The 144,179-nt window shown below is 39.8% G+C and overlaps 2 protein-coding genes across 2 annotated transcripts; both read left to right on the plus strand.

The window, feature by feature from the left end:
• The first annotated feature begins 29,318 nt into the window (after positions 1–29,318).
• Positions 29,319–77,786, plus strand: LOC127482634 (vomeronasal type-2 receptor 116-like). Its single transcript, XM_089316338.1, has 9 exons — positions 29,319–30,536; positions 34,857–35,094; positions 58,967–59,058; positions 66,464–66,627; positions 69,735–70,020; positions 70,386–71,192; positions 71,887–72,114; positions 72,459–72,582; positions 76,852–77,786. The coding sequence occupies exons 1-9, from the start codon at positions 29,319–29,321 to the stop codon at positions 77,784–77,786; spliced, it is 4,092 nt and encodes a 1,363-aa protein (XP_089172464.1).
• Positions 77,787–102,606: 24,820 nt separating this feature from the next.
• Positions 102,607–123,053, plus strand: LOC127485624 (vomeronasal type-2 receptor 116-like). The gene is made up of 7 exons (XM_089316339.1): positions 102,607–102,768; positions 114,047–114,210; positions 115,671–115,956; positions 116,320–117,126; positions 117,814–118,041; positions 118,388–118,511; positions 122,119–123,053. Exons 1-7 carry the CDS (start codon positions 102,607–102,609, stop codon positions 123,051–123,053), a joined length of 2,706 nt encoding a protein of 901 aa, XP_089172465.1.
• Positions 123,054–144,179: the final 21,126 nt, after the last annotated feature.

Raw genomic sequence — 144,179 nt, forward strand, 5'->3', positions numbered from 1 at the left:
TCTCTTCTTAAAAATAATACTGAGTACAAATTTCTTAGGCTGGGTTTTATGATCACAAACACAATCCCATCTCAGATAAAGGCTCTCCTTGAAACTTTTCATTTCTGTTTGTTCATTGTCAGCTGGTTGGCATTGTAATATTCATATTTAATAAAATGAGTTACATGTTCATTTGCTGTTTTTGTTTATTACAGTCTACATTAAAGTCAGCTTTATAAGAGAGTTTGAATATTTTCAGTGCAACCATTATACATGTGAAATCATTTTAATCTGTATAATGAATTGTCCAGAAACTCCTTAATTATATATCCTTTCATATAGACTTGAAAGGATATGATCATCACACACCAGGTTTTCATATGTGGATGTGTTTCTTCAAGCTTCTTTTCCATCTGTTTATTCCTGTTTATTATTTATTTTGGCTTTAGATATACTTTTGCCAATACCAAACATGAAAAAGCATTTTTTACATACCGAGCAGAAAATAATTCAACAAAGTAACAGCTTTAAACTGAAGTAATGTCATTTGGACATTTCGCTCTGTTGTGTGACCATCCTCTATGTCATATTTTAAAATATTTTAATCACTACAAATCAAATTTCTTATCAGCTAATGGTTTTACTCTCAGTCCCTTCCCTTGCCATTCACACAACCACCAATCTGTATCTGTTTCCATGGATTTTATGGTCCTGATTGTTTTCTACAAAATAATGATCAGACTCCTTGGATTTAGGTGACCTTTAGTTTTGCATGGTGTATTCAATGGCCATCTACATTATTGCAGATATCTATATTTTTTCATGACGAACTGATAATTCCTTGTAGTTAGTCATTGAATTTTTTTTTCCAGTTAACCATACACTGACTTGCGTGTTGTGGAGACAAACTCTGATGTACAAGAGCATTTTGTGTATTTTTTAATTTTTGAATGTACTATTAGGTGTGAAATGTTTTGGCCGTAATTAATTTTATGTCAGATTTGCTAAGGAGGTGACATATCAAATGTGTTGTAACTTTCTCACTATCATGGTTTGAAGGTTCCAAATTCCCTATGTCATCTCCATCATTTGAAAAGTTTTGAAATTTTTTGTAGCCATGGAGTGGATGTGAGGTGCAGGCTCCTACTGGTGTAGAATGGTTTGTCGATGCTTATTTCAGATTAGCATCCTTTGTAATGCCCTCTGGTCATATATGTATCTGTGCAGAAATATCCATCATGTCCTATTCCCATTGTTCATGAATTACTTATATTTTGTTGTTACTTCTGCATTTTAAAAAATATATTTTATTGTTTGCAAGTTACTCAATATGTTTATATTTCAAATTTTAGTTGAGGTATACATATCTCATGAATTACTTATATACAAATGTAGGACCATAGTGATGTTTCCCACCTAACACTCCCTCCTGTCCGAAATCTCACACTTCTTCCTCCTCCCTCTCCTATTCCCACAGAGTGGACAGTGAGAGAGAGAGACAGAGAGAAAGCTCTTCCTTTGCCGTTGATTCACCAATTAATGGCTGCTGCAGCTGGCGCACTGGGGCCGGTGTGCTGGGGCTGGCATACCACGCTGATCCGAAGCCAGGAGCCAGGTGCTTCTCCTGGTCTCCCATGTGAATGCAGGACCCAAGGACTTAGGCCATCCTCCACTGCACTCCCTGGCCACAGCAGAGAGCTGGACTGGAACAGGAGCAACTGGGACTGAATCCAGCGCCCCAACTGGGACTAGAACCTGGGGTGCTGGAACCACAGGTGGAGGATTAGCCTATTGAGCTGCAGTGCTGACTTCTAGTTTACTTTATACTCATTTGATTAAACCTACCATATGTAAAGTGTCCTATAAATGCTATGAATAAACCAACACAATTCCACAATAATGGATACAAAGGCTATAAAAAAAAAACATGGGATCACAAATTATCAATTTCACTCCAATACATTACATTTTAGGCACTTGTTATGAAAGATAAGAGAACACATATGGTATGTGTCATTTTTTATACTGGCTGTTTTCTCTAAATATCATGTTTTCCAGTTTCATCAATGTTGTTGCAAAAGACAGGATTTCTTTTTTTTTTTTTACTGCTGATTAATATTCTTAGAGTAAACATACCATGGTTTTTTTGTCCAGTCATCAGTTGGTGGATAACTGGGTTGATTCCATATCTTAGCTATTTTGAATTGAGCTGCAATGAACATGGGGGTACCAAGGATGTTTTTTCATGCTGATTTCATTTGGTTTGTGTAAATTCCTAGGAGTCAGTTTGCTGGATCATATGGAAGATCTATATTCAGCCCTTATGGTCGATAATATCTTCCACAATGACTGCATCCATTTACATTCCCATCACCTGTGGATTAGGGTACTTTTTCCCCAAAATCCTCCCCAGCATAGGTTGTTTGTTGATTTCTCTCTGGGAGCCATTCTTATGGGTAAGGTGAAACCTCATTCTGGTTTCGATTTCATTTCCCTGATGGCTAGTGATCCTGAGCATTATTTCAAGTTCCTTTGGCCATTTCAGTTTCTGTTTTTTTGAAAAATCATGTTGAAGTTATTTCCCATTTCTCCCTGGATGTTTAGCTTGTTGTTGTTGAGTTTCTTTCACTCTTACAGGGATGTGGATCAGATGTGGAGCAGCTGGGACTCCAGCCACCAACATGTAGAACACCAGCACTGCAAGTGGAAACTTAACATACACCACAGCGCAGCTCCAGTTTCCATGATTCTTAAAAGATAAGTGAAGAAGTACCAGATCAGACTGATTCCAACATCCTTTTGAGAGCCTTTTCCCTACTTGAGGCATCTTAAATTAAATGTCCCCATCCTCTCAAACACAGTAGTTGGTTCTTTATAGAATTACTTATTTCTCCCCAAACCCTCCAGCAGTGTCTTCAGCTCCAACAATCTGAGAAGCACATGGGTTGGAGATATCATAACTATATATGGTTGTCTCAGAACATAGCAACATTTCCTGAGTCACACTCAGTTGTATAGGATTAGCCATTAGCAGGTGTGTCTTCTAAAATCCAAGTCAGTTGGTATCTGAGTCCTTGTATTTTAAAACAATTGTGTATGTACGTGTGTGTGTAAAGGCATGATCACTGGAACTAAAATTCTATATTTTTGCATGCAAAAACTAACTCCTGAGTTAATGTGTCATTGCTATCTCTGATTAAAATTTCTATCATTCATAGCTAGATCATATGTTTATGTATTATCTGAATAGTATATTCTGTGCTGACTTGCCTTTCATAAGCTGTCTGTTCTATAATAGGCTTCTTTATTTAATTAAAAAGAAGTGCATTGTCATTGATTTTTACATTGAATGCAAAATTTGCCTGTTCTCATTTATAGTTCAATAATATCCTTAAGACAAATAAATCTATGTGTGTATAAAGGATAAAGGAAAACCAACGGCCAATCATTGCTTAGAGGCAACTCCTACCAAAACAGTCTTTCAGGCTTCCTGTACACACTCATGTTTATTTCTGCAAGGCCTCTGGTGTTCCCATGGAGATGCTTTCCATTATACATTGATGTTTCAGTTCACCCAGTCTTGAGTTACAGCTGTCGACTGCTCTTAATGCCCAGGTCTCCCTTTATTTCATTTTTCTTTTTTTAACATTTATTTAATAAATATAAAGTACAACTTTTAGATTATAGTGGCTTTTCCCCCATAACCTCCCCCCCACCCCCTAGCCATCCCATCTCCCACTCCCTCACCCAACATATTCTTCATCAAGATTCATTTTCAATTATCTTTATAGATAGAAGATCAATTTAGTATACCCTAAGTAAAGATTTCAACTCTTTGAACCCACACAGAAACACAAAGTATAAAGTACTGTTTGAGTACTAGTTATACTGTTAATTCACATAGTTCAACACAATAATGACAGAGATCCTGCATGGGGAGTAAGTGCACAATGACTTCTGTTGTTGATTTAACAACTGACACTCTTATTAATGATGTCAGTAATCACTTGAGACTCTTGTCATGAGCTGCCAAGGCTATGGAAGCCTCTTGAGTTTGTCAACTCCTGTCTTATTTAGACAATGCCATAGTCAAAGTGGAAGTTCTCTCCTCTCTTCAGAGAAAGGTACCTCCTTCTATGATGGCCTGTTCTTTCTGCTGGGATCTCACTCACAGAGATTTTTCATTTAGGTCATTTTTTTTGCCACAGTGTCTTGGCTTTCCATGCCAGAAATACTCTCATGTGCTTTTTAGCCAGATCCTCATGACTTAAGGGCTGATTGTGAGGCCAGAGCTCTGTTTAGGACATCTGTCATTCTATGAGTCTGCTGTGTATCCTGCTTTCCATATTGGATTGTTCTCTCCTTTTTAATTCTATCAGTATTAGCAGTCAGGGTCAGTACCACCCTCAGGCACTAGAGGGTGTCAGAAGAAGAGGATGGATTTGGCCTTGCCTGCAGTACTGCAGTGAATGCATATGAGTGGGTTCAAGGTGGTTAAAAGGATCTTTCTTGTGGAACCTGAGGTCAGCTCCTCTGGAGTGACATCGCAGAGATCCACACATCAGCATAATGAATGCCTCCACAATGATCTTCAGGCCAAGTCAGGAGCCTCAGTACTGTGAGCACAGGTTTCTCAAGAGAGAACAGAGTCAGGAACCATGTTCTGTACAGGAATATGGTTCATGAGGCATGGGGAATGAGAAAAGGCCACACCCCACTTTTCTTCTTAGCACCATACACTGAAGATAAGGGGCTTTGTGTGCAGCCCAGAAGGGCCAAAATGCAAAGGAGCAACATGTGTTCGTGCCAGTGATTCTGTTGGCTCCTCACTGCTCTGCAGATTGGTGGTCCTTTTAGGTTCTCTCATAGGTTGTTAGACTTGAGCAGAGTTGGGTAGGTGACTGTGGGGATTCTCGTTGGGAATTGTGAGGAGGAAGATTCCGTCTGGCTTCTTCCCCACCATTTTTGTGAATCCTAGCAATCCTGTAATGTAAAATGATTCTAATGCACTTTGTCCCTCTTGGGCTGGAAATTTGCTTCTTACTTGAACAGTATATTGTGGAATTTTTTTTATTCTGGAATAGGAAGTCTTACCTCATGGAGACTCTAGCATTTGAAAAGGAAGTTAATTATGTTTGCTTTCCTTCTTCCTGCAACCCTCAGAATCACCTTGAGAACTTACTGAAGCAGGGAGACTGTTGGGATGCACTCTGTGATGACTTATGGTAGATTTGGAGATGGTCAGTGGCATTCAACTCCACATGTGGTGAGTCCAAGCCTCTGACCAATTGTGCTTCCTGTGTTTTTGGATTTCCCTTCTTCCTATTTTAATGCAGAAGTAAGTTCATTTATTTGAAATTCCCTTCTCTTTCTTCTAAAGAAAACATGAAAGTTTCTACCACAAAACATCAAGATCTTTCAAACAGTATAATTTGCATTACTTTGCTGAATTTGCTTGAGGAGAAAACCCTAGGAAGAAAGGAAGTGGATGGCAAACACTTGAACATTTTTGCATGAACCAACAACAGACAAAGCCAAGAGCCATCCTAATAGGAAAATATTTGTGTGGTGCTCTCCATCAAACTGAGGCAAATTCCTGTGGCAATCCAAGATAAATGCTGAGTATGCAGAAGCACATGAAATCACTCAACATGGAACCATCTCATGACCAGGAGAAACTGACATGATTCTTAAATGGAAGAAAATATCATGATAAGAATACAGGTACTTCAAAGGTAAAAAAAAAAAAATCACACAAGAAGGACCTTATAAAGCAGCCTCATTAGAAACATGAAAGAAAAATGGACCATTGTTGATTACAGCAGAATAAAACAATATTAAATTTAAAATAACTGCATTAGACATTAAACCCCCAACTATTAGATTTCCCAGTGTAGCTTATCTTCTTATTACTGGTTGCCTGTTTGAAGAAATAAAGGATGGAATATAATATATATATTATATATATATATATTATATCCACTTGCAATCTGTCAGCAAAAGCCTGTTTGCAGAGATCAAATATAGCTTTCTTCTAGAAAAGAGGAGGAGGTGATGATGAAGAGGACGTGGAATTAGAGGATAACTGGAAGTATGACAAAGGGAAGAGAAAGAACATAGATCAGAGATTACATTTTTGCTTAGAAGGAGAATTTTCAACATACCTCACCCAGAAAGCAGCATAGATAATGAAAAGGCACTTGAGGGCCAGCACTGTGCAGCAGTGGGTTAAAGCCCTGGCTTGAAGTGCTGGCATCCCTGGCCTGAAGTGCCAGGCTGCTCCTTTTCCAATCCAGCTCTCTGCTATGGCCTGGGAAAGCAGTAGAAGATGGCCCAAGTCCTTGGGCTCCTGCACCCATCTGGGAGACCTGGAAGAAACTTCTGGCTGCTGGCTTTGGATCGGTGTATTCCTGCTATTGCAGCCATGTGGGTAGTGAACTAGTGGATGGAAGACCTCTCTCTCTCTCTTTCTACCTTTCTCTCTGTAACTCTTTCAAATAAATAAAATAAATCTTAAAATAGGGATAGTTGAAAAGTCAAGATTACAATTTGATTCATTGGAAACACATAAATTCCTGTGCCCAAAACTTGATAGATGCCTCTTCCTGTCAGAAACACAGCAAGCATGAACTAGCTGTCAACTGGAGGTAGTTTGCTCGTCGTGACTGAATACGCAGGACACTTGAAATACAAAGGGCACCTGTGTTCTAACCTTGAGGAAGTTTTGTGTCACTGCCTGTAGAAATGCATGAGGTTTTTTCTTGGCCTGCACATCTATCTGCATGCAAGTCTTGAGTTAAGATTCAGAGAATAAGACCAATTTGGAGTTAGAACTGCTACCAATAGTAATTATTTATATGAAAACACTTTTCAAATTTCCATATAAAATAGATGGCAGCCATTCAACTTTACTAGGTGGTGTGCCTTTTGATCTAAAGTACTTGAAGTCCCCCAATAAGTGATTCTTACAACTTCTAAATGTTCTGCATTTTCATGATTCTCCTTCATTCAGGCTCTGAATTGGAGTTAGTTTCCTGATTTAGGATAGGAGTTGATGCCAAAGGTTTGATAAGGCAGAGGTTAACAGTTATAAATGCCAAGCCTTGTGCTCCCCCATTCTCCACACTTAAATATCCTGCTTCTGCTAGCCACATAGCCCTCAGGTGAGTTATTCTTCAATCCCATGACCTTGTGCAAAATCATATTCATGTTGATGCTGTTCAGGGAATCATTTAATGATGTGCTAATATAGATAACCATTTTTTCAGCCATGAATGGAACATGTACAGTAATTCAGGAAGAGTGATTTGTGTTTAATTCATTATGCTTTCCTTTAAAAACAGTTTCTCTCCCTTGTGGTGCATGGAATTTAGATAGAACATTCCAAAACATGTTGTGGAATTTGCTACAAATACAAAATCTAAGGAATTAGGAAAGCTGTCTGTTGAAAAAAAATGAAATTAACTAGTGTTCATCAAAAGTTGATTGCTGTGTCAGTCACCTAGAGTTTCCATATAACAACATACCATGACTTTGTGACTTAACTACAGAAATTTATTTTTTGAATTGCTGAGGCTGGGAAGACCAGGAACAAAACGCATGAAGTTGTTGTCTGTTAAAAACACATTCCTGCCTCAAGAAAAGACATTTTTCCTTTCCTCTTCTCACTGTCTTCACCAGCTAGAGAGATGTAATGACCTCTCTCCATATTCTCATGTTCAAAACATCCAAGAAAATGGTTAGGTAATTCATAAAAAAATATTATTCCCCCAAAAGAACTCATCAAATATGATCATGATACAGAGCAGTATTTCAACCTCTGCATATTTGCACAAAACATTCATTCTATAGCGGTTATAGGATTGGAGTTAATAAAAAAATAATCATGGTTGAAGTCTTTTCCCTAAGTATCCCTGTGCCCTTTGTGGAGGTTTGCATCCTAGAATTAACAGTATGTTCTGGCTCTTGTATTTACCATTGAGGATATCAGCTGGGACCCCTGTCTTTTGCCCAAGGTGACTCTGGGATTTGATCTGTATCATGCCATGTGCAGTGAACTAAGGACAAGGAAGAGTCCCTTCAACTGGCTTCAGGGATGGACAAGACATCCCACATTACAGCTTAAGGAGAGTGAGGCCTCTACTTTAGCACTACTCTCCAGGACAAGGATTTCTGCTCAGATTAGGACACTCCTAGATCTCTCCAAATTCCCACAGATGAGATTGGGTAAGAAAGGGGAGAGAAAACCCACATTCACTTGGGTGACATTCTCAGGGGCACAAATAGGTAAAAAATGTAGATTTTCTTTTTCCAAAGGTACAATCTAAAGAGGAAGTAGTCAGAGATTGGAGTAGCCATATATTTGGTGTTTGAAATAGAGAGGAGGAAATGGAAAAGGAGAAAGGGAGTTCCTGGACCTCTGTTTCAGAAGTGTTGTGATTTAGAAAGCTATAAAACCTTGGTAGATTATTAGGAAAATGGAATATTCTAGTCTTCCACCAGTCAAGCATGGTTTATACCTTTTAGTGTTGAGATTGTACATTAAGGCTATCATCTTACGTTTCATGCTATTTTTCTCCCCTTGTAACTAACCTTTGGGCATTTTGAGCCTGTCCTCTAAGACCATTCACTTTTCATTCTCACTTTCAGATGACATTGAAGAGAACACCTCTGACCCTTGCAAGGTCTGCTAGATGTTTAATTTCCTCCAAGTCTGGGTGGCACTGGCCATCTCTGATCACCTGAAAGGTATTTGATTTATGTCAGATATGAAAGTTAGAGATAGACAAGAATGGCATGCATGTAGCCTTTGAGGGATTGATCCCAGTGACTGAGAAGACACATTATGCAACAGCTTAGCCATATCATATACTGATCAGGGCATCATCAGAAAATGTAGTAATTCTTTGCTTTGACAGCAAATATCTGTTAGCCTTGAACTTTCAAACATAAGAACATTTAATGACATGAAAAATCTGGGTCCCCTTCTCCCTGTGGGATTTTGACAATAGTGAGACACATTTCCTTCTCCACTCATTCCATTTCCTGCTGGATCCATTCCATGTCCTTCTCCACTCATTCACTTGTTTTGAAAACTTTATAGACAGCTAACGCTTCCAAATATCCAGAAGACATATACCTCACTAGATTCTGGTTGATGTTTTTCATTGTTCAGTTTCTAAGGGTATCCTGTAACACTTTGCAATCTTGTTCAATGATGCCTCCTTGGAATGAGTGCTTTGGCATGATTTTGACGTGACTAAGAAGGATGGGGTTTACAGTTTAGACAATGCTGTGTGCTGTGGCTCACAGCATACATGAGATGCTTCTATAAATTTAGAAATGCAACTATGAGCAATGGGGTAGAGGTGGCATTTTCCGTCTGGCTGGTAACTGTTTCTATTGCATGATATGTACACTTGAAGTTTTTTTTTTAAACTTTAATTTAATGAATATAAATTTCCAAAGTACAGCTTATGGATTACAATGGCTTCCCCCCCATAACGTCCCTCCCAACCGATCCCTTCCCTTTCCCACTCCATCTCCCCTTCCATTCATATCAAGATTCATTTTTGATTCTCTTTATATACAGAAGATCAGTTTAGCATACATTAAGTAAAGATTTCAACAGTTTGCTCCCACAAAGAAACATAAAGTGAAAAATACTGTTTGAGTACTAGTTATAGCATTAAATCTCAATGTACAGCACACTAAGGACAAACATCCTACATGAGGAGTAAGTGCACAGTGACTCCTGTTGTTGACTTAACAAATTGACACCCTTGTTTATGGCGTCAGTAATCACCCTAGGCTCTTGTCATGAGCTGCCAAGTCTATAGAAGCCCCCTGAGTTCACTGACTCTGATAATACTTAGACAAGGCCATGGTCAAAGTGGAAGTTCTCTCCTCCCTTCAGAGAAAGTTAACTCCTTCTTTGATGACCCGTTCTTTCCACTGGAATCTCACTTGCGGAGATCTTTCATTTACTTTTTTTTCCCCCAGAGTGTCTTGGCTTTCCTTGCCTGAAATACTCTCATGGGCTCTTCAGCCAGATCCGCATGGCTTAAGGTCTGATTCTGAGGCCAGAGTGCTGTTTAGGACATCTGCCATTCTATGGGTCTGCTGTGTATCTCACTTCCCATGTTGGATCATTCTCTCCCTTTTTGATTCTATCAGCTAGTGTTTGCAGACACTAGTCTTGTTTATGTGATCCCTTTGGTTCTTAGTCCTATCATTATGATCAACTGTGAACAGAAATTGATCACTGGGACTAGTGAGATGGCATTGGTACATGCCACCTAGATGGGATTGAATTGGAATCCCCTGGTAGGTTTCTAACTCTACCGTTTCAGGTAAGTCGGCTTGAGCATGTCCCAAATTGCACATCTCTTCCCTCTCTTATTCCCACTCTTATATTTAACAGTGATCACTTTTCAGTTAAGTTTCAGCACTGAAGAAGAATTGTGTATTGATTACAGTATTCAACCAAAAGTATTAAATAGAACAAACAAAAAAAATACTAAGAGGGATAACATATTAAGTTGCTCATCAGCAGTCAGGGCAAGGGCTGATCAAGTCAGCATTTCTCATAATGTTCATTTCACTTTAACAGGTTTCCTTTTTGGTGCTCAGTTAGTTGTCACCTATCAAGGAGAACAAGTGGTATTTGTCCCATTGGGATTGGCTTATTTCAGTCAACATAATGTTTTCCAAATTCCTAACAGGGATCACTTTTCAGTTAAATTTTAAACACCTAAAAATAATTGTGTGTTAATTACAGAGTTCAACCAATGGTACTAGAACAAAAAAAATACTATAATGGATGAAGTATTACATTGTACATCAACCGTCAGGACAAGAGCTGATCAGGTCACTGTTTCTCATAGTGTCCATTTCATTTTAACATGTTTCCCCTTTGGTGCATAGTTAGTTGTCATTGATCAGGGAGAACATATGATATTTGTCCCTTTGGGACTGGCTTAATTCACTCAGCATGTTGTTTTCCAAATTCCTCCATCTTGTTGCAAATGACCGGGTTTCATTTTTTTGACTGCTGTATAGTATTCTATAGAGTACATGTCCCATAATTTCTTTATCCAGTCTACTGTTGATGGGCATTTGGGTTGGTTCCAGGTCTTGGCTATTGTGAATTGAGCTGCAATAAACATTAATGTGCAGACAGCTTATTTTTTGCCAATTTTGTTTCCTTTGGGTAAATTCCAAGGAGTGGGATGGCTGGGTTGAATGGTAGAGTTATATTCAGGTTTCTGAGGAATCTCCAGACTGACTTCCATAGTGGCTTGACCAGTTTGCATTCCCACCAACAGTGGGTTAGTGTCCCTTTTTCCCCACATCCTCGCCAGCATCTGTTGTTGGTAGATTTCTGTATGTGAGCCATTCTAACTGGGGTGAGGTGAAACCTCATTGTGGTTTTGATTTGCATTTCCCTGATTGCTAGTGATCTTGAACATTTTTTCATGTGTCTGTTGGACATTTGGATTTCTTCTTTTGAAAAATGTCTATTGAGGCCCTTGGCCCATCTCTTAAGTGGGTTGTTTGTTTTGATCTTGTGGAGTTTCTTGATTTCTTTGTAGATTCTAGTTATCAACCCTTTATCAGTTGCATAGTTTGCAAATATATTTTCCCATTCTGTTGGTTGTCTCTTCACTTTCCTGACTGTTTCTTTTGCAGTACAGAAACTTCTCAATTTGATGCAATCCCAAATGTTAATTTTGGCTTTTACTGCCTGTGCTTCTGGGGTGTTTTCCAAGAAGTCATTGCCGGTACCTATATCTTGCAGGGTTTTTCCAATGCTCTCTAGTAATTTGATGGTGTCAGGTCATAGATTTAAGTCTTTCGTAGATTTAAGAAAGACTTAATATGACACCATATTCTCCCATTTTCTATCAGTTGTTTGACTCTTGAAAACTCTCCTTCCAGTTACACAACCAGTGGCCCAGGCCACTATATTCTGATCTCTCCTCCCTCCCCAAGCTGTTACTTTCTTCGAATCTTGGCTGTTGGTATTTTGTCTTGTGTCATTGATCATAATGCACATCCGCACCTTTGACACTGATGCACAGCATTCTTCTTTCTTCCATAGAATTCCCACTGTGGTTTTCTTTCTAACTGTCCCATCAGAATTTACTTCTTCTGCTTTTACTTTGACTGTCTACCCCTAGCCTAGAACTGAAAGCCCTTTCCTATTCAGTCATCTTGGACTCTCCCCAGTAATCAACATTACTGGGTTTGATGGATAATGATAGAAACAGATTTTTGGTAGATTACCATATGTGGCAAAACTAGTAAAGTTCATGCTCTGTTCTATTCAGAGGCACTACACAAGATTCAGTATGGCTGGAAGTTGGATGATGTGGGGCTTCTTGGTTGGGACATAATGCAGAACAGTTAAGAGAAATGTTCCATTGCAGATTTTACATACCAGCATAACTAATTTGGAGCTACTGATAATTGACACAGTGAGTGCTGACATGCTAGATCACCTCTGTGTTGGAGATTTTCTATTTTTTTTACTTGCTAAGACATTAATCTTACAATGTGCTTAGAGTGATTTCTACATTTGATTTGAAGTGTATTGAGCATGAGAAAATAGTCCAGGATAGAGTCTGTTGGAGACAGTGTTCTTGATGCAGACTGAGTGTAAGTTCTTATGTGTGTTACCTGTACACATCGAACTCTACCACATGTTTTTGTTTTTGGAAATTACTTTAGAGTAACCTAGAAGTTATTGGACTTCAATAGAAATTATAAAAATCCTTAAACAGATAAATATTATCGACTTTTAGGGGGGTGTTGGTAAAATTCAATTTAGACAGAAATATATGATCCCAGATTCTATATACTTTTATGCAATTATATATTTCCCTATAAGACTGAAGTTCTACATTTGAGTCATTCATCATGAGCTATAAAAAATGCCCTCTCCAGTCCAGTAGAAACATACACACATGTGCATACATGCATGAAGAGAAACACAATATGCGTATGTACCTGCCTGACTCTGAAGCTTCCACCACAATTGAGCTCTAGAATTTTGTACAAATTTCTAAAATGCCTCCTTTGCTTATTCTCTTTCCCCTAATGCAGGTTCCCTTGCTTGATGTCAGCTGGATGATATGTTCTGCTTTCTTGAGATGCAAGCAGCCTTCATAAGGGTGCAGATATGGTGACTGATGCTCTTCCCACCTTTTATAGCTACCTCCACAACAGAAGCATCAATAATCCCATATTCCTATGCCAGGGGTAAGTGTCCTTTGCTTTCCTTATATTTCCTTTGGTTGTCCTGTTAGTTACTTCTTGAAGATTCAGGAAATGCTGCCTGTGTCCCTGGACTGTCCATCCCTTACCTCACATAGAAATTCTTGATAATTTATTTGTGGCTTCATCATGACATTTCTTTTTGGCCTGTCTCAGAATGTTGGAGTGAGACTGTATCTCCTCATAGAAGAAAAGAGAGGGTATTTTCTATTGTACCTGTCCTCCATGCTCCACTTTGATCAGCTTGGAAAAACACTGTCTCCCAAATCATGTGCTGCAATGAATATCGTTGTGATTCCTTGAGCTCTAATACATGTGCTGATCAACTTTTCTACCTGGTGCTTGATTTAGAACTCATAAGAATGCATTTTAAAAAAAAAAAAGACAAATGAAATGGACACTATGAGAAACAGTGGAGGAATTTGGAAAACAACATGCTGAGTGAATTAAGCCAGTCCCAAAGGGACAAATATCATATGTTCTCCCTGATTCATGACAACTAACTGAGCACCAAAGGGGAAACTTGTTGAAGTGAAATGGACACTATGAGAAACAGTGACTTGATCAGCTCTTGTCCTGACGGTTGATGTATAATGTAATACTTTATCTATTTTAGCATTTTTTTTGTTCTAGTACTATTGGTTGAACTCTGTAATTAACAAACAATTATTTTTAAATTTTAACTGAAAAGTGATCCCTGTTAGGAATTTGGAAAGCATTATGCTAAGTGAAATAAGCCAGTCCCAAAGGGACAAATACCATTTGTTCTCCCTGATCGGTGACAAGCAACTGAGGACCAAAAAGGAAACCTGTTAAAGTAAAATGAATACTATGAGAAATGCTGACTTGATCAGCCCTTGCCCTGACTGCTGATGAACAACTTAATACATTATCCCTCTTAGTATTTTGTTTTGTTTGTTCTACTTAATACTTTTGGTTGAATACTGTAATCAATACACAGTTATTCTCAAGTGTTGAAACTTAACTGAAAAATGATTGCTGTTAAATATAAGAGTGGGAGTAAGAGAGGGAAGAGATGTGCAATTTGAGAAATACTCAAGCTGACTTACCTGAAATGGTAGAGTTAGAAACATACCAGGGGATTCGAATTCAATCCTATCAAGGTGGCATGTACCAATGCCATCTCACTAGTCCCAGTGATCAATTTCTGTTCACAATTGATCATGATGATAGGACTAAAATACAAAGGGAGCACATAAACAAGACTAGTGTCTGCAAATACTAGCTGATAGAATCAAAAAGGGAGAGAACGATCCAACATGGGAAGTGAGATACACAGCAGACCCATAGAATGGCAGATGTCCTAAACAGCACTCTGGCCTCAGAATCAGCCCTTAAGGCATGCAGATCTTTCTGAAAATCCCATGAGAGTATTTCAGGCATGGAAATCCAAAACACTCTGGCAAAAAAAGACCTAAATGAAAGATCTCTGTGAGTGAGATCCCAGTGAAAAGAACAGGTCGTCAAAAAAGGAGGTACCTTTCTCTGAATGGAGGAGAGAACTTCCACTTTGACTATGACTTTGTCTAAATATGATCAGAGTTGGTGAACTCAAAAGGCTTCCATAGCCTTGGCAGCTCATGACAAGAGCCTAGGGTGATTACTGACTCCACAAACAAGGGTGTCAATTTGTTAAGTCAACAACAGGAGTCACTGTGCACTTACTCCTCATGTAGGATCTCTGTCCTTAGTGTGCTGTACATTGAGATTTAATGCTATAACTAGTACTCAAACAGTATTTTTCCCTTTATCTTTTTGTGTGGGAGCAAACAGATGAAGTAAACTTATTTTGTTACAAGAGAATGCAGGGTTCATGTTCACGCAAGAAAGAATTCAGGCGTTAGACAGAGTAGTGGAAAGTAAAAAAAGTAGCAAAGTTTATTAGGGAAGGGACATCCATAAGAATGGATGGGCACCTCTCCAGACAGGACCTGAGAGAGCAGTCACTCTGATGGGGGAGGGGGGAAGGAGTGAGGTTACATGGTTGAGTGGAGAGAGAGATTACCCCTGACCAGGCCAGGCTGGCAGCTCAACAGAGAGGCAGAGGGCTGAGTGCACAGTCCAGTTGAGGCCGGGGCTGGGGGGGGCCCGGTTAAGGAGATGGGTCTTGCTTCCCCACCTCTGCTCCTCTTGGAACAAAGGTCTTTTTGGGTGTAAATAGAAAAACTTCTGAGTTTTTTCCCTGAAGTTATCAGACAGGGGGAAGTCTGGCTGGGGCCAGGCCCCCTAGAGGAAGGGCAGGGAGGGCGTTTGAAGTGCAGATACTGGGCTGCACCTGGAAGGTTATCAGGCAGAAGTGGGGGACCTCCACCTGGCAGGTTGTCCGGTAGGAAGGGCCAGGGCAGGATAGGAACACTGGGTTTTGGGATGACTTTGAGATGCAGATGCATATGCTGGACATAGACATCTATTTAGGCCTTTATGTCACACACACATAAGCTCATATCTGACTTCCTACATAACAATTTTTCTTAACTTTTAACCACTAAGTTGGGAAAGTTCCACTTATTTGTACTCTATGTTAGAGAATTTCTAATTTTGTATATATACAAAATTCAGAATAGCAAGTCTTGTTCATTCACTCCCCAACATTAGATGAGAAATTAATTCACTTTTCCCTTTGTCTTTTTTCTGCTTATCCAATTTATCTGTGTATAATTTGATCATTTTAATCTTTTTTTTTTTTTTTTGACAGGCAGAGTGGACAGTGAGAGAGAGAGACAGAGAGAGAAAGGTCTTCCTTTTGCCGTTGGTTCACCCTCCAATGGCCGCCGCTGCAGCCGGCGCACCGCGCTGATCCTGGCAGGAGCCAGGAGCCAGGTGCTTTTCCTGGTCTCCCATGGGGTGCAGGGCCCAAGCACCTGTGCCATCCTCCACTGCACTCCCTGGCCATAGCAGAGAGCTGGCCTGGAAGAGGGGCAACCGGGACAGAATCCGGCGCCCCAACCGGGACTAGAACCCGGTGTGCCGGCGCCGCAAGGTGGAGGATTAGCCTATTGAGCCACGGCGCCGGCTTGATCATTTTAATCTTGCTGGCACTAAAATTTCATTTGCAGCCTATGGTGGTTTGTATTTTGCATTTTGTGAGTGGCACATAAACAAAATATTTTGACAATGATTGTCTGATGTTTTTATACTGATTGCCTTCATCACCTTAATATTTTGTTAAACATTGCTTTCAGATCTTACCTGGCATCAGAATTAGCCAGGAGGGTACATTGAAACAGTAGGAGTGCTGGTGGATGCACTCTCTGCCTTCACATTCAGTAGTGTTTGTGGAGGTCAGAGGATGAGCACCTACATCTGGCAGTGATATGATATGGCAGTAGTGGGGGCAGTTCCCTGGAGAATCATGAGGAGGGAGCATCCTCCTGGCTTCTTCCCCACCATTTTGGTGAAACCTAGTAATCCCAAAATGTAAAATAATTCTAATGTACCTTTTCTCCCTTGGGCTGGAAATTTGTATCTCACTTGAACAATACATTGTAGAAATTTTTTTTTTTGGAATAGAAAGTCTTACCTCACTGAGACTCCAGCATTTGATGAGAAAGTTAATTTGTTTGCTCTCCTTGTTCTGACAATCCAGTTGATCAAGTATGGTATGATCTTCTTAATCCCAATAAATTGAGATATTTAGTTTTCCTTTTAGGTAGTTTGTATGTTATATTTTTTGAAGGACTCTTGAAGAGAAATTATTTAGACAATGCCTAAACTCTTTGTGTATGTTAATATCCTGGGTTTTTCCTAAATCAATGTCTTCAAATAAATCTTGCCTCAGAATCATCTTGAAAATTTACTGTAACAGGGAGATTGTTGGGGTGTACTCTGATGTCTTACCTGGTAGATCGGGGCATGGCCAGTTGAAATTGGACAAGACCCCCTAAATTTTACCCTGAAATGGGGCCCCTTAAAGTTCCCTAGAAATACTATTTGGGGTGACACATGTGCTACTGGAATTTGGGGTGCCTACGATTTCACCAGAGGCTTATTACTAAATCCCCAATATTAACAAGCCCAAGAGGGTTCTTGCCTAATATTTAAAGAAGAATTCTAAATACAGGCACAGATAAACGAGGCAGCATGGTACATTTTAAGCTTTTATTTAGTGAGAAAGATGCATAGGAGAGTGAGAGCTTTATTTAGGGGAGTTAGGTGAATAGGGGTTCATACCAAGCACCAGGAACCAGCCACGTGGATGAGCATCTAGGTTAGGAAGCCTAGAGCACACAGCCCAAAGGCCATGAGCCCTGGAGGTGCAGGGCTACAGCAAGCCCTGTTCTGGCAAGAGGCCAGGGAAGAAGAGCAGGCTGGGCCACACCATGGCCCAGCTTTTAACCCACTTCCAAAGGGGAGTGGTTAATTAACCTGATTGGCTGGTGGGCACCCAGGTGTGGCCAGGTAGGGGAATGAGGCCACACAGGGGTGTGGTGAAGGCGTGGTCTTCCAGTTCACAAATCTGATAAATTTTAACCTGTATGCCTGCCTACTTCATTCCCCCCTCAGAGACTCCAGATCTTAATCTTAAGGGGATATTGATGGGCGTCCAGTCACCATCTTCTGTAGCTACTTCCTGCTGATTAGGGGTGCAGACCCTGCCTGTTCTCAGTCTGGAAGTCTCTGCCTATCTCTTCTAATGAGTTCACTTCATGAGCTGGATCTCTTTCAGTCACTGGCATTCTCAGTGTCTCCTGCATGGTTATCACTATTCTCAGAAGCTGCTGGGTTCTGATGGGTTATTTTAGATACAAATGAAGGTCTATTTTCACTCTGTAGTGACCGTGGGAGTCCATAGCATGGCACAATGTCTTTTCAACAAGGCTCTAAGCACCTCGTGTGCTTTCTCCGTTCGGGTCAAAAAGGCCTCTATCCATCCTGTAAAGGTAACAATATAGACTAGAGGGTACCTATAATTGCTTGTTGGGGGCATATTGGTAAAATCACCCTGCCAATCTTCAGCTGTTTATGTTCCCCTCCTCTGCACAGGAGTCAACAGGGGAGGTGGCCTTACATGACTTTTAGTATAACCTCGCTGTTGGGCCCCTTCAATCTCAGGCTCCGTATAGTGAGATTCCTTAGCTACTTCCACAGATTGACGTATAAGGGCCATCTCCAAACTTTCTTATGTAGCTGCTCTATCTGATAACGCATTTCCCTGGTTAATATAATTATCTCTCTTCTGATATCCCTTGCAGTGGATGACGGCCACTTCTAAAGGCTCCAGTACTGCCTGAAGTAGAGCCAGTATCTCCTTTTTATATTTAACAGGGGTCAGTAAGCCCCTCTCTTTCCAGATTGCTGTGTGTGCATGTAACACAAGGAAAGCATATCTGTAATCTGTATATATATTAACTCGCTAAACTTTTCTCAGTTGTAAAGCCCTAGTCAATGCAATAAGCTCTGCCTTTTGGGCTAAAGTATTGTGTGGTAGTGCTTGGGCTTCTATCATCTGCCTTTCTAACTGCTTCCTTCAGATAGCTGCTGCCATCAGTAAACCATTCAGCATCTGGATTTTTCAGGGTCTCATCTCATAGGTCTGGCCTACTAGAGTACACGTGCCTAATACAGTACCCCCTCAGAGACTCCATCCCCTTAATCCTAAGGGGAGTTGATGGCCATTGAATCATCTCTTCTGTAACTGCTTCCTGCTCATGAGGGGTGTAGTGCAGGTCCTGCATATGCAGTGTCTGTATGTCTCTGTCTATCCTGTCTAACAAATTTGCTTTGTGGGGTGGAGTAGTCCTGATCATTCCCAAGGTCTATGCCCCTGCATAGTCAGTTACTCCCAGAAGTTGAGTTCTAAGGTTTCTGATTGGCTTATAGGAAAAGTCAGGAATGTCTTTTGCATTCACCTGTGAAGGCTTAAGAGGTAGAATTTTAGTCCTAATTTCACAGAAGTAGCCATGTTCACTAGCACCTGGTCAGCTCCCTTTTATTTAAGCTGAAACTGATCTGGGCCGGCGCCGCGGCTCACTAGGCTAATCCTCCGCCTAGCGGCGCCGGCACACCGGGTTCTAGTCCCGGTTGGGGCGCCGGATTCTGTCTCGGTTGCCCCTCTTCCAGGCCAGCCCTCTGCTGTGGCCAGGGAGTGCAGTGGAGGATGGCCCAGGTGCTTGGGCCCTGCACCCCATGGGAGACCAGGAAAAGCACCTGGCTCCTGGCTCCTGCCATCGGATCAGCGCGGTGCGCCGGCCGCAGCGTGCCAGCTGCGGCGGCCATTGGAGGGTGAACCAACAGCAAAAGGAAGACCTTTCTCTCTGTCTCTCTCTCTCACTGTCCACTCTGCCTGTCAAAAAATAAATAAATAAATAAATAAATAAAAATAAATAAATAAGCTGAAACTGATCTGAAGAGGATCTTCTTATGAATGGCTTGCTCAGGAATTTCTAATGTTGGAGTGTTTGTTAAAAACTCCTTGATTCCTTGGAACACCTTTGCTTCTCCCTTGTCCAGCACAGTGTCTGTTTCAGAGGCTTTTAAGCAAACAAAAGGCTTAGAATCCAGATCTTGGAATCCATAACTCTTGTAGCTACCCTTTTCAGCACAGAGTGCATCAGGGTCTCTTTAAAGCTACATACAAAAGTTCAGAATCCAATCCTGGAATCCAAGTTCCATAGAATCCTGTCATCAGCAATTCCCAATACTGGAGCTTTTATTTAGAAGCTCCTTAGTTCTCTGGAACAAGTTTTGCAGCTACCATTTTCAGTACGGAGACTGTGTCAGGGCATCTTTAAAGCTATACACAAAAGCCTGGAATCCAAATCTTGGAATCCAAAGTCCATAGAACTTTGCCATTCTCAGAAATCTCCTTGGCTGCCTTTAAATATCTGACCCTATGTAAAAACATACTAGATAGGAATTTCACAGAGAGACATGTATGCAAGATTTCACATTTGAGGCACTTACTAAACCTTAAATAAATATCTAAAAACACAGGCAATGGAGTCTGACACTTAGACATAACTAGAACTTAGGATGCATACTATCACACAATACAGCAAAGCAAATCTTTGGGATTAAGTTTTTCCATTAAAGTTACTATTGTAGCTCTTTGAGAACAGAGATCCTACATGGGACATTAGTACACAGTGACTCCTGTTGTTAATTTTACAATTAACACTCTTACGTGTGAGGTCATTGATCACCTGAAGCTCTTGACATGAGATTTCTAGGCCATGGAAGCCTTCTGAGTTCCACAAACTCCATCAGTATTCAGACAAGGCCATAAGCAAATGGAAATTTTCTCCTCCCTCCGGAGAAAAGTCCATCCTTCGATGGCCACTCTTCTCCACTGGGATCTCACCCAGGGAGGATCTCCACGTAGAGACCTTCTGTACAAGTGCCCTGGCTTTCCATGCCTGAAATGCTCTTCTGGGCTTTCCAGCCAGACAAGAGTGCCTTTAGGGCTGATCTTGAGGTCACTGAATTCTACTCAAAGCCATCGCCACTCTATGAGTCCGCTGTACAGACTGCTTCCCATGTTGGAGCATTTATTCCTCTTTAACTTTATTATTAGTAGTAATAAACACTTAATCCCATTTACATGACCACTCTAACACTTAATCTTGCCTATGATCACTTTAAAACTTGAGACGTTCATTAGAAACATCCAGGTTAGAATGGCTCACATTCAGAAATCTACCAACAATAGATGCTGGAGAGGATGTGGAGAAAAAGGGACACTAACCCACTGTTGGTGGGAATGCAAACTGGTCAAGCCACCATGGAAGTCAGTCTGGAGATTCCTCAGAAACCTGAAGATAACCATACCGTTCAACCCAGCCATCCCACTCCTTGGAATTTACCCAAAGGAATTTAAATTGGCAAACAAAAAAGCGGTATGCACCCTAATGTTTATTGCAGCACAATTAACAATAGCCAAGACCTGGAACCAATCCAAATGCCCATCAACAGTAGACTGGATAAAGAAATTATGGGACATGTACTCTATAGAATACTATACAGCCATCAAAAAATGAAACCCAGTCACTTGGAACAAGAAGGAAGAATTTGGAAAACATCATGCTGAGTGAATTAAGCCAGTCCCAAAGGGACAAATATCATATGTTCTCCCTGATTCATGACAACTAACTGAGCACCAAAGGGGAAACTTGTTGAAGTGAAATGGACACTATGAGAAACAGTGACCTGATCAGCTCTTGTCCTGACGGTTGATGTACAATGTAATACTTCATCCATTATAGTATTTTTTTTGTTCTAGTACCATTGGTTGAACTCTGTAATTAACACACAATTATTTTTAAAATTTAACTGAAAAGTGATCCCTGTTAGGAATTTGGAAAGCATTATGCTAAGTGAAATAAGCCAGTCCCAAAGGGACAAATACCATTTGTTCTCCCTGATCGGTGACAAGTAACTGAGGACCAAAAAGGAAACCTGTTAAAGTGAAATGAACACTATGAGAAATGCTGACTTGATCAGCCCTTGCCCTGACTGCTGATGAACAACTTAATACATTATCCCTCTTAGTATTTTGTTTTGTTTGTTCTACTTAATACTTTTGGTTGAATACTGTAATCAATACACAGTTATTCTCAAGTGTTGAAACTTAACTGAAAAATGATTGCTGTTAAATATAAGAGTGGGAGTAAGAGAGGGAAGAGATGTGCAATTTGAGAAATACTCAAGCTGACTTACCTGAAACGGTAGAGTTAGAAACATACCAGGGGATTCGAATTCAATCCCATCAAGGTGGCATGTACCAATGCCATCTCACTAGTCCCAGTGATCAATTTCTGTTCACAATTGATCATGATGATAGGACTAAAATACAAAAGGAGCACATAAACAAGACTGGTGTCTGCAAATACTAGCTGATAGAATAAAAAAGGGAGAGACCGATCCAACATGGGAAGCGAGATACACAGCAGACCCATAGAATGGCAGATGTCCTAAACAGCACTCTGGCCCAGAATCAGCCCTTAAGGCATGCAGATCTGGCTGGAAAGCCCATGAGAGTATTACAGGCATGGAAATCCAAAACACTCTGGCAAAAAAAAAAAGACCTAAATGAAAGATCTCTGTGAGTGAGATCCCAGTGAAAAGAACAGGTCGTCAAAAAAGGAGGTACCTTTCTCTGAATGGAGGAGAGAACTTCCACTTTGACTATGACTTTGTCTAAATATGATCAGAGTTGGTGAACTCAAAAGGCTTCCATAGCCTAGGCGACTCATGACAAGAGCCTAGGGTGATTACTGACGCCATAAACAAGAATGTCGATTTGTTAAGTCAACAACAGGAGTCACTGTGCACTTACTCCTCATGTAGGATCTCTGTGCTTAATGTGCTGTACATTGTGATTTAATGCTATAACTAGTACTCAAACAGTATTTTTCACTTTGTGTTTCTATGTGGGTGCAAACTGTTGAAATCTTTCCTTAATGTATGCTAAACTGATCTTCTGTATATAAAGAGAATTGAAAATGAATTTTGATGTGAATGGAAGGGGGGAGGGAGAGGGAAAGGGGAGGGCTGTGGGTGGGAGAGAAGATATGGGGGGGAAGCCATTGTAATCCATAAGCTGTACTTTGGAAATTTATATTCATTAAATAACAGTTTAAAAAAAGAATCATTGCTGTGTGATAAAGAATGCAGCATCTTCCCTGTAAGGTGTGTGTGTGTGTATATATATATATATATATATATGAAATACCTAGAATTTGGAGATAATGATCATATGTAATTTGAACACATTTGTATATGGGTAACTTCATTTTACTCTTTGTTACCATAGATACATGGAGAAAACAATAGAGCATGTGTAGCTTTTGTCTGAATCTCACACCTAGTGATTTTGTTTGCTCATGTTTCTTAATGAAAATGATTGAAATCTGACTTACTGTGATTTAGTTCTGTATCTGGTTTCTTTGAATTCATAGGGTTGCTACAAAACTGTTCCTTTGTGTAGCTGTGATTACAGACCAAGAGTTACGTTCTCTAATTTGAATTTGTTGTACAAATTTTTGAGCAGTCACTTGAGAGGATGGCACATTTTTTTAGCTGCACCTGTTTCTCAAGCACCTCCAATTTGCCAATCCTGCTGGTGACCTAGTGAATTTGAATCAAAAGAGAAAATTGGATGTTGAGTATGACATTCTCAACTTCTGTAATTTTCCAAAAGCTGTTGGATGTAAGGTGAAAATAGTGTTTCTTCCCCATGAGCAACAGTTGTCTCTCTTTGAGGATGTAATAGAGTGGGCCACAGAAATTAAAGGGGTAATCTGTTCCTAATTTTAAGATTCACACTACACATTGTTACCCACCATTGATATGGTATTTTGTGTCACTTGGCTTAATAAAAAGACCTTTACAGACATTAATCCACTCCCCTTCCAACCTATATATGTTTCTTGTGCGTGTGGCATCTGAGGAAGGATAACAAAGACACTTGTTCTTCCATATGTTTTGAGTCTATTTCATGGCACAGAGTCAATATGGCATGTAATCAGTGTATTAGAAACAGGTACTTACAATTTAAGAGCATAGATTGTCCAGGACTAAATACCCTACTTGGAGTTTAGATAACAGTCCCAACTATGACCTACATCCATCTGAGTTTTCTCAGATGCCATGCTCAGTGCAGTGAGAGTTGTAGCCCTGGACTCAGTAAAAATGCTCTGGAGGGAAAGCCTACCTGTTGTTTTGATTGCACACCTTGTTTAGAAAATGAGATTTCCAATCAGACAGGTAATTCAGTGCCTCTTTCATGGTGAAGTTAACACCTGTCTCAAAAGTCTTCATCTTTGACAGAAAAAAAAGAAGTGGAATGTGACTGATGAGAAAATTCTGCCTACCTTCAGGTAGTAATTATCATATTTTAATACATAATGATCTTCAGAAGGATAAAGATTTTCAACTACACTAAACATTATTTTGTATTCAAGAAAACATAAGAAAGATTCAGTGTCACTGGCACTCTGACCAAGTGATCTGTGGGATTACATGTGTTGTAAAAAATGAACAGAAATCAATAATGGAGAATTTTTACTCCTGAAAACTATGTAGAATTTCTCATATTTTTCCATTAGGCAGTAAGATATGATCATCGCATATATCATGAAGATTTTCCAGCTTTAGCTTGTGATGGATGAGTAGATACTTTAACCATATACTTGGTATCATTCCAGTTTTCTTGGAAACAGATTGGTAATAGTTAGATTCTGGCAACAGTTAAATCAGTTGGAGTAAGATGTTCTATGGGCCTGGCACCATGGCTCACTTGGCTAATCCAAGTTTGTAGAATTTATTTGAAAGAGTTTTGGAGAATGAGGGAGAGACAAAGAAGGAGAGATCTACTATCTTTTAGTTGACTCCTGTCTGCAATGGCCAGAGCTGGACCAGACTGAAGGAATGAGCATCATCTGACTCATTCAGATGTGAGTACAGAACTCAAACCCTTGGGCCATCCTCACTGCTTTTCCCAGGCCATTAGCACAGCTGGATCAGAAGTGGAGCAGCTGAGATAGATCCTGAGAAATATGATGTGTGCATATACGGCAATGCATGTGACAACGATTTTAATTGTAATGTCCAAAGAATTGTCTGAAATTACACTAATAGATTCTATACCTTTCACATCGACCTCTTTAAAAACAATGTTCTGGCTTTATATGTGATAATGATATCTTCTTGATGATATATTATTTAGTATGATATATTATTTAGTATTATTAGTTGGGTTGATGGTGTTTGTGCATTATCTGAAGAATATATTCTTGAATGCATTGCTTTCCATCCATTTTCTCTATTACCACAGGCCTGTATCTATCTTTAAAAGAAACACAGAAATTTATTTTCCATGTGGAAGTCACATTCCCGCCTTTAAGGTGCAAGTAGTAGGCACAGGGGAAATAAATCCAGTTTTGATGCATTTATAAAGGAAAACCACCACAATCCTACTGCTGAGGCAGCTCCCACCACAGTCTTCTGTCAGATGTGTCCTGCTCAGAATCATGTCTGTGTCAGGGACCCTTAGCGGTGTGGTGGAGTCATCTGATTGAAATGGGACAAATGTGCTGTTGGAGTGCGACATTCCTGCAGTTTTGACCTCTACCTAAGTCAGGCCTGTTCCTGCCTTTCTAACTTTCTATCGGGGTCAGCGCTGTCTGCTGCCCCCAGAGGGCACCCATGGTGCTGGGTTGGAACCCGGCCCAGAGACTGCCTGAATGCACCTGAAGTTGCCCCCCAGGGGCTCTTTGAAATTTAGCCTGTCAGGTTGTCCCCTCCCTGCCACTCTGGGAATTTGCAGAGACCCACACACCAGCCATCTCTAGCCCCTGCTTTGAGTCTTAAGTGGATGCCGGAAGCCAAGGGAGGCACCTAAGGCTTTTCATGAGAGAAGAGAGGTGAGAACTGCATCCTACACAGGTGCCCTTCATGGCCCAATGTGGCCTCTTCTGGTCCCTATGCTGGGTCACTGAGACCTTGGTAAGAGTCGCGCTGTCCCAGCCTTAGGGAGGGCGCTGCATTTCCCTCATAGCTGTCTCTCAGTGCCTCATCAAGGGGAATGCAAGAATCCCTGCCGCGTTCTGTGGTGAGATGTGGACCTTCCAGGGATGTTCCTGGGCCCAGTGAGGCCTGCCAGCACCTCGCTGTGGAGAAGCCCAGTTTTCCTAGAATGTAAAATAATCTTTCTTCTTTCTTTTGTCTCCTCTGACTTGGAAAAGTACCTCACATCTCTACCCTCCATTAGGGAATACAGCCTCGTTGTTTCACACCGCACCCCAACGTTAGATGAGAGTTAACTTTACCCTTGTTATTCTGCCAAGCCAGTTTGCCTGGGTATAATCTGGCAATTTGAATCTTGCTCATACTGAGTCTCATCATACAACTTGAACCTTGTTGGTATTAGATTTAGAAATGCGGCTTTACCGCCATTTGTATTTTATGTTTTCTGGGGGCCATGTGAGCACAGATGGTTTGGACAGGGGCTGTGTCTGTGTTTGCTTTGGTTTCACTGATGCTCTGACTTCTGCTTAAACAAGGCTTTCCAATTTGATACTGCATTAGAATAGTCAGTATGGCTTCTGAATACCCTGGGACTGCTGGGCACATGCTCTGATTTCAGCCTCAGTTGGTATGTGTGGGGGTCAAGGATCAGCACCTCCTTGTAGTGGTGACAGGTGTCTCTGCCTAACCCTGCTGCTTCCTCTTTCTGCATTTCTCAGGTGGTGCAGGTCTTGTGGCACTGTGTGAAGTTTCTTCCCCTTATTCTTTCTCCTTTAAGTCAATACAAGCTGATTGCATTTAAAATTCCATTTCCTTCACACTGAAAAATGTAGATTCCAAGACAGAAACCAAAAGGGATATGTCCTGAGTTGGAACTGTGACCTAGGTCCTTGAAGGATTTTCCCCACTAAGGAAGATCCTCAGCTGGTTAATTTGATTGAATTCCTGACATTTTAGGGAGAGAAAACCCAAGAGCAATGTAGTAACATTTCAAGCACTAGAACATTATGGAGGGGAAACCATTGGGCAGAAGCCAGTAGCCTCCCTGAAAGAAATGATTCCCTTAGGTAAATGAATATGGTAATACAAATGAACAGAGTTATGGAAAAGAAAATGAAGTTCCTCAACTGGGTCCAACCTGACACGGTGGGGAGTAGAGCTCATGAAGTTCTTGTTGTAGGAGACAATCCTAGATAAAGAGTACAAGTTCTCCACGGGTTTAAATCATACACTGGTGCTCACAGCCCATCTGTCCAAACACATGAGAATCATGATATAGTTGATGACTGTTCAAAAAAAAAGCAATATTAAAGTGAAAACAATTTATTTTGACTTATAGCTCTCAATAATTAGAACTGACAATTTCAAAATTTAAAATAACTAATAACCAACTGCTTTTAGAGTCAAAGTTGGAATTATAAAGTTGATCCTGTTACAAGTTCCACTTGAATTCCAACAGATTTGGAGACCTTTAGAGAAAGGAAGAAGAAGAAAAGTAGGAAGATATGTTGTGGAATAAAGAGGAATCAGGGGAAATGTAGAAGAATGAGCAAGTAATAATTGAGTCACACATATGTGTATTCATTCTGTGAAGAATGTATTCTATTCTGCCTTGGCTTGTTTCCTTATTTTGTTTTAAACTAGGACTGCTCATACTTTAATTAGAAATGCATAGGCATTTATTTTCCATGTGGAAGCATCATTTATCCCTTTATTGCACAATGTGTAGACATGAGAAATTAAATCAAAAATTAGAAATAAAAAATATATAGCCATGCACAATCATTCCTCAGAGGCAATAATTATTTAACTGTTATTTCAGAGTATGCTTTACACAAATATCTCTGTCTTGGGTCTTCTGGAGTCAGTTGGAACCCCTTACATTGAAACTAGACAAACATTGGAGCTGCAGAACCACATTCACTTTGTCTTTGCCTTCCAACAATAGTGGGGGTTAGGGAGTCTGTTCTTGCTCTTCTGCACAAGTCTGGGTTCCTTTAGGGGATCAGGGCCACCCTCAGACCCTAAGAGTGCACACATATATGACAATGGATTGGAATTTTTCCCCAGGTCTGTGCTAAATACCATGTAGGGAGACCTTATGGCCTCTTTTTTATTAGATTATATTTATTTACTTATTTGAGAGGTGGAAAGAGAGAGAGAGGGAGAGAGAGAGAGAGAGAGAGATCTTACATCCACAGTTTCACTCTCTAAATGGACAATAAGACCAGAGCTAGGCTGATCTGAAGCCAGGAGCCAGGAGTCAGTGCAGGCGTACACCTTCCGGATAGGTTAACGCCGGCGACACCTCGGAGACACCAGACCCGCTTATCGGCTTTTCAGCTTCCACTTTATTTTTCAGCAGACTCGCGTTACATGTCGCGAAAGCCCGCCGTCTTCGCCTCCTCCAACCCTCTTATATCTCCTGCCCACCGTCCACCTGTTTATATATGATTCACGGAAAACATGTTACCAACTCAGCAAGAATAAGTGTGGGAAACATGCAATAACAGGATGCTTAAAGTCAAAACAGGATCTTGCAATTAGCTACGGGCAGGGTGGAAAAAGCCCAGCACTAAACTTCTTGTGCTTGTACATGTCGGGAGGGGCACAGCTGGCCAGGCTGTCCCGTTCCCCGACAGAAAGCACTGAGGGCTCCAATGCAAGGTGAAGGTCCTGCCTCTGTGTTGCCTGAAAAGCCTCACTGAACCAGTGGTGCACAGGATCCTGAATCAGCAGAAATCTCAAGCTAGGGGCTAGTAGCCGTCTGGGCAAGGGCCTCCTCAAGCTCGCGGTGATGGTGGGGAGGTGGCAACCCCAGAGCTGCCCGAAAACCTGCTCTGGGAGAGGTACTGTGGTGCGGGAGCTTAAGAATGCACCTGTGGTGCAACATCCTAGATGAGTGCTGATTTATGTCCAGCTTCTCCACTTCCAATTCAGCTCCCTGCTATTTCACATGGGAAAACAATGCGGGATGGCCAATGTTTGGGACCCTACAACCAAGTGTGAGACAGAAGAAGCTCCTGACTTGTCGGGGAACGGGACAGCCTGGCCAGCTGTGCCCCTCCCAACATGTACAAGCACAAGAAGTTTAGTGCTGGGCTTTTTCCACCCTGCCCGTAGCTAATTGCAAGATCCTGTTTTGACTTTAAGCATCCTGTTATTGCATGTTTCCCACACTTATTCTTGCTGAGTTGGTAACATGTTTTCCATGAATCATATATAAACAGGTGGACAGTGGGCGGGATATATAAGAGGGTTGGAGGAGGCGAAGACGGCGGGCTTTCGCGACATGTAACGCGAGTCTGCTGAAAAATAAAGTGGAAGCTGAAAAGCCGATAAGCGCGTCTGGTGTCTCCGAGGTGTCGCCGGCATTAACCTATCCGGAAGGTGTACACCTGAAACTGGTGTCGTGACTCGGATCGCTGCGACGCGGAAAGAAGGTAAGAAAAAAAAAAATGTCTATAGACGGGAGTCTAGGGGAAAAAGCCTAGGAATACCGTGGTACAATGGGGAACACACAGTCCACCACGAAAATGCACCTATTGATTAGCCGCCTTTTAAAGGCAACGGGGATGCCCGTAAAGAGTTTAGCTGTGTGCAATTTTACGAGGATACTATATAAAACTTGTCCTTGGTTTGTTGAAGAAGGAGATTTATCACAGGTTCGGTGGAGACCGGTGGGACGTGAATTGCAAAACGCTGGAGTCAAGGAGGGAGTGATCCGCTTGTGGTATCTGATAGATACTGCTTTACGGTCAGAGGATGACCAGATCGGGGAACTCTTAGATGAAGGCTCTGAACTACTGGAGGAGCTCAGCGAAGACTCCCATGATAGTAGCGAAAAAGGAGATAATATAGAGGAACAAAGGATGGAAGCAATTGGAGGAGCCCGACCAAAAGCAAAACATCCACAGATGCTGGGATCGCTTCCACTATACCCAGAGTTGCCCTTAATGCCCTCCGCTCCTCCGTATGAACCACCCCATCATCCTATGTGCTGTTGCTGTTTTGCCGGCAATGCTTCCAGCGAGATGAGGCCCATAGTTTTAGAGTCTGGGCCGGAGAAACAGACTAGAAGGCAAATACTTGAAAACGAAAGTGCTCGTAATGACAATGAAGCCGCTTTTTTTATAAATACTGGGGATTCAACTCCCCACCCACCACGGTGCCTGAAACCAAATTGGGCAGAGTTCTTTAACCCCCATCAGATCTTTCCAGTGACCGAAGACCGCCAAGGAAATCGCGGGTGGACTCTGGTCGATTTCACAGCATTAAAAGAGTTGCAAAAGGCAGTGACTCTCTACGGGCCACATGGTAACTTCACCAAAGCTATCCTAGGAACCTTAGGCACTCAGGGCCTAGTCCCTGAAGATTGGAGAAATGTCTGCAAGGCAGTCCTTTCAGGGGGAGATTATCTCTTATGGTCAGCCGCTTATAGGGAACTAGCTTGTACTCAGGCGGCACAAAACCGAGCTGATGGGCAACCTGCCTGGAATGAGGATATGTTAAATGGAGAGGGAGCATTCCATGCAGAAGCGGTGCAAGCTCGGTGTCCCTGGGAGGTATTACAACAAATAAGAGATATAGCCTTGAGGGCCTGGAAGGTAGTGCCAAAAAAAGGGGAAGTTAAACACAGTCTGACTAAGATAATACAAGGACCAACAGAGCCTTATGCAGATTTTATTAACCACCTTTATGAAGCTGCAGGCAATCTGTTTGAGTCTCCTGAAGAGGCCGCACCCTTGCTGAGAAGACTGGCATATGAAAATGCTAATAAGACATGTCGCTCCGTGCTAAGGCCTTGGCAACATAAGGACATCCCTACCTTTTTGAAAATTTGCAGAGATGTCATGGATGATGTTGCCTCTGGGGCTCATGCTGCTATGGCAATGGCTAAGGCCAATAGAGTGAGTGACCACAAATGTTTCGCTTGCGGCCAACCCAGGCATGTAAAAAAGGAATGTAGACAACATAAACCCAACAAACGACAGCCAGGATTATGCCCTAAATGTGGGAAAGGTAATCATTGGGCCAGTGATTGTTATTCTAAGACTGATAGAGCAGGAAACCCCATTCCCCAAGAGTCAAAAAATGGGAGAGGGGCCCCAGCACACCGGGGCCTGAAGCAAAATTGGGTGCGCCAGCAATCAAAAAAGGGGGATCAGGAACAGTAAGCTGTTTCGAATTGCAGCCAACGGAGTCTCAAATATTAACTCCAGCTATGGGTCCTCAAATCATTGATGTAGTCCCTACTAAAAATTCTCTTCCCAATACTGGCTTTGGACTAGTGATTGGACGAGCCACCAGTTTTCAGCACGGACTCCAAATTCAGGCAGCAATAGTAACTTTCCTCACATGCAAACCTAAAGTTATCGTTCAAGCCACCTTAGGTGCAGCTATCGTAGATAATGACAGACCCCTAGCACAACTACTATGCTGGGAAAAAATTAGAGATCAGAGAGCTAAACAAGGAAGTAATTTTGCAGCACTCTCCTTATCATTGGAAAACAGACCACTTTGGCCTCTTGTCATTCAGGGAAAAACAATACAAGGCTTGTTAGATACTGGGGCTGATGTAAGTATTATAGCCGCAGATGACTGGCCTCCCTCCTGGCCAACACAAGAGTCAGAGAATACACTGGTAGGGTTGGGTACTACCAATGCTCCACCTAGGAGTGCCAGCATCCTCACTTGGACCGACAATGAAGGCCATTCTGGACAGTTCCAACCATATATCTGTAAGCTGCCAGTTACCCTGTGGGGATGAGACACCCTACAGGAACTAAGACTTACCTTGACTAATGAAAAGGGAAAACAACAAGGATCACAGGCTGCATGGAACATCATGACGCGAATGGGATATAAAGGTGGAGGCCTGGGAGCTAGGGAACAGGGTATTACAACGCCCATTAATCCAAAAGGAGAAAAGGACAGGCATGGACTGGGTTTCCAGGAGGGGCCACCGCACTGCAGCCAATCCCTATAACTTGGCTCTCCTCTAAGCCAGTGTGGATTTTGCAGTGGCCCCTTACAGAAGAAAAATTGGCTGCTGTGAAAACCTTAGTAGAGGAACAATTAGGGGCAGGACATCTTCAGCCATCTACTTCTCCTTGGAATACTCCTATCTTTGTGATTAAAAAGAAATCAGGTAAATATTGCCTACTTCATGATTTAAGAGCTATAAATAAACAAATGCAACCTATGGGGGCCACTCAACCCAGCCTCCCCGTTTTAACCATGCTACCTAGAGAATGGAAACTAATAGTAGTTGATATAAAGGATTGTTTTTTCTCTATCCCCCTAGCCAAGGAAGATAGACAACGTTTTGCCTTTACAATTCCCTCTATAAATCATATAGGACCCAATGCTCGTTTTGAATGGACGGTATTGCCACAAGGAATGACTAATAGTCCCACATTATGTCAAATATATGTTGCTAAGGCTATTGCACCTGTAAGAAAATTATTTCCACAAATGACAATAGTACACTACATGGATGATATTCTATTGGCTGCTCTTAACCAGGAAGAATTAGATAAAGCCTTCTTTGCATTAGAGCAATCCCTAAACAATTATAATCTTATCTTATCCCCTGAAAAGATTCAACGAGTTCCTGCAGTACAATATTTAGGACTACGGATTACCCCTACCACAGTAAAGCCTCTTGATTTTAATATCTCCACTCATCATGTTAAAACCTTAAATGACTTACAAAAATTGTGTGGAAATTTAAACTGGATTTGGCCTTATTGTAAAATGACTACTGAAGAAATGCACCCTTTGTTCTGACTTCTGGAAGGCGATGCATGCCTAAATTCACCCAGACAACTTACAAAGGAGGCAAAAGCAGTATTAAAAAATTTTGAACAGCACCTTAAGAGCACCGCTATGCAGCAGTGTGACCCCACTATGCCCCTAAGTATTTTGGTGTTCATACAAAGTCATTATCCTTATGCTTTACTCTGGCAAGAAGGACCATTGTTGTTTATATACCCACATAACCATATGCCCAGATCTATTACCTCCTATGCGGAGGCTATGGGAAATTTAGTTTTACAAGCCATCCACCGAGTGGTAGAAATTGCAGGGAGAAGACCACAGTCCTGCATTCTTCCATTAGAGTCTGTAGTCATTCAGGAGTGGGCTAAGGAAACTTGGCAATGGTCCCACATCACCATCACCCTTGACATAAGTGTAGATAACCATTATCCCAATCATCCCTTTATTAGATTTTGTGACATGGTACCCTTACACTATTTTAAAAGAGTTTATTCTAATCCCATTCCCAAAGCACCCATAGCTTTTACTGATGGAGCAAAAGGAGGTACCGGGGTGGCTATTTTACAAGGTCAGGTGCATCATGCAGTTACTGTATCTCCCTCACCTCAACATGCAGAGCTAGCTGTAGTGGCTAAGTTATTAAATATGGTTGAGGGTCCTCTTAATATCATTTCTGATAGCTTATATGTTGTTAATGTTGTTAAGAGGCTAGGCTCCCCTTCGTTAATATCCAAAAGTTCTACAGTGTTTCCTTATTTTGAGCTTGTTCAGCACTCTTTATTTAGGAGATCAGATTCCATTTTTATCATCCATATTAGAGCACATACCTCCCTGCCAGGTCCTCTCACCGTGGGAAACGCCCTTGCGGATCAACATTCCCGCTTCCTTTTAGCTTGCACTGCCATGGAACAGGCAACAGAATATCACAAACTTTGGCATGTTAATAGTAAGACTTTAAGTATGAGGTTTAATATCCCTATTCGTAAAGCTAAATCTATTGTCCAAAATTGCGAAAAATGTGCTATTCATCAGCCTGTTACTATGCCCACTGGAGCTAATCCCTGGGGCCTTTATCCATGTCACATTTGGTAAATGGATGTAACGCATATCCCTGCCTTTGGCAAGCTATCCTGTGTCCATGTTATGGTGGATACTTACTCAGGAGTAGTTATGGCTACCGCCGCCACCAAAGAGTCCACCTCCCATGTAATGCAACATATGTTACAATGTTTTGCTTCTTGGGGAATTCCTAATATAATAAAAACTGATAATGGACCTGCTTATACTTCTAAGGCTTTTGCTGAGTTTTTAGCAACTTTTCATATCTCTCATTTAACCGGCATCCCATATAACCCTACTGGACAAGCTGTTGTGGAACGCACTAATCTGTATCTGAAAAACTTTGTATTAAAACAAAAAGGGGGAATAGGGGCACTATCCCGTTCCCCTAAAGACATTCTCAACCTTGCCTTACTTACCATAAATTTTTTAAATAAAAAAGCTGATGGTCTCACCCGGCAGAACGTCATGTAATCTTGGAACAGACCCCCAATAGTAATAAACCCCATGAACCGACAGAAGCTCAGCCACACGTTAGAAAAATGATTATGTGGAAAGACCCACAAGATAACAAATGGAAAGGCCCATACCCATTAATAAGAAGGGTACGAGGCGCTGTTTGTTTTCTCCCACAGGAAGAAAAAAATCCAATCTGGACTCCAGAAAGATGGACAAGAACAATAGAGTGGCAAGATGATCATGATCCTACTCCTACTAATAATGATACCACTGTCACCGATGATGGCCAAACTGGATGAGTATTGGGGTCTCTTGAGAGCCCTACCTCTCCCTCTCCCTGTTTCTAACTCTTCTAACCTTCTGCCAGTTGTGTATTTGCATAACTCTACCATAGGTGAAAGATTCGGAGTGCCTTACAACAGTCTTGTCAATTCTTCCCATCAGGGCCAGGTTAACTTATCCATCCACCTTTCGGGAGCGCTATGCTTCCATAAGCCTAAGTTTGGTGCAGATCTTTGTGGTTATAATTATACCGGCTTTCCTATGCCATGTATTAATGTGGCCACTTATTCCATGGGAGATGTTATCAACTGGAATGAGTCAGGTAGTTCTTACAGAGCCAATATTACCGGGAAACTTATAGCCTTTTGATCTGAGTCGCTACCTCTCAGGTGCCAGGAGTGTCACAGGCCATTTGCTCCTTACCCTCCTACCAATCCACTTCCTTCTTGCACTCCCCAGGCACCCCCAATTCTCCAGCTGTCTTGATTTGCCTTTTCGTCACCCAACGATCATCCCCTGTTTTTCTTCAGCCTCCCTTCTTTTGGTATCGCTGTAATGCTACTAATAATACTTGCACTACAGGAGTTATTTCCTCATGTGTTAAAGGAAAATTAAGTGAAGCGGAAACACTGGTGGTTGTGTGGATTCCTATTTGGGTTCCTGTACCAGTTGTGGTGTCTGAGAAGGACTTCTCTATGGCTGTTCGACACAGGAGAGACTTTGGAGTCACCGTGGTCGTCGTTGCAATAATTGCAGCGTTATCAGCTGGTTAGGCCGCTATTGGCATGGCCGTGAGCCAAACCTCCACACTGTCCACACTTGATAGCATCACAAGATCTACCGCCCAGGCACTTGATGATATACTGCTATTCAGCTGTTAATGAACAGATTTATTGTAAGATTAGGCCTGGTTGGCATACCCTGTGTTATTCGATCTACTGCAGTTTGTGTTACCACCTACCCCTACAACCACTTTTCATTTGCCGCTAATCAGTCCTGTCTTTTGGGTAGCATGTTAAATGGTAGTTGGAATCCAATTAAACAATGGGCCGTTATTATAGGGTTGGCTCTTATTGTGCTTACAACAGGATCAATTATTGTTCAGATCTTGCAAGGGCTGTTAATACACAAATGGTGGTTAAACAAGCCAGCTAGCATTCAATAACCAGTACCCCATGCAAAATGGACAGATTCAGGTGTGGCTGAATCTGCTGGAATGGTAGTCAAAGATGGGTAAGTTCTGAGAGGTCTTCAAGGCAACCTAAGACAGGGCATGAACGCTCCCTCCACACCTCATGTTCATGTGCCAATGATGGGTAAGCCCGATAGATGCTCTTGGTCACCTAAGACAGGCACAGTACCACTCCATTTTGCAAAGAAATAAGGGGGAGATGTCAGGGAATGCGACAGCCTGGCCAGCTGTGCCCCTCCCGAAAAGAAGTTTAGTGCTGGTTTTTTTCCACCATGCCCGTTGCTAATTGCAAGATCCTGTTTTGACTTTAAGCATCCTGTTATTGCATGTTTCCCACACTTACTCTTGCTGAGTTGGTAACATGTTTTCCATGAATCATATATAAAGAGGTGGACAGTGGGCGGGAGATATAAGAGGGTTGGAGGAGGCGAAGACGGCGGGCTTTCGCAACATGTAACGTGAGTCTGCTGAAAAATAAAGTGGAAGCTGAAAAGCCGATAAACGCGTCTGGTGTCTCCGAGGTCTCACCGGCGTTAACCTATCCGGAAGGTGTACGCCTGCATTGTCCAACAAAAACAAAGCTGGAGGCATCACAATACCAGACTTCAGGACATACTACAGGGCAGTTGTAATCAAAACAGCATGGTACTGGTACAGAAACAGATGGATAGACCAATGGAACAGAATTGAAACACCAGAAATCAATCCAAACATCTACAGCCAACTCATATTTGATCAAGGATCCAAAACCAATCCCTGGAGTAAGGACAGTCTATTCAATAAATGGTTCTGGGAAAATTGGATTTCCACGTGCAGAATCATGAATCAAGACCCCTACCTTTCACCATACACAAAAATTCAACCAACATGGATTAAAGATCTAAATCTATGACCCGACACCATCAAATTATTAGAGAGCATTGGAAAAACCCTGCAAGATATAGGTACCGGCAAAGACTTCTTGGAAAATACCCCAGAACCACAGGCAGTAAAAGCCAAAATCGACATTTGGGACTGCATCAAATTGAGAAGTTTCTGTACTTGAAAAGAAACAGGAAAGTGAAGAGGCAACCAACAGAATGGGAAAAAATATTTGCAAACTATGCAACAGATAAAGGGTTGATAACCAGAATCTACAAAGAAATCAAGAAACTCCACAAGATCAAAACAAACAACCCACTTAAGAGATGGGCCAAGGACCTCAATAGACATTTTTCAAAAGAGGAAATCCAAATGGCCAACAGACACATGAAAAAATGTTCAAGGCCACTAGCAATCAGGGAAATGCAAATCAAAACCACAGTGAGGTTTCACCTCACCCCAGTTAGAATGGCTCACATACAGAAATCTACCAACAACAGATGCTGGCGAGGATGTGGGGAAAAAGGGACACTAACCCACTATTGGTGGGAATGCAAACTGGTGAAGCCACTATGGAAGTCAGTCTGGAGATTCCTCAGAAACCTGAAGATAACCCTACCATTCAACCCAACCATCCCACTCCTTGGAATTTAACCAAAGGAAATGAAATTGGCAAACAAAAACATTGTCTGCACCTTAATGTTTATTGCAGCTCAATTCACAATAGCTAAGACCTGGAACCAACCCAAATGCCCATCAACAGTAGACTGGATAAAGAAATTATGGGACATGTACTCTATAGAATACTATACAGCCCTCAAAAACAAGAAACCCGGTCATTTGCAACAAGATGGAGGAATTTGGAAAACATCATGCTGAGTTAACTAAGCCAGTCCCAAAGGACAAATATCATATGTTCTCCCTGATCGGCCACAACTAACTGAGCACCAAAGGGGAAACTTGTTGAAGTGAAAAGGACACTATGAGAAACAGTGACTTGATCAGCTCTTGTCCTGATGGTTGATGTACAATGTAATACTTTATACCTTTTAGTAAATTTTTTGTCCTAGTACCATTGGTTGAACTCTGTAATTAACACACAATTATTCTTAGGTGTTTAAATTTTAACTGAAAAGTGATCCCTATTAAGAATTTGGAAAACATTATGCTGAGTGAAGAAAGCAAGTCCAAAAGGGAGAAATATAATATGTTCTCCCTGATAGGTGAAAACTAACTGAGCACCAAAAAGAAAACCTGTTAAAGTGAAATGAACACTATGAGAAATGGTGGCTTGACCAGCCCTTACCCTTACTGTTGATGAACAACTTAATATGTTATCCTTCTTAGTATTTTGTTTGTTCTACTTAATACTTTTGGTTGGATACTGTAATCAATACACAAGTCTTCTTAAGTGTTGAAACTTAACTGAAAAGTGATCGCTGTTAAATATAAGAGTGTGAATAAGAGAGGGAAGAGATGTGCAATTTGGGACATGCTCAAGCTGACTTGCCCCAAATGGTAGAGTTAGAAACATACCAGGGGATTCCAATTCAATCCCATCAAGGTGGCATGTACCAATGCCATCTCACTAGTCCCAGTGATCAATTTCTATTCACAGTTGATCATAATGATAGGACTAAGAGTCAAAGGGATCACATAAACAAGACTAGTGTCTGCAAATACTAGCTGATAGAATCAAAAAGGGAGAGAATGATTCAACATGGGAAGTGAGATACACAGCAGAACCATAGAATGGCAGATGTCCTAAACAGCACTCTGGCCTCAGAATCAGCCCTTAAGGCATGCGGATCTGGCTGAAGAGCCCATGAGAGTATTTCAGGCATGGAAAGCCAAGACACTCTGGGGGAAAAAAAAAGTAAATGAAAGATCTCCGCGAGTGAGATTCCAGTGGAAAGAACGGGTCATCAAAGAAGGAGGTAACTTTATCTGAAGGGAGGAGAGAACCTCCACTCTGACTACGACCTTGTCTAAATATGATCAGAGTCGGTGAACTCAAAAGCCTTCCATAGCCTTGGCAACTCATGACAAGAACCTAGGGAGATTACTTAGGTCATAAACAAGAGTGTCAATTTGTAAAGTCAACAACAGGAGTAACTTACTCCTCATGTAGGATCTCTGTCTTTAATGTGCTATACATTGTGATTTAATGCTATAACTAGTACTCAATAGTATTTTTCACTTTATGTTTCTGTGTGGGAGCAAACTCTTGTAATCTTTACTTAATGTATTCTAAAGTGATCTTCTGTATATAAAGAGAATTGAAAATGAACCTTGATGTGAATGGAAGGGGAGAGGGAGCGTGAAAGGGGAGGGTTGCGGGTGGGAGGGAAGTTATGGAGGGGGAAGCCACTGTAATCCATAAGCTGTACTTTGGAAATTTATATTCATTAAATAAAAGTTAAAGAAAAAGAAATTTGTGCAAAACCCTATAACTCATTTGTTTTGGAACCTTCAGTGTCAGGCAGCTACATACACATACTGTGTTTCTCTTCATGTGTGTATGCAAATCTGTGTGAGTTTCTGCTGGACTGGAGTGAATATTCTACTGGTTTTCCTTCTGACTCCTTTCTGTCAAGCCTCCTATCCTTCCCTGGAGTTTGGAAGCTTTTCTTCCCTAGGGCTCTGCAGCTGAGGTCTTATGTCCAGGTGAAAAATACAAGATGGAGAACATTTTTATCCCATCCTTTCCATACCCAGGTGCCTTGATGTCATCAAAGTTTATGGTTAGCAAGATCCCACAGAGGAACTTCTGTTAGATTTGATCCAAAAACTTTGACATTTGGGATGATGCAAGTGGATTGCATCACAGTGTGCAATGGGTGAGAATCTGGAAGGGCCAATCTCAGTCAGGAGTTAGCCAAGAACCTTCAAGCATCAGACTCCCCAAAGGACAAAAGAGGAAGGGGTAGCCCCACACACCCAGTATCCAGGGCAGCCATCGGACTTTTCCTTGTTTCCCACAAAGATCTCATAGCAATCCTGTACACACAGATACCCACAAATACACGTTCCCCAAGTACTGTGGAACCAGTCATCACTTTCAATTCAGAGATTACTAATTGATACACGAACTTCAATGTATCTTGACGGCCACGTATCTATGTGACACCTTTCCCCAATGTTCTAATATCCACACTAATTCCATGAAGATTTACACCTACAACCATGGGTATTTCCCATTTATGCCCTTATGAGGACTTGGGACCTAAGTGAGCAAGTCCCCATTTTCACCTGAAAGCAGAGAAATCAGCTGGAAATCATCTCTATTCTCACCACTACAACTACCAAGGGCAGGAGAACACCCTATAGATAACTATGTCTCTGAAGTGCAAGTGACTTTCAGGACTCCTCTGTAGGATACCATCATGAATACGTATCATTACTTCACTGTCAAAACCTGTGGATTATGCAACAAAAAAAAGCAACCCCAAGGTAAACTAGGAACTTTAGGCAAAGTGATGTGTCCTAAGTGGCTCATCAATTCTTCATTTTATCCTACTATCCTATTATCATGAGTTGTTATCAATGGAGGGTAGCTAAAGAAGTTGGAAACATATAAGACAGTTCTAGTATTCTGCTCAAATATTTTGTAAATTTCACCTGTTGTAAAACAGAAAGTCTAATAATTTGAGATTTTTCATCCAGTCACCACTGGTGCTTTGCCTTTATTAAGCATCTGAATTAAGACAGTTCAATTGCCTTTATTAAGCATCTGAATTAAAACAGTTCAATCGTCTAAGTTCCTTCAATTTTCTATGAATGTACTCTGGATATGTTGCATACATAGACTAAAATATCACAGTACTAGTAAGTGTTAATCACAACTGTAAAATAACTTAAGAACCTGGAAACATGTGAATTGATTATCATCTACTGATATCATGGAGGAAATGATTATTCTGTATCTCCATAATGTAATCAAAATGATAATATACATTTACACACACACATACACACATGCACACAATTTTAAAATGCAAGCAATCTTAGACCTCAACTGACTTGTATATTAGAAGATGCACACCTGCTAATGGCTACTCATACACAATTGAGTGTGTCTCAGCAAGTATTCCTATGTTCTGAGACAACCACATAAAGTTATGATATCTCCCACCCAAATGCCTCTCAGGCTATAGGAGATGAAGACTCTGTTGGAGGCTTTGGGGAGAAAGAAATAATTCTGTTAGGAACTGTCTACTGTATTGGAGTCAATGGGGACTTGCAAGGCCAAGGCAACTTCAGCTGGCTAAAGAGGTCACAGCAGAAGGTCTGTCTCAGCAAGGCATGAGAACGACAGCTGTGGTCCTCTTGATAGTTTTAAGTTTGTTTGAAATTACACTCTGCATGAGAAAGCTGGAGCTTCCTGGTGTTCCTGCTAATCATTACTGTATTCCTAACTTTAGGGAATAATGCTTAGTCTCATAATCCCCAAAATGTCCTTTGCTTTGTAGAATTTTAATCAAGCAGAATTAGTTAGTGTACGAGAAGGGGTTAATGCTTTATGCAAAGTTGGTGTGTTTGTGGAAAAGAATTAAAAGGCAATAGGCTCCCCGGTATATACATCCCACTAAATAAAGATAAATGTTATTAAAGCTTTAATTCAATATGTTCTACAAATACAACAATGGTTAGGATGTCAAAACTGTGGAATAGGTCTAAGTGAACCTTTAGGTAAGTACAGTAAAGAATTAAAGTGTTATAGAAAGAACTGCAAAAGAGGGGATACATTTTAAAAAAGGGCCTGCTTTGAACATTTGGAATTCTAGTAAAGATTAGATTAGGAAGGTAATACTCTAGCTTCTGTAATTAATTTCTGCATAGCTTGAAGCACTCAGGCCTGGGCTTCTGTGGGCAGCCCATTTTCTCGCATCTGTCTGTGTTTGTAACCCGTGCTCTGAATATGCCCTAGAAAGTCAAAGAAATTGTAACTAGATGTAGACATAGAATCTAGAGGCAGCACAATATGCAAGGTCAATGAACATCAGACTTTTTATTGTAAAAGAAAGAATCATTATGTGACATGATATGAAAATGAAGTCTGGTGCTTGAGAACAAGAGCCATGCCATCAGCCTTGCAGTGAGTGTGTCTCTCATTTCTCCCTAGGCTGACACATTCCACTCCTTCAGGGACCCCTGGACGTTCTAGACCTAGAATCAGGCAGGGGACATTGGCAATTTGTGGGTGGGAGGAAAGTTATGTGGGGGGGTGGGAGACATTGTAATCCATAAGCTGTACTTTGGAAATTTATATTCATTAAATACAAGTTAAAAAAAGATGCTTCAATTGGGGAAATGGCTTTCAAAAAGTGGTTGAAATTAGCCTAATCTTGTGCTTTTCCACTCATCTTTTAAGAATAATAGAAACTGGGGACCAGCACTGTGGCACATCAGATTAAAGCTGTGGCCTGAAGTGCCGGCATCCCATATGGGCACCAGTTCTAGCCCTGGCTGCTCCTCTTCCATTCCAGCTCTTTGCTGTGGCCTGAGATAGCAGTGGAAGATGGCTCAAGTCCTAGGGCCCCTGCAGCCATGTGGGAGACCTGCGAGAAGCTCCTGGCTCCTGGATTTGGATTGGCACAGCTCTAGCCATTGCAGCCATCTGGGGAGTGAACCAATGGATGGAAGAGCTCTCTCTCTGGCTCTACCTCTCTCTGTAACTCTGTCTTTCAAATAAATAAAATAAATCTTTAAAAAAAAGAATAATGGAAACTGGAGCTGTGTTGTGGTGTAGTATGTTAAGTTTCCACCTTGAGTGCTGGCAACCCATAAATCAATGGATCTAGTCCAGGCTGCTTCACATCTGATCCAGTTCCCTGTAAGAGTGAAAGGAACTCAACAACAAAAATCCAAACATCCAGTTAATTAATGGGAAAAGACTTTGACATGCATTTATTAAAAAGAAACTGAAGTGGCCAAAGACACTTGAAAAAATGCTCAGGACCACTAGCCATCAGGGAAATGAAACCATAATCAGGTCCACCTCATCTGTCAGAATGGCTCTCATACAGAAATCTGCAAACAACCTATGTTGGAGAGGATTTGGGGAAGAAGGTACCCTAATCCACAGATGCTGAGAATGTAAACTGATGCAGCACTGTGGAAGACAGTATAGAAATCTCCAAGAGCTGCAAGTAGATCTGCCATAAGACCCAGTCAACTGACTCCTAGGAATTTACCCAAAAAATGAAGTCAGCATGAAAAAAGGTCACCTTTTTCATGTCCATTGAAGCTCAATTCAAAATAGCTAGGATATGGAATCAACCCAGACATCCATCTACTGATGACTGGATAAAGAAACCATGGTATATACACTCTAAGAATATTAAGCAGAGGTTTAAAAACAAGAAATCCTTTCTTTAGCAACAACATTGATGCAACTAGAAACCATGATACTTAAAGAAATAAGCCAGTATCAGAAAAGACATGTACATATGTGTCCCCTTACCTAACACAAATGCTTACAATGCAATGTATTGGAGTGAAATTGACACTTTGAGAATCCATGTTTGTTTATAGTCTTTGTCTCTATTTCTGAGGAATAGTGTTGGTTTCTTCCTACAGTTTGTCAAACACTTTACATATGGTAGGGTTAATCTCATGAGCATAAAGTAAACTAGAAAAGAGTTCTTTAAAAATTAAGCATGGGAATAGGAGAGGGAGGATGAAAATGCCTGACAGTGTGGACAGGAGGGAGGGTTAGGAGGGGAGTATCACTATCTTCCTAAATCTGTATATATGAAATTTATGAGACTTGTATACCTCAACTAAAATTGGAAATATAAACACATTGAGCAACTTACAAACAATAAAATATATGTTTTAAAAAGCAGATTTAACAACAAAATATAAATAATTCATGAAAAACGGGAATAGGATATGATGAACATTTCTTCACAGGTAAATATATGACTAAGGGCATTACAAAGGATCCTAATCAGCAAGAAGTATGGAGAAAACATTCCACACCAGAAGGAGACTCCATATCACATCCACTCCAGGGCTACAATAAATTATGAAATTTTTCAATGATGGAGATGCCATAGGTAACTTGGAACCTTAAAACCATGATAGTGAGAAAGCTACAACACATAATGTATGTAAGACAGTTGTCACCTCCTTAACTAATTCAACATAAAATTCACTTATGACCCAAACATTCCACACCTAATAGTACACACAAAAATCAGAAAATATCAAAAATCTCTTGTACATCAGTGTTTGTCTCCAAACAGCCAAAGATGGAAACAACACACAAGTCAGTATATGGTTAACTGGAGACACAATTATCAGTTTGTCATGAAAAATGTAGACCCTTGCAATAATGTAGATGACCCATGAAAATGCCATTTAAAATGAAAGGTCACCTAAATCCATGAGTCCAATATTTGATTTATATAAACACTCAGGACCGTTAAATCCATGGAAACAGAAACAGATTGGTGCTTGTGTGACCAGCAAGAGAAGGAACTGAGAGTGACCATTAATGGATAAGGAACTTGATTTTAAGTGATTAAAATATAGAAATAATTGTTGCACAATGGTGTGAATGGCCCAAATGCCATTACTGCACTTTGAAATTGTTAATTTTATTGAATTGTTTTCTGCTCAAGATATAAAAATCACTTTCTAATGTCTGGAACAAGCAAAAGAAAATCTAAAACCATATTGATAATAAAGAGAAATGAACAGACGGAAAAGAAGTTTGCAAAATCACTTCTATGTATAATGAAAGCTTGGAGAATGATTATACCTTTATGAAATGATACATAATTAAGGAGCTTCTGAAAATTGCATTATACACGTTAAGATGATTTAACATGTCTAATGATTGCACTGAAAATATTCCTACTATATTATAAAGCTGAAATTAATATAGACTTAATGATGTCCTAAACAGCACTCTGGCCTCAGAATCAGTCCTTAAGGCATTCAGATCTGCCTAAAAAGCTCATGAGAGTATTTCAGACATGGAAAGCCAAGAAACTGTGCTAAAAATTGACCTAAATGAAAGATCTCTGTGAGTGAGATCCCAGTGGAAAGAACAAGCCATCCAAAAGGAGGTACCTTTTTCTGAAGGGAGGAGAGAACTTCCACATTGACTATGACCTTGTCTAAATATGATCAGAGTTGGCGAACACAAAAGGCTTCCATAGCCTTGGCAACTCATGACAAGAGCCTCGGGTGATTACTGATGCCATAAACAAGAGTGCCAATTTGTTAAGGCAACAACAGGAGTCACTTACTCCTCATGTAGGATCTCTTTCCTTAATGTGCTGTACATTGTGATTTAATGCTATAACTAGTACTCAAACAATACTTTACACTTTGTGTTTCTGTGTGGGTACAAACTGTTGAAATCTTTACTTAATATATGCTAAACTGATCTTCTGTATATAAAGATAATTGAAAATTAATCTTGATGTGAATGGGATGGGAGAGGGAGCGGGAGATGGGAGGGTTGCGAGTTGGAGGGAAGTTATGGGGGGGGGGGAAGCCACTGTAATCCAAAAGCTGTACTTTGGAAATTTATATTTATCAAATAAAAGTTAAAAAATGAATGAAAAAAGTCAACAAATGTGTAACTCTTTTATTAAAATATGAATATTACAAGGTTGATGAGTTGAAAATTAAAATACAGAAATGAAAAATTTAAGGAGAGCGTTTATCTTAGATGGATTTGTGTTTGTGAGCATAAAACCCAGGCTAAGCAATTTGTACACAGTATTATTTTGAAAAGAGGACTATTGGGGCCAGTGTGGGAGTACAGTGGATTTAACCATCACCTGAAACCCCAACATTCCATGTGGGTGCCATTTCCTCCCTTGGTTTCTCTATTTGCAGATCACCTCCAGGTTACTCACCCAGAAAAAGCAGGGGAAGATGGCCTATTCTTTCCATCCCTGACACTGACATGGACACCTGAGTTAAGCTCCTTGCATTGGCATGAAACAGCGCTGGACCACTGCAGATATCCTCAGAGTCTCTCACCAGATGGAAGGTTTCTCCCACTCTCCCTTTATTTTCTGTGCATTGGTTCTTCAGAACAACAACATTGTAAGAGAAGTGTAAATTGTTCATGAGGAGGTTACATTGTGCAAGTTGTTTTATAACATCAGAATGCAAAAATCGGTTTTATAAATCTTACTCTCCATTGAAAACTGCAAGAGCCTTAAGAGCTACTCTTTAGAACATCTGTTTCCTTGGAAACTATTCTATCCCTTAACCCTCTCAAAGCATTCTTCTCAGGTCTGAAGAGAATAATGTAGCACTTGGGGACAAAGATGCAGCCCAGGAGCCCTGCACCAGAGGCCAAGATGGAGAAGATCTCCACAGCCATCATGACCTTCCCCTTGGTGCTCTGGTAGACAGGCAGGAAGGTCACCCAGACACTGCAGAACACCAGCATGCTGAATGTCAGGAACTTGGCTTCATTGAACTTGTCAGGCAGATTCCTGGCTAGGAAAGCCACAGTGAAGATGGCCATGGCCAAGGAGCCCAGGAAGCCCAGGACACAGTAGAAGGCAGTGCTCCACTTCTTATCCAGCTCTCTGCTATGCCTGGGAAAGCAGTAGAAGATGCCCCTGCAACCACGTGGGAGACTGGCAAGAAGCTCCTGGCTTCTGGCTTCAGATCAGTGTAGATCCTAGGCATTGCAGCCAATTGGGGAGTGAACTATTGGATGAAAGAACTCTTCCACTCTCTTTGCATCTCCAGTGTATGTGTAACTCTGATTTGAAATAAACAAATAAACCTTTTTTAAGAATCTTCATTATCCAGAATTCATAAACAAAACAACTGTTCTGTGTGTTTAATCTTGTACTCCAGTACTACTTAACTCAGTTACTGATTCGCTGATTTCATTACAACATCCAAATATCAGTTGCAAATGATGCCACTTGTATATCTTCTCTTTTAGTATGTTGCATGCCTTCTTTTTTGATAATATGCATGGAGCAGAGCCTCCTGGGTAATTTCCTGCAGAAGTTGCATTGCTTCTTCAATTTTTTATCCAATCTTCAACCATAACTTCCATGATTTTAGCATTCTGTCAATACTCTTCAGGATTAAAAGAAGATCCTTCTTTTTGGTATTTTTGAGCTGTTTTGTTCTTTGTTTACAATTCTTAGATCTCCTAGATTAAATTAAATGCTTTTCTTCAGGAATGCTAGTCATTATTACTATTTTTTCAGGGACTATAAACTGAATTACATTACATGCAATGCTTTGGGCATGAAGTTACCCATTTAAAAATACTGTTGGATTTATGCTGTTTGAGATTTCAAATGTGTGAATTTATTTCAACAGCAGTGTCTTACAATTTCAGTAATTGATCAATCAACTAAAGATGTTCCTGTAGAAGACACAGAATTTTTCCATTTTTCCTATTCTCCACAGGGGTTGAGAAAAGAGTTTCCTTCTTATATGAAAATTTGGTAAAAGTTATCTAAAAATTGTTAATCACAATAAATATATTGAGAATTATTTTTATAACCATGAGGATATTTGGATTTCTCAAATATGTCTCAATATATTTAATAATATTTCCATGTGAAAATTTATGAATTTTTTCTGTATTCTTCAATGTATCACCACTAAATGATTAACACATTCTAATATTAGTATTTTTTATATCTGTGCAGAGACCACTTCAGCTCTCTTTTTTTAACTTTTATTTAATGAATGTACATTTCCAAAGTACAGCTTATGGATTACAATGGCTTCCCCTCCCCATAACTTCCCTCCCACCCGCAACCCTCCCTTTTCCCAATCCCTCTCCCCTTCCATTCACATCCAGATTCATTTTCAATTCTCTTTACATACAGAAGATCAGTTTAGCATATATTAAGTAAAGATTTCAAAGTTTGCTCCCACACAGAAACATAAAGTGAAAAATACTATTTGAGTACTACTTATAGCATTAAATCACAATGTACAGCACATTAAGGACAGAGATCCTACATGAGGAGTAAGTGCACAGTGACTCCTGTTGTTGACTTAACAAATTGACACTCCTGTTTATGGCATCAGTAATCTCCCTATGCTGCAGTCATGAGTTGCCAAGGCTATGGAAGTCTTTTGAGTTCACCAACTCTGATTTTATTTAGACAAGGTCATAGTCAAAGTGGAAGTTCTCTCCTCCCTTCAGAGAAAGGCACCTCCTTCTTTGATGACCTGTTCTTTCCACTGGGATCTCACTCGCGGAGATCTTTCATTTAGGTCTTTTTTATTTTGTTTTGCCAGAGTGTTTTGGCTTTCCATGTCTGAAATACTCTCATGGGCTTTTCAGCCAGATCCACGTGCCTTAAGGGCTGATTCTGAGCCCAGAGTGCTGCTTAGAATGTCTGCCATTCTATGCGTCTGCTGTGTAACCCACTTACCATGTTGGATCGTTCTCTCCCTTTTTATTCTATCAGCTAGTATTTGCAGACACCAGTCTTGTTTATGTGATCCCTTTGGCTCTTAGAACTTTCATTATGATCAATTGTGAACAGAAATTGATCACTGAGACTAGTGAGATGGCATTGGTACATGCCACCTTGATGGGATTGAATTGGAATCCCCTGGTATGTTTCTAACTCTACCATTTCGGGCAAGTCAGCTTGAGCATGTCTGAAATTGCGCATCTCTTCCCTCTCTTATTCCCACTCCTATATTTAACAGTGATCGCTTTTCAGTTAAGTTTCAACACTTAAGAATAACTGTGTATTGATTACAGTATTCAACCAAAAGTATTAAGTAAAACAAACAAAATACTAAGAGGGATAAAATATTAAGTTGTTCATCAACAGTGAGGGCAAGGGCTGATCAAGCCACTGTTTCTCATAGTGTTCATTTCACTTTAACAGGTTTCCTTTTTGGTGCTCAGTTAGTTGTCACTGATCAGGGAGAACATATAATATTTGTCCCTTTTGGACTTGCTTATTTCACTCAGCATAATGCTTTCCAAATTCCTAATAGGGATCACTTTTCAGTTAAAATTTAAACACCTAAGAATAATTGTGTGTTAATTACAGAGTTCAACCAATAGTACTAGAACAAAAAAATACTAAAAGGTATAAAGTATTACATTGTACATCAACAGTCAGGACAAGAGCTGATCAAGTCACTGTTTCTCATAGTGTCCATTTCACTTCAACAAGTTTCCCCTTTGGTGCTCAGTTATTTGTCACCGATCAGTGAGAACATATGATGTTTGTCCCTTTGGGACTGGCTTAGTTCACTCAGCATGATGTTTTCCAGATTACTCCATCTTGTTGCAAATGACCGGGTTTCATTGTTTTTGACTGCTGTATAGTATTCTATAGAGTACTTTCTTTATCCAGTCTACTGTTGATGGGCATTTGTGTTGGTTCCAGGTCTTAGCTATTGTGAATTGAGCTGCAATAAACATTAAGGTGCAGACAGCTTTTTTGTTTGCCAATTTCATTTCCTTTGGGTAAATTCCAAGGAGTGGTATGGCTGGGTTGTATGGTAGGGTTATCTTCAGGTTTCTGAGGAATCTCCAGACTGATTTCCTCAGTGGCTTAACCAGTTTCATTACAACTTATATTATTAAAAATATGATGCCATACATGGAAAGCCAAGATACTCTGGCAAAATAAAAAACCTAAATGAAAGATCTCTGTGAGTGAGATCCCAGTGGAAAGAACAGGTCTTCAAAGAAGGAGGTACCTTTCTCTGAAGGGAGGAAAGAACTTCCACTTTGACTATGACCTTGTCTAAATAAGATAAGAGTCGGAGAACTCAAAAGGCTTCCATAGCCTTGGCAACTCATGACTGCAGTATAGGGAGATTACTGATGGCATAAAAAGGAGTGACAATTTGTAAAGTCAACAACAGGAGTCACTGTGCACTTACTCCTCATGTAGGATCTCTGTCCTTAATGTGCTGTACATTAGATCTAATGCTATAATGAATACTCAAACAGTATTTTTCACTTTGTGTTTCTATGTGGGTGCAAACTGTTGAAATCTTTACTTAATGTATACTAAACTGATCTTCTGTATATATAGAAAATTGAAAATGAGTCTTGATATGAATGGAAGGGGATAGAGAGCGGGAAAGGGGAGGGTTGCAGGTAGGAGGGAAGTCATTGGGGAGGGGGGAAGCCAATGTAATCCATAAGCTGTATTTTGGAAATCTGTATTCATTAAATAAAAGTTTAAAAAAAATATGATGCCGTAAACAAGAGTGTCAATATGTTAAGTCAACAACTGGAGTCACTGTGCACTTACTCCTCATGTAGGATCTCTGTCCTTAATGTGCTATACATTGTGATTTAATGCTATAAGTAGTACTCAAATAGTATTTTTCACTTTATGTTTCTGTGTGGGTGCAAACTGTTGAAATCTTTACTTAATATATGCTAAACTGATCTTCTGTATATAAAGAGAATTGAAAATGAATCTTGATGTGAATGGAAGGGGAGAGGGAGTGGGAAAGGGGAGGGTTGCGGGTGGGAGTGACGTTATGGGGGGGGAAGCCATTGTAATCCATAAGCTGTACTTTGGAAATTTATATTCATTAAGTAAAAGTTAAAAAAAGCAGAAGGAACAACAATAATATCATCAACAATGGGTATAGCAATTGAACAGACATTCCACAGAGATAAATGAGCAAAAGGCCTTATCAAGCGTGTTAATCATCAGTAAACTTAGAAAACTATTCAAAACCACAATCTGTGACCACCTCACTATGTTCCATTGGCTACAACTATCAGAAATTTGTTGTCAAAGAAAAGAATAACCACGGTTGCTGATGATGTCCTGATCAGTATTTGATATGGCCAGGCTGTTGCTTAATGTCTCATCTCAGTGACTGTGATCAATCCTACAGCACTTCACAGATGCTATCCTGTCTATCTCTAACTCTCAAACCTGACATAAATCAAATACCTTTCAGGTGATCAGAAATGGCCAGTCCCACATGGGCTGCGCTGAAATGAAGCATCTAGGTACAAGGGTCAGAGATGTGTTCTTCAGTGCCATCTGCAAGAGAGAATGAAAAGTGACTATGGTCACAGAGGCTCAAAAGAACAAAAGGTCAGCTAAGGGGGGAAACAAATAACATGCTACATAAGAGGACAGCCGTAATATACAATCTCAACCCTGAACTTTGTCAACAATGCTTGAAAATGGTGGAAGACTAGAATATTCTAATTTTCCTAATAATCTCCCATTGTTTGAGAGCTTTGTAGATCACAACTCTTCTGACACAGTTATCCAGGAAAGTCCCTTTCTCCTTTTCCATTTTCTCTTCTCTACTTCAAGCACCACAAATATGGCTACTCCAATCTCTGAGTACTTCCTCTTTAATCATACCTATGAACAAAGAAAATCTCCATTTTACAGCTTTCGTGCACCTGAGAAGTTCACCCAAGTGAATGTGGGTTTTCGCAGTTTTCCTCTCTTGGAAGACCCCCTCCATGCCACTCTGGCTGGAGGTCCTTGATGCTAATAAATATTTTAAATTTCTTTGCCATCTACTTGGAAATTCTTCTTCCATGTGAGGCAAAGAACCAAGGTAACAATAATTTTTGTGCCACCATTTCCCATAATATTTTGGTGCTATTACTTGGAGAGAAACTCCAATGTGACTCAGATTGCAACTCCTGTGTGATGTGCATCCAACGTTGGATAATCTCACTGGACTGGTGAGCATACAGACTGCTTTCACTTTTTTTCAGAATGTCTCTTTCATAGTCACTCTCATTTTCCCTAAAACACTGGGTCCCTGTCAGCCATTTAAAAGTGATTTGTGTGGCTGCAATTCTTTTTTTTTTTTTTCTGCCAGGTGTCTTGGCTTTCCATGCCTGAAATACTCTCATGGGCTTTTCAGCCAGATTGGAATGACTTTAGGGCTGATTCTGAGGCCAGAATGCGATTTAGGACATCTGCCTTTCTATGAGTCTGCTGAGTATCTCGCTTCCCATGTTGGATCACTCTCCCCTTTATTTATTTATTTATTTATTTATTTATTTATTTATTTATTTTTTGTCATTTAATTCTTTTTATTTATTTATTTATTTATTTTTATCTTTTATTTAATGAATATAAATTTCCAAAGTACGACTCATGGGTTACAATGCCTTCCCCCCCCATACCGTCCCTCCCACCCACAACCCTCCCCTTTCCCACTCCCTCTCCCCTTCCATTCACATCAAGATTCATTTTCGATTATCTTAACATACAGAAGATCAGCTTAGTATACCTTAAGTAAGGATTTCAACAGTTTGCTCCCACACAGAAACATAAAGTGAAAAATAATAGATGATTTTTTTTAAATGATGATGAAATCAGATCAGACCTATTGTCATGTTTAATCCCAGTGAGAGTCAAGTTGGGAATTGATAATTTCTTTCTTTTTTTCTTTTCTTTTTTTTTTTTTACAGAAGATCAGTTTAGTGTACATTTAGTGTACATTAAGTAAAGATTTCAATCGTTTGCACCCCCATAGAAACACAAAGTGAAATATATTGTTTGAGTACTCGTTATAGCATTAAGCCTCAGTGTACAGCACATTAAGGACAGAGATCCTACATGAGGAGTAAGTGCACAGTGACTCCTGTTGTTGACTTTACAAATTGACACTCCTGTTTATGGCATCAGTAATCTCCCTATGCTGCAGTCATGAGTTTCCAAGGCTATGGAAGCCCCCTGAGTTCTCCGACTCTTATCTTGTTTAGACACGGTCATAGTCAAAGTGGAGGTTCTCTCCTCCCTTCAGAGAAAGGCACCTCCCTCTTTGAAGACCTGTTCTTTCCACTGGGATCTCACTCACAGAGATCTTTTTGCCAGAGTGTCTTGGCTTTCCATGCCTGAAATACTCTCATGGGCTTTTCAGCCAGATCCGAGTGCCTTTAGGGCTGATACTGAGGCCAGAGTGCTATTTAGGACATCCGCCATTCTATGAGTCTGCTGAGTATCTCACTTCCCATGTTGGATCACTCTCCCCTTTATTTATTCTATCGGTTAGTGTTAGCAGATACTAGACTTGTTTATTCTATCAGTTAGTATTAGCAGCTACTAGACTTGTTTATGTACTCCCTTTGACTCTTAGAACTTTCATTATGATCAATTGTGAACTGAAATTGATCACTTGGACTAGTGAGATGGCATTGGTACATGCCACCTTGATAGGATTAAATTGGAGTCCCCTGGTATGTTTCTAACTCTACCATTTGGGGCAAGTCAGCTTGAGCATGTCCCAAATTATACATCTCTTCCCTCTCTTATTCCCACTCTTATGTTTAACAGGGATCACATTTCAGTTAAGTTTCAACACATAAGAATAACTGTGTATTAATTACAGAATTAAACCAGTCATATTAAGTAGAACCAACAAAAAAAACTACTAAGAGGTATAATGTATTAAGTTGTTCATTAACAGTCAGGGCTATGCTGATCCAGTCACTGTTTCTCATAGTGTCCATTTCACTTCCACAGGTTTCCTTTTTGGTGTACAGTCAGTTGTCACCGATCAGGGAGAACATATGGTATTTGTCCCTTTGGGACTGGCTTATTTCACTCAGCATGATGTGTTCCAGATTCCTCCATTTTGTTGCAAATGACTGGATTTCATTGTTTCTTACTGCAGTATAGTATTCTAAAGAGTACATATCCCATAATTTCTTTATCCAGTCTACCGTTGATGGGCATGTAGGTTGGTTCCAGATCTTGGCTATTGTGAATTGTGCTGCAATAAACATTAGGGTGCAGACCGCTTTTTTGTTTGCCAATTTAAATTCCTTTGGATAAATCCCAAGGAGTGGAATGGCTGGGTCGAACGGTAGGGCTATATTCAGGTTTCTGAGGAATCTCCAGACTGACTTCCATAGTGGCTTGACCAGTTTGCATTCCCACCAACAGTGGGTTAGTGTCCCTTTTTCCCCACATGCTCACCAGCATCAGTTGTTGGTAGATTTCTGTATGTGAGCCATTCTAACCGGGGTGAGGTGAAACCTCATTGTGGTTTTGATTTGCATTTCCCTGATTGCTAGTGACCTTGAACATTTTTTCATGTGCCTGTTGACCATTTGGATTTCCTCTTTTGAAAAATGTCTATTGATGTCCTTGGTCCATCTCTTAAGTGGGTTGTTTGTTTTGTTTTTGTGGAGTCTCTTGATCTCTTTGTAGATTCTGGTTATTAACCCTTTATCTGTTGCATAGTTTGCAAATATTTTTTTCCATTCTGTCGGTTGTCTCTTCACTTTTCTGACTGTTTCTTTTGCAGTACAGAAACTTCTCAATTTGATGCAATCCCAATTTGATTTTGGCTTTGACTGCCTATGCCTCCCGGGTCTTTTCCAGAAATTCTTTGCCTGTGCCAATATCTTGAAGGGTTTCTCCAATGTTCTCTAATAACTTGATGGTGTCAGGTCGTAGATTTAAGTCTTTAATCCATGTTTAGTGGATTTTTGTGTAAGGTGTAAGGTAGGGGTCTTGCTTCATGCTTCTGCACGTGGAAATCCAGTTTTCCCAGCACCATTTATTGAATAGACTCTCCTTACTCCAGGAATTGGTTTTAGATCCTTGATCAAATATAAGTTGGTTGTAGATGTTTGGATTGATTTCTGGTGTTTCAATTCTGTACCATTGGTCTATCCATCTGTTTCTGTACCAGTACCATGCTGTTTTGATTACAACTGCCCTGTAGTATGTCCTGCAATCTGGTATTGTGATGCCTCTGGCTTTGTTTTTGTTGTACAAATTTGCTTTAGCTATTCAAGGTCTCTTGTGCCTCCATATAAATTTCAGCACAATTTTTTCTAGATCTAAGAAGAAGGTCTTCGGTATCTTGATTGGTATTGCATTGAATCCATAAATTGCTTTTGGGAGAATGGACATTTTGATGATATTGATTCTTCCAATCCATGAGCATGGAAGATTTTTCCATTTCTTGGTATCCTCTTCTATTTCTTTCTTTAAGGTTTTGTAATTTTCACCGTAGAGATCTTTAACGTCCTTGGTTAAGTTTATTCCAAGGTATTTGATTGCTTTTGTAACTATTGTGAATGCGATTGATCTTAGAAGTTCTTCCTCAGCCATAGCATTGTCTGTGTATACAAAGGCTGTTGATTTTTGTGCATTGATTTTATACCCTGCTACTTTGCCAAAATCTTCTATGAGTTCCAATAGTCTCTTAGTATAGTTCTTTGGGTCCCCTAAATAAAGAATCATACCATCTGCAAAGAAGGATAGTTTGAGTTCTTCCTTCCCAATTTGTATCCCTTTAATTTCTTTTTCTTGCCTAATAGCTCTGGCTAGAACTTCCAGAACTATAGTGAATAGCAGTGGTGAGAGTGGGCATCCCTGTCTGGTGCCAGATCTCAGTGGAAATGCTTCCTACTTTTCCCCATTCAATAGCATGTTGGCTGTGGGTTTTTCATAAATTGCTTTGATTGTATTGAGGAATGTTCCTTCCATATCGAGTTTGCTTAGAGTTTTCATCATGAACGGGTATTGTATTTTATCAAATGCTTTCTCGGCGTCTATTGAGATAATCATATGGTTTTTCTTCTGCAGTCTGTTAATGTGGTGTATCACATTGATTGTTTCACGCTACATACCAGGGATAAATCCCACTTGGTCTGGGTGGATGATCTTTCTGATGTGTTGTTGCATTCTATTGGCTAGAATTTTATTGAGGATGTTTGCATCTATGTTCATCAGGGATATTGGTCTGTAATTCTCTTTCAATACTATATCATTTTCTGGCTTATGAATTAAGGTGATGCTGGCTTCATAGAAAGCATTTGGGATGATTCCCTCTTTTTTGATTGTTCTGAATAGTTTGAGAAGAATTGGAGTCAGTTCTTCTTTAAATGTCTGGTAGAATTCAGCAGTGAATCTATCTGCTCCTGGGCTTTTCTTTGTTGGGAGGGTCTTTATTACTGTTTCAATTTCTGTCTCAGTTATGGGTCTGTTGTGTTCTATGTCTTCCTGGTTCAATTTAAGTAGGTTGCACATGTCCAGGAATCTATTCATTTCTGATAGATTTCCCTGTTTGCTGGCATACAAGTCCTTGTAGTAATTTCTGATGATTCTTTTTATTTCTGTGGTGTCTGTTGTTACGTTTCCTTTTTCATCTCTGATTTTCTTGATTTGGGTCTTTTCTCTTCTTTTTTTAGTTAGTTGGGCCAATGGGGTGTCAATTTTGTTTATTTTTTCAAAAAACCAGCTCCTAGTTTTGCTTATCTTTTGTATTGATTTTTTGGATTCAATCCTGTTGATTTCTTCTCTGATTTTAATTATTTCTCTTCTCCTACTAGATTTGGGTTTGGTTTGCTGCAGATTTTCTAGATCCTTGAGGTGAATTGAAAGCTCATCTATTTGGTGCCTTTCCAATTTCTTATGTAGGAATCTATTGCTATAAACTTTCATCTCAACACTGCTTTTGCTGTATCCCATAAGTTTTGGTATGTTGTGCTGTTATCCTCATTTACTTCCAGAACAGTTTTGATTTCTCTTGATTTCTTCTATGACCAATTGTTCATTCAGGAGCATGTTGTTCAATCTCCATGTGTTTGCGTATGCTCTAGGGATTCCTGAGTTGCTAATTTCCAACTTCATTCCTTTATGGTCTGAGAAGCTGCATGTTAGGATTCTAATTCTTTTGAATTTGCTGAGACTTGCTTTATGGCCTAGTATGTGGTCAATCCTAGAGAAGGTTCCGTACTGCTGAGAAGAATGTAAATGCTTTCTGTGTAGGATGAAAAGTTCTGTATATATCTGTGAGATCCATTTGGGCTATAGTGTCATTTAAATCTACTGTCTCCTTGTTGGTCTTCTGTCCAGATGATCTGTCTATTTCTGAGAGTGGAGTATTGAAGTCCCCCAGTACTATTGTATTGGGGTCTAAGTCTCCCTTTAAGTCACTTAATAAATCTTTTAGATAAACCGGTGCCCTGTAGTTAGGTGCATATACATTGATAATTGTTATATCTTCTTGTTGTATTGATCCCTTAATCATGATATAGTGTCCCTATTTGTCTCTCTTAACAGTTTTTGTGATAAAGTTTATGTTGTCCGATATTAAGATGGCTACGCCCGCTCTTTTTTCATTTGTGTTGTCAGGTATATCTTTTTACAGCCTTTCACTTTCAGTCTGTATGCATCTTTGTTGGAAATATGTGTTTCTTGTTGGCAGAAAATAGATGGGTTTTGTTCCTTAACCCAATCAGCCAATAAGTGTCTTTTAGCTGGACAGTTCAGGCCATTAACATTCAATGTTCAACAATGTATTCACAAATGATAACTTTGCCCTGTCATTTGCCAAAGGTATTTTCTAATATATGCTTTGAAATTCCTGTGATATTTTGCTGTGAGGTTTCCTTCCTTTACCTTCTTTCATATTGATGACCGTGTTTCTGTGTTTCTGTGTGCAACACATCTTTAAGCATCTTTTGCAGGGCTGGACGAGTGGCGACAAATTCTTTCAATTTCTGTTTGCTATGAAAGGTCTTTATTTCAGCTTCATTCACAAATGAGAGGTTTGCAGGATATAATATTGTGGGCTGGCAGTTTTTCTCTTAGTACCTGGGCTATGTCTCACCATTCCCTCCTAGCCTGTAGTGTTTCTGATGAGAAGTCAGCTGTGAGTCTAATTGGAGATCCTCTAAGAGTAACCTGACATTTCTCTCTTGCACATTTTAGGATCTTTTCTTTCTGTTTCACTGTGTTGAGTTTAATTACAACGTGTCATGGTGAGGATCTCTTTTGGTCGTGTTTATTAGGGGTTCTGTGAGCTTCCTGTACTAGGATTTCTCTGTCCTTCTCCAAACCTGGGAAATTTTCTGCTATTATCTCACTAAAAAGGCCTTCTAATCCTTTCTCCCTCTCCATGCCTTCAGGAACTCCTAGAACCTGAATGTAGGGCTTTTTAATAATATCCTGTAGATTCCCCACAATATTTTTTAGATTTCTAATTTCCTCTTCTTTTCTTTGGTTTGATTGTATACTTTCCTGTGCTCTGTCTTGTGATATTCTCTCTTCAGCTTCACCTATTCTGTTTTTAAGGCTCTCTAATGTGTTTGTCATTTGATCTATTGAATTCTTCATTTCCTTATGATTTCTCATCACTATCACAGTTTCCAGTTGTACTAGTTGTTTCATTTCATTTTGATTCCTCCTTAATATTTCATTTTCATGAGAAAGATTTTCTATCTTGTCCATTAAGGATTTCTGTAGTTCAAGATTTGTTTTTGAGAACTTCTTAATGTTCTTATCAATTTTTTGAGATCTGCTTCTTGCATTTCTTCTATCTCATCATGTTCATAATCTTGAATTGGGGTGTCTTTTTCATTTGGGGGTGTCATAGTGTCTTCCTTGTTCTTGTTACCTTGGTTTATGAGTTTGTTGTTTGGCATATTGGAGATATTCTTTTGTTTCTTCACTGTGGTGCTTTTTCTTGTTATATTATGACTCTAGATTAACTGGACTGTCTGCTTTTTATGGAGTCTTAGAGGCTTGAGATGTGTGTGGCCTTAGAGTTCTGTTTGGTTCCTCAGGGTTAAGCGTGTGCCAAAGGTGACACTCTCAGGTTAGGAGTGGTAAATCTCTCTCTGTCTCTTTCTTTCTTTTTTTGATTTTAAAGGGAAGTAATTCCACACAGCTGAACAGAATTGGAGGTAATTAGCAGGCGAAATATATACCCACAGGAGCCAGTGATTGGAAGCTCTTTCCCAAGGACCACACAGGGAATCTATCCTGCCATCAATGTGGGCTCAAATTCCCCTTCAGTCTCCCACTGGGTTGCCATGGTTACCAAATTGTAGCATCTCTGGAGAGTACTAACATGAATTCCCTGAGTTCTCTCCCCCACGGTCTCTTTTTTTAACAGTCTCAGTTCGGGAGCACCACACATTCACTAGGTCTTAATCTCCTGTTATTTCACCCCCCCCAGAGTCAGGTTTTTCTGCTAGGCTCAGGGCCGGTGCAGACCTGAGGTCGCCCTGCTTGTGACGTATGGCCAAAATGGCACCTGCTCTTTGTCTTGCTTGCCTTTGAGAGGTGAGTGGAGAGAGAGAAACTCGTGTCCGTATCGGTCACTCTCTCTATCTTCTAGTTAGCCCGGTGAACTTTTCCCCATGGGGTTTCAGTACTCGTTCCCTCTAGTCTCCTCTTTCTGCTTGCCTGCCGGTGTCTCAGGCTATTGAGATTTGGCTCACCTCGCGTTCTAGTGCTGGTGTGATGAGTCTGCTGCTGGTGTCCCGAACTGTGGGCTCCCACACTCTCCCCACAGGTCCACTGTGGATCACTAGTTTTGGAAGAGTGTCCTCTGCTGTTTCTTCCCCTACTATTTCTTGAACCTGCAGTATCTCCACTTTTATTAAACTGTCTCTCCCCGGACTATCAGTGTGCTCCCTTCCTATTCAGCCATCTTGCCGCTGCCTTCTAAATGCTTTCTATACCTCTTCAAGTCTCCACAATTTCTACAAACTCAAATTCTTAGATAATTCTAGATAATTAGTTTGTTAGATCTGGGTTAAAACAGTCCCCACGTGGCATAGACAAGTCACAGCATGTCTCTGGTATCCCCCATCTTCCTTCTGTATTCTCTCTTTAGGGTCCCCACTGCCAGATACCTCAGAGTTTTACTGGGGAGAATTATATTCCCCCACTCTGCTTCTTTGTGACTTCACCCATGTAGTCACCAATGTAGGTGGTAGCCATGGATGGCACTCTAGTGTACAAACATCTTTGCTTACGCTTTCACCATGAAAGTTCATTGTCAAAATCAGGCCTATTAAACTAGATGCAAGGAGAGGCATAGAACTACTATTTTTCCTTATGTATAAGAACTAAGCTACAGTATATATTTGAGCAGGCAGAGGCCCAGTCTAGCACACAGCCAGTAAGGGAACTGATCACTCTATGTGTGTGCCTTTTGACAAATATATGTCCTAGGCTACAGGTGTGGAAGGCTGAGTGAGAATGGGTGACACATGCTAATCCCACCCTCACCTTTCTCCCTTCCCTGTGGGCTTCAGTGCACATCTATATGCCACAGGCAGTGGGAGTTTTGAGATAGCTCAAACTCAGGAGACCTAGGACCTGAGGTACACTTCTGTTTCTATGCCTAGTCCAGCCAGGATGCAAACCATGTACTTTTATTTCTTTGGCCTGTGAGCTAATGGAAAAATGCCTCATCATTTCTATACCACTACTGGGTTTGTTTAACAAATATGTTTTCATAAACTGTTCATGAAAAATAGTTACATACTACTTAAAGTGACTTAGGCTGAAATTTGATGTCTTACCTTATTTAAAAATGTTATCTTAATTTATATTTTTAGCAGGTTATTTTTAAAGTGTAAATCAAGGAAATTGGGGATGGAAACATCACAAGTATACAAATGTGTGCCTGGTAATAAAGATTAAGAAGGAACGACCTTTGTTATGAGAAAAACAGAATGTATCCATCAGTATGTAAGGTACTTAGGGAGGTGTAGTAATAACTCTGCTAACATGAGGAAGTTGGGCATGAATAACAGCCAATAATTTCCTAGATGTAATTTATATGCTGTTTCAACATCAAATCAGAATATTCCTGAAATAGCTCAGTTGGGTATTCCAGAAAAACCTTGTGAATCAGAAATAACTGAACTTGGGATGATGTCATTGTACATTTCTTACTACATATGGACCAGTGTATGAAGTGTCCATATCATCAGATGCAACCACGGAGTGAGACCAGTGCTTGTACAAATAAAGTGAATTTTCTGTTTTTTGAAGATCCCCTGGGGATGACCCTGGTCTGCACAGCTCTGTGCTTCTCTGTCCTCACCACTGTGGTTCTTGGGGTCTTTGTGAAGCACCGAGACACTCCCATAGTCAAGGCCAACAATCGTTGTCTCAGCTACATCCTGCTCATTGCCCTCACCTTCTGCTTCCTCTGCTCCTTATTGTTTATTGGTCATCCCAACACAACAACCTGTGTCCTCCTGCAGACCATGTTAGGATTGGTGTTCACCGTGGCTGTTTCCACTGTCCTGGCCAAAACTATCACTGTGCTTCTGGCCTTCAAGGTCACTGCCCCAGGGAGAAGGATGAGACAGTGGCTGATCTCTGGGGCACCTAACTCCATTATTCCCATCTGCTCCCTGATCCAACTGGCTCTCTGTGCCATCTGGCTTGGGACTTCTCCTCCCTTTATTGACACAGATGCACACTCTGAGCATGGGCACACCATCCTGGTATGCGAAAAGGGCTCAGTGACTGCTTTCTACTGTGTCCTGGGCTTCCTGGGCTCCTTGGCCCTGGTGAGCTTCACTGTGGCTTTCCTAGCCAGGAATCTGCCTGACAAGTTCAGTGAAGCCAAGTTCCTGACATTCAGCATGCTGGTGTTCTGCAGTGTCTGGATGACCTTCCTGCCTGTCTACCAGAGCACCAAGGGGAAGGTCATGATGGCTGTGGAGGTCTTCTCCATCTTGTGCTCCAGTGCAGGGCTCCTGGGCTGCATCTTTGTTCCCAAGTGCTACATTATTATTTTCAGACCTGAGAAGAATGCTTTGAAATTTTTAAGGGATAGGATAGTTTCCAAGGAAAAGGATGTTCTCAGTTGTAGGTCTTAAGGCAATCTCAGTTTTGAATGGTTAGAAACTAAGATTGAAAAACTGATTTTGAAAATCAGCTTCTCTTCCTTGTGGTACATGTAATTTAGACAGAATATTCCAGAGCCTGTTCTGACATTTGCTGCAAATACAAAATCCAAGGACTTGGAGAGTCATCTGTTGAAACAAATGAGAGTAACTAGTGTTCATCCCAATTTACTTGTTGTGTTAAGCATAACATACCATGACTTTTTGACCTAAGAACAGAAATTTATTTTTTAGAATTGCTGAGGCTGGTAAGGCCAGGATCAATATACATGAGGTTTGTGTTTGTCTAGGACACATTTCCTGCCTCCACTAAGGATAGTTTTCCTTTCCTCTTCTCACAGTCTTCACCTGTTAGAGAGATGTAACAAACTCTCTCCGCAGTCTCATATTGAATGTGGGGAGCAATCCAGACTGGACTGAGTTACTGGAATTAAGACTTATTCTATGCATCTGCTCTCCCACAATATGGCGCTGGGAGAGAAGTAAACAGCTTCCACACAGCTTCCTCCAGTTCAGCTAATAAACTGTAGGACTTGCTCCTGATTGGAGGAGAGCAGCGTACTCGGCGTGTGGGCAGCCGAGTTAGGATTGGCGGAGGAGGACTATAAAGGAGGAGAGAGACGGCATGCACCAGGAACATCTAAGGGGAACATCTAAGGGGAACATGTAGCTGAAGGAACACCTGTGCAGCCCCCGAGAAGAGCTGGCCGGCGGTGTGCCGCTCCCCTGCGGAAGTGGGGAATGTGGCCAGGGGGAACTGCCCTTCCACGGAGGTGGAAGGGATAGTAGCCAACCCGGGAAGAACCAGCAGCAAACCCGGGGAGGGCCGAGCAGACAGAAGAACAGCGCAGGGCTTAGTGTCGTTCCTCCATGAAGAGGGGGAGCGACATTGAAAATTCCAAGAAAGCAACTAGGTAAGCTTTAAAAAATTGCTATTAGCACCCAAAGACCTCATCAACTATGATCATGCTACAGAGCAGTATTTCAACCTCCCCATATTTGCACAAAACATTCATTCTCTAGTTGTTCTAAGTTTGGAGTTGATAATAATCATGGTTGGAGACATTTACCAAAGATCCCTAAGGATCCAAGTGCCTTTCATGGCCAGGGAAAGCAGTGGAAGATGGCCCAAGTCTTTGGTCCTTTGCAGCTATTTGGAAGACCTGAAGAAGCCCCTGGCTCCTGTCTTTGGATCAGCTCAGCTCCAGATGTTGTGATCATTTGGAGAGTGAACCATGGGATGGAAGATACTCTCTCTCTCTCTCTCTCTCTCTCTCTCTCTCTTTCTGACTGTATCACTCACATTCGCTCTCTCAATCTTCCAGTCAAACAAAATCTTTAAAACAAAAATTATTGTATCCAATCGAGCAGATGTGAGGTGATATCTCAGTGTGATTTTGAATAGTATTCCAAGTTTACTAATGTTTATCACCCTTGGTAAGGCCTTTGGCTCTTCTATTTGTGCAGCAATGTCTGTTCAATTACTCTACACATTTTGGATGATATTTGTATTTTCCCTTCTGTTTTTTAATTTGTATGTTGGAAACATGTATCTGGAAGGATATGTAGTCATATTCTCCAATTTTATCTCAGGTGGTTGACTCTTGAAATCTCTCCCTCCAATTACATAACCAGTGGCTCAGGCACTGCAGTCTGATCTCCCCTCCCTCTCCAACACTGTTGCTTTCTCTGGCTCTTGGCTGCTGGAATTGTCTGTTGTGTCCTTGAACATACTGTATGTCTGCACCTTCCACACTGATCCACAGCATTCTTCCTTCCATAGAATTCCCACTGTGGTTTTCTCTCTAACTATCCCAGGAGAATGTATTTCTTCCACTTTTACTTTTATATCTCCTCCTAGATTATAACAGTATGTCCTTCTCATTCAGCCATCTTGGTCTCTCTTCAGTAATCCGTAGTATTATTCCTAGGTTAGATGGATAATGGTGGAAACAGATTCCTGATGGATTACCAGAAATGGCAACACTAGCAAAGTATCATGTTCTGTTATATTCAGAGGAGCTGCATCAGAATAAGTATGGCTGGAAGTTGGAGGAAATGGGGATTTTTGGCTGGGACATAATTCAGAATGGTTAAAAATGCAGTGTTGTAGACTTTACATACCAGCATAGCTAATTTGGAGTTACTGAGAATTGATACAGTGAGTACTGACATGCCAGGTCACCTCTGCATTGCGAATTTTCTTAGTTTCCTTTACTGCTTGCTATGACATTAATGTTACCATGTACTTATAGCAATTTCTACTTTTTTTTTCAACACTTAAGAATAACTGTGTATTAATTACAGAATTAAACCAGTCATATTAAGTAGAACCAACAAAAAAAAACTACTAAGAGGGATAATGTATTAAGTTGTTCATTAACAGTCAGGGCTATGCTGCTCAAGTCACCGTTTATCATAGTGTCCATTTCACTTCAACAGGTTTCCTTTTTGGTGTTCAGTCAGTTGTCACCGATCAGGGAGAATATATGGTATTTGTCCCTTTGGGACTGGCTTATTTCACTCAGCATGATGTGTTCCAGATTCCTCCATTTTGTTGCAAATGACTGGATTTCATTGTTTCTTACTGCGGTATAGTATTCTAAAGAATACATATCCCATAATTTCTTTATCCAGTCTACCGTTGATGGGCATGTAGGTTGGTTCCAGGTTTTGGCTATTGTGAATTGTGCTGCGATAAACATTAGGGTGCAGACCACTTTTTTGTTTGCCAATTTAAATTCCTTTGGGTAAATTCCAAGGAGTGGGATGGCTGGGTCGAACGGTAGGGTTATCTTCAGGTTTCTGAGGAATCTCCAGACTGACTTCCATAGTGGCTTGACCAGTTTGCATTCCCACCAACAGAAACCCTTCAAGATATTGGCACAGGCAAAGAATTTCTGGAAAAGACCCGGGAGGCACAGGCAGTCAAAGCCAAAATCAACTATTGGGATTGCATCAAATTGAGAAGTTTCTGTACTGCAAAAGAAACAGTCAGGAGAGTGAAGAGACACCCAACAGAATGGAAAAAAATATTTTCAAACTATGCAACAGATAAAGGGTTAATAACCAGAATCTACAAAGAGATCAAGAAACTCCACAAAAACAATACCAACAACCCACTTAAGAGATGGGCCAAGGACCTCAGTAGACATTTTTCAAAAGAGGAAATCCAAATGGTCAACAGGCACATGAAAAAATGTTCAAGGTCACTAGCAATCAGGGAAATGCAAATCAAAACCACAATGAGGTTTCACCTCACCCTGGTTAGAATGGCTCACATACAGAAATCTACCAACAACAGATGCTGGCGAGGATGTGGGGAAAAAGGGACAATTTCTACTTTTGATTTCAAGTGTACTGAGCCTGAGAAGATAGTCCAGGATAGTCCATTGGAGACAGTGTTCTCGATGTAGAATGAGTGTAAGTTCATGTGTGTGTTCCCTGTACACACAGAGAACTCTGTACCTGCCCACTCAAATGTCCACGTATTTTTTTTGGAAATTGCTTTGCAATAACCTACATGATATTGGACTTCATTATAAATTATAAAAAGTCTCAAATAGAAAAAAATATTATCAACTTTTATGATGTTGTTGCTAAAGTTCAATTTGACATAAATGTATGATTTCAGATTCCATATAAGTTTATGCAATTAGAATATATATTTCCCTGAATTAAGTCTGAAGTTCTATAATTGAAGCATTCATCACAAACTATAAAAAATGTCAAATGCAGCATTAAGGATATAGAAGATGAAAATGTTAAATATGAAAGAAACACTTAAGCAAAAATACTGAATAAATCTGGGTGCTAATTTTTAAAAAATTTGTCCATAACTGTTTCATAACACATATTTTCCATGAATTTTCTGAAGCCTCCTCATTGCACGGAATTCATCCTCTCCATTCCCAATTTATTTTCAGTGAATGGAGTGCATTAAGATTGACTCTATTTTTAGTTCCTACACATTAGAGAGAACAGCGGATGCTTGCTCTCTGATTTAGGTTTATTTTTATTGTTTAACTGAATAGACAACAAGCTTCATCAATGTACCAGTAATAAGTTTAACTCATCAAGAAATTATATTTTCAATTTTAGGCAAGTCACTGAATTCTGTTTTGTATTTTGTTCCTATACTGCATCTCACTTTGCGTGTACCCCTAATCAAAATCTCCCTAATGGCATCAGAGAAGTGGCTAAGCAATGAAAAATGTGTTTTACTTAAAATATTAGGCACCACATTTACAGTAATTTGAGTTTAAAAAACTTTTGAGTGGAAAAATAGAGTTCGCATATATGCCATTTCTTACCCCCCTTATTAGATTTATTCTATTGACAATACCTCACACAGGTATACAAGCACAAATGATTAGTCAATGTTGATCCTCATTATTGCCTATAGGACATGATATCCATTTTGTTCACTCTCGTCTTGTACAGTCTGTGGTTTGGCAAAGGTTTAATGGTACCTAGCTGCCCTGATGGTGTCCTACATAAGCATCCTGAAAGTCACTTGCATTCAAGAAGTATAGGTGTCTGCATGCATTATTCTGCCCTTGGTGTTTGTGGTGGTGGGAATAAAGAGGTGACTTCCAGCTGGTATTGTCTGCTTAGAGTAAAAAAGGTATAAGTACTCAAATAGTCCCAGGTTCTCATGTGAGCACCAACCAAGGTTGTAGGTGCAAAAGCAGATCATCATGGGATTACCATGGTTAACAGCAATGTGGAAGTTTTTTATGTTTTACAACTAAAGATGAAGTGATTAGAAATGCAGAATGGACATATCTGAATTCAGGCTGATTACTGGTTTCACAGTGATTGAAAACCACATGTCCTAGTGGGTATCTCTGTAAACAGGATTGGTTTGGAGTCTATGTGCTATCAAAGTGATTTGTGGCTTCCCAGAACACTGCTTGAGGGAGGCTGCCCTGTTGCACTTTGAGTCATTGTAGTGTGTGACACTGGAGATTTCTGGTCTGAAAGCTTACAGAAAGCCTCAACTGATGCCTCCCTTCATGCCCTCTGATGCAATCCTGGTACATAATTGCCAAAAGTTCATGGAGTGGTTTATTGACAAAGCCCTTGGACCAAATGTAACTAGCAGGAGTCTCTCCCTTGAGTCTTTGCATCCATGGACTTGGAGGAAATCCTGGCACCTGGGTGAAGAGGATGATTCACAAACATGTTTTTCTACTCGTGTTTTTCACCAGGACAGAAGACCTGAACAGCAGAGCCTTAGGGCAGAAAAGTATCAGATTCCCCCATGGATGAGTGGACAGCTGGTGGAAAGAGGTCAGATGGAGCAGTATTAAAGTGACTTGTTTCAAGCAATCACACACACACACACACACACACACACACTATGTTTCCACCTGCATGACCCTGCATGTTCCAGTGCTCTTGTCTCATAGGGTTTTTCACAGATGTTTTCTTTGATTTTTCTCATGCTCTTTCTGCAGCTGTATCTCCTTGTGACATGTCAGGATGGTCACGACTGCTATTCCCAGATGGAACAGAGTTTTTACAAGGATGGAGATATTGAGATCGCTGCTTTTTTGCACATTTACACATATGATGTTCCCAGAATCGAGAGAAGTTTCAGCAAATATCGCAGATTCAGATGGTAAGTTCTCCTTGCCATAACCATTTTCCATTTATTTACATATTAGCTACTTTTTATTGGGTCTGCAAATGGATAGGCAAATATGTTCTGTATCCCTGCCCTGTCCATCTTCTGTCCCTCCTAAAAACTGCTGGTAATTGATTTGGGGCATGAGGAAGACATTTCTTTCTGCCTGGCACCGTGGATGGCTCAGGGAAATGTTGTCTTATCAGAGGGGGAACCAGAGTCTGGTCAGTATCCTCCTATCCTTCCCTGTCCACTTTCATCAGCTCAGGGGCCTATTGTGCCTCAGTAGTAGATTCTTACAGAATCCATGCACTGAAATGAATGAACTGAATTACATGAGCTCTTCCACATGTGCTCACACTCTTTTCTGCTACATACTAGATTTGGGGCCATGAGAACACTTCATTTCTTCTACAGTTGTAAAGGAGAAAAGATTCAAAATTTTTTTCTATGTAAAAGTAATCTCAGGGCAACACCTTTGCACAAATATAGTAATTATATTTTACTGATGAATATACTCATAAGAATTTCAATGGTTGTAATCTACTACATTTACAGTGTTTCCCTGATTCTGCCTTTTCTGGGCAAAATAGATTTCTTAAGGGGGATTATTCTGTTTTTGCCCCTCTTGAAGATCCTTTATTTGTAACTAAATATAAATATTTCATATACATATATAGCATATATAAATTTCATGCATGCAGAATATAGTATCTTGTAGGACAGCGGAATTGTTTTCTTCAAACCTGTTTATGAGGGTGACAATTTTCTAATTGTTTTCTACTTTAAGGCTACAGGAAGTAGGTTGCAGCTGCATAGAACTTTGGTAGAAGGTAGGTATTAGGACATAGATCATTTCAGTATCATTAAAGCCAATGGATTTGAGAAGTATAGTTGTTGCCACCAAGGTGATCCAACTGATGAAGTATTTTAGGCATTTATCCAAAGATCTCTGCAGAAAAAATCTAATGTATACTAGCTTAGTGTAGCAATATTACTCACTTCACATTGATTTTTATAAATTTACCTAACTTAATATGTGTACATGGGGTCCAATTCATGAAATATTTATTCATTAGTAGTAGTATTCCCCCTGGTTATGCATGCAGCACATCATTTAAGTGTACCCTTAATGATGGAGATGAGGAAATAGTGACTTTCCAGTAGTAGGAAAAGAGGCTATGAATAGAGCCCAAGTTCCTCCAAGATGTATGCCATGCAAACTGGAGATCATAATCAAATCTTAATAAACTCAGGGAAAATATCTTTGTTGATGATACTTGGAAAAACAAGAAATACTGAACTGTCAATAGATTTAGGTGCTATACCTTCCAACGTTAGATTCACTAACTTTAAAATATACAACAGTTACTGATAAACTGTTTTTAGAGATAAAGAACACAGCATAAAAGAGATAAACTCTTACAAATTCCAGTGTGTCCAAGAGCCGTCTAGACATTTTGGTACAAGGCAGCAGCTGGAGAAAGAATTTAGAGGATGCGGAATAATGGAAGTGTCATAGTAATGAGGAGAGAAACAGATATATGAAATACAAAACTGAATTTTATTTGATTCATAGCAATGATTTTCAAATTTCCTCATTCTACAAAGTATGAATGACATATTTGGATAGCAAATATGTATGCAAATTATATATACATAAAAAACTATATATATAGCTACTGTGTGCATGGTTATAGTATACCTATGTATAGATATATAGAGAGAATACATATATAATATGCATACATATATCCATATTATGTTACAGCAAGGACCAAGAACTGAAAAACTGTCACTTCCTCTGGAGCACACAGTGACCCTTAACAAGCAGTGTGCATGACCTAGTCTATTCATAAGGAATTAACACACAGGACATCAGAAATAAATACAAGGGGCTCCTCATTTACATTTTTTGTGAAATGTCAGATCCTAGAAAGTAGAAATGCATCATTTTCTTTGCATGGAAGGCTATTTATATTCAATATTGTAGGAAAAGTTGAGTGAAGAAGGCCTGTTTGGAGTAAATACTGATATCACTCATAATGAAAAGTAGAAATGCATCATTTCCTTCACATGTAAGGCTATTTATATTCAATATTGTAGGAAAACGTGAGTGAAGAAGGCCGGTTTGGAGTAAATACTGATACTACTCATAATGATTTACTTTCACATATGTTTAGTGTTCTAAATGCATGACTGGCTTAATTGTAAAGCATCAGGTGCCTCATAGCCCAGTGATTCATGTTCACCTAGGGAGTGTTTCCAGCTTCTCTAAAGTGCTCCTCCCTTTTCACTATTTCCCTTCTTTCAAGCTCTGAATTCAATTTTATTTTCTTGGCTTGTGATGCTTGTTGATGGGTAAGTATGATGGGGAAAAGATTTTTCAGGATCAATTACAGACTCCCATCTACCATTCTCAGTACTGTGACATCATCCCTCTTTTTGAACACATAGCCTTCAATTGAGTTACTCTCTTTTCCCTTTACAACCTGCAGCCTTATGATCGTATGACTGCTATTTCAAGAAGCACTTAATGATGTGGTAAGATGAAGAATCATTGTAGTTTGTGGATGTAGGAAACATTTAGAGGCAGTGCTAAAGATGATACGCGTTTCCTTGTCATGCTTTCTTTGACAACTGGAGTGTACTCCTAGGTGTGCATGAACTTTAGAGAGGGCATTCCAGAGCCTGTTGTAGTATTTACTGTAGATATCAAATACAAACACTTAGAAGAGGTAGCTGTTGCCAGCAATGATTAAAATTGATGAAGTTTGCATCCAAAAATAAGATCATGCTCTTTGGCTACATGGACAACCATGGGATAACATGCCCAAGACATTATGATGTAAAAGCAGGTCTTATTTTTCAGAATCATTTAGGCTTGGAAACCAGTAAAAGCTGGTAGCAGCTTTGGTTCTGGTGAGGACATGTGTCCTGCAATAACAACAGTTCACACTCTGTACTCAGCAAATCTACACATACGGATTAGAACATATGAATGTTGGCCATGACCAATCCATCTGCCACAGTAATCACAGAATTGATGATAATCTGGATTGGAGGCTTTTCCCTTAAAGATCCTTGTGCCTTTCATGCAGGTTTCAGTCCAAAAACTACCAGTATGCTCTGGCCTTGGTTTTCGCTATTGAGGAGATCAACAAAAACCCCCATCTTTTACCCAACATGACCTTGGGATTTGGTTTCTATAATGTCATGCACAGTCATATGACTGTGATGGAGAACCCCTTCATTTGGCTTGCGGGACTGGAAAAGCACGTTCCTAATTACACATGTAGGAAACAGAGCAAATCTGTTGCTGTAATATCAGAAAGCAGCATTGCTGTCCAAATGGGGACACTGCTGGAACTCTACAAAATTCCACAGGTGAGTGTGTAGTGAAAAAGTGGGATAAAGTACATCATCTTAGGTGCCTTACTTAGATCCAAAAATTTAAGGGACAGAGACCTTATACAGTTGACACAGTATGTGATCTAAAGAGAAGTCGTGCAGAGATTTTGTGGATTAGCCACATTTCTTCTGAAGCAGAAGTGTGGGTGAGTAAAAAGGAGAAATGTTTTTGCAACCTGTGAGTCTAATGATTCATGAACTAGGAAGATCTCATGTAGTGGGAAATGATAAAAATGAAATATTCTGAAATCTGACACTTCTGTTATCTGCTTAATTTTTTCAGGAATAATGTTTTACACTATGACAATAACCTTACACAGATTTCTTGCCTTTTCCCTTAGCTGACTCTTGGACCTTTTGAACCTCTTCTGAGTGACAGTGGCCAGTTTCCATCCCTCTATCAGATGGCACCCAAAGATACTTCTCTGGCCCATGGCATGGCCTCCTTGATGTTCCATTTTGGGTGGACCTGGGTGGGTTTGGCCATCTCAGACCTCCCAAAAGGTATTCAGTTTATGTCTGATTTGAAAGTAGAGTTACACAAGAATGGCATCTGTGTAGACTTTGTGGAATTGATCCCAGCCACAGTAGAGTCACAAATTTCATACCAAAATAGTGCTAAAATTCAGATAATAAAATCATCAGCAAATGTGGTGATTCTTTTCTGTGTCACTGAGTCACTCATAGGTGCCAGCTTTCATTCATGGGGGGAGTTAATGATGTGGAAAGTCTGGGTCACCACCTCACAATGGGATTTTGCCAGTTCTGAGAAACCTTTCCTGTTCCACTCATTCCATGGGACCCTCATTTTTTCCGACCACCATAGTGAGATCTCTGGTTTCAAAAACTTTCTTCGGACAGCTAACCCTTCCAAGTACCAAGAAGACTCTTACCTCTCCAAATTCTGGTCGCTGGCTTTTAATTGCTCAGTTACTGGGGCATCCTGTAAAACTTTGCAGAACTGTCCACTGAATGCCTCCTTGGAATCCTTGCCTCCGCATCATTTTGATATGACCATGAGTGATGGGAGTTACAACATATACAATGCTGTATATGCTGTGGCCCACAGCATACATGAGATGCTTCTACAAGAGGTAGAAATGCAGCCAGTGAACAATGGGGCAAAGGTGGCATTTTCTCCCTGGCAGGTAACTTGGTTTCCATTATTGACATGTACTCCTGAAGTGATCCCCTTAAGAGTTTCTGCAGGTGTTCAATCCAAGCAGCTTGGGAACGTTTCTGCAAAACACAAGATAAAAATGAGCCTCTGCCTGTAATTTGTCATTAGCAAAAGGGCTCCAATGAAAAGTGGGCAGGTCTCTTGGATAAGCATCAGTGCTGTGACTTAAAAATATTCTCCAATTCTGTCAATTTAATTTTGACATGTGAAATATGTAGACTGTGTTATTCCATTTTCAACTTCAGCAGTACAGTAATTATTTTCAGGTCCAAATGTTACTGAGGATGCTCATCTACAATGAACATAAGGGATCTCATATAATTTGCACAGTTCTTTATTCTAGTAACTTTATTACAGATAGTTGTCCAAGGTACACTGAGAAAATGAGTGTTGGTAGCTTGGACTGCACTGTTGGAAATAGTCGGAATCTCACAGCTAGATATTTTTGATTCCACTTGTTTTTGTAGAAAAATGAGTGAAATCATACTTACCTTGATGTAGTTCTCATCAGGTTTTTTTTTTTTTTACTTCAATTCATTGGGTGGTTCTAAACAGGTTCTATTGTTTATTTGTGATTACAGACAAAGAGAGGTTTTCTCTAACCTGGGTTTCATGTGTTATTGCTTGGGCAGTCTTCATGAGAATATGATACATTTTTTCAGTTGCACCCGTTTCTGAAGAATCTCCAGTTTACCAATCCAGCTGGTGACCTAGTGAATTTGAATCACAGGATAAATTTGGAAGCTGAATACGACATTCTCAACTTTTGGAATTTTCCATATGGTTTTGGACGTAAGGTTAAAGTAGGGTGGTTTTCCCCATATGTTTCACAGAGTGAACAGTTGTCTCTCTCTGAGAATTTGATAGAGTGGGCCACAGGAATTACAGAGGTAAGTTGGACTGATCATAAGGTTCACACGACACATTGTTACCCCCCAACTGCTAAGGGAGTATGTGCAGTATGGCTTATTCAAAAGACACTTAGGGACATTAAACCACTCCACTTCCAACCCAAATACTTTCTTATGTTTTTAGTGTCTGAGGATGGACAGTACACACACTTGTTCCTCCACATCTTTTGAATCTATTTAAGAAAATCAAATTGAATGTTGTCATTTTGTCAGAAACAGATGTTTACAGTTTCAGTGAATAGGTTTGCAGGACTTGAAAACCCTCTACTTGGAACTTAAGTAATAGTCTGAACTATGACCAACACTCATCTGATTTTTCTCAGACTCCACGCTCAGTATGCAGTGTGAGTTGCAGCCCTGGATTCAGGAAAACCCCTCTGGAGGGAAAGCCTGCCTGTTGTTTTGATTGCACACCTTGTCCTGAGAACGAGATTTCCAATCAGACAGGTAAGTCAGTGCCTGCCTCTTGGAGAAGTTACCACCTGTTTCTTAAATTATCAACTTATCCATGGAAAGAAAGTATGTGGAATATGACTGCTGAGAACAGTCTTCCCCCCCTTCAGGTAGAAATTAATCCTTATAATCAATAATAATCCACAAAAGGATAAAACTTTCCACAATACACTCCCTATATTATTTTTGAAAGCATATAAAAGACTGAATGTCTCTGTAATGCTGACCATGTTTGAGTTCAGGCTGATACACATATGGTAAAAAATGTATAGAAACCAAGATTGGGTAATATTCACCCCATAAAACAGTGTGGCATTTCTAAAATTTATTTCATGAATCAGAACTATGCCATCACATGCATCATAAAAATTTTCCAGTTTTTGCTTGTGTTGTATGAGTAGTTATTTTTACCATATATTTAGTATAATTCTAATTTTTTGAAACTTATTGTTGATAATGAAAGTTTTTGGAAACAGAGTACAGTCCATGGGAGTAGTGTGGTGTATGTGCTAATTCAGTATAGGAAAACTCATGTCTGGGTTCCTTGTGCTTATACAGGTAAAAATCCTTTCACCAAATTCAAGTGTAGCATGCTTGGAGTGAGAAAGTGCAACTCTACACAAACTGTGTGTTATGTGAAAAACTATCTTAGAAATCATGCAGTATATCATCCTGAGGATGATACTCATCAAATATCACAAATGGGGCTAATCTTAGCCTTTGACAAAAGTCATTGCTGCTCAAAATATAAATCTTCAAGAACATTCTTATGCTTACATATGTATACACATTTATAAAATTCATATCAAAAGAACTCAACCTGACATACACGGTAAAAAGTATGCATAGTGGACCTGGCACTGTGGCGCAGTGGGCTTAAGCCCTGGCTTGAAGCACCAGCATCCCATATGGGTGCCAGTTCTAGTCGCAGCTGCTCCTCTTCTGACCCAGCTCTCTGCTGTGGCCTGGGATAGCAGTAGAAGATGGTCCAAGTCCTTGGGCCTCTGCACACACATGAGAGACTCCGAAGAATCTCCTGTCTTCAGATCAGCACAGGTTGCTGCAGCCATCTGGGGAGTGAACCAGCAGATGGAAGGCCTCACTCTGTCTCTACCTCCCTTGGTAACTCTGCCTTTAAAAATAAATAAGTATGCATACCAAGGTAGGTCAATGACTGCAAATTCAGCACAAGACCTTGAAGGTAAAATGTGGACATTATAAGGAAATTGAAGTAAGTAAAAATTGGAAGAATTTAAAGTTGGTGATCATAAACAAGAAACATTTATGAACCTCAGCAAGATGGAACAGTGCGAACAATAAGATTACCCTGTGTGTGTGTGTGTATACACAAAGAGAGGTGAAGAGGTCTATTTAGATATAAAAAACTAATATTAGAGCTTATTAATCATTTAATTCTGATACATTGAAAATATAGAAGAAATTCAGATATTCTCAGATAGAAATATTATGAAATATGTTGAGCAATATTTGAAAAATCCAAATATCCTCACAGTTATTAAAATAATTCCCAATACTTGAATGGTGATAAACAATTTTCAGATATTTTCTCAACTCCTATAGAGAACAGGAAAAATGTAAAAATTCTGTTTCTTCTATGGGAACATCTCAAGTTGATGGATCAAATACTGCTAGATATTTCAGCAAAATGAAATTGTAAGACGCTGTTATTGAAATAAATTCATACATTTGAAATCTCAAACAATGTAAATCCAACAGTATTTTTTAAATAAGCTACATCATGCCCAAAGAGTTTCATAAAATCTGATTCAGTTTATAGTACATGAAAAATGCAATATTAATTAGCATAACTGAAGAAAAATAGTTAATAAAATCTAAGTGATCTATGAATTGTAAACAAAGAACAAAACCACTCAAACATGATGAAAAGAAGGATTAGCTTTCAATCCTAAAGAGTATTTTATAATGCTACAAAACATGGAAATTATGGCTGAAGATTGGATACAAAGTTGACGAAAGAACGCAACTTCTACAGAAAATTACACAGGAGCTTCGGCTCCATGCATATTGTCAAAAAAGAATGACATTCAACTTACTAAAAAGGAAGACATAGAAGTGGCATCATTTAAAGTGATATTGGGATGGTGTAATGAAATCAGTGAATTGGTAATTGAATTAAGTAGTGCTGGTATACAAAATTGTACAAAGCAGTCATTTTCTTTACAAATTCTGGAAAACAAACCTATAAAAGATGGCACTTGTAATGTCTCAAAAGTATGAAATATCCAAAGGAAAGACTAAATTTTGGAAGAAATCTGCAAGTTGAGACATCAGTCTTCAATGGAACAATATATTGAACATAAGAGGATACAGACAGGGTTGGAGAAAAAATTCATGTTCAAGGACAAAAAGACAGGAAAGTGGAAATATGCCAGTAAGTTTCAAGGTGATCTACAGACTGACTTTGATTATAGGCAGCATCCTAGTGTGTTCTTTGATGAAAACGTTCAAGGGTGGAAACTAATCCAGCTGGTATCAAGTGTACAGCTGTTCTGTGTTTCTCTAGAACCTGACCATTTGCCTTCTAATGGTGGTTTGTCAATCAGTGCTTTCCCCTATCATGACATAATCCAGATTCTACCTTAAAGAGATATGTTTTAGTGAGATTGCTAGGTGATTTCTGTGCATCCAAAATTCACAAAGTATATCTCCCAGCCCATGATTTTAAGAGTGGGAACCTGGGGCCGGTGCTGTGTATAGTAGGGTAAGCCTCTGGCTGGGATGCTAGCATCCCAGTTGGTCAGCAGTTTCAGTCCCAGCTGTTTCACTTCCAATGCAGCTCTCTCCTGATGCTTGGGAAAGCAGCAGAAGACGGCCCAAGTTTCAGAGCTCACACCAATACAGGAAGCCCAGAAGAAGCTCCCAGTTACTGGCTTCAAAACAGCCCAGTTCCAGCTATTAATGACTTTTGGGGTGTGAATCACTGGGGGAAGATCTCTCCCCTCCTCTTTTTCCCTCTTTCCCTTTCTCCCTGTCCTCCTCTCCTTCTTTCTCTCTCTCTCTCCATTCTGCTTCTCCTCTTCCTTCTGAAACTCTGACTTTCATGTAAGTTATAAATAAATGAACACTCATTAAATCAAAGACTGCAACCATTGGGTGGTTGAATAGGCCATGAAAGTACAGAGGGAATAGCACTATTAAAAAAGGGCTCATTTCAGGCATGGAAAGCCACAACTCTGCAGCAAAAAATAGACTACATGGAGGATCTCTGTGAAACCTCTGTTGAAAGAAAGGGTCATCAAAAAGGGATGTACTCTTGTCTGAAGAGAGGAGAGAGCAACCACTTTTTGTATGACCCTGTCCAAATACCAATGGAGTCTCTGGTCACAAAAGGCTTCCATAGGCTTGGCAGACCATGGCAAGATCCTCAGGTGATCACTGACATCATACATACATAAACATGTTAATTGTTAAAGTAACAACAGAGGTCAGTGTGTACTTAGTCCCATGTAGGACCTCTGTCCCTAATGAGTTGTACTATGAGAATCGACTGCAAATTTTGTTCCTAAACAGTGCTCTATATGTGGTCTGTGTGTGTGGATACCAACTGTTGAAATCTATGCTTATCATGGAGTTGGTCCTCTGTATTTAAAATCAAACTAAAAATGAACCATAATGAAGAAGGAGATGGTATAGGAAGAGGGAGAAGGAAATGTGATGGGAGTGGGAGTGGGAGGCTGGGTATAGGGAAAAGAACCCCTATATTCCTAAAGGTGAATGTATGAAAAATGCAATCATTAAATAAAAACTTAAAAATCAAAGGCTGCTGTTTGCTCTTGTTCCAAGTGAGCATGCAGCAGAATATGCCCTGTATAAAGGCAGAGTAGCCCTCACCACACATGGAACCCCCTGGCATCTTGAACATCAGTTCCCAATCCAAAGAAACAATGAAGAAGGAATTTGTGGTGTTAAAATAACACAGGCTAAGGTATGCTTTTAAAGCACCATGAATAGGTTCAGAGAGTAGCCCTTAGGGCTTTGTTAGGAGAAAAAGAGCATGTACGCATCATTATGTAAGGTACTTAGGAAGATGAAGTATTAACTGGCTAACATGAGGAAGATGGACATAAATAATCACCAATAATTTTATATGTCATTTTATATGCTGTCTTTCACATCAAATAAGGACCATTTGCCTAAACTAGCCACATTGGGTATTCTAGAAGATACTTGTGAATCAGGAATAACTGAACTTGAGATGATGTTAATTACATTTCTCACCAGATATGGACCAGTGTGTGAAGTGTCCAGCTCTTCAGTATGCCAACACAGAGCGAGACCAGTGCTTCTACAAAAAACTGACCTTTCTGTCTTTTGAAGAGCCCCTGGGGATGACCCTGGTCTGCACAGCTCTGTGCTTTTCTGTCCTCACCGCTGTTGTTCTTGGGGTCTTTGTGAAGCACCGAGACACTCCCATAGTCAAGGCCAACAATCGTGGTCTCAGCTACATCCTGCTCATCGCCCTCATCTTCTGCTTCCTTTGCTCCTTACTGTTCATTGGTCATCCCAACACAACCACCTGTGTCCTCCAGCAGACCACGTTTGGAGTGGTGTTCACCATGGCTGTTTCCACAGTCCTGGCCAAAACTATCACTGTGCTTCTGGCCTTCAAGGTCACTGCCCCAGGGAGAAGGATGAGACAGTGGCTGATATCAGGGTTACCTAACTCCATTATTCCCATCTGCTGCCTGATCCAACTGGCTCTCTGCGGCATCTGGCTTGGGACTTCTCCTCCCTTTATTGACACAGATGCACACTCTGAGCATGGCCACATCATCCTGGTGTGCAACAAGGGCTCCGTCACTGCCTTCTACTGTGTCCTCGGCTACCTGGGTTCCTTGGCCTTGGCAAGCTTCACTGTGGCTTTCCTAGCCAGGAATCTGCCTGACACCTTCAATGAAGCCAAGTTCCTGACGTTCAGCATGCTGGTGTTTTGCAGTGTCTGGGTGACCTTCCTGCCTGTCTACCACAGCACCAAGGGGAAGGTCATGGTGGCTGTGGAGGTCTTCTCCATCTTGGCCTCTGGTGCAGGGCTCCTGGGCTGCATCTTTGTCCCCAAGTGCTACATTATTCTCTTGAGACCTGAGAAGAATGCTTTCAAAGGATTCAGGGATAGAATAATTTCCAAGGAAACAGATGTTCTGAAGTGTAGCTCTTAAGGCTCTCACAGTTTTCAGTTGTTAGAGATTAAGATTTATAAAACCGATTTTGCATTGTGATGTTATAAAATAACTTGCAGAATGTAACCTTCTTATGAACTGTTTATTTTCTCTTAAAATGTTTTTCTTCTGAAGCACCAATTCACAGAAAAGGAAGGGATAATCAGAGAAACCTTCCATCTGGTGATAGACTCTGAGGATATCTGCTGTGGCCCAGTGCTGGTTCATGACAAAGCAAGATCATTTCAGTTGTTCATTTGAGTGTCAGCATCTTAGGCCATCTTCTACTGCTTTTTTTGAATCATTAACAGGGAGTAGGATTCCAAGTGGAACAGCCAGGATATGAACTGGCACCCACATGGGATGTCATAGTTACAAGTGGTGGTTATATCCACTACACACTCACACTTGTCCCAATCCTCCTCTCTTCAAAAATAATATTGTGTATAAATTTCTTAGCCTGGGTTTCATGTTCACAAAAACAAACTGATCTCAGATAAAGGCTCTCCTTGAAACTTTTCATTGCTTTTCATTTCTGTGTTTTCATTGTCACCTGGTGGACATTGTAATATTCATATTTTAATAAAATGAGTTACATGTTTGCTGTTTTCTAAGATTTATTCATCTATTTGAAAGAGTTTACACAGATAGAGGAGAGGCAGAGGGAGAGAGGTCTTCCATCTGTTCAGTTCACTTCCTATTAGCCACGTTGGATAGAGCTGCACTGATCTGAAGAAAGGAGCCAGGGGTTCCTGGTGCAGGGTCCTAGAGACTTGGGCCATTTTCTGCTGCTTTGCCAGGCTGTAGCAGAGAGCTGGATGAGAAATGGAGCACCGGGTTCTGACCTGGACCCCATATGAAATGGGGGAGCTTCAGGCAAGGACGCTAACCTGCTGTGCCACAGCGTCTGCCCCTGTTTGCTGTTTTTATTTATTCACTACTGTATTTATTCATTCATTATTCATTTACTATTAATGTGAGCTTTATAATAGAGTTGGAATATTTCAGTGCAAATATTAGACATGTTAAATCATTTTCATGTGTATAATGCATTGTCCTGAAACTCCTTAATTTTATACCATTTCATATGGATTTGAAATGATGTGATAATCATACACCAAGTTTTCATTATACATAGAAGTGATTATGCAGACTTCTTTTCCATCTGCTCTTTTCTGTTTATTATTGATTTGGCTTTAGATTTACTTTTGCCAATACCAGACAAAAGAAAGTGATTTTACATCTCGATCTGAAAGTAATTCAAAAGAAATAACAATTTTAAAGTGATCTAATGACATTTAGACCTTTCACTCTACTGTGCAACTATTATCTCTGTCATATTTTAAAATATTTTCATCGCTACAAATCAGGTTCCTTATCCATTAATTGTCACTCTCAGTTCCGTGTCTTGCCCGTTACACAGCTAGCAATCTATTCCTGTTTCTGTGGATTTAATGGTCCTGAGTGTTTCATATAAATGAAGTATTGGACTCTGTGGATTTAGGTAACCTTTCATTTTGCATGGTGTTCTTAAGGGGCCTCCACATTATTGCAGGTATTTACTTTTTTATGACAAAATGATAATTCCTTGTAGTAGTTCATTGTTACAAAAGACACGATTTCTGTTTTTACTACCAATTAATATTCTTAGAGTATGTATACCATGGTTTCTTTATCCCCTCATCAGTTGATGGATATCTGGGTTTATTCCATACTTAGCTATATTGAATTGAGGTGCAATGAACATGGGGGTACAGATGACCCTTTTCATGCTGATTTCATTTTGTTTGGGTTAATTCCTAGGAGTCAGTTGGCTGGGTCATATGGCAGATCTCTTTTCAGCTCTCAGAGATTTCCATACTGTCTTCCACAATGAATGTATCAGTTGACATTCCCACCACCTGTGGATTAGGGTACCTTTTCACACAAATCTCCAGCATAGGTTGGTTGTTGATTTCTGTATGAAAGCCATTCTGATGTGTGAGGTGAAACCTGATTGTGGTTTTGATTTCATTTCCCTGATGGCTAGTGGTCCTGAACATTTTTTTCAAGTGCTTTTGGCCATTTCAGTTTCTTCTTTTTGAAAAATGAGTGTTGAAGTTGTTTTCCATTTCTTAACTGGATGTTTAGTTTTTTGCTCTTTTGTTCCTATTTCTTTTACCGGAAACTGGATCAGATGTGGGGCAGCCAGGACTCAAGCCATTGACATATGGGATGCCAGCACTGCTTGTAGAAGCTTAATATACTACACCACAGCCCACCTCCAGTTTCCATTACTTTTTATTTTTTATTTTTATTTTATTTTTCAAGGTTTTTATTTAATGACTACAAATTTTCATATGTACAGCTTTTAGGTTTATACTGTTTCTTGTCCCCTTTCCCACCCTCCCACCCGTACTCCTGGTCCCTCTCCCATTCATTTTCTATTAAGATTCATTTTCAACTAACTTCATATATATGGAAGACCTACTCTTTACTAAGAGAGATTTCCACTCTTTGCACCCAGACACACACGACATGAAGCACAGTTTGAAGACAAGTTTTCCCTTTAATTCTTGTAGTACAACACATTAAGGACAGAGGTCCAGCATGGGGAGCAAGTGCACAGTGACTTCTATTGTTGATTTAACAACTGACCTCTTAGCTATGATGTCAGAGATCACCTGAGGCTCTTGACATGAGCTGCCAAGGTTATGGAAGCCTTTTGAATTCACAAACTCTGTCAGTTTTTTATTCAGGGGCATATATGAAGTGGAAGTTCTATGCTCCCTTCAGCATAAAGTACATCCTTCTTTGATGGCTTTTTCTTTCCACTGGGGTCTCACTCACAGAGATCCTTCATGCAGAACCATTTTTGCCACTATGTCTTGGCTTTCCATGCCTGAAATTCTCTCATCATGTTTTCAGTAGGCCTCAGGGGCTGATTCTGAGGTCAGAGTGCTGTTTAGGGTGTTTGTCATTCTATGTGTCTGCTGTGTGGACTGCTTCCCATGTTAGAACTTTCCCTTCTTTGTAATTCTGTCTATTGTTATTATCAGGCACTTGTTCTTATTTATGTGATCCCTTTGTCTGATGTTCCTATGTACATGATCAAGTTGATTCTTAATATGATCACTTTTACACATAAGATGGGAATAGTGCCACCCAGCTAAATGGGATTTGGAGTCCATGGAACATTTTTAGCTTCACCAGTAGTGGTAGGTCTGTGTGAATGTGTGCTGATCTGTACAGCTCCTCACTCTTCCATTCCCATTCTTATTTTGAACTGGAATCTATTTTCAATTGATAATACATGTATGATTAATTCTAGCTTAAGTAAGGAGTTTAGCTAATGGTATTAAGTAGAGAAGAAAAAAAGAATGAAGAACTAGATAAAGTGAAATAATAAAGTGCTCCTTGACATTCAAACCAAGGCCAAGGGCAGTTCAAGTAATTGCTTCTCATAGTGTTTATTTCGCTTCTACAGGTTTCCTTTTAGGTGCTCTGTTAGTTGTCACAGATCAGGGAGAAGATATGACATTTGTCCCTTTGGGACTGGCTTCTTTCACTAAGTATGATATTTTCCAGATTCATCCATTTGTTGTAAATGACCAAATTCCATTCTTTTAAACTGCCAATAGTTTTCCATATAGTACATATCCCATAGTTACTTTCTTTCTTTTTTTGACAGGCAGAATGGACAGTGAGGGAGACGGAGAGAAAGGTCTTCCTTTTCCATTGGTTCACCCCAGCAATGGCCGATGCAGCTGGAGCAGTGTGGCTGATGCTCCATGCTGTTCTGAAGCTAGGAGCCAGGTACTTCTCCTGGTCTCCCATGTGGTTGCAGGGCCCAAGCACTTAGGCCATCCTCCACTGTACTCCTGGGCCACAGCAGAGAACTGGACTGGAAGAGGAGCAACCAGGACAGAATCCAGTGCCCCAATTGGGACTAGAACCCAGGGTGTTGGCACTGCAGGCGGAGGATTAGCCTAGTGAGCTGTGGCACTGGCTCCATAGTTTATCTAGTCTTTGGTTAATGTGCATTTAGGTTGATTCCATATCTTGACTATTGTGAATTGAGCTACAATAAATATACAGGTGCAGATGTCTCTTTTATTTGCTGATTTCATTTCCTTTGGGTACATTCCAAGGAGCGGGATGGATGGATCCTAGGGTAGGGCTATATTCAGATTTCTGAGGTATCTCAAAACTATTTTCCATGGTGGTTTTACCAGTTTGCATTCCCAGCAGCAGTGAATTAGGGTACCTTATTCCCCACATCCTCACTGGCATTTGTTGTTTGTTGATTTCAGTATGAGAGCCATTCTAACTGGAGTGGGGTGAAACCTCATTGTGGTTTTCATTTGCATGTCCCTGATGGCTAGTGATCCTGAGCATTTTTTCATGTGTCTGTAGGCCACTTGGATTTCGTTTTTTGAGAAATGTCTACATCCTTTGCCCACTTCTTGACTGGGTTGTTTGCTTGGCTATTGTTGATTTTTTGGTCACTTCATATATTCTGGTTATTAATCCTTTATCAGTTGTGTGGTTTGCAAATAATTTCTCCCATTCTACTTGTTGCTTCTTTACTTTCCTGTTTGTTTGCCATACAGAAGCTTTGCAATTTGATGTAATCCCACTTATTAATCTTGGTTTTTATTGCCTGTGCCTCTGGGGTCTTTTCAAGGAACACTGTGCCTAGGCTGATGTCTTGCAGGGTTTCCCCAATGCTCTCTAGTACTTTGATGGTATTGGGTCATAGATTTAGGTCTTTAATCCATTTTGAATGGATTTTTGTGTTAGGTGTAAGTAAGGGGCCTTGCTTCATATTTCTGCATGTGGAAATCCCTGTCCTTGCTCTAGGGAGTGGTTTTAGCTACTTGAATGAATATAAGTTGGCTGTTATAGATTGTTGGATTGATTTCTGCATTTCTATTCTGTTCCATTGGTGTATGCATCTGTTTTTGTACCAATACCATGCTGTTTTGATAATAACTACTTTGTAGTATGTCTTTAAATCTGGTATTGTGATGCCTCTGGCTGTATTTTTGTTGTATAAGATTTTTTACATATCCTAGACCTCTTAGGTTTCCAAATGAATTTCAGCATCATCTTTTCTACATCTGAGAAGAATGTATTCAGTATTTTGAATGGTATTGCATTGAATCTGTAATTATTTTCAGAAGAATGGACATTTTGATGATGATGATTATTCCGATCTGTGAACATGGAAATTTTTTCCACTTTTAAATGTCATCTTTTATTTATCTTTTTAGAGTTTTGTAATTCTCATCATAGAGATCTTTTTTCTCCTTGGTTAAATTTTTTCCAATGTACTTACTTTTTTGTAGCTATTGTGAATGGGATTGATCTTAGAAATTCTTTTTATTTAAATTTTTATTTAATGAATATAAATTTCCAAAGTACAGAATACGGATTACAATGGCTTCCCCCCCATAACGTCCCTCCCACCTGCAAACCTCCCCTTTCCTACTCCCTCTCCCCTTCCATTCACATCAAGATTCATTTTCAATTCTCTTTATATACAAAAGATCAGTTTAGCATACATTAAGTAAAGATTTCAACAGTTTGCTCCCACAAAGAAACATAAAGTGAAAAATACTGTTTGAGTACTAGTTATAGCATTAAATCTCAATGTACAGCACACTAAGGACAAAGATCCTACATGAGGAGTAAGTGCACAGTGACTCCTGTTGTTGACTTAACAAATTAACACTCTTGTTTATGGCATCAGTAATCACCCTAGGCTCTTGTCATGAGCTGCCAAGGCTATGGAAGCCCCTTGAGTTCACTGACTGTGATAATTTTTAGACAAGGCCATGGTCAAAGTGGAAGTTCTTTCCTCCCTTCAGAGAAAGGTGCCTCCTTCTTTGATGACCCGTTCTTACCACTGGAATCTCACTCGCGGAGATCTTTCATTTAGGTTTTTTTTTTTTTTTTTTTTTTTTTTTTTTTTTTTTTTTTTGCCAGAGTGTCTTGGCTTTCCATGCCTGAAATACTCTCATGGGCTTTTCAGCCGGATCTGCATGCCTTAAGGGCTGAGTCTGAGGCCAGAGTGCTGTTTAGGACATCTGCCATTCTATGGGTCTGCTGTGTATCTCACTTCCCATGTTGGATCATTCTCTCCCTTTTTGATTCTATCAGCTAGTATTTGCAGACACTATTCTTGTTTATGTGATCCCTTTGGTTCTTAGTCCTATCATTCTGATCAATTGTGAATGGAAATTGATCACTGGGACTAGTGAGATGGCATTGGTACATGCCACCTTGATGGGATTGAATTGGAATCCCCTGGTATGTTTCTAACTCTACCGTTTGAGGTAAGTCAGCTTGAGCATGTCCCGAATTGCACATCTCTTCCCTCTTGTATTCCCACTCTTATATTTAACAGTGATCACTTTTCAATTAAGTTTCAGCACTTAAGAAGAATTGTGTATTGATTACAGTATTCAACCAAAAGTATTAAGTAGAACAAACAAAAAAAATACTAAGAGGGATAACATATCAAGTGCTCATCAACAGTCATGGTGAGGGCTGATCAAGTCACCGTTTCTCATAGTGTTCATTTCACTTTAACAGGTTTCCTTTTTGGTACTCAGTTAGTTGTCACCTATCAAGGAGAATAAGTGGTATTTGTCCCTTTGGGATTGGCTTATTTCACTCAACATAATGTTTTCCAAATTCCTAACAGGGATCACTTTTCAGTTAAATTTTAAACACCTAAGAATAATTGTGTGTTAATTACAGAGTTCAACCAATGGTACTAGAACAAAAAAATATTTAAATGGATAAAGTATTACATTGTACATCAACCGTCAGGACAAGAGCTGATCAAGTCACTGTTTCTCATAGTGTCCATTTCATTTCAAAAAGTTTCCCCTTTGGTGCTCAGATAGTTGTCATTGATCAGGTAGAACATATGATATTTGTCCCTTTGGGACTGGCTTAATTCACTCAGCATGTTGTTTTCCAAATTGCTCCATCTTTTTGCAAATGAACGGATTTCATTGTTTTTGACTGCTGTATAATATTCTATAGAATACATGCCACATAATTTCTTTATCCAGTCTACTGTTCATGGGCATTTGTGTTGGTTCCAGGTCTTAGCTATTGTGAATTTAGCTGCAATAAACATTAAGGTGCAGACAATGTTTTTGTTTGCCAATTTCATTTCCTTTGGGTAAATTCCAAGGAGTGTGATGGCTGGGTTGAATGGCAGGGTTATATTCAGGTTTCTGAGGACTCTCCAAACTGACTTCCATAGTGGCTTAACCAGTTTGCATTCCCACCAACAGTGGGTTAGTGTCCCTTTTTCCCCACATGCTCTCCAGCATCTATTGTTGGTAGATTTCTGAATGTGAGTCATTCTAACTGGGGTGAGGTGAAACCTCATTGTGGTTTTGATTTGCATTTCCCTGATTGCTAGTGATCTTGAACATTTTTTCATGTGTCTGTTGGCCATTTGGATTTCCTCTTTTGTAAAATGTCTATTGAGGTCCTTGGCCCATCTCTTAAGTGGGTTGTTTGTTTTGATGTTGTGGAGTTTCTTGATTTCTTTGTAGATTCTGGTTATCAACCCTTTATCAGTTGCATAGTTTGCAAATATTTTTCCCATTCTGTCGGTTGTCTCTTCACTTTCCTGACTGTTTCTTTTGCAGTACAGAAACTTCTCAATTTGATGCAATCCCAATAGTTAATTTTGGCTTTGACTGCCTGTGCTTCTGGGGTGTTTTCCAAGTAGTTATTGCCGGTACCTATATCTTGCAGGGTTTTTCCAATACTCTCTAGTAATTTGATGGTGTCATGTCATAGATTTAAGTCTTTAATCCATGTTGAGTGAATTTTTGTGTAAGGTGAAAGGTAGAGGTCTTGCTTCATGATTCTGCATGTGGAAATCCAATTTTCCCAGCACCATTTATTGAATAGACTCTCCTTACTCCAGGGATTGGTTTTGGATCCTTGATCAAATATGAGTTGGCTGTAGATGTTTGAATTGATTTCTGGTTTTTCAATTCTGTTCCATTGGTCTATCCATCTGTTTCTGTACCAGTACCATGCTGTTTTGATTACAACTGCCCTGTAGTATGTCCTGAAATCTGGTATTGTGATGCATCCAGCTTTGTTATTGTTGTACAAGATTGCTTTAGCTATCCGAGGTCTCCTGTGTCTCCATATAAATTTCTGCACCATTTTTTCTAGATCTGAGAAGAAGGTCTTCGGTATCTTGATTGGTATTGCATTGAATCTATAAATTGCTTTTGGGAGAATGGACATTTTGATGATATTGATTCTTCCAATCCATGAGCATGGAAGATTTTTCCATTTTTTGGTATCCTCTTCCATTTCTTTCTTTAAGGTTTTGTAATTCTCATCATAGAGATCTTGAACATCCTTGGTTATGTTTATTCCAAGGTATTTGTTTTTGTAGCTATTGTGAATGGGATTGATCTTAGAAGTTCTTCCTCAGCCATGGCATTGCCTGTGTATACAAAGGCTTTTGATTCTTGTGCATTGATTTTATACCCTGCTACTTTGCCAAACTGTTCTATGAGTTCCAATAGTCTCCTAGTAGAGTTCTTTGGATCCCCTAAATAAAGAATCATATCATCTGCAAAGAGGGATAGTTTGACTTCTTCCTTCTCAATTTGTATCCCTTTAATTTCTTTTTCTTGCCTAATAGCTCTGGCTAGAACTTCCAGAACTATAGTGAATAGCAGTGGTGAGAGTGGGCATCCCTGTCTGGTGCCAGATCTCAGTGGAAATGCTTCCTACTTTTCCCCATTCAATATGATGTTGGCTGTGGTTTTTTCATAAATTGCTTTGATTATATTGAGGAATGTTCCTTCCATATCGAGTTTGCTTAGAGTTTTCATCATGAAACGGTGTTGTATTTTATCAAATGCTTTCTCGGCATCTATTGAGATAATCATATGGTTTTTCTTCTGCAGTCTGTTAATGTGGTGTATCACATTGTTTGTTTTGTGCACATTAAACCATCCCTGCATACCAGGGATAAATCCCACTTGGTCTGGGTGGATGATTTTTCTGATGTGTTGTTGCATTCTATTGGCGAGAATTTTATTGAAGATTTTTGCATCTATGTTCATCAGGGATATTGGTCTGTAATTCTCTTTCTCTGCTGCATCTTTTTCTGGCTTAGGAATTAAGGTGATGCTGGCTTCATAGAAAGAATTTGGGAGGATTCCCTCTTTTTCAATTGTTCTGAATAGTTTGAGAAGTTTTGGAGTCAATTCTTCTTTCAATGTCTGGTAGAATTCAGCAGTGAATCCATCTTGTCCTGGGCTTTTCTTTGTTGGGAGGACCTTTATTACTGTTTCAATTTCTGTCTCAGTTATGGGTCTGTTTCGATTTTCTATGTCTTCCTGTTTCAATTTAGGTAGGTTGCATGTGTCCAGGAATCTATCCATTTCTGATAGATTTCCCTGTTTGCTGCCATACAAGTCCTTGTAGTAATTTCTGATGATTCTTTTTATTTCTGAGGTGTCTGTTGTTACGTTTCCTTTTTCATCTCTGATTTCATTGATTTGGGTCTTTTCTTTCTTTAGTTAGTTGGGCCAGTGGGGTGTCAATTTTGTTTATTTTTTCAAAAAACCAGCTCCTAGTTTTGCTTATCTTTTGTATTGATTTTTTGGATTCAATCCTGTTGATTTCTTTGATTTTAATTATTTCTCTTCTCCTACTAGATTTGGGTCTGGTTTGCTGTAGGTTTTCTAGATCCTTGAGGTGAATTGAAATCTCCTCTATTTAGTGCCTTTCCAATTTCTTGATGTAGGTACCTATTGATATAAAATTTCCTCTTAACACTGCTTTTGCTGCGTCCCATAAGTTTTGGTATGTTGTGCTGTTATCCTCATTTACTTCCAGAACATTTTTGATTTCTCTTTTAATGTCTTCTATGACCCATTTTTCATTCAGGAGCATGTTGTTCAATCTCCATGTGTTTGCGTACGCTCTAGGGATTCCTGAGTTGCTAATTTCTAACTTCATTCCTTTATGGTCTGAGAAGCTGCATGGTATGATTCTAATTCTTTTGAATTTGCTGAGACTTGCTTTATGGCCTAGTATGTGGTCAATGCTAGAGAAGGTTCCATGTACTGCTGAGAAGAATGTAAAATCTTTAGCTGTAGGATTGAGAGTTCTGTATATATCTGTGAGATCCATTTGGGCTATAGTGTTGTTTAAATCTACTGTATCCTTGTTGATCTTCTGTCCGGATTATCTGTCTATATCTGAGAGTGGAGTATTGAAGTCCCCCAGTACTATTGTATTGGGGTCTAAGTCTCCCTTTAAGTCCGTTAACAAATCTTTTAGATAAACCGGTGCCCTGTAGTTAGGTGCTTTCTCAGCCATGGAATTGTCTGTGTATACAAGGACTGTATTTTTTTGTGTATTGATTTTATATCCTGATATTTTACCAAACTCTTTTGTGAGTTCCAGTAGTCTCCTTGTGGAATCTTTCAGTTCCCCTATATATATAATCATGTCATCTGCAAATAAGGACCAATCTGAATCCCTGTCATTTCTTTTTCTTGCCTGATGGCTCTGGCTAAACTTCTAGTACTATATTGAATAGCAATGGAGACAGCGGGCATCCTTTTCTGGTTCCATATCTCAATGGAATGCTTCCAGTTTTTCCCCATTCAATAGGATGCTGGCCGTGGGTTTTTCATAAATTGCCTTAATTATGTTGAGGAATGATCCTTCTAGACTAAATTTACTTAGAGTTTTCATCATGAAAGAGTGTTGTGTTTTATCAAATGTTTCTCTACATCTATTGAGATAATCATATGGTTTTTGTAATTTGATTTGTTAATGTGATGTATCATATAGATTGATTTGTGAATGTTGAACCATCCTTGCATACCGAGGATAAATCTCACTTGGTCTGGGTGAATGATCTTCCTGATTGATGTTGAAATCGACTGGCCAGGATTTTGTTGAGGGATTTTGCATCGGTGTTTATCAGGGAAATTGGTCCATAATTTTCTTTCTCTATTTTATCTTTTCCAGCTACAGGGATTAAGGTGCTGCTGGCTTCATAAAAGGAATTTGGGAGGATTCCATGCCTTTCAATTGTTTTAAATAGCTTGAGAAGAATTGGCGTTAGTTCTTCTTTCAATATTTGGTAGAATTGTGCAGTGAATTCATCTGCTCCTGGGCTTTACTTTGTTGGGAGGGTCTTTATTACTGACTCAATTTCCATCTCAGTTATGGGTCTTTTTAGGTTTTCTGTCTTAAAAGCTCAGTTTAGGTAAGTTGTATGTGTCCAGGAACCTATTCATTTCTTCTAGCTTTCCCAGTTTGTTGGCATACAGCTCTTCGTAGTAACTTCTGAGGATTCTTTTTATTTTTCTTGTGTCTGTTGTTACATTTACTTTTTCACTTTTAATTTTGTTGATTTGGGTCTTCTCTCTCCTTTTCTTGGTTATCTGCTGTGGCCCAGTGCTGGTTCATGTCAAAGCAAGGACATCAATTCAGTTGTCCATTTGAGTGTCAGCATCTTAGGCCCCCTTCTTTTTTTTTTTCTTTTATTTAATGCATATAAATTTCCAAAGTACGACTTATGGATTACAATGGCTTCCCCCCCATACCGTCCTCCCACCCACAACCCTCCCCTTTCCCACTCCCTCTCCCCTTTTAGGCCCCCTTCTACAGCTTCTTTTGGATCACTAAGAGGGAGCTGGATTCCAAGTGAAGTAGCCAGGATATGAACTGGCACGCACATGGGATATCATAGTTACAAGTGGTGGTTATATCCACTACACCCGCACACTGGCCCCAATCCTCCTCTCTTCAAAAATAATACTGTGTATAAATTTCTTAGCCTGGGTTTCATTTTCACAAACACAAACTGATCTCAGATAAAGTCTCTCCATGAAACTTTTCATTTCTGTGTTTTCATTGTCACCTGGTGGACATTGTAATATTCATATTTTAATAAAATGAATTACACATTTGCTGTTTTCTAAGATTTATTCATTTATTTGAAAGAGTTTACACAGAGGGAGGAGAGGCAGAGGGAGAGAGGTCTTCCATCTGTTCATTCACTTCCCTATTGGCCACATTCGACAGAGCTTCACTGATCTGAAGCCAGGAGCCAGGGGTTCCTGGTGCAGGGTCCCAGAGACTTGGTCCATTTTCTGCTGCTTTGCCAGGCTGTAGCAGAAAGCTGGATGAGAAATAGAGCACCGGGTCTTGAACTAGACCCCATATGGAATGGCGGAGCTTCAGGCCAGGGCGCTAACCTGCTGTGCCCCTGTTTGCTGTTTTTATTCATTCATTACTGTATTTACTCATTCATTATTCATTTAATATTAATGTCAGCTTTATAATATAGTTGGAATATTTCAGTGCAAATATTAGACATGTTAAATCATTTTCATGTGTATAATGCATTGTCCTGAAACTCCTTAGTTTTATACCATTTCATATAGATTTGAATTGATGTGATAATCACATGACAAGTGTTCATTATACATAGAAGTGATTATGCAGACTTCTTTTCCATCTGCTCATTTCTGTTTATTATCGATTGGCTTTAGATTTACTTTTGCCAATTCCAGACAAAACAAAGGGATTTTACATCTCAACCTGAAAGTAATTCAAAAGAAATAGCAATTTTAAAGTGATCTAATGACATTTAGACCTTTCACTCTATTGTGCAACTATTATCTCTGTCAGATTTTAAAATATTTTCATCACTATAAATCAGGTTCCTTATACATTATATTCTCTCTCAGTTTCTTGTCTTGCTGGAAACACAACCACCAATCTGTTTCTATTTCTGTGGATTTAATGGTCCTGAGTGTTTCATATAAATGAAGTATTGTACTCAGTGGATTTAGGTGACCTTTCATTTTGCATGGTGTTCTTAAGGGGCTTCCACATTATTGCAGGTATTTACATTTTTATGACAAAATGATAATTCCTTGTAATAATTCATTGTTACAAAAGACACGATTTCTTTTTTTACTGCTAATTAATATTCTTCAAATATATATACCATGTTTTCTTTATCCCCTCATCAGTTGATGGATATCTGGGTTTATTCCATACTTAGCTATATTGAATTGAGGTGCAATGAACATGGGGGTACAGATGACCCTTTTCATGCTGATTTCATTTTGTTTGGGTTAATTCCTAGGAGTCAGTTGGCTGGGTCATATGGCAGATCTCTTTTCAGCTCTCAGAGATTTCCATACTGTCTTCCACAATGAATGTATCAGTTGACATTCCCACCACCTGTGGATTAGGGTGCCTTTTCATACAAATCCTCTCCAGCACAGGTTGGTTGTTGATTTTTGTATGAAAGCCATTCTGATGTGTGAGGTGAAACCTGATTGTGGTTTTGATTTCATTTCCCTGATGGCTAGTTGTCCTGAGCATTTTTTCAAGTGCTTTTGGCCATTTCAGTTTCTTCTTTTTGAAAAATGCATGTTGAAGTCATTTCCCATTTCTTTTTTTTTTTTAATTTTTGACAGGCAGAGTGGACAGTGAGAGAGAGAGACAGAGGGAGAAAGGTCTTCCTTTGCTGTTGGTTCACCCTCCAATGGCCGCCGCTGCAGCCGGCGCACCGTGCTGATCCGATGGCAGGAGCCAGGATCCAGGTGCTTTTCCTGGTCTCCCATGGGGTGCAGGGCCCAAGCACCTGTGCCATCCTCCACTGCACTCCCTGGCCATAGCAGAGAGCTGGCCTGGAAGAGGGGCAACCGGGACAGAATCCGGCGCCCCAACCGGGACTAGAACTCGGTGTGCCGGCGCCGCAAGGTGGAGGATTAGCCTATTGAGCCACGGCGCCGGCCCCATTTCCCATTTCTTAACTGGATGTTTACTTTGTTGCTGTTTTGTTCCTATTGCTTTTACAGGGAACATGATCATATGTGGAGCAGCCAGGATTAAAGCCATTGACATATAGGATGCCAGCACTTCTTGTGGAAGCTTAATATACTACACCACAGCCCACCTCCAGTTTCCATTATTTTTTATTTTTATTTTATTTTTAAGGCTTTTTTCATTTTAAAATAAAGTTAATGATTATCTGTGGGGTGTTATGGGTCAGGAATATGGTACAGCTTAGCTGCATGCCTCTGGTTCAAGTCTTCTTTTTTAACTTTATTTAATGCATATAAATTTCCAAAGTACAGCTTATGGATTTCAATGGCTTTCCCCCCATAACTTCCCTCAAACCTGCAACCCTCCCCTTTCCCACTCCCTCTCCCCTTCCATTCACATCAAGATTCATTTTCAATTCTCTTTATATACAGAAGATCAGTTTAGTATATATTAAGTAATGATTTCAACAGTTTGCACCCACATAGAAACACAAAGTGAAAAATAATGTTTCAGTACAAGTTATAGCATTAAATCACAATATACAGCACATTAAGCACAGAGATCCTACATGAGGAGTAAGTGCACAGTGACTCCTGTTGTTGACTTAACAAATTGACACTCGTGTTTATGGCATCAGTAATCACCCTAGGCTTTTGTCATGAGTCGCCAAGGCTATGGAAGCCTTTTGAGTTCACCAATTCTGATCATATTTAGACAAGGTCATAGTCAGAGTGGAAGTTCTCTCCTCCCTTCAGAGAAAGATCCCTCCTTGTTTGATGACCTGTTCTTTCCACTGGGATCACAGTCACAGAGATTTTCATTTAGGTCATTTTTTTTTCCCAGAGTGTCTTAGCTTGCCATGCCTGAAATACTCTCATGGGCTTTTCAGCCAGATCTGAATGCCTTCAGGGCTGATTCTGAGGCCAGAGTGCTGTTTAGGACATCTGCCATTCTGTGAGTCTGCTGTGTAACTCGCTTCCCATGTTGGATCATTTTCTCCCTTTTTTATTCTATCAGTTAGTATTTGCAGACACTAGTCTTGTTTTTGTGCTCCTTTTGACTCTTAAACCTATCAGTGTGATCAATTGTGAACAGAAAATGATCACTTGGACTAGTGAGATGGCATTGGTACTTACCACCTTGATAGGATTGAATTGGTATCGCGTGGTATGTTTTTAACTCTACTATTTGGGGCAAGTCAGCTTCAGCATGTCCCAAATTTTCCATCTATTCCCTCTGGTATTCCCACTCTAATATTTTTTTTTAACTTTTATTTAATGAATATAAATTTCCAAAGCACAGCTTTTGGATTACAATGCCTTCCCCCCCATAACTTCCCTCCCACCCACAACCCTCCCCTTTCCCTCTCCCTCCACCTTCCATTCATATCAAGATTCATTTTCAATTCTTTTTATATTCAGAAAATCAGTTTAGCATCTATTAAGTAACGATTTCAACTGTTTGCACCCACATAGAAACACAAAGTGAAAAATACTGTTTGAGTACTAGTTATAGCATTAAATCACAATCTACAGAGATCCTACATGAGGAGTAAGTGCACAGTGACTCCTGTTTTTGACTTAACAAATTAACACTCTTGTTTATGGCATCAGTAATCACCCTAGGCTTTTGTCATGAGTCGCCAAGACTATGGAAACTTTTGAGTTCACCAACTCTGATCCTATTTAGACAAGGTTGTAGTCAAAGTGGAAGTTCTCTCCTCCCTTCAGAGAAAGGTACCTCCTTCTTTGATGACCTGTTCTTTTCACTGGGATCTCACTTGCGGAGATCTTTCATGTAGATTTTTTTTATTGCCAGAGTATTTTGGCTTTCCATGCCTGTAATACTCTCATGGGCTTTTCAGCCAGATCCGCATGCCTTAAGGGCTGATTCTGAGGCCAGAGTGCTGTTTAGGACATCTGTCATTCTATGGGTCTGCTGTGTATCTCGCTTCCCATTGTTGGATCGTTCTCTCCCTTTTTTATTCTATTAGCTAGTATTTGCAGACACTATTCTTGTTTATGTGATCCCTTTGACTCTTAGTCCGTTCATTATGCTAAATTGTGAACAGAAATTGTTCACCAGGATTAGTGAGATGGCATTGGTACATGCCACCTTGATGGGATTGAATTGGAATCCCCTGGTATGTTTCTAACTCTACCGTTTGAGGTAAGTCAGCTTGAGCATGTCCGAAATTGCACATCTCTTTCCTCTTACTCCCACTCTTATATTTAACAGGGATCACTTTTCAGTTAAGTTTCAGCACTTAAGAAGAATTGTGTATTGATTGCAGTATTCAACCAAAAGTATTAAGTAGAACAAATAAACAAAAAAAAAATACTAAGAGGGATAACGTATTAAGTTGTTCATCAACAGTTACGGCAAGGGCTGATCAAGTCACCGTTTCTCATAGTGTTCATTTCACTTTAACAGGTTTGCTTTTTGGTGCTCAGTTAGTTGTCACCAATCAGGGAGAACATATGGTATTTGTCCCTTTGGGACTGGCTTATTTTACTCAGCATAATGCTTTCCAGATTCCTAACAGGGATCACTTTTCAGTTAAAATTTAAACACCTAAGAATAATCGTGTGTTAATTACAGAATTCAACCAATAGTACTAGAACAAAAAAAAATACAAAGTAAATAAAATATTAGATTGTACATCAACAGTCAGGACAAGAGCTGATCAGGTCACTGTTTTTCATACTGCCAATTTCACTTCAACAAGTTTCCATTTGGTGCTCAGTTAGTTGTCACCGATCAGGGAGAACATATGATATTTGTCCCTTTGGGACTGGCTTAATTCACTCAGCATGATGTTTTCCAAATTGCTCCATCTTTTTGCAAATGAACGGATTTCATTGTTTTTGACTGCTGTATAGTATTCTTTTTTTTTTTGTATAGTATTCTATAGAATACATGCCACATAATTTCTTTATCCAGTCTACTGTTGATGGGTATTTCTGTTGGTTCCAGGTCTTAGCTATTGTGAATTGAACTGCAATAAACATTAAGATGCAGACAGCTTGTTTGTTTGCCAATTTAATTTACTTTGGATAAATTCCAAGGAGTGTGATGGCTGGGTTGAATGGCAGGGTTATATTCAGGTTTCTGAGGACTCTCCAAACTGACTTCCATAGTGGCTTAACCAGTTTGCATTCCCACCAACAGTGGGTTAGTGTCCCTTTTTCCCCACATGCTCTGCAGCATCCATTGTTGGTAGATTTCTGAATGTGAGTCATTCTAACCAGGGTGAGCTGAAACCTCATTGTGGTTTTGATTTGCATTTCCCTAATTGCTAGTGATCTTGAACATTTTTTCATGTGACTGTTGACCATTTGGATTTCCTCTTTTGAAAAATGTCTGTTGAGGTCCTTGGCCCATCTCTTAAGTGGGTTGTTTGTTTTGATGTTGTGGAGTTTCTTGATTTCTTTGTAGATTCTGGTTATCAACCCTTTATCAGTTGCATAGTTTGCAAATATTTTTCCCATTCTGTTGGTTGTCTCTTCACTTTCCTGACTGTTTCTTTTGCAGTACAGAAACTTCTCAATTTGATGCAATCCCAATAGTTAATTTTGGCTTTGACTGCCTGTGCTTCTGAGGTGTTTTCCAAGTAGTTATTGCCGGTACCTATATCTTGCAGGGTTTTTCCAATACTCTCTAGTAATTTGATGGTGTCATGTCATAGATTTAAGTCTTTAATCCATGTTGAGTGAATTTTTGTGTTAGGTGAAAGGTAGGGTCTTGCTCCATGATTTTTCATGTGGAAATCCAATTTTCCCAGCACCATTTATTGAATAGACTCTCCTTACTCCAGGGATTGGTTTTGGATCGTTCATCAAATATAAGTTGACTGTAGATGTTTGGATTGATTTCTTGTGTTTCTATTCTGTTCCATTGGTCTATCCATCTGTTTCTGTACCAGTACCATGCTGTTTTGATAATAACTGCCCTGTAGTATGTCCTGAAATCTGGTATTGTGATGCCTCCGGCTTTGTTTTTGTTGTACAAGATTGCTTTAGCTATCCGAGGTCTCCTGTGTCTCCATATGAATTTCAGCATCATTTGTTCCAGATCTGTGAAGAAAGTCTTTGGTATCTTGATTGGTATTGCATTGAATCTGTAAATTGCTTTTGGGAGAATGGACATTTTGATGATATTGATTCTTCCAATCCATGAGCATGGAAGATTTTTCCATTTCTTGGTATCCTCTTCTATTTCTTTCTTTAAGGTTTTGTAATTTTCATTGTAGAGATCTTTTACATCCTTGGTTAAGTTTATTCCAAGGTATTTGATTGGTTTTGTAGGTATTGTGAATGGGATTGATCTTAGCTGTTCCTTCTCAGCCATGGCATTGCTTGTGTATACAAAGGCTGTTGCTTTTTGTGCATTGATTTTATATCCTGCTATTTTGCCAAACTGTTCTATGAGTTCCAATAGTCTCTTAGTATAGTTCTTTGGGTCCCCTAAATAAAGAATCATATCATCTGCAAAGAGGGATAGTTTGAGTTCTTCCTTCCCAATTTGTATCCCTTTAATTTCTTTTTCTTGCCTAATAGCTCTGGCTAGAACTTCCAGAACTTTATTGAATAGCAGTGGTGAGAGTGGGCATCGCTGTCTGGTGCCAGATCTCAGTGGAAATGCTTCCTACTTTTCCCCATTCAATAGGATGTTGGCTGTGGGTTTTTCATAGATTGCTTTGATTATATTGAGGAATGTTCCTTCCATATCGAGTTTGCTTAGAGTTTTCATCATGAACGGGTGTTGTATTTTATCAAATGCTTTATTGGTGTCTGTTGAGATAATCATATGGTTTTTCTTCTGCAGTCTGTTAATGTGTTGTATCACATTGATTGATTTGTGAATGTTGAACCATTCTTGCATACCAGGGATAAACCCTACTTGGTAGGTGGATGATCTTTCTGATGTGTTGTTGCATTCTATTGGCGAGAATTTTATTGACGATTTTTGCATCTGTGTTCATCAGGGTTATTGGTCTGTAATTCTCTTTCAATGCTGCATCTTTCTCTGGCTTAGGAATTAAGGTGATGCTGGCTTCATAGAAAGAATTTGGGAGGATTCCCTCTTTTTCGATTGTTCTGAATAGTTTGAGAAGAATTGGAGTTAGTTCTTCTTTAAATGTCTGGTAGAATTCAACAGTGAATCCATCTTGTCCTGGGCTTTTCTTGGTTGTGAGGGCCCTTATTACTGTTTCAATTTCTGTCTCAGTTATGGGTCTGTTTCGATTTTCTATGTGTTCCAGGTTCAATTTAAGTAGGTTGTATGTGTCAGGAATCTATCCATTTCTGATAGGTTTCCCTGTTTGCTGCCATACAAGTCCTTGTAGTAATTTCTGATGATTCTTTTTATTTCTGTGGTGTCTGTTGTTATGTTTCCTTTTTCATCTCTGATTTCATTGATTTGGGTCTTTTCTTTTTTCAGTTAGTTGGGCCAGTGGGGTGTCAATTTTGTTTATTTTTTCAAAAAACCAGCTCCTAGTTTTGCTTATCTTTTGTATTGATTTTTTGGATTCAATCCTGTTGATTTCTTTGATTTTAATTATTTCTCTTCTCCTACTAGATTTGGGTCTGGTTTGCTGTAGGTTTTCTAGATCCTTGAGGTGAATTGAAATCTCCTCTATTTAGTGCCTTTCCAATTTCTTGATGTAGGTACCTATTGATATAAAATTTCCTCTTAACACTGCTTTTGCTGCGTCCCATAAGTTTTGGTATGTTGTGCTGTTATCCTCATTTACTTCCAGAACAGTTTTGATTTCTCTTTTAATGTCTTTTATGACCCATTGTTCATTCAGGAGCATGTTGTTCAATCTCCATGTGTTTGCATACGCTCTAGGGATTCCTGAGTTGCTAATTTCCAAGTTCATTCCTTTATGGTCTGAGAAGCTGCATGGTATGATTCTAATTCTTTTGAATTTGCTGAGACTTGCTTTATGGCCTTGTATGTGGTCAATGCTAGAGAAGGTTCCATGTACTGCTGAGAAGAATGTAAATGCTTTCCGTGTAGGATGAAAAGTTCTGTAGATATCTGTTAGATCCATTTGGGCTATAGTGTCATTTAAATCTACTGTTTCCTTGTTGATCTTCTGTCCAGCTGATCTGTCTATATCTGAGAGTGTGGTATTGAAGTCCCCCAGTACTATTGTGTTGGGGTCCAAGTCTCCTTTAAGTCCCTTAACAAATCTTTTAGATAAACCGGTGCCCTGTAGTTAGGTGCATATACATTGATAATTGTTATATCTTCCTGTTGAATTGATCCCTTAATCATTATATAGTACCGCCCTTTGTCTCTCCTAACAGTTTTTGTGGTAAAGTTTATGTTGTCCGATATTAAGATGGCTATGCCCACTCTTTTTTCATTTCTGTTGGCATGGTACATCTTTTTCCAGCCTTTCACTTTCAGTCTGTATGGATCTTTGTTGGAAAGATGTGTTTCTTGTAATCAGAAAATAGACGGGTTTTGTTCCTTAACCCTATCAGCCAATCTGTGTCTTTTAACTGGACAGTTCAGGCCATTAAAGTTAAATGTGACTATTGATAAGTAGTAGCTTTGTCCTGCCATTTGCCAAAGATATTTTCTGATATATGTTTTGAACTTCCTGTGATCTTTTGGTGTGAAATTTCCTTCATTTATCTTCTTTCATATTGATGACTGTGTTTCTGTGTTTCTGTGTGTAACACATCTTTAAGTATCTTTTGCATGGCTGGACAAGTGGTGACAAATTCTTTCAATTTCTGTTTGTTGTGAAAGGTCTTTATTTCACCTTCATTCACAAATGAGAGCTTAGCAGGATATAATATTCTGGGTTGACAGTTTTTCTCTCTTAGTACCTGGGCTATATCTCGCCATTCCCTCCTAGCTTGTAGGGTTTCTGATGAGAAGTCTGCTGTGAGTCTGATTGGAGATCCTCTGAGAGTAATCTGACGTTTCTCTCTTGCTCATTTTAGGATCTTTTCTTTATGTTTCACTGTGGTGAGTTTAATTACAACGTGTCATATTGAGGATCACTTTTGGTCATGTTTATTAGGGGTTCTATGAGCTTCCTGTACTAGGATGTGTCTGTCCTTCTCCAAACCTTGGAAATTTTCTGCTAATATCTCACTAAAAAGGCCTTCTAATCCTTTCTCCCTCTCCATGCTGAGACACTGGAATAAATGAGCCTTGATCAGCCTTGTTGTCTTGGCTCCATTCTCTGCACCCTTGTCCCTCTTTTCATTACCACTCCTTCCTTCGGGTTCTATCAGACTGGTGCAGCAGGCCAGCACAATTACTAATAAATCAAAGTATCTCAAAATATCAATGATACACTATTTGCACATACCAACTCAGGCCACCTGTTAAGATCATCAATGTGCCATTACAAGAATCAGCAAGGAGGGCTATGCCCAATAACAAGTGTGATATGAATGTGGGCAGCAGGGACATGTGTGAAAAAATTGTCTGAAAGTGAAAAATCAAAATAGGGATCTTCCTGGGATTTGCCCCCAGTGCAAAAGGGGAAGGCATTGGGCCAATGAATGTCACTCCAAAACTGATAAAGAAGGTAATTCATTAAAAGAACAGAGTTTGGGAAACTGGAAGTGGAGCCAGCCCCAGGCCTGGCCCGACAGAACTGACAAATCTTTGGGGCCATGACATTTGTTCCTCAACAAAACACCTTAAATCAGTTGGTACCTTGCAGCGAGCAACTAGGGGGAGCGTAGGACTGGACCTCAGTACGTCCACCTACACAGTCCTAATGCCCAAAATGGGAGCTCAGGCCCTCCCCATGGGGATCTGTGAGCTGTTGCCCAAGGGATTCTTTGGGCTTCTGCTAGGAAGAAGCAGTACTACTATGTTCGTTATCTGAGAACTGCGATGACAATGTCATCTTAATCAGAGAAGACACTGCCTTTACCATGGCTATATCAGTAGCAGGAGTTCCTGGATTGGTTTATGGAAATAATCATGGACTATGAAGGCTTGCATTTTTGGTGACCAAAACAAACAATCTTACTGCTACTGCATTGTCCAATATAGCCAAAGAATTGGATCAAGTTCACTCAGGAGTACTTTTAAACCATGCAGCTATCAATTACTTGCTGTTGAAAGATCATATAAATTGTGAATATGTGCCTTGGGGATGTTGTTTTAACATAACTAACAATGTGCCTTATATAGAGTCTGTTATCGATAAGCTTAAGAGTGAAATACGACATATGTTCATTACCAAACCCCTATAATTTGGAGGGTTTCAGTGGATCCATTGGTTATTAATGTTGGCTGGACTACTACTGCTTTTCCTACTTTGTATGGGAAGTTTTTGGTGTGTTTTACAACTTACGTTAACTTCACTACAGTCTATATGGGCTGAGATTCATCATTTAAACTTCACACTAAACCTCCTTTGTAATAAAAATATTTGATATTTGGCCAAATATCGTATCCATCCATGACTCTCACCTAATGCCTAGCTGGAACGGTCCTCAGAGATGGGTAAGACATTCAGAATCCTGTACCAACCTAAGACAGGGATCTACGCCAAGCTGCCAGAGTTACCAATGATGAGTAAGAACAGAGATGACTGAGGGCAACCTAAGACAGAGGCCATTCTCAATAAAATAAAAAAGGAGGAGATGTAGGCAGCCTTTGGACAACTCAAGGCCAATCTTGGCTTGTAGAATTCCTGGGATAAGAAAGTCACATACAGTATGTGTCTGGGTGTATGTGGGTGTGTGTGCACGCGTATACACAAAGAGAGCTGAAGAGGTCTCTGTAGATATTAAAAATAGTAATATTAGAACATATTAATCATTTAATGGTGATACATTGAAGAATACAGAAGGAATTCAGAAATTTCCTGATAGAAATCTTGTCCAATACATTGAGAAATATTTGAAAAATCCAAATATCCTCACAGTTATTAAAATAATTCCCAATACTTATATGTGTTCCACAATTTTAAGATGACTTTAACCAAACTTTCCCGTAGGAAAGGAACTCTTTTCTCAACTCCTGTAGAGAACAGGAAAAATGGAAAAATTCTGTTTCTTCTACAGGAACATCTTAAATTGATTGATCAAATATTGCCAGACAATTCAGCAAAATGAAATTGTAAGACTATTGTTGAAATAAATTCTCACATTTGAAATCTAAAACAATGTAAATCCAACAGTATTTTAAAATAGGTTACATAATCCCAAAGTGATGTATACACTCTAATTCAGTTTATAGTCCCTGAAAAAATGTAATAATAGTTAGAATAATGGAAGAAAAACACTTGATGTAATCTAAATGATCTAAGAATTGTTAAAAAGAACAAAACAACTCAAACATGACAAAAAGAAGAATCAGTTTTCAATCTTAAAGAGTATTTGCAGAATTCAATAACATAGAAGTTATGGCTGAAGATTGGACACAAAGTTGAAGAAAAAATGCAACTTCTGCAGATAATTATCCGAGGCTTGGCTCCATGCATATTGTCAAAAAATGACATACAACTTACTAAAAAGTAAGATATACAAGTGGCATCATTTACAACTGCTACTGGGATGGTGTAATGAAATCAGGGATTCAGTAACTAAGTTAAGTAGTGCTGGAATACAAAATTAAACACACAAAACAGTTATTTTTGCTTACCAATTCTGGGAAATAAGCTGTGAAAAATGGTACATGTAATGTCTCCAACGTATGAAATATCCCAAAATAAAATACATGTTGGAAGACATCTGCATGTTCAGACATTGGACAATGATGGAGCAATGTATAGAAAAAAAGAGGATGCAGAAAGAGCTGGAGAGAAAATTTCATGTTCATGATAAAAAGCCAGAAAAGTGGAAAGATGTCAGTAGGGTACAAGGTGTTCTACATACTGACTTGGATTACAGGCAGCATCCTAGTGTGTTCCTTGATGGAAGCCTTCTCAAGGGTGGCAACTACTCCACTTGGTATCAAGTAGACAGCTCTTCTGTGTTTTTCTAGAACTTGACCATTTGCCTTCTAATGGTGGTCTGTCCAGCAGTGCTTACCCCTAGAATGACATGATCCAGATTCTACCTTAGAGCGATGTGCTTTAGTGAGATCACTGGGTGCTTCCTGTGCATTCAAAATTCACAAAGTAAACCTCCCAGTCCATGATACTTAGAGTGGAAACTGGGGGCCAGTGCTGTAACATAGTAGGTTAAGCCTCTGGCTGGGATGCCAGCATCCCAGTTGGGTAGCAGTTCCAGTCCCAGCTGCTTCACTTCCAATGCAGCTCTCTGATGATGCTTGGGAAAGCAGCAGAAGATGGCACAGGTTTCTGAGCCCACACCATGTAGAAGACCCAGAAGAAGCTCCTAGTTACAGGCTTCAAAATGGCCCAGTTCCAGCTATTAGCATCATTTGGCCTGTGAATCACTGGGTCGAAAGATCTCTCCCTTTCTCTTTTTCCTCTCTCCATTTTTCCCTGTCCCCTTTTCCCTGTCCTCCTGTCCTCCTTTCTCTCCCTCTTCCTCCTTCCTGCTTCTCCTCCTCTTTCTGAAGCTGACTTTCATGTAAATTGTAAATAAATAAATAAATACTCATTAAAACAAAAACTGCAACCCTTGGGTGGTTGAATACACCATGAAAGTACAGAGTGAATAGCACCATTAAAACAAGTCCTCATTGCAGGCATGGAAAGTCAAGACTTTCTAGCAAAAATAGACTACATGGAGGAACTCTGTGAAAACTCAACCCAATCCTTCTTCCTTGCTCTGCAGTTCCAAGGTATAAGGCATGTAGCACCATATGGATTCTCTTCTCATTATTCATTCATTACAAAGGCAAGATCACTGGAACTGAAATTCCATATTCTTTGCATGCAAAAACTAAGTCCTGAGTTAATGTGCCAATGATATTTCTGATTATAATTTCTATCATTTATAACTAGATCATATGTTTCTGTATTAACTAAATGGTACATTCTGTGAGGACAGAGGTAGGAACCATGTCCTGTACAGGAATATGGGTCATGAGGCATGGGGAATGCGAAGATGCCCCACCTTGCCTTGCTTCTTTGGTGCAAAATCTGAGGATGTGGGGCTTTATGTATGTGGTCCCCAAGGACCGAGCTGCAGAGGAGCAAAGTGTGTTCCTGCCACTGGCCCCTGTAAGCTCCTCACTGCTCTGCAGCTCAGTGGGCCCTCCCAGACTCTATCCCAAGTTGTGAGACCTGGGGAGGAGTGGAGATGTGTGAGTAGGGGGTTCCCCTGGGTTTCTCCTGGGGAATTGTGAGTAGAAGAAAGTAGGAGGAGGAGATGAAGAGGACAGAGGAATTAGAGGAAAACTGCAAGAATGACAAGGAAGAGAAAAAGAACAATATGTAAAAGGAAATATATTTTCACGTAGAAGGAGAATTTTCAACTTAACTCAGAGAGAAAGCAATATAGATAATAAAAAGAAAACTCAAAAGCCAAGTTTACAATTTCGTTTGTTGGAAACATATAAAATTCTGTGCCCAACAATTCAAAGATGGCTCTCCTGTCAGGAACACAGTGAGCACGAACAAGTCTTCAACATGAAGTAGACAGTTCATCACAACTGAATACACAGGGCATTTGAAATACAAGGGGCACCTGTGTACTCTCCTTGAGGAAGTTTTGTGCCATTGCCTGTAGAAGTGTGTTGTTTTTTGTTTGTTTGTTTGTTTTTTGCATGCAATTCTATCTGCAGGCAAGTCTGGAAAATGCTTCAGAGAATAAGACCTTTTTGGAGTTAGAACTGCTACCAATAGTAATTTTTATATGAAAATACTTTTCAGATTCCCATATAAAATAGATGGCAGGCCTTCAAATTCACTAGGTGCAGTGCATTTTGATCTACAGTACTTGAACCCACACAGTGATTCTGACATCTTCTAAAGTTCTGTATTTTTATGATCCTCCTTCTTTCAGGCTTTGAATTTGAGTTTGTTTCCTGATTTGGAATGGGAGCTGATGCCTAGGTTTTATAAGGCAAAGATTAACCATTATAAATGCCAAGCCTTGTGCTCCACTATTCTCCAAACTTAGATATCCTGCCTCTGCTGACCACATAGCCTTCAGATGAGTTATTCTTCAATCCTATGACCTTGTGCAAAGTTGTGTTCATGTTGACACTGTTCAGGGAATCATATAATGATGTGCTAACTTAAATAACCATTTTGGCCCATGAATGGAACATGTGCAGGAATTCACCAAGAGTGATTTGCATTTAATTCATTATCCTTTCCTTTGAAAATTAGTTTATCCTCGTCATGGTGTATGGCATGTAGACAGAACATTCCAGAGCCTGTTCTGGCATTTGCTACAAATCCAAGGAGATGGGAGAGCCAGCTGTTGACACAAATGAAATCAACTAATGTTCATCCAAACTTGATTGTTGTGTTGGTCACCTAGATTTTCCGTATAACAACATACCATGACGTTGTGACTTAACTACAGAAATTTATTTTTAGAATTACAGAGGGAAGACAAGGGTCAAGATACATGAGATTGGTGATTGTTAAAGACACATTTCCTGCCTCAACGAAAGGCATTTTTTTTTCCTCTTCACACTGTCCTCACCAGGTAGAGATGTACAATCTCTCTCCACATTCTCATATTGGAAATATCCAAGAAAGTGGGTAGGTAAGTCATAAAAAATTGTAATTACCTCCCAAAGACCTCATCAGCTATGATCACACAACAGAGCAGTATTTCAGCCTCTGTATATTTGCACAACACATTCATTCTATAGCAGTGATAGGATTGTAGTTGGTAATAATCATGGTTGGAATCTTTTCCCTAAGCATCTCTGTGTCCTCCATGTTGGTTTGCATCCTAGAACCACCAGTATGTTCTGGCTCTGGTATTTACCAATGAGGACAGAAGCTGGAACCCCTCTCTTTTGCCCAACATGACTCTGGGATTTGATCTGTATTGTGTCATGCACAGTGACCTAAGGACAAGGGAGAGTCTCCTCATCTGGCTTCAGGGCTGGACAAAGACTTCCCACATTGCAGCTAAAGAAGAGTGAGACCTCTACTGTAGCAGTACTCTCCAGGACAAGAATTTATACTCAGATTGGGCCACTCCTGGAACTCTACAAATTCCCACAGATTGGTAAGAAGGGGAGACAGAAAACCCACATTCATCTGGGTGACCTTCTCAAGTGTACAAAAAGATGTAAAATGAAAATTTTCTTTGTCCAAAGGTAGAATATAAAGAGGAAGCACTCAGAGATAGGAGTAGTGATATTTTCTCTATTTTACATAGAGAGAAGAAAATGGTAAAGGAGAAAAGGACTTTCCTGGACATGTTTTATAAGAGTTGTGATCTATAATGCTCTCAAACTGGTGCTGGCAAATTGTCATTGTAGGTACATCCACTCCCTGCAGTGCTGGCATCTCATATTGGCACTGTTTCCAGTTCTGGCACTTTTCTTGTGTTCCAGCTCTCTGCTGAAAGTTATGGATTTTATAGCTTGTAATGAATGCTTCAAATGTAGCACTTCAAACTTATTTAAGGAAAATATACATTCTAATTGTAAAAAAGTATAGAATCTGATCATACATTTCTGTCTAAATTGAACTTTAGGGGCAAAGAACCACGGAAAATAACATCTTGGGTAAGGAGAGGAGATCAGACTGCAGTGGCCTGGGCTATAAAAACCATAATGTTCAGCATTAAGAATGTAGAAGATGGAGTTACAAGATGGTGGAATAGTGAGGGAGCTTACTGATCCATCTCAGGATAAAATAGTTGTAAAAAAGTGGAGATAGTGTATTCTCAGGGAAGAGTTGAGAAAAAAAGGCAGAGGAATCTCTTCCAAAATTAGAGAGAGACAGTGGACCCATGGGGAGGATGTGAATGCCCACAGCTTGGGACTCCAATAGCTGAGAGCTACACATGTGTGCTGGAAAGTGAGGTGAGATGAGACCACAGTAGCCCAAGACACTGGTGAAAAAGTGGCAGGAAGAACCTAGAGGTAATGAGGCTTGAAGCCCCATGGGTGAAATTTCACCAGCCTAACTAGAAAAGAGAGAAAAAAGAGGATGGTGCAGACAAGTTTCGCTCTCACTGATCACCCTACAAAGACATACAAGCCAATAGAGCAGTTGCCATTTTGGACATAAGTAACAGCTGCACTTGCTCGTGTCTGCACCAAGCAATCAGCTGAGTGGAGACTCCTGATTCTGGTTGGGAGAAATAACAGGCGAATAAGAACTTGTGATTGTGTGAGGCTTCTGTACTGGGACTGTGAAAAAAAAAGGTTGTGTGGGAGAACTCAATGTGTGGCTGAGACTTTAAGCAGTCTCAGTGGGAGATGCCACGAGCATGGGTGGTCCTCGTAACTCTGTGAGAGACATTTCTGGGGAAATACACTGAGGACTGCACAGATCCTTTGTGTGGTCCTTGGGACAGAGTAGATAAATATTATACCCACTGGGGCTCGTGCTCTTGCATTGGTCTCCATCGAGGAGAATAGCTCAGCTGAGTGGTATTACTTTCCTTCTGATTAAAATGAGAGGAGATTGACCGCACCCAAAGTGGGTTTTTCACTTTATGCACACTCTTGATCCTGGAGAACTAAACAGAGCTCTCTGGCCACACCCACCACAAGCCTCTAGAGATTCACTGAAAACAGTCCACTTATCTACAGAGTCATAGCTCAATGATAAAAGCTGACACAGTGGACAAAAAAGAAGAAACCAACCACTATTTCATAAAATGCAAAACAACAAATGCAACAATCCAGGAAATAAGAAGAAGGATGAAAATATGACACTCCCAAAATAAAATGACACTTCAATACAAGATTAGGTAGAAGAAATGCAAGCAATGGAACTTAAAATACTGATGATAAGATTACATAGAAGGAATCAAAAGCAAATACACAAACTGCTGAAATCCACGCAGGAAATGAAAGAAAATCTATCTCATGAAAATGAAATCCTAAGGAGGAATCAAAATGAAATGAGGAATTTAGTAGAACATGAAATTGAGATACTGAAGAGAAATCAAAATGAAATGAAGAATTCAAGAGAACGAGGAAAAAATGCCATTGAGGGCATTAAAAACAGAATCAGTGAGGCAGAAGAGAGAATATTGGTCTTAGAAGACAGAGCACAAGAAAGTATACAGTCAAACCAATGACAAGAAGAGGAAATTAGAAATATAAAAAATGTTGGGAATCGACAGTATTTATTATGAAACTCAACATTCAGGTTTTAGGAGTTCATGAGGGCATGGTGAGAGAGAAAGTATTAGAAGGCCTTTTTAGTGAGATACTAGCAGAAAACTTCCCGGGTTTGGAGAAAGAAAGAAACGTCCAAGTATAGGAAGCATACAGAACTCCCAGTAGACATGACCAGAAAAGATCCTCGCCACAATACATTATAATCAAACTCACCACAGTGAAACATAAAGAAAAGATTCTAAAATGTGCAGGGGAGAAACACCAGATTACTTTCAGAGGATCTCCAATTACACTCACAGCAGACTTCTCATCAGAAACCCTACAGGCTAGGAGATAATGCCAAGATATAGGCCAAGTACTAAAGAGAAAACTGTCATCCCAGAATATTATAACCTGAAAAGCTCTCATTTGTAAATTAAGGTGAACTAAAGACCTTCCATTGCAAACAGAAATTGAAAGAATTTGTCACCAGGCTTCCAGCTCTGCAAAAGATGCTTACAGATATGTAACACACCGAAACACAGTCCTCAATACAAAAGAAGGTCAAGGAAGAAAATCTCTCAGTAAATAATCATGGGAAGTTCAAATTATATATTATAAATCTCTTTGGAAAAAGGACAGGGCAAAGTCATTACTTACGAATAGTTACATTGTATACAAATGGCCTCAACTCTCCAGTTAAATGCCAGAGACTGTCTGAATGAATTAAAAAACAAAACACATCTATTTGCTACTTACCAGAAAGACATCTTTCCAACAAAGGAGGATGCAGACTCAAAGTGAAAGGTTAGAAAAAGTTATTCCATGCCAACAGAAACCAAAAAAGAGCTGGTGTAGCCATCTTAATATCAGACAAAATAGACTTTAACATGAAAAGTGTTAAAAGAGAGAAAGAGGGGCACTATATAATGAGTAAGGGATCAATTCAACAGGAAGAGGTAACCATTATAAACATTTATGCACATAATTACAGGGCACTGGACTATTTAAAAGATATGTTAAGTGATTTAAAGGGAGATTTAGACTACAATACAGTAGTATTGGGGGACTCGAATAATCCACTTTCAGCAATGGACAGATCAACCAGACAGAAAATCAACAAGGAAACAGCAGATTTAATTGACACTACAGACAAATGGATCTAATGAATACCTATGGAACTTTTCATCTTTCGGTTGCAGAATACACATTCTTCTCAGCAGTGCATGGAACTTTCTCCAAGAATGACCATATGCTAGGCCATTAAGCAAGTCTCAGCAAATTCAAAAGAATCAAAATCTTACAATGCATCTTGTCAGATTACAATGGAATTAAGCTGGAAATTAGCAACTCAGGAATCCCTAGCACATATGCAAACACATGGAGACTGAACAACATGCTCCAAATGAACAGACTCATAGAAAAAATCAAAAGAGAAATTGAAAACTTTCTGGAAGCAAATAAACAACACAACATATCAAAACTTATGGGATACAGAAAAAGCAGTGTTAAGAGGAATGCTTATAGCAATAGGTGCCTACATTAAGAAATTGGAAAGGCACCAAATAAATGAGCTATCAATGCATCTCTAGGATCTTGTATAAAACACAGCAATGCAAACACAAAACTAGTAGGAGAAGAGAAATAATTAAAATTAGAGAAGAAATCAACAAAATTGAATCCAAATAATAAACAAAAGATCAGAAAAATTAAAAGCTTTTTTTGAAAAAATAATCAAAATTGACACACCCTTGGCCCAACTAACCATGAAAAGGTGAGAGAAGACCCAAACCAATAAAATTAGAGAAGAAAAAGAGTTTAACACAGAAACCTCAGAAATAGAAAGAAAAGTCATCAGAAATTACTACAAAGAGTTGTATGCCAACAGACTGGGAAATCTAACAGAAATGGATAGATTCCTCGACACATACACCCTACCTAAATTGAACTATGAAGACATAGGAAACCTAAACAGACCCATAACCAACACAGAAATTGAATCAGTAATAAAAGCCCTCCCAACAAAGAACAGCCCAGGACCGGATGGAATCACTATTGAATTCTACCAGACATTTAAAGAAGAACTATCTACAATTCTTTTCAAGCTATTTAAAACAATCAAGAGAGGGAATCCTCCCATATTCTGTCTTTGAAGCCAGTACACATTATTTTCTAAACCTGAAAAAGATTCAACAGAGAAAGAGAATTACAAACCAATTTCCCTCAAGAGCATAGATACAAAAATCCTCATTAAACTCTGGCCAGTAGAATTCAACAACATATCAGAAAGATTATCCACCCATACCCAGTGGGATTTATTCTTGGTATGCAGGGATGGTTCAATGTTCAAAAATCAATCAATGTGATATCCACATTAACAAACTGCAGAGGAAAACCATATTATTATCCCAATAGATGCAGGGAAAGCATTTGATAAAATACAACACTCTTTTATGATGAAAATTCTAAACAAATTGTGTATAGAAGGAACATTCCTCAACACAATCAAAGCAATTTATGAAGAACTCACGGCCAGCATGAAAAATGTTCAAGATCATTAGCCATCACGGAAATGCAAATCCAAACCACAATGAGGATTTACCTCACCCTGTTAGAATGGCTTACATACAGAAATCAACTAACAACAGATGCTGGTGAGGATTTGTGGGAAAAGGCACACTAATCCACTCTTGCTGTGAATTCAAATTGGTAGAGTCACTATAGAAGACAGTTTGGAGTCTTCTCAGAAACCAGAATATAGCCATACCACATGACCCAGCCATCACACTCCTCAACATTAACACAAGTGAAATTAAATTGGCAAATAAAAGAGCTATCTGGACCTCAATGTTTATTGCAGCTCAATTCACAATAGCTAAGACATGGAATGGGCCTAAATGCCAATCGATGGAAGACTGGATAAAGAAACTATGGATATGTATTCTATAGAATTGTACACAATAGTAAAAAAAATGAAATGCAGTCATTTGCAACAAAACAGAGGAATCTGGAAAAATCATGCTGAGTAAAATAAACCAGTCCCAAAGGGACAAATATCATATGCTCTCCCTGATCTGTGACAACTAACTGATCACCTAAATGGAAACCTGTAGAAGTGAAACTGACACTATGATAAGCAATGACTTGATCTACACTTGTTCTGACTTTCAAGGAACAGCTTACTATTTTATTCCTCTTAGTATTTTTTTTTCTATTCAATGCATTCTTTGAACTCTTTAATTAACACAGAAATTTTCTTAGGGGTATAAATCCAACTGTAGTGATATCCCTGTTAAAAATAGGGGTGGAGTAAGAGAGATAGGAGATGTACATATTGCCATATGCACCCTTGGATTTACCCCTAATGGTAAATCTAAAAAGGTGCCATGGGGCTCCAAATCCATTAAGTTGGCAGATACCAATGCCATCTTACTAGGTAAATTGATCAGTTGAAGTTCATAACTGATCATAAAGGTAGGATTAAGTGTCAAAGGAATCACATAAACAAGTCCAGTGTCTGGTAATAATAACTGATAGAATTAAAAAGGAGAGAACGATCCCAACATGGGAACAGGATACACAGCAGACTCATATGCCCTTAACAGTACTTTGGCCTCAGAATCAGCCCTTAAGGCATTTGGATTTGGCTGAAAATTCCATGATTGCAACAGAGGCATGGAAATCCAAGATACTGTGGTAAAAAAAGGCCTAAATGAAGGATCTCTGTGAGTGAGATCCATTGAAAGAAGCAGCCAACAAAGAAGGAAGTACCTTTTTATGAAGGGAGGAGAGAACTTCCACTTCGATTATGACCTTGTCTAAATAGGTTAGGTGAGAGTTTGTGAACTCAAGAGGCTTCCATAGCCATGGAAGCTCATGACAAGAGCCTCAGATGATTACTGATGTCATAAATAAGTGTGTCAATTGCTAAATCCACAACAGGAGTCACTGTGAACTTGCACCCCTTGTAGGACCTCTGTCTTTAATGTGTTATACTTTGAGAATTATCGCTAAAACGAATCTTCAAAATTTACTTTACAAAAAAAAAACACATTACTTTATAGTTTGTGTGTCTGTGTGGGTGCAAACTGTTGAAATTTTACTTAGTATAGAGTTGATCTTCTGTATAGAAACATAATTACAAATGAATCTTAATGATGAATAGGATGAGAGAGGGAGTAAGAGATGGGATGGTTTGTGGGAGGGTGGGTGGTTATGGGAGGAAGAATGTAATGCTTTATCCATTTTAGTATTTTTTTTTGTTCTAGTACTATTGGTTGAACTCTGTAATTAACACACAATTATTCTTAGGTGTTTAAATTTTAAGTGAAAAGTGATCCCTGTTAGGAATCTGGAAAGCATTATGCTGAGTGAAATAAGCAAGTCCCAAAGGGACAAATACCATAGGTTCTCCCTGATCCAAGACAACTAACTGAGCACCAAAAAGGAAACCTGTTAAAGTGAAATGAACACAATGAAAAATGATGGCTTGATCAGCCCTTGCCCTGACTGTTGATGAACAAATTAATACGTTATCCCTCTTAGTATTTTTTGTTTGTTCTACTTAATACTTTTTGTTGAATAATGTAATCAATACACAGTTATTCTTAAGTGTTTAAACTTAACTGAAAAGTGATCGCTGTTAAATATGAGTGGGAATAAGAGAGGGAAGAGATGTGCAATTCGGGACATGCTCAAGCTGACTTACCTGAAACGGTAGAGTTAGAAACATACCAGGGGATTCCAATTCAATCCCATCAAGGTGGCATGTACCAATGACATATCACTAGTCCCTCTGATCAATTTCTGTTCACAATTGATCAGAATGATAGGACTAAGAGCCAAAGGGAGCACACAAAGAACACTGGTGTCTGCAAATACTAGCTGATCGAATAAAAAAGGAAAGAATGATCCAACATGGGAAGTGAGATACACAGCAGACCCATAGAATGGCAGATGTCCTAACAGCAGTCTGGCCTCAGAATCAGCCCTTAAGGCACACAGATCTGGATGAAAAGCCCATGAGAGTATTATAGGCTTGGAAAGCCAAAACACTCTGGCAAAAAAAAATAGGGACCTAAATGAAAGATCTCCATGAGTGAGATCACAGTGAACAGAACGGGTCATCAATGAAGGAGGTACCTTTCTCTGAAGGGACGAGAGAACTTCTACTTTGACTACAACCTTGTCTAAATAAGATAAGAGTCAGTGAACTCAAAAGGCTTCCATAGCCTTGCCGACTCATGACAAGAGCCTAGGGTGATTACTGATGCCATAAACAAGAGTGTCAATTTGTTAAGTCAACAACAGGAGTCACTGTGCACTTACTCCTCATGTAGGATCTCTGTCCTTAATGTGCTGTACATTGTGATTTAATGCTGTAACTAGTACTCAAACAGTATTTTTCACCTTGTGTTTCTATATGGGTGCAAACTGTTGAAATCTTTACTTCATATATGCTAAACTGATCTTCTGTATATAAAGAGAATTGAAAATGAATCTTGATGTGAATGGAAGGGGGGAGGGAGAGGCAAAGGGGAGGGTTGTGGGTGGGAGGGAAGTTATGGGGGGGAGCCATTGTAATCCATAAGCTATACTTTGGAAATTTGTATTCATTAAATAAAAGTTAAAAAAAATGCACAATTGTTTCATAACATACATTTTCCATGAATTTTTGAAGACTTCTCATTGCATGGAGTGCATCCTTTCCATTCCTAATCTTTTTTAGTGAATCATTTGCATTCAGATTGACTCTACTTTTAGTTTCTACACATTAGAGAGAACAGGAGATATTTGCTCTCTGATTTAGATTTACTTTTCTTGTTAACTGAACAGACTACAAGTTTCATCATTGTACTGGTAATAAATCAAACTCATCAAGACAATGAACTTTCATTTTTATGTAAGTCAGTGAATTCTGTGTGTGTTGTGGCTATACTTCATCTCAATTAAAAACCTCACTAGTAGCATCAGAGCAGTGAGTACCCAATGGAAAATGTGTTTTGCTTAAAATACTAGGCATCTCATTTATAGCAGTATGAGTTTAGAAAACTTCTGAGTGGAATACTAGAGTTCTCTTATTGCCCTCTTGTCCCATCCTTATTAGATTTACTTCATTAGCAATACATCACACTGATATGCAAGCACAAATGATTAGTCAGTGTTGATCATCACTATTACCTACAGGACATACTATCCATTGTGTTCACTCTCGTGTTGTGTAGTATGTGGGTTTTGCAAAAGATTAAAGGTATGTAGCTGCCCTGTCCATCATAATAGTTCTGAAAGTCACTTGCATTCAAGCAGTACAGTTGTCTACAGCCATCACCCTGCCCTTGGTGTTTGTGGTGGTGGGAATAAAGAGGTGACTTCTGGCTGCTGTTGTCTGTCTTATGGTAAAAAGCAAAGAGTACTCAAATAGTTACTAGTTCTCATGAGAGCATCAACCAAGGTTGAAGGTGCAAAAACAGATCCACATGAGATGACCGTGGTTAACAGTAGTGGAAGGGTTTCTTGTTTTACACCTGAAGATGTGGTGATTTGACATACAGAATAGGAACTTCTGAATTCAGGGTGATTACTGGTTCCACAGTGATTGAAAACCACATGTCCTAGTGGGTATCTCTCTACACATGATTTGTTTGGGGTGTATGTGGCATCAAGACCATATGTGCCTGCCCAAAAATGCAGTGTGGGAGGCTGCCCTGTGGCTCTTTATCTTTAAAGTGTGTGACACAGGAGTTTTCTGGTCTGAAACCTTTATGAGAACCTTGCCTGATGCTGCCCTTCATGCCATCTGATGTAATCCAGGTACATAATTGCCAAAAGTTCATGGTGAGGTTTATTGACAAAGCCCATTGACCAAATGTAACTGAGAGGAGTTTCTCCCTTGAGTCTTTTTATCCATGAACTTGGAGGAAATCCTGGCACCTGGGGTGAAGAGGATGAATCACAAACATGTTTTCTTTCCTGTATTTTGCACCTGGCAGAAGACCTGAGCTGCAAAGCCTGAGGGCAGAAAGGGTTTACGATTCCCCCATAGACAAATGGACAGCTGGTGGAAAAAGTCAGATGGAGCAGTATTAAAGTGGCTTGATTCAAGGAATCACACACACACACACACACACACACACACACACGCTATATGTATGCACCTGCATAACCCTGCACGTTCCACTGTGGTTGTGTCCTAGGGTTTTTCCCAGACTCTGAAAATGTTTCCTTGGATTTTTCTGTTGCTTTTTCTGCAGCTATATCTCCTTGTGATTTGTCAGGATGGTCCCAAGTGCTATTCCAAGATTGAACGGAGTTTTTACAAGGATGGAGACATTGAGATTGCTTCCTTTTTCCCCATTTACATACACCTCGTTAACAGAATCATGAATATTTTCCAAAGCGATCTCACATTCATCCGGTAAGTTCCCTTTGCCATAATCATTTTCCCTTGATTTACATAATAGCTACTTGTTATTGGGTCTGCAGACCCAATAGACATATGTGGTTTCCTACTCTTTGCATTCTCTGTCTCTCCTAAAAAGTGCTGATAATTAATTTGGAGCATGAGGTGACATTTTCTTTCTTGTGTTCATGCATGGTTCAGGGAAAGGTTTTCTAATCGTAGGAAGGAGGAGAGTCAGGTTGGGATCTTCCTGTGCTTCCCTGTCCATGTTCACCTACTCAGGTGCCTGTTGTGCCTCAGTATTAGATTCTTACGGAACCCATGCACTGTAATGAATGAACTGAGTTACATGAGCTCTTCCACATGTGCACACAATCTTTTCTACTATGTACTAGATTTGGGGCCATGAGAACACTTCATGTCTTCTACATTGTAAAGAAGAAAAGATATTCAAGAGAGTAAGTTTTCACTAGTTAAAAGCAATCTTGGCTCAACACCTTTGCACAAATATAATAATTATATTTTAATGATGAACATAAGAAATTTAATGTTTTTAATCTACAACCCTCATGATGTGTCCCTGATTCTTTCCTTTTCTGGGAAAAATACATTTCAGAAGGGGGATTATTCTGCTTCCACCCCTCTTTAAGATACATTTTTAGAGCTAAATATAAATGTTTTATATATATATACATAATATACATATATAAAACATTTATATTCATATATAAATAATATTTATATATCAATAATATATATTGATATATAAATATATATAATTATTTATTTATATTTATTTTATATAAATAAATATATTTTATATAAATAAAATATATTTTATATAAATAAATATATTTATTTATTTATATATATTTATATATAATACATATATATATAAAGCGACTCCAGTCCACCCAGGGAGTGTTTCCAGCTTCTCCAAAGTGCTCCTCCCTTTTCACTGTTTCCCTTCTTTCAAGCTCTGAATCTGATTTCATTTTTCTGGCTTGGGATGGTCCTTGATCGGTACATTTGATGGGGAAGAGATTTTTCTCGATAAACTCCAAGATTCCATCTACCATTCTCCATGCTTTGATGTCATCCAAATTTCTGATCACATAGCCTTCAGCTGAGTTATTCTCTTTTCCCATTGCATCCTGCAGCCTTGTGATCACATGACTCTTATTTCAAGAAGTATTTGTGATGTGACATTATGGTGTAAAAGCAGATCTTATTTTATAGAATCTTTTAGGCTGGGTGACCCGGATAAAGATACTAGCAGCTTTGGTTCTGGTGAGGACAACTGTCCTGCAAATATGATGCTCTTGACACTCTGTCCTAAGCAAATGCACATATAAAGATTAGAACACTTGAATTTTTGACCATGACCAATCCATCTGTCAGAGTAATTACAGTAGAATTGATGATAATCTGGATTGGAGGCTTTTCCCTTAAAGATCCTTGTGCCTTTCATGCAGGTTTCAATCCAAAAACTACCAATATGTTCTGGCCTTGGTTTTTGCTATTGAGGAGATCAACAAGAACACCCATCTTTTACCCAACATGACATTGGGATTTGATCTCTATAATGTCATGCACAGTGACATGATGGTGATGGAGAATCCCTTCATCTGGCTTGCGGGAATGGAAAAGTATGTTCCCAATTACACGTGTAGGAAACAGAGCAAGTCTGTAGCCGTAATATCAGGAACAAGCATTGCTGCCCAAATGGGGACACTCCTGGAACTCTACAAAATTCCACAGGTGAGTGTGTAAGGGAGAGGGAAAAAGCACATCACCTTAGGCACCTTACTTAGACCCAAAAGTTTAAGTGACAGAGACCTTATATATTTCACACAGTGCATATTCTAAGGAGAAGGTGTGCAGAGATTTGGTGAAGTAGCCACATTTGTTCTAAAGTGATGTGGGTGAGTGATAATGAGAAATGGTTTCCTGAACGTGTGAGTCTAATGACTCATGAACTAGGAAGTTTATATACAGTGGGAGATGAGAAAAATGAAATATTCTAAAATCTTCTGATCCATCCATCATTTGTTTAATTTCTTCAGAAATAAGATTATTCACTATAGCAATAACCTTACACAGATTTCTTGCCTTTTCCCTTAGCTGACTCTTGGATCTTTTGAACCTCTTCTGAGTGACAGTGCTCAGTTTCCTTCTGTCTATCAGATGGCCCCCAAAGACACTTCTCTGGCCCGTGGCATGGTCTCCTTGATGCTTCATTTCAGCTGGACCTGGGTGGGTTTGGCCATCTCAGACCTCCCAAAAGGTATTCAGTTTATGTCTGATTTGAAAGTCGAGATGCAGAAGAATGGCATCTGTGTAGACTTTGTGGAATTCATCCCAGTCACTGAGGAGTCACATAATTCATTCCAGAGGCTGTATCATATCCAGATCCTAAAATCATCAGCAAATGTGGTGATTCTTTTCTGTGACACTGATTCACTCATAGGTGTCAGCTTTCCAACATGGGAACGTGTAATGACATGGAAAGTCTGGGTCACCACCTCACAATGGGATTTTGCCAGCGATGAGCATCATATCCTGTTCCACTCATTCCATGGGACTCTCATTTTTTCACACCACCATGGTGAGATCTCTGGTTTCAAAAACTTTCTTCAGACAGTTAACCCTTCCAAATACCCAGAAGACTTTTACCTCTCTACATTCTGGTCACTATATTTTGATTGCTCAGTTACTGGGCCATCCTGCAAAACCTTGAGAAACTGTCCACTGAATGCCTCCTTGGAATCCTTGCCTTTTCATTATTTTGATATGAGCATGAGTGATGGGAGTTACAACATATACAATGCTGTGTATGCTGTGGCCCACAGTGTACATGAGATGCTTCTACAAGAGTTAGAAATGCAGCCAGTGAGCAATGGGGAAAAGGTGGAATTTTCTCCTTGGCAGGTAATTTGGTTTCCTTTGCATGACTTGTATTATTGGAATGATCCCCTTAAAAGCTTCTGCGGGTTTTCAAACCAATAACTTGGGATCCTTCCTTCAATCACAAGATATAAATGAGCCTTTTTTTGTAATTTGTGATTAGAAACAGGGTTCCCTTTTCAAGTGGGAAGGTAACTTGGATAAGCATCAGTGCTGTGTCTTAAAAATTACTCTCCCATCCTGACAATTTAATTATGACTTGTGAATACCTAGACTGTGTCATTCCATTTTCAATCTAAGCAGTAAAGAAATTATTACTTTTTAGTGTCAAATGTTGCTGAGTATGCTCATCCACAATGTACATAAGACATCTCATTAAATTGCATACTATTTTATTCTGGTAACTGCATTACAGATGGTTGTCCTAGGGACACTGAGAAAATAAGTGAGTGTTGGTAACGTGGACCACATTTTGAAACTGTCATAATTTCACAGTTAGATATTTTTGATTGCCCTTGTTTTTGGATGAACGTGAGTGAAATCACACTTATTTTGATGTAGTCCTCATCAGGTTTTTAGTTTTAATTCATTGGGTGGCTATAAAAAGTTCCCTTTGTTTATTTGTGATTACAGACAAAAGGCTTTCTCTAACCTGGGTTTGATGTGTTATTGCTTGGGCAGTCTTCATGAGAATATGATGCATTTTTTCAGTTGCACCCATTTCTCAAGAACCTCCAACTTACCAATCCTGCGGGTGACCTAGTGAATTTGAATCACATGAGGAATTTGGAAGCTGAATATGACATTCTCAACTTTCTGAATTTTCCATATGGTGTTGGACATAAGGTTAAAGTAGGACAGTTTTCCCCGTATGTTCCACAGAGCCAACAGTTGTCTCTCTCTGAGAATTTGATAGAGTGGGCCACAGGAATTACAGAGGTAAGTTGGTCTGATCATAAGATTCACACTATACATTGTTACCCTCCAATTAATATGGGGATTTGTGCAACTTGGCTTATTATAACATACTTAGAGACATTAAACCACACCCCTCCCAATCTAAATACTTTCTTATGTTTTTAGTGTCTGAGGATGGACAGTACACACACTTGTTCCTCCACATGTTTTGAATCTTTTTATTTAGGAAATAAACTTGCATGTCATGATTGTGTCAGAAATAGGTGTTTACAGTTTCAGTGAATAGGTTGTGCAGGACTTGAAAACCCTCTACTTGGAACAGAAGTAACATTCCCAATATGACCAATATTCATTTGATTTTTCTCAGACTCCACGTTCAGTATGCAGTGAGAGTTGCAGCCCTGGATTCAGGAAAGCCCCTCTGGAGGGGAAGCCTACCTGTTGTTTTGATTGCACACCTTGTTCTGAGAATGAGATTTCCAATCAGACAGGTATGTCAGTGCCAGCTTCATGGAGAAATTAACACCTGTTTCTTAGAATTTCCTCTTCTCCATGAAAAGAAAAGGATGTGGATTATGACTGCTGAGAAGATTCTTTTCATCTTCTGGTGGAAGTTAAACCTTATATTCAGTAATAATCCCTAAAAGGATAAAATTTTGCACACTATACTTTACCACATGTAGTATTTGCAAAATCATTTAGGTAAATTCATGTCTGCATTCCTTGTGTGTGTTTAGATAAAATGCTTTCACCAAATTCAAATATAGCATGCTTGCAGTGAGAAAGCACAACTCTCGTCAAACTGTGTGTAAGACGAAAAGCTGTATTAGAAATTATATAGTATATCATGCTAAGGATAACACTCATCAGATATCATAAATGAGCTAAGCTTAGCCTTTGAGAAAAATCATTGCTTATGAAAATATATATCTTCAGGAACATTCCTATGCATACACACATACACTCATGAGTAAAATTTATTTCAAAATAATACATGCTGACATGCATGGTAAAAAGAATACATAGCAAGGTAGGTTAATGACATCAAATTCAACACAAACCCTTGAAGATAGGATGTGGACATTATAAGGAAACTGAGGTAAATAAAAATTGGAAGAGCTTATAGGTGGTGCTCATAAAACAAGCAAAATTTATGAACCTCAGAAAGTTGGAACAGTACTAAAAACAAGATTACAATGTCTGTGTGTGTTACACAAAGAGAGCTGAAGAGATCTCTGCACAGATATAAAAATAGTAATACTAGAACTTTTTAATCATTTAATGGTGATAGTTTGAATAGAGAAGAAATTCAGAAATTTCCAGATATAAAAATGATGAAATACATTGAGAAATTTTTAAAAAATTCAAGTATCTTGAAGATTATTAAAATAATGCTTAATACTTTTATTGTGATAAACACTTTCACATAGGAAAGGAACTCTTTCTCAACTCCTGTACAGAATAGGAAAAATGGAAAAATTCTGTTTCTTCTACAGAAACATCTTAACTTGTTTGGTCAAATACTGCCAGATATTTCAGTAAAATGAAATTGTAAGACACTGTTGTTGAAATAAATTCACACATTTGAAATTTTAAAGAACATAAATCCAACAGTATTTTTAAATAGGTTACATCATGCCCAATGCCTTGCATACAATAATAGTAATAAGAATAGCATAACTGAACAAAAACATTTAACAAATCTAAGTGATCTGAGAATTATACAAGAAGAACAAGACAACTCAAAAATGCCAAAAAGAAGGATCAGTTTTCAATCCTAAAGTGTGCTTTAGAATGCTAAAATCATGGAAGTTATGGCTGAAGATTGGATACAAAGTTGAAGAAAGAGTGCAACTTATGCAGGAAATTACCCAGGATGGTCTGCTTTGTGCATATAATAGAAATGAAAGCCATGCAACTTATTATAAAGGAAGATATAAAAGTGGAATCATTTTCAACTGATCTTGGGATGGTGTAATACAATCAAAAATCAGTAACTGAGTTAAGTAGTGCTGGAATACTAGATTAAATACAAAAAAAAGTTATTTTTGCTTACCAATTCTGGAAAACAAAGCTCTGAAAATGAGCACATGTAATATCTCAAAAGTAGGAACTATCCAAAGATAAGACCACCTAAATTTTGGAAGACAACTTCAAGTTGCAATATCTGACATCGATGGAGCAATGTATAGAAGGGGATACTGACAGAGAAAGAAAATTCATGTTCAAGGATAAAAAGGCAGCAAAGTGGAACTATGCCAGTAGGGTTCAAGGTGATCTCCAGACTGACTTTGATTACAGGCAGCATCCCAGTGTGTTCCTTGATGGAAATTTGCTCAAGGGTGGCATCTTATCCAGAAGGTATCAAGTGTACAACTCTTCTGCGTTTCTCTAGAACTTGACCATCTGCTTTCTAATGGTGATCTCTCAATCAGTACTTGCCCATAGAAAGACTATCCAGATCCTACCTTAGAGAGATGTGGTTTAGTGAGATAACAGGGTACTTTCTGTGCACCCCAAATTCACACAGTAAATATCCCAGTGCATGAAATTAAGAGTGGGAACGTGGGCCAGTACTGTGACTAGGAGTTGAAGCCTCTGGCTGGAATGCCAGCATCCCAGTTGGGCTGCAGTTCCAGTCTCAGCTGCTTCACTTCCAATGCAGCTCTCTGCTGATGCTTAGGAAAGCAGCAGAAGACAGCCCAAGTTTCTGAGTCCACACAATGTAGGAGACCCAGAAGAAGCTCCCATTTATTGCCTTAAGACAGCCTAGTTCCAGCTATTACCATCATTTGGGGTGTGAATCACTGGTGGAAGATTTCTTCCTTTCTCTTTTTCCCTCTTTCTCTTTCCCCTTCTCTTTTTCCCTGTCCTCCTGTCCTTCTCTCTCTCCCTCTCACTCTCCCTCTCTCCTACTTTTCCTCCTCCTTCCAAAACTCTGCCTTTCATTAAATTATAAATAAATAAATAAATAAACACTCCTTAGAAATAAAACTGGGATCCTTTGGTCATTAAGAGGGCCATGAGAATCCAGAGGGAATAACACCATTAAAACAAGGGCTTACTGCAGGCATAAAAAGCCAAGACTCTGGCAAAAAATAGCCTCCATGGAGGATCTCCGTGAGACCTCAATGGAAAGAAATGGTCATCAAAGAAGAATATACTCTTCTCAGAAGGGAGGAGAGAACATCCAACTGCTTATGGCAATGTCCAAATATTGATGGCAGCCCATGTCAAGAGCCTCGGCTGATCACTGATGTCATACATAAGAGTGTTAATTGTTAAAGGAATAACAGAGTCACCGTGCATTTATTCCCCATGTAGGAACTCCATCCATAATGAGTTGTGCTTTGAGAATTGACTGCAATTTTTCCCCAAACTCTATTCTATATGTAGTTTGTCTTCATGGATGCAAACTGTTCAAATCTATGCTTAATATGGAGTTGGTCTTCTATATTTAAAATCAAACTAAAAATGAACCATAATAAAGAAGGAGATGGGAGAGGGGGAGGGAGGTGGGATGAGAGTTGGGATGGGAAGGTGGTTTTAGGGGAAGGAACCCCTATATTCCCAAAGTTCCATCTATGAAAAAAGCATTAGTTAAAAAAAGTTGAATTATGAAAGAATGCATTCATTAAGAAAACAAGGACTGCTGCTTGCTCTTGTTCAAAGTGAGGATGCAGCAAGCATGTGCAATGTATAAAGGTCAGAGTAGTCTTTACCACACATAGAAACCCCTGGCATCTTGATCATCACTTCCCAATCTGAAGAAACCGTGAAGAATGAATTTGTGGTGTTAAAATGAAACAGGTCAAAAAGGTAGGTTTTTAAAGTACCATGAGTAGGTTCAGAGAGTAGCCCTTAGTACTTTGTTAGGACAAAAAGAGCATGTACTCATGAGTATGTAAGGTACTTAGGGAGATGGAGTAATAACTCTGGCTAACATGAGGAAGATGGGCATGAATAATGGCCAATAATTTGTAGATGTCATCTTATATGCTATTTCAACACCAAATAAGGACTACTTGCTTAAACTGGCTAAGTTGGGTCCTTGTGAATCAGGAAATTGGGATGATGTTATTGTATGTTTCTCACTAGATATGGACCAGTGTGTGAAGTGTCCAGATCTTCAGTATGCCAACACAGAGCGAAACCAGTGCTTCCACAAAAGAGTGACCTTTCTGTCGTTTGAAGATGCCCTGGGGATGACCCTGGTCTGCACAGCTCTGTGCTTCTCTCTCCTCACCGTTGTTGTCCTTGGGGTCTTTGTGAAGCACCGAGACACTCCCATAGTCAAGGCCAACAATCGTTGTCTCAGCTACATCCTGCTCATTGCCCTCATCTTTTGCTTCCTCTGTTCCTTATTGTTCATTGGTCGTCCCAGTACAGCCACCTGTGTCCTCCAGCAGACCACATTTGGAGTGGTATTCACTGTGGCTATTTCCACTGTCCTGGCCAAAACTATCACTGTGCTTCTGGCCTTCAGGGTCACTGGCCCAGGGAGAAGAATGAGACACTGGCTGATATCAGGGGTACCTAACTCCATTATTCCCATCTGCTGCCTGATCCAACTGGCTCTCTGTGGCTTCTGGCTTGGGACTTCTCCTCCCTTTATTGACACAGATGCACACTCTGAGCATGGCCACATCATCCTGGTGTGCAACAAGGGCTCGGTCACTGCCTTCTACTGTGTCCTGGGCTACCTGGGTTCCTTGGCCCTGGCCAGCTTTACTGTGGCTTTCCTAGCCAGGAATCTGCCTGACACCTTCAATGAAGCCAAGTTCCTGACATTCAGCATGCTGGTGTTTTGCAGTGTCTGGGTGACCTTCTTGCCTGTCTACCACAGCACCAAGGGGAAGGTCATGGTGGCTGTGGAGGTCTTCTCCATCTTGGCCTCCAGTGCAGGGCTCCTGGGCTGCATCTTTGTTCCCAAGTGCTACATTATTCTCTTCAGACCTGAGAAGAATGCTTTGAAAGGATTCAGGGATAGAATAATTTCCAAGGAAACAGATGTTCTCAGGAATAGCTCTTAGGCTCTCTCATTTTTCAATGGTTAGAAACTAAAATTTATAAAACTGATTTTGCATTGTGATGTTATAAAATAACTTGCAGCATGTGACCTCCTTATGAACAATTTATACTTTTCTTAAAACATTTTTGTTCTGAAGGACCAATCCACAGAAAATGAAGAGAGAGTGGGATAAACCTTCCATCTTGTGATGGAATGTGAAGATATCTGTAGTGGGCCAGTGCTGGTTCATGCCAAAGCAAGGAGGTTAATTCAGGTGTCCATGTGAGTACCAGGGACGGAAAGGCTTAGGCCATCTTCCAGAGACTTTTCTAGATCTTAACAAGGAGCTGAGTTGCAAGTGGAGCAGACAGGCCATGAACTCGCACCAACATGGGATGTTAGGTTTACAGGTGGTGGTTATATCCACTACACCCTCATGGTGGTCCTAATCCTCCTCCTTCAAAATAATACTGTGTACTAATTTCTTAGCCTGGGTTTTATGTTCATAAGCACAAACCCATCTCATTTCTTTTCAATCCTGTATTTTCATTGTCAACTCATTGACCTTGTTATCTTCCTATTTTGATAAAATGAATTACACATTTGGTTGCTACTTTTAATCATTCATTGGAGTCTATACTAAAATCAGCTTAGTAATATAGTTGGAATATTTCAGTGCAATCATTAGACATGTTGTCATTATAATATGTATAATTCATTGTCCAGAAACTCCTTAATTATATATCATTTCATATGAATTTCAAATGATGTGATACACACCAAGATTTCATTATATGTAGAAGTGATTCTGCAAACTTTTCCATCTGTTCATTTTGTTTATTATAAATTTTGCTTTGATTTTCTTTTGCCAGTGCCAGACATAAGAAGTTTCTATTTGATGTAATCCCAAATGTTAATTTTCGCTTTGAATGCCTGTGACTCTGGGCTCTTTTCCAAGAATTCTTTGCCTGTGCCTATATCTTACAGGGTTTCTCCAATGTTCTCCAATTATTTGATGGTGTTGGGTCATAGATTTAGATCTTTAATACATGTTGAGTGGATCTTCGTGTAAGGTGTAAGATAGGGGTCTTGCTTCATGCTTCTGCACGTGGAAATCCAGTTTTCCCAGCACCATTTGTTGAATAGACTATCCTTGCTCCAGGCATTGGTTTTAGATCCTTGATCAAATACAGGTTGGCTGATGATGTTTAGATTGATTTCTGGTGTTTCTATTCTGTTCCATTGGTCTACCCATCTGTTTCTGTACCAGTACCATGCTGTTTTGAATATAACAGCCCTGTAGTATGTCTTGAAATGTGGTATTGTGAAGCCTATGGCTGTGTTTTGTTGTACAAGATTGCTTTAGCTATTTGAGATATCCTGTGTCTCCATATGAATTTCAGCATCATTTTTTACAGATCTGTGAAGAATGTCTTTGGTATTTCGATTGGTATGGCATTGAATCTATAAATTGCTGTTGGGAGAATGGACATGTTGATGATACTGATTTTTCCGATCCATGAGCATGAAAGATTTCTCCATTTTTTGGTATCATCTTCTATTTCTTTCTTTCAGATTTTGGAATTCTCATCATAGAGTTCTTTAACATCCTTGGTTAAGTTTATTCCAAGGTGTTTGATTGTTTTTGTGGCTATTGTGAATGGGATTGATATTAACAGTTCTTTCTCAGCCATGTCATTGCCTGTGTATACAAAGGCTGTTGATTTTTGGGCATTGATTTTATATCCTGCTACTTTTCCAAACTCTTCTATGAGTTCCAATAGTCTCTTAGTAGAGTTCTTTGGATCCTCTAAGTAAAGAATCGTATCGTCTGCAAAGAGGGATAGTTTGACTTCTTTCTTCCCAATTTGTATCCCTTTAATTTCTTTTTCTTGAAGGTACCTTTCTCTGAAGGGAGGAGAGAACTTCCACTTTGACTATGACCTTGTCTAAATATGATCAGAGTTGGTGAACTCAAAAGGCTTCCATAGCCTTGGTGAGTCATGACAAGAGCCTAGGGTGATTACTGATGCCACAAAAAAGAATGTCAATTTGTTAAGTCAACAACAGGAGTCACTGTGCACTTACTCCTCATGCAGGATCTCTGTCCTTAATGTGCTGTAGATTGTGATTTAATGCTGTAACTAGTACTCAAACAGTCTTTTTCACTTTGTGTTTCTATGTGGGTGCAAACTGTTGAAATCTTTACTTCATATATGCTAAACTGATCTTCTGTATATAAAGAGAATTGAAAATGAATCTTGATGTGAATGGAAGGGGGGGAGAGGCAAAGGGGAGGGTTGCGGGTGGGAGGGAAGTTATGGGGGGGAAGCCATTGTAATCCATAAGCTGTACTCTGGAAATTTATATTCATTAAATAAAAGTTAAAAATTTTCTTTTTCTTGCCTAATTATTCTGGCTAAAACTTCCAGAACTATATTGAAATGCAGTGGTGAAAGTGGGCATCCCTATCTGGTACCAGATCTCAGTGGAAATGCTTCCAACTTTTCCCCATTCAATAGGATGCTGGCCGTGAGTTTTCATAAATTGATTTGATTGTACTGAGGAATGTTCCTTCTATACCCAATTTGCTTACAGTTTTCTTCATGAAAGGGTGTTGTATTTTATCGAATGCTTTCTCTGCATCTGTTGAGATAATCATATGTTGTTTTTGCAGTTTGCTACTGTGGTGTATCACATTGATTTATCTGCAAACATTGAACCATCATCCCTGCATACCAGAGATAAATCCTACTTGGTCTGGGTGGATGATCTTTCTGATGTGTTGTTGCATTCTATTGGCCAGATTTTATTGAGGATTTTTATGTCTATGTTCATCAGAGATATTGGTCTGTAATTCTCTTTCTCTGCTGCATCTTTTTCAAGTTTAGGAATTAAGGTGATGCTGGCTTCATAGGAAGGATTTGGGAGGATTCCTCTTTTTTGATTGTTCTGAATAGTTTGAGAAGAATTGGTGTTAGTTCTTTAAATGTCTGGTAGAATTCAGCAGTGAATCCATCTGGCCCTGGGCTTTTCTTTGTTAGGAGGGACTTTATTGCTCATTCAATTTCTGTCTCAGTTATGGGTCTGTTTAGATTTTCTATGTCTTCATGGTTCAATTTATGCAGGTGGTATGTGTCCAGGAATCTATCCATTTCTGATAGATTTCCCTGTTTACTGGTATACAACTCTTTCTAATAATTTCTGATGACTCTTTATTTCTGTGGTGTCTGTTGTTACATTTCCTTTTTCATCTCTGATTTTATTGATTTGGGTCCTTTCTCTTCTTTTTTTTAGTTAGTTGGTCCAATTGTGTGGCAATTGAGTTTTTATTCAAAAATCCATCCATTCATTTTGCTGATCTTTTGTATTTTTTTGATTCAATTCTGTTGATTTCTTTTCTAATTTTAATTATTTCTCTTCTCCTAATAGTTTTGCATCTGGTTTCTCTAGTTTTTCTAGATCCTTGAGATGCATTGGCTCTCATTATTTGGTCCCTTTCCAATTTCTTGATGTAGGCACCTATTGCTATAAACTTTCTTCTTAACACTCATTTTGCTTTATCCTGTAATTTTTATATGTTGTGTTGTTATCCTCATTAACTTCCATAAAGTTGTTGATTTCTGTTTTGCTTCTTCTATGACTCACTGTTCATTTCAGAGCATGTTGTTCAGTCTCCATGTGTTTGCATGTGATCTAGGGATTCCCGAGTTGCTAATTTCCAGCTTCATTCCTTTGTGGTCTGAAAAGATACATGGTTTGATTTTGATTCTTTTTAATTTTCTGAGACTTGCTTTATGGCCTAGTATGTGGTCAATCCTAGAGTAGGTTCCTTGTACAGCTGAGAAGAATGTGTATTCTTTAAGTATAGGATGAAAAGTTATGTAGATATATGTTGGATTCAGTTGGTCTATAGTTTTTATTAAATCTGCTGTTTCCTTGTTGATCTTCTATCTGATCGATCTGTCTATTTCTGAGAATGGAGTATTGAAGTCCCCCTATACTACTGTATTGGAGTGTAAGTCTTCTTTTTAAGCTCCTAAACATATCTGTTAAATAACCTAGTGTCCTGTGATTAGGTACATGTACTTTTATAATAGTTACATCTTCCAATTAGTGTTGAATTGAACACTTAAGCATTATATACTGCCCCTCTTTGTCTCTCTTAACAGATTTTTTGTTAAAGTTTATTTTGTGTGATATTAAGATGGCTATGCCAGCTCTTTTTTTGGTTTCTGTTGGCATAGAAACAATTTTTCCAACCTTTCACTTTTAGTCTGTATGCTCCTTTGTTGGAAAGATGTGCTTTTTGCAAGCAGAAAATTGATGGGTTTTGTTTTTTAATCCATCCAGCCAGTCTATGTCTTTTAATTGGAGAGTTGAGGCCATTTACATTCAATGTGACTATTGATAAGTAGTGACTTTGCCCTGTCATTTTTTCCAAAGATATTTCTAATAAATTCTTTGAGCTTCCTGTGATCTTTTACTGATCGATTTTCTTCCTTTACCTTTTTTGTATCACTGGCCATGTATCTATGTTTCTGTGTGTAACAAATCTTTAGGCATCTTTTGCAGGGCTGGATGAATGGTGACAAATTCTTTCAATTTTTTTTTTTTTTTGCTATGAAAGGTCTTTATTTCACCTTCATTAACAAATGAGAGCTTTGCAGGATATAATACTGTGTAGTGGCATTTTTTTCTCTTAGTACTTGGGCTATATCATGGCATTCCCTCCTAGCCTGTAGGGTCTGCTGAGAAGTCTGCTGTTAGTCTAATTCGAGATCTTCTAAGAGTAATCTGATGTTTCTCTCTTGCCCATTTTAGAAACTTTTCTTTATGTTTCACTGTGGTGAGCTTGATAACAACGTGTTATGATGAAGCTCTCTTTTGGTCTGTTTATTGGGATGTCTATGTGCTTCCTGTACTTGGATTTCTCTTTCCTTCTGCAAACCTGGGGAATTTTCTGCTAGTATCACATTAAAAAGGCCTTCTAATCCTTTCTCTCTCCACACCTTCAGGAACTCCCTGGACCCAAATGTTGGGTTTTTAATAGTATCATGTATCAATATTTTTTAGATTTCTTATTTCCTCTTCTTTCCTTTGGTTTGACTATATACTTTCCTGTGCTCTGTCTTCTAAGTCAGATATTCTCTATTCTGCCTCACTGATTTTATTTTTAAGGCTCTCAAATGTGTTTGTTTGTTCTATTGAATTCTTCATTTCATTTTGATTTCTCTTCAGTATTTCAATTTCACATTCTACTGAATTCCTCGTTTCATTTTGATTCCTCCTTAATATTTCATTTTCATAAGAGAGATTTTCTGTCATGTCCTGCTTGGGTTTCTGTAGTTCATGCATTTGCTTATGATAATTTCTAAATGTTCTTATCATAAAATTTTCAATTGCATATTTTGCAATCTTCTCTTTCATCATCTTCATAATCATGTACTGGAGTGTCATGTTCATCTGGGAGCGTCATGATGTTTTCCTTGTTTCTTGTTGGCATTGTGGAGATATTCTTTGCATTTTTCTTCTTTTTTTTTGTTTTTTGCTCTGGTGGCTTTTCTTGCGATACTATGACTCTAGATTAAGTGAACTGTCTTCTTTTGTGAATCTCTAGAGGCTTGTGGCCTCATCAAGACATTTCTTTTGACTAATCTTAGAATGTTGGTGTGACACTGCATCTCCTCATAGAAGAAAAGAGAGGGTATTTGTTATACCTCCTGTCCTCCATTCTCCAATTTGATCAGTTTGAAAAAACACTGTCTCCCGGCCCAGGCACTGAAATGAACATCCTTGTGTTTACTTGAGTTCTTCTACATGTGCTGATCAACTTTTCTACCTGGCACTTGATTTGGGGACCATAAGAATGCATTTTTAAAAATCCCCATTGAAAATAAAAGATAGGCCAAGAAAGAAAATGTTTCAGTTCATAAGTAATAATTTTGTGTTTAGACAACTGCAAAAATATATAGATATTTGAAATTTGTGGTTATTCTGCCTCCTCCTCTCTTAGGTTTGCATTCGTAGTAAAATATGATATTTTTCTTCCATGTAACTACCTTTATATTTAATTTAGACCTAAATATATCTTTGAGGTCTAGCATAATTTTATTATCATACCAATTTCTGAAGGTTTCTGACTTTCAAACTGACTTCTACTTTAATAATCCAGTTAGTAAGAAGGCAGTACATAGATCTTTGATAGAAGATAGATATTAGGGCATCGTTCTTTGCATTATGATTTTTTATTATTTGACAGGTAGAATTACAGACAGTAAGAGAGAGAGAGAGAGAGAGAGAGAGAGAGAGAGAGAAAGGTCTTCCTTCCATTGGTTCACTCCCCAAATGGCTGCTACAGTCGGCATTGAACCGATCTGAAGCCAGGAGCCAGGTGCTTTTCCCTGGTCTCCCATGTGTGTGCAGGGGCCCAAGCACTTAGGCCACCTTCCACTGCCTTGCCAGGCCACAGCAGAGAGCTGGACTGGAAAAGGAGCAACCAAGAATAGAACCTGGCACATATATGGTGTGCCGGCACCACAGGCAGAAGATTATCCAAGTGAGCCATGGCACTGGCCCCTGCATTATGGTTTAAGCCAATGGATTCTGAGAATCCACTATAATGGACCATATAATTGGTTTAACCAAGCAATTCATGTGATGCAGTATTTCAGGCATATGTCCGAAATCCTCAAGAATTAAAATGATGCATTCTAGACAGTTATAACACTATTATTCCCTTCACACTGGTTATCTTAACAGGTGGCCTGAGTTGGTATGTGCAAATAGTGTCTCATTGATACTTGGATTTATTAGAAATAATTGAGTCACACATATGTGTATTCATTATATGAAGAATCTATTCTATTCTGACTTGGCTTGTTTCCTTTTTTTGTTTAAAATAGGAGTGCTCATAGTTTAGGTATAAATGCATGGGCATTTATTTTCAATGTGGAAGCATCATTTATCTTTTTATTATACAAGATGTAGACATGGGAAATTAAATCCAAAATTAAATATAAAGAAAAATAGATAAACCATGCACAACCATATTCCTCAGAAACAATAATTATCATATTATTCAGAGAATGTTGTGTACAGATATGTTTTTTCTTGGTTCTTCTGGGATCTTATGGATCCCCTTACATTGAAATCAGATGAACATTGGTGCTGCAGAACAACATTCAGGTTGTCTTTGCAGTCCAACAATGGTGGGTGTTAGGGAGTCTGTTCTTGCTCTTCTGCACAAGTCTGGATTCCTTCAGGGGATCAAGGTAACCCTCAGACCCTGTGAGCACACCCATGGCTGACGATGGATTGGAATTTTTCCACAGGACTGTGCTAAATGCCACCTAGAGAGACCATTGGGTCTCTTCATTAATGTTTTATTAGCTTATATTTATTTACTTATTTGCAAAGCAGAGGGAGAGAGAAAGAGATCTTGCATCCACTGGTTCACTACCTAAATGGCCAATAAGACTGGAGCTGGGCTGATCCGAAGCCAGAAGCCAGGGGCTTTTTCTGTATCCCACTTGAGTGGAGGGGCCCAAGAACTTGGCCATCCTGCACTGTTTCCCCAGGTGATAGAGCAGGGAGCTGAATCAGAAGAGGAGCAGCTGGACATGAATCAGTACTCATGTAGGATGCCGGTGCCAGAAGTGCAGACTTATGCTGTTGCACCACAGTACCACCTCCAGAGATCTTTATCATGCAACTCTGGGAGTTTACGGAGGCCCTCGTGTAGACCACCACTTGCCCCTAGATTGAGACTTCATCCAAATAGGTGTTTGTGCACCAAAGACTCAGGTGAGATTCCTCAGGCAACAGCAGCCCTCAGCAAGAGTTTCACCTTGCACAGGAACCCTCAGAGCTTTCAAATCTTATCCGGCATCAGAATTAGCAAGGCAGGTGTATTGAAACAGTAGGACCACTTGTACATGCACTCTCTGCCTTTATATCCCATAGGACTTTGTGGAGGTCAGAGGATGAGCACATGCCCCTGGCAGTGATATGGTGCCTCTTCCCAATCCTGCTTCTTCCTTGCTCTGCAATTCCAAGGTGTAAGGCATGTAACACTATGTGAAATCTCTTCTCATTAGTCAGTTTTATTGCAAACACACATTTTCATATTTTATTACAAACACACATATTCATAACACACATTTTCCATGCAATTTCTAAGCCTTCTCATTGCGTGGACTTCGTCATCTCTGTTCTCAACCTTTGTTCAGTGAACTGTGTGCATTCAGAATGACTCTACTTTTAGTTTCTACACATGAGACAAAATAAGAGATATTTTCTCTGATTTAGATTGACTTTTCTTGTTTAAATGAATAGGCAAAAGTTTCATAACTGTACTGGTAATAAATCTAACTCATCAAGTCATTATGTTCTCATTTTTATGCAAGTCAGTGAATTTTGTGTGCATTGTGGCTATACTCATTTTCAATTTGCACGAGCCTCTATTCAAAATCTCCCTTATGGCATCAGAGCAGTGGCTAGGCAATGGAAAATGTGTTTTGCTGAAAATATTAGGCATCTCATTGATAGCAGTTTGAGTTCAGAAAACTTCAGAGTGGAATAATAGCATTTTCCTATATGCCCTCTTTACCCCATCCTTTTAGATTTATTTTATTAGCAATATATCACACTGGCATGCAAGCACAAATTATTAGTCAGTGTTGATCATCATTATTGCCTGCAGCACATGCTATCCATTGTGTTCATTCTTGTGTTGTGCAGTCTGTGGGTTTTAACAGAGTTTAAAGGTATGTAGCTGCCCTGATGGCGACCTACATAAGCATCCTGAAAGTTGCTTGTATCCAAGCAATGCAAGAGTCTGCAGGCATTACTCTGCCTTTGGTGTTTGTTGTGGTGGGAATAAAGAGGTGACTTCTGGCTGGTATTGTCTGCTTTGTAGTAAAAAGTGGTAAGTAGTCAAAGAGTCCCTAGTTCGCATGAGAGCATCAACCAAGGTTGAAGGTGCAAAAACAGATCAACACGAGATTACCACGGTTAACAGCAACATGGAAGAGTTTCATGTTTTACAACTGAAGATGTGGTGATTTGACATACCGAATGGGAACTTAAACAGGATTGGTTTGGGGTCTGTGTTGCATCTAGGTAATGTGGGCCTGCCCAGAACACTGGGTGCGGGAGGTTGCCCCATTGCTCTCTGGGTCTTTGAAGTGTGTGACACTGGAGATTTCTGGTGTGAAACCTTACTGAGATCCACACCTGATGCCTCCGTTCGTGTCCTCTGATGCAGTCCAGGTACATAATTGTAAAAAGTTCATGGAAAGGTTTTTGACAAAGCCCTTGGACCAAATGTAACTAACAGGGGTTTCTCCCTTGAGTCTGCATCCATGGACTTGGGGAAAATCCTGACACCTGTGGTGAAGAGGATCTTCACAAACATGCTTTGTTTCTTGTGTTTTTCACCAGGACAGAAGACCTGAGCTACAGATCCTCAGAGCAGAAAGGGTTCCAGATTCCCCCATGGATGAGTGGACAGCTGGTGGAAAGACATCAGATGGAGCAGTATTAAAGTAGCTTGATTCAGGCAATCTCTCTCTCTCTCTCTCTCTCTCTCTCTCTCTCTCTCTCACGCACACACACACACACACTATATGTATGCATCTGCATGACACTGCATGTTGAAATGCTGTCCTGTCCTAGGGTTTTTCACAGATTTTGAGGATCTTCACTTTGATTATTCTGTTGCTCTTTCTGCAGCTGTATCTCTTTGTTTCTTGTTATGATGATTGCAACAACATTTTTCCAGATGGAATGGAGTTTTTACAAGGATGGATGTATTGAGATTGCTGCTTTTCCCCCCTTTGCACATACTTCTTTCCAAGAACCATGTATAATTTCCAGAATATTCTCACACACAGATGGTAAGTTCTTGCTAAAATAATTTTCCATTAATTTACATAAGAACTAATTTTTGGGGGTGTGCAAATGAATAAAGAAATGTGTTCTTTGTCTCTTCTTGTCCATCATCTGTCTCTTGTAAAAACTGACAATTAATTCTGGACATGAAGAAGACATTTCTTCTTGCCTAGCACCTTGAATGGTTCAGGAAATGTTATCTCATCATAGGAGGAAGCAGAGTCTGGTTGGTATTTTCTTGTCCTTCCCTGGCCCCGTTCATCAGCTCAGGGGCCTATTGCACCTCAGCAGCAGATTCTTACAGAACCCATACACTGAAATGAAAAAACCTGAATTACATGAGCTCTTCCACATGTTCTCTCAAACTTTTCTATTATGTGCTTGATTTGGGGCTATGACAACATTTCATTTCTTCTACAGTTTTAAAGGAGAATGATATTCAAGAAAGTAAGTTTTTAACTAAGTTAAAGTAATCTCAGGGCAACAGCTTTGCACAACTACAATAATAATTATATTTTAATGATGAATATACCATAAGAATTTCAATGAAATCTACAACATTCACAATGTGTCCTTGATTCTATCTTATTCTGTAAAAATACATTTCAGAAGGGGGTTTATTCTGCTTCTTCCCCTCTTTAGGATACTTTCTTTTTGTAGCTAAATATAAATGCTTCATATGTATATACATATATTTATAAATTTTATGCTTACAAATTATAGTATCTTGTAGGACAGCATAATTTTCTTCTCACCTGTTTATGAAGGTGCTAATTTTCTAAGTGGTTTTTACTATAATGCCCCCGGAAGTAGGTTGACACTGCATAGATCTTTGATAGAAGGTAGATATTAGGACATAGATTATTGCACTATCATTAGCGCCAATGGATTTGAGAAGCATATTTGGTGCCACCAAGGTGATGCAACTGATTGAGTATTTTAGGCATTTGTCCAGAGATCTCTCCAGAAAATATCTAATGGAAATTGGCTTGGTGTTATGATTTTACTCACATTGATTTTTAAAAATTTGCCTAATTTGATATGTGCACAAGGCATCCAACTTATGAAATATTTATTTATTTTAGTGGTAGTATTCCCCATGGTTATTCATGCAGCACATCGTTTAAGTGTACCCTAAATGGCACAGATAAGGAGATAGTGAATTTCCAGCATCAAGAGTAGATTCTATGAATAGAAGCAAGATTCCTCCAAGATGTATGCCATGCAAATTGGAGATCATAATCTAATCTTAGCAAACCCAAAAGAAAATACCTGTGTTGATGATACTTGGAAAAACAAGCCATATTGAATATCAATAGATTTAGACACTATACCGTCTAATGCTGGATTCACCAAAACTCAAATATACAGTAATTCCTGATAAACTGTTCTTAGAGATAATAAAGGCAGCATAAAACAGTTTGAAATGGCGAAGCTCACAAATACCTAGTGTTTTAAAGAGCCTTCTAGACATTTTCGTACTGGACAGGAATTGGAGAAAGAAATGAGAGGATGAGGAATTGACAGAAGTGTAGAAGAATGAGGAGAGGAACAGAGATACATGAAACACAAAACTGAATATTATTTGATTCATTTAGCAAGAATTTTCAAATTTCCTCATTCTGCAGAGAAAGTATTAATGACATATTTGGATAACAAATATTTATAGAAACTATATATAAAACAATATAAAGCAACCGTTTACATGGTTATAGAATACCTATATATAAATATATAGAGAGAATATGTATATAATATACATACACACATATATACATATATACATACATATTATGTTGCAGCATGAACCAAGACCTGAAAAACTGTCACTGTCTCTGGAGCACACAATAACCCTTAACAAACTGTGCATGATCTAGTCCATTCATCAAGACTCAACACACCGGACATCAGAAATAAATACAAAGGACTCCTCATTTACATTTTTGTGAAATGCCACAACCCAGAAAGTAGAATTGCATCATGTTCTTTGCATGGAAGACTATTTATGATCAATTCTGTAGGGAAAATTGGGTGAAGAAGGCCTGTTTGGAATACACTGATACCACTGTTAATGATTTACTTTAAGATATGCTTAGTGTTCTAAAAATGGATGACTGTCTTAATTGTAAAGCATCACAGGTCTCACAGCACAAGGTTTCAAGTCCACCCAGTGATTGTTTAGGCTTCTCTAAAGAGCTCCCCCTTTTCACTGTTTCCCTCCTTGTAACTCTGCATCTGATTTCATTATGCTGGCTTGTGATGCTGGTTGATGGGTAAGTTTGATGAGGAAGAGATTTTTCTGGGTACATGGCAGGCTTTCACTCTACCATTCTCAGTGCTGTGACATCATCCCTCTTTCTGATCACATAGCCTTCAGTTGAATTGTTCTTTCTTCCAATTACAACCTGCAGCCTTATGATCATATGACTCCTATTTCAAGAAGCATTTACTGATGTGATCAGAAGAAGAATCATTGTAGTTTGTGAATTGAGGAAACATGTATGGAGGCATGCTAAAGATGATGTGACTTTCCTTGTCATGCTTTCTTGGACAACTGGAATATTCTTCCTAGGTGTTCATGAACATTCGAGAGGGCAAATATAAAAACTTAGAAGATGATTTAAATGCCAGAGATGATTTAAATTGATGAGGTGTGCATCCATAAATGAGATCATGATCTTTGGCTGAATGGACAACCATGTGGTGTAAAAGCAGATCTTGTTTTTCAGAATTATATAGGCTGGGGGGTCAGGATCAAGGTCATATCAGCTTTTGTTCTTTTGAGGATTCTGTCCTGCGAACACAGCAGTTTTCACACTCTGTCCTCTGATAATGTACAGAAAAGGATTAGATCATATGAATTTTTGGCCACAACCAATCCATTTGTAACAGTTATTGCAGTAAAATTGAGGATAATCTGGATTGGAGGCTTTTTCCTTAAGATCCTTGTGCCTTTCATGCAGGTTCCAGTCCCAAAAAAAAGTTATGTTCTGGTCTTGGTTTTCACTATTGAGGAGATCACAAAAAACCCCCATCTTTTACCCAATGTGACCTTAGGATTCGACCTCTATAATGTCATGCAGAGTGATGTTGTGGTGATGGAGATTCTCTTCATCTGGCTTGCTGGACTGGAAAAGCCCATTCCCAATAACACGTGTCAGAAACAGAGAAAGTCTATAGCTGTAATATCAGGAACAAGCATTACTATCCACATGGGAACACTCCGGGAACTCTACGAAGTTCCACAGGTGAGTGTGCAAGGGAAAGGGAGAAAAGCACATCACCTTTAGCTGCCTTAATTAGACACAAAAATTTACATGATAGTGACCTTATACATTTGCCACAGTGTGTGATCTAAAGAGAAGGTGTGCAGAGATTTGGTGGAGTAGCCACATTTGTCCTTAAGTAGTGTGGGTGAGTGAAAATGAGAAATGGTTTCCTGAACGTGTGAGTCTAATGACTCATGAACTAGGAAGTTTATATACAGTGGGAGATGAGAAAAATGAAATATTCTAAAATCTTCTGATACATCCCTCATTTGCTTAATTTGTTCAGGAATAATTTTGTTCAATATAGCAATAACCTTACAGAGATTTCTCGCATTTTCCCTCAGCTGACTCTTGGGTGTTTTGAACCTCTTCTGAGTGACAGTGGTCAGTTTCCTTCCCTCTATCAGATGGCCCCCAAAGACACTTCTCTGGCCCGTGGCATGGTCTCCTTGATGCTTCATTTCAGGTGGTTCTGGGTGTCTTTGGCCATAACAGACTGCCCAAAAGGTATTCAGTTTAATTCTGATTTAAAAGTTGAGATGCAGAAGAATGACATCTTTGTGGACTTTGTGGAATTGATTCCAGTCACTGAGGAGTCACGTATTTCACTCGAGAATAGGTTTCATATCCAGATCCTAAAATCATCAGCAAATGTGCTGATTCTTTTCTGTGACACTGATCCCTCATAGTCATCAGTTTTAAAACATGGAAACATTTAATGACACGGAAAGTCTGGGTCACCACCTCAGAATGGGATTTCGCCACCAGTGAGAAACTTCCTGTTCCATTCATCCATGGGTCTCTTATTTTTTCATAGCGCTGTAGTGAGATCTCTGGTTTCAAAAACTTTCTTTGGACAGCTAACCCATCCAAATACCCAGAAGACATTTACCTCTCTAGATTCTAGTCACTGGCTTTTGGATGCCTAGTTTCTGGGGCATCCCGCAAAACCTTGCTGTATTGTCCACTGAATACCTCCTTGGAATCATTGCTTTCACATGATTTTGACATGACCATGAGTGATGGGATTTATCACATATACGATGCTGTGTTTGCTGTAGCCCACAGTGTACATAAGATACTTCTACAAGAGTTAGAAATGCAGCCAATGAACAATGAGGCAAAAGTGACATTTTCTCCCTGGCAGAGAACTTGGTTTCCATTGCATGTCATGTAGTCCTGACTGATCCCCTTAAGAGCTTCTTCAGGTGGTCATTCCAAGTAGCTTGGGATATTTTCTCAAAACACCAGAAATCATGCAGTTGTTTCAGTGTCTAGAATATAAATGTGCCCCCTTACTTGTATTTCAGCAGCAACAAGGTTCCATTGACTACTGGGAAAGCATCTGTGGATAAGGATCAGTGCTGTTGGTGACCCAACCTGACAGCTGCTCTCTCTTACATTGCAGCAGTGTCAATCAATTGGTGAGCTCCCCTTTGCACAGGGTGGGCCCCATGTTCCATCTCTCTCCAGAGCAGGTGGAGAAAGGTAAGTCTGCACCAGCAGAGCCTTTAAAAAAGACAGTGAGAGCAGTGAGGTTTGGCAGGTAGGGCAACGGCCCTGTTTGCCTCAGCTCAACTTTCATGCTGGTTCTCAAACCTGCCAAAACTCCAAGTATCCACTGAGGTAATCCCTGTCCCCCATGCTCCTACCAGATGGCTTTCCCCACACTCTCCATCCCTGTAAGCTCCCCAGTTCTTGGGGAAATGGATGCCACTGCTAACTGGCAGGAGTGGCCGCTGGAGTGGTGCCTCGTGATTTCATGGCTTTTAATAGGAACCTCTTGGGAAATGAAGTGTTTTCTCAGAGGAAGGAGTCTCAAGGCATGCTTCAGTGTCAGGGTGAGTAGGTGGGGATGTGGCCTTTTTTCCTGGAGGGACCTCTTGGGGCTCCTCAAACCACCTTCCAAGTGGCCACACTGTAGTTTAGCGGAGTCCCTGGGGCCCCAGCCTGGAGGGTGGGGTGCCTGCCATTGAATTCCTGGATCTGCCTCCTGGGCCTTGAGTCTCAGTGCAGCTGAGAGCACTCACAGTAGGAATGTCTATCCCTCTCAGAAGGCACTTGCATTAGTCCATTTTCTGTTGCTATAACAGAATACCTGGGTAGTTTAGACAGAAAAGGAAAGAGGGTGATTTAGCTCATGGTTTTGGAGGCTGAAAGTGCAAGACTGGGAGGCCCCATGGGTTCTGCCTCTGGTGAGGGCCCCTTGGCTGCACCACATCCTAGTGGATGACATCATGGTGGGAGTGTGTGAGAAGGATCATAAGACCATACAGGAAGCCAGAGACTGAGCTGGGGAAGGGGCAGTCTTGGTCTCTGTAGCAACTCATTCTTGCAGGAACCAATGCAGTCCACAAGAGGACTGTTAGTTTCTTCTTTGAGTGATGCCACCATTGACATGACTACAGCCTCTTTAAGGCCCCAGCACCACCCTGGGGACCCAAGTCCCAAGACACAAGCTCTTGTGGGGGATAAACAATGTCCAAACCAAGGGGCATGGATTATGGAGAACAAAAATGTATGTGCAGATTTCAAAAAATATTTTGCATCAAAATAAACAATTTTAAATTCCATTTTCTCCTGAAGCTATTGAGGTACCTTCATGTAGTAGGTACAATAAAATATAGTCAATGTGAAACTGTAATAAGACAAAAGAAGTGTGGGAACCTGCATTTTAATGATCTACCTTGATCTCAGTGACTGCAACTGGTTCAGGGCATAGGAGTTTAAGGCTGCTTCCATTTGGTCTCTGTCTGTAAAGGGGGTTGACATTGGTCACTCCACAATATGCCATTTTGGCATATGGCTTACTTTGAGTTAAAGATACTTTTAAAAATAGCAGGTGTTGGCACTCTTCTTCCTGAGAGCAGGAAATGGAACCCCCTGGCAGGGGTCCTCCTGGTGCCTTGCTGACATCAGAGATGGGAAATGAAGGCCAAAGGAACTCGGTACACTTTTTTTTCAAATTCATTTATTTACTTGAAAAAGTTAGAGTAGGAGAGGCAAAGAGAGAGAGAGAGGGAGGGAAAGGTCTTCCATCCGCATGCCTGTGTACTTAAAATTCATGACTTTTGTTATATATACCTTATACTTCAGTTAAAAGAGTTTCAAGTGAAAGAAAGCTATGCCAGGCAAATGGTAAGTACTCAATGAATTTAATTTGCCACCAGCACCAGCATTATCATCATCACCATCATTGGTATTATTTTCACCATTACCATTGCCATCATGATCATTGTCAGTAGCAGCATCACCTTCATCATCATTGTCATCACCATCATCATTATCATTATCATTATCATCATCATGTCATCACTGTCACTGACATAACCATCATCATTCTTTAAAGACTGATTTCTTTGAAAGAGTGATGGGGTTGGGGAGAGAGACAGACAAAGAGAGCTTCCATCTGCTAGTTCACTCATCAAATGCCACAACAGCAAGCTGAAGCCAGGAGCCCAGATGTTCTCCCACATGGGGCCATCACCTGCTGCCTCCTAGAGTGCATTAGCAGGAAGCTGCATAGGAAATGGAGGAGCCAGGGTTTGAACCAGGCACTCTGACATGGCATATGGCCATTCTAAGCAGTATCTTAACTGCTGAGCCAAATGTTCACCTAATCTAATTTTATTTTCAACAAACTTTTTGAAGTACCCTCACATAACACCTGGTCTTGGCAGATGGGAGTGAAAGATTATCCCAGTGGCCTTGCAAATCAATCCTGTGGATTGTCTATGGAAAAGGCAATCACCAGGGCACTACAACAGTCCCCAAGGCCAGAGGCAGCCTATCCCCATCCCCACCCCAACCTCCACCCCCACCCACTCCCACCTCCACCCCTGCCAAAAGCTGGTGAGAGGCTATTTTCCTCATTCTTATCACAACAAGGAAAAGAATTCTGGTGACAACTTGATCAAGCTTCGGGGAGGGTTCTTCAGCAGTTGAGACTTAAGATGAAACCACAGTCCTTATTGGTTCCAGGCTTCTGAGAGCCCAAGACCCAGCTAAGTTGTGCCCAGGTTTCCAGTTCTCAGAAACGGCAAGATAATTAAGTGTGTGCATTGTTTTAAGCCATCAATTGCGTGCATCAACAATAGAAAACAGCATAGTGGCCTGATGTGTGGCACTGTGGTGTGAGGAGTTATCTCTTGTATCTTTCCTGTTCATCAATAACATCGACATTGTCCCTGCTGTCTTAGTTGAAGGCACCTCCACCTGTATTCTTCCTCTCCCTGAAGAGTGACCCAGAGGTGCAGGATGCTCCTTATGCATACCTGAGCTCTTCCAGATGAAGACAAAAAAAATTCCTGGAGAGACATGACGCATCTGGAAGCTGATGTTTTACCGCCACCTCGTGGTTTCAGTAAATTATGTTTTTCTAAGAAATTTTATTTTTCCAAGTTCGGATCCTGGAGTTCAAAATAATTTCTCTTCATCTTTTTTAGCCTTTGAAGTTACATTCAAATGTTCATTTTTTGCTTTTGGTCATGTTTTTCTTCCCTAATCACGATCCTAGAAGTTTTTCAGAACTAACTTTCATCTTTGTTGATTTTTTTTTTTTATCTTTGGTTTTAAAAAAGGGGTTTACTTACTTATTTGAAAGGCAGAGTGGCACAGAGACAGGAGAGATGGAGACAGAGAGAGATAGACACACAGAGAGAGGTATCTTGCATCCACAGGTTCACTCCTCCAGATGGCTGCAACAGCCCCAGATGAGCTAAGCTGAAGCCAGAAGCCAGGAACTCCATCTCCCACATGGGTGGCAGGGGCTCAAGTGATTGGGCCATCCTCTTTCACCTTCTCAGGTGCATTATCAGTGAGCTGGACCAGAACCAGAATAGCCAGAACTGGAGCAGCATCCTGCCACAGAATGTAGGTGTTGCAGCGGCAGCTTTAGCTGCTCTGCCTTTGTTATAAATTTCGTCATTTTGTGCTCTTGGCTATATTCTCTAGTCTAGTGGAGTCGGGTGTAGTGTGTTTTCTGTTTGTACTTTTTGAGGCTGGTTATTGTTTGTTTTTAGCTTTTTTATTTTCTTTTTGAAGATTGATATTATTTATTTGAAAGAGTTACAGAGAGAGGTAGAGACACAGAGAGAGGTCTTCCATCTGCTGGTTCACTCCCCAGATGGCTGTAACAGCCCAGCCAGAGCTGTGCCGATCTGAAGCCAGGAGCCAGGAGCTTATTGCAGGTCTCCCACATGGATACAGAGGCCCAAGGACTTGGGCCATCTTCCACTGTTTTTCCAGGCCATAGCAGAAAGCTGGATCAGAAGAGGAGGAGCCGGGATAAGGACCAGTGCCTTATGGGATGCTGGCACTTCAGGCCAGGACTTTAACCCACTGTGCCATAGCACCAGCCCCAATCTTTTTCTTTTCAATTCTGGTCTACTCCTGTAGGACTATGGAAAATAAATAAGACAGATAGCATGTTAGAAGGAGATGTGTGGTGTAGAGAAAAGTAAGGAGCAAGTAGATAAGGAAGGTATTTGTCAGCTCAGGTATTTGCCACTGATGGGGTGGTTTGAACAGCAGAAATCCATTTTCTTGCAGCCCTGGAGGACAGAAATGCAAGCACCTGGTGCTGGCTGATTCCATTCCTCATGAAGATTCTCTTCCTAATACATCATGTCTTCACAATCTTGTTTAACTTTAAGTACATCCACCCAGGGAGGATCTCCAAATGCAAAAAATCCACAGGAATACTGGGATGAAAAGGTGGCATACATGTTCCACGTGCCCTGGGGTGCCCTCGTAGAGGCACCTTGGAGGTTAGGACTTCCAGATGTGAATTAGAGGGGCACACGGCATTCACCACAGGGAATGTGGAGGGAGCTCAATCACAGAAACACTAACAGTGGGAAGAAGGGGTTGAAGTGAGCCCATGGACGTTTGTTTGTTTGTTTCTTCTTTCCTTGTAAATGATTTATTTATTTGAAAGGCAAAGTTACACAGAGAGAGGAAGAGATAGAGATATTGATCTTCCATCTGCTGGGTCACTTCCCAAATGTCCACAATGGCCAGGGCTGAGCCAGGCTGAAGTGAGAAGCCAGGAGATTCTTCCAGGTCTCCCAGGTGGGTGGTGGGACCCAAGAATTTGGATCATTTTCTCCTGCTTCCCCAGGCCATTAGAAGAGAGCTGGATTGGAAGTAGAGCAGCTGGGACTTGAACTGGTACCCATAAGGGATGCTGGAGTCACAGGCCATGGCTTTACCTACTATACCACAGCACTGGCCCTCCATAAATATTTTTGATAGAAGAGCATTCCCGACAGGAATTTCAAGTACAAACAGACGTCTGGATGTGTGTGTCTCTTGGTTTGCTCAAGGAGAGATAAAGAGATGGGGAGAAGTGTGAGAAGCCATAGACCAGTGGGGAGTGCGAATCCCAGACTGGGAAATGGAAGGTGTCACTGGCAAGCCTAACATGGCTTTGACATAGAACGAAATGTAATTTACATGCTTTAAAAGAACCCCTTGGTGTGCTGTGCTGAGAACAGTCTGAAGAGAGGCAAAGGGGGAAGTTTGGAGGCTCTTGGGATATTTGGGATGATCTCAGTGACAGAGGATGGTAGTTGGAAGAAGATGGTAAATGGTGGTAGTCGGCAGAGGCAGGAATCCAGGAGTATTACTTAAATAAAAAATCTAAAATTACTATATTTTTTGACAGGCAGAGCTAGAAAGTGAGAGAGAGTATGATGAGAGAAAGGTCTTCCTTTCCGTTGGTTCATCCGCCAAATGGCCACCACGGCCGGCGTGCTGCGGCGATCCAAAGCCAGGAGCCAGGTGCTTCCTCCTGGTCTCCCATGTGGGTGCAGGGCCCAAGCACTTGGGCCATCCTCCACTGCCTTCCCAGGCCACAGCAGAGAGCTGGACTGGAAGAGGAGCTATCGGGACAGAATCCGGCACCCCAACTGGGACTAGAACCCAGGGTGCCGGTGCCGCAGGTGGAGAATCAGCCAAGTGAGCAGCAGTGCCAGCCTAAAATTACTTTATTTTAAAGAATGTTTATTTTCTTTTTTCTCTTTTCTAGCAAGGTTTATTTTCCTCTACTTGAAGGAGAAAGAGACTGAGAGCAACACACACACACACACACACAGAGAGAGAGAGAGAGAGAGAGAGAGAGAGAAAGAGAGAGAATAACTCCCACCTTCTGATTTACTCTCCAAATGCCTGCAACAACCAGAACTGGGTGAGGCAGACTGGGAGCAAGGAACTCCCTCCAGTTCTCCCATGTGGGCGGCAGGGGCCAAGCACTAGGGCCATCATTTGCTGCCCCACCAGATACATTAGCAGAAGGCTGCATTGGGAGTGAAGCTTGTGGGACTAGAACTGGCACTCTCCATATGGGATGCAGTTGTAATCAGCAGTGCAACCAGTTGCATCACAACATCTGCCCCTAAACGTATAATTCAATTATTCCATGAAAATTTTTTAAAAAAGATTTATTTATTTGAAAGGTAGAGTTACAGAGAGGCAGAGAAAGAGAGAGAGAGAGTGCTTGCGAAAGAGAGTCTTCCATCCACTGTTACACTCCCCAGAGGAACATTGGCCAGAGCTGGCCTGATCCGAAGCCAGGAGCCAGGATCTTCTTCCAGGTCTCTCACGTGGTTGCTGGGGCCCAAGGACTTGGGCCATCTTCCACTGCTTTCCCAGGCCATAGCGGGGAGCTAGATCAGAAGAAGAGCAGCCTGGACTCAAACCAGCACCCATATGGGATGCCGGCACTGCATGCGGAGGATCAGTCTACTACGCCCCAGTGCCAGTCCCTCACACCACGCCCTATTAAAGAGGATTTATTAAAGGGTAGTAGGAATCTGCTCATTGGCTGTGACTGGATTCACCTGTTTCTTGTCCAGTCATCTACTCCCTAAAATAGGAAAAAGTGACTTAACACTGTGCGCATTTCACTTCACGGTGACCCTAGACCCCATAAACACGTCTTGTTTCTGTTGAATTCTGAACCATTTCCACTTTATTCAGAATGT

This window comes from Oryctolagus cuniculus, chromosome 16 (genome assembly GCF_051225735.1).
Source record: "Oryctolagus cuniculus isolate XC-2025 breed Fujian yellow rabbit chromosome 16, ASM5122573v1, whole genome shotgun sequence".
Lineage (NCBI taxonomy): Eukaryota > Metazoa > Chordata > Mammalia > Lagomorpha > Leporidae > Oryctolagus > Oryctolagus cuniculus.

Bases quoted from the DNA above. Each gene is read 5' to 3' on its own strand.
- LOC127482634 (XM_089316338.1), top strand. From the start codon at position 29,319: ATGCCCGTAAAGAGTTTAGCTGTGTGCAATTTTACGAGGATACTATAT. The intron at 30,537-34,856 runs GTGCTAAGGCCT...GTTTTTCTTCAG, and splicing joins CTAATAAGACATGTCGCTCC to CCTCCCTTCTTTTGGTATCG. The intron at 71,193-71,886 runs GTAACTTGGTTT...ACATTTTTTCAG, and splicing joins TGGCATTTTCTCCCTGGCAG to TTGCACCCGTTTCTGAAGAA.
- LOC127485624 (XM_089316339.1), top strand. From the start codon at position 102,607: ATGTCCTGTACAGGAATATGGGTCATGAGGCATGGGGAATGCGAAGAT. The intron at 117,127-117,813 runs GTAATTTGGTTT...GCATTTTTTCAG, and splicing joins TGGAATTTTCTCCTTGGCAG to TTGCACCCATTTCTCAAGAA. The intron at 118,042-118,387 runs GTAAGTTGGTCT...GATTTTTCTCAG, and splicing joins GGGCCACAGGAATTACAGAG to ACTCCACGTTCAGTATGCAG.